Source organism: Haemaphysalis longicornis, unplaced genomic scaffold (assembly GCF_048455015.1).
Source record: "Haemaphysalis longicornis isolate Haplotype H1 unplaced genomic scaffold, Haemaphysalis longicornis Haplotype H1 scaffold_8, whole genome shotgun sequence".
NCBI lineage: Eukaryota > Metazoa > Arthropoda > Arachnida > Ixodida > Ixodidae > Haemaphysalis > Haemaphysalis longicornis.
Genome location: NW_027526445.1, coordinates 74,113,419 through 74,257,597, shown reverse-complemented (window position 1 = coordinate 74,257,597; position 144,179 = coordinate 74,113,419). Strand labels below are relative to the sequence as shown.

The window sequence follows — 144,179 nt, the reverse complement described above, 5'->3', positions numbered from 1 at the left end:
CATACGTCTTCCGCTATCGGATATGATGTATCCGTCTTGTTCCCCTAACGTTCCTGCGTTGGCGGATATGCTCTTCACTGGAAACATTGGTCTCTGCCGCTCGTGAGCATTCACAACTGGAATTTTGTCTCCGGTTTTGAACTCCGTGAAACCATCGCCCACGTTTTCTCGGATGGCCGTTGCCGAACTGCCTTGTGCTCCGAATTTGTGTCAAGGTCGCAAAGTTCCTGTTGGAAAAACGAAAAATCCTTTTTTGATTCGGACGCCACTTTCAAGAATTCGTTTTAACACAGCTTTCTGATTGGCGAAACGGTCTTCGTCACTTTTACCAGTCATCAGAGTGTCGTCTGGGTAGTAGCAAACGCCGCATAGGCCATCTAGCATGGTATCAATTATTCTTCGGAAAATTACGGGTGGTGAACAAATTCCACCGCCAGTCTATTGACAGCAAATAACTAATTGTGCGTGCTCAACGTGAGGGAGTTTTCAAGGATACGAATTTGCAGCAGGTAATAACACAAGAGACATATCGTGAATAAAATAAACCCAACACGCGTCTCAATGTTAACTCGAATTGTAGAGATTTCACACGAATCATACAGGACTTATAGAGAAGGCGTACAATGAAAAACACGTCATGATAACAGAAATGTTATGTTTGGTTTCACAAATGCTTAACAAAGATAATTTCAACAATTTGTAAGCGATAAAAGAGCACGGCATTGTATGAAATTGTTGACTGCGCTGAAGCATATTTTACTATGCTTAACCTGATGTGAAATATAATTCTATATTTGCGATCCTACTATTTTGCAGAGTCTGTTTACCATAACACCGTTTTACCATATGAAGTTTGTACAGTCAAACTCGTTTATAGCGAACTGCAATATCCACCGCGATTAGTTCGATATATCCAATAGTTCGATACAGCCGAAACCGCCTTTAACGAGCTCATTGTTACGAGTTCGCAATCCGCGAGAGCCCCCCGCCCCCTCCCCAACTCCGCCATCCACGTATGGAGAGACGAGCACACTACAGTAGCCATTACCAGACCAAAATAATCAATTTATTGCGAGTATCATAGCTACTTTCCGCCTTAACTGGCCACATTGCAAAAAAAAAAAAAGGGGGGGGGGCGATTTTTGTTTTCCCTTTCGTTTTGGCGGCTTCAACTAGCATAGCATTCTCTACACGAAAGATTGTTTGCACCAGTTCCGAGTCCGTGTCCTCAAAAATCTAAGAAGCATTGGCGGAGCACATCGACGGCCGAAAGAGCTTCATTATAAGCCTCGGACGGATTTCACTGGCGACATCATCGGGAACGTTGGCGAACTCTTCCCACAGTTCACCGATGCTGCATGCTGTCTTGGTCCGCACTCGCTGACTGGGCGGGTTCCGTCGCGAGTCCCGCGCCTCGGAAACAGTTCCGGAAAGTATTGGGCGTCACGTCGCTCCGTGCGAGGCGCAATGCCTCAGTCGCGGCTCTTGCTCCGTGGTCGCGGCCAATCCACATCTCAATCGCCGCTCCGAGATCATGCATTTCGGCGGCCATTCTAGGAGCCCAGAGTTTGATATATCGGATGTGAACTTCGTTATAAGGAATATGTTTCCCATGTATTTCCGTAACTGAAATATTTTTGTTCGATATATACTATAATTCGCTCTATCCGGGTTCGTTATAGCCGGGTTTGCCTTGTCTTGATGTCATGTATTTCTGACGGGTCTTGTAAAAATTGATGATGCAATGGAGTTCCGTTGGAGAGTATGTTCTTGTGGCACAGGCTATTTCTTAAGTGTGGGATAGTAAAATTGTATCATTCTTAAGTGCTCAATTAGGGCGTGGTGGCGAGTTAACCGTGCATAGAGAAACTATCATATTCTCGAGCGTCCTTTTTTGTTTTGCTCGTCAAACGAATCGTTTCATAAGGTCTTTGTAGTGCTGGGAGGCATCAGGTGTGGTGATGGAATATTTAATAGCCTTAACTTATTCTAATTTCTGCCCGTGCTGTTAATATGGCTATCGATTTATTACTCGCGTGGCAGAGAATGATAACACGACATAGTTGGTTTTGTTCGCATTACGCATTGTGTGTTATGGCACAACCATTTTTCGACTTGTCTATTCGAAATTTGTTGAAATTTATAACTGTTAGCCCCTGCCACAAAAACTAGTGTGATAACTATGTAATTAAACACTTCGACTTGGTCTATAAAATAGCGTAAAATGTACACGTATAATACAAATAAAATTGTCTCCAAAGCAGAGTCCTTCCGTATTTATTACGTTAGCTGTAGAAATTCACTATCTGAACTTTTTATTTTCACCGCATGCGTACGTCTGCATAAATCTTTAGAAGAACTTTAAGGACCTAGAAAACCATAAAAATTGAGATTTTGCAGAAGTGTACTGTAGTCAAACGTATCGAAGATTTTCTTTACGTCAAAAAAAAAGATCTAAGAAAAGGTTTGCAGTAACCCGAACACCATTTATTAAACGGATGTGACAGCCTAGTAGTAAATATCCGGCACGTAAGCATTGCTGGTACGATGTTAAGATGTGATCAATTATATTTAACGCTAAACATCTTCTGTTTATAAGTGTCATAAAACGGGTTAATATAAGTACTGAAACGGGTCCACAATTTATAGGACGTTTTGATAGTCACTGTTGCAATAAGGTGGAACTCCAATTTTTCTTAATAAATGAGGTATTAGGTTGCCATGTTAATGGCATTAGCGTATGTGGGTTAACCTTTGCAATGTATTATAGACATGAACGGTTTAATATGCCACGAAGGTTTTTTAATGGCCGCGGATGTAATGTTTTTACCCCCGATATGCATTCTTCCACGAGGTACAAAAACAATAGATAGAAATATTTGCACTACAAACACGGCAGCATCCAACGCGGTGTTATTGCCGCCTGTCGTGTGGCGTGCAGTCTTCGGTGCTTTATTGCAACGGTCATGCGCCTATGATGCGCGAGGAAGGTTTCCGCACGGTACATTTGATTCAAGTCTTGCACGCGCTACCAGTACTTCGACATTGGAAGTGTGCTTCAAGAATGAAATATGATTGTACTGTCAATGTTGCTGGGGTTCAAAGCTTCGGTAGTTAAGTTAAAAATTCACAAAAGGTACAATTGTGCATAACTGAGCCTACTATGACAAAACTGTAACATACACAGATGTCACTTGGGGATGGTTGCACGTAATCTTGTCTCCCTACATTCAAGAATTCTAAATAAAGATTGTTCAGGCACACAGCAGGGTGCATTCATGTGCGCGTGTTTGTGGCAGCACGGAGAGTGCGTAGGATGAACCCGATGCAGTGTTTTAGAGATATCACTCCGAAATCGCAGTGAGTCCGGTTTAATTACTTCCATTTACCCCTACAATGAAATTTTAATGTGATTACGACACCACTTGGAACCAATGGAACGGCAACACAATTAGGCGCTATTTACCCGGGGTGCAATCACCCAGTTTTTGAAGAGTTGTGTCGACCTTCATATCGCATTTGCACTCAAACTTGCTCTTGAACCAGCATGACGCCACCAAAGTGACCAATCGTGTTTTTAAAACATTGACGGCTGATTTCGATTCGCAGATGAAAGAGATAACTCCCCAGGACCCAACCATATACGAGATTCTCCAAGCGGCTAAGGTGTTCTGTCACATTGGTTCGCACAGAGCACTGTCTGCGCGTGCCTGCAGTTGTATTCTGTTGCCGCAGAATCGCCAGAGCGCCAAGTAGCAGGCTTAGCTACTGTTGCTCAACATGCACATTTCATTATCTGCTACCCATGAATCATTTTACTCGAAAGCCTAAGCATGCTCTTCTGGGCGAAGTGCCACGCTGATAAAACTAAAGGTAACGCGCCCGGGAAAAAATACATTATATGACTTGCTAGTTCTGGCTGCACTCTGAAATTGCAGTGCGGTATCTGTGTCATAATTATATTTCCTAATCTCTGACACCATTGTAGTTTAGGTTAACGTGTAGAGGTTCCACTTCGGGCACTGTAGAAGTTGCACGTTGTGAGAATCCATCAAGCATTGCATGGCTGTAGGGATGGAAACCGCGCCACCCGAGAACCCCCTAGCCACAAATTGCCTCGAATGTGCGCACAAAATTCTAGTTGGCTGAGAATGCGGGAGGGAATTGGCAGCGAAAGTGGAATATGTCAGTTTGACATCTTCATCGCTTGCGACTCGAATATGCTTTGCGCGTACGTTTCCACTGGTGATTTGGTGATGCGTGATACGGCTGAACGAGGCAGGGTAACGAGTTATCATGTATGTAAGATTTTATTGGCAAAGCCTCTTAGTCACGAGAAGGTATAGTAAAAAAAAGGCCTGACGCAAAAGTTGAAACCGAGAAAAAGGTTGAAATCTGGTTTGTTAGTTTTCGTGAATGTTGCGCGACATCATGCACTTAGCAAACACTAATCGGAGACGCACAAACGTAGGGACCGTAAAGTCAGAAACAACTCAATGACATACTTCAAAAGGAATTGATAAGGAAGAGGTGTAAATGGGATCGCGCTAGCTATGATAATAAAAAACAAACATTTTCATAGTTTGTTTCAATTTCTTTCTATTGTTTGCGCGAATACGCTTTTCCTCTCGCTACTTCAACATTTCTAGCGGCACCCGAGGGCGAAACCTGAAGACGCTCCTTTCTGCTGCTCCGCAAAGCTACGAAAACCATGCACGCTCTGCTGGCTCTAAAACTATTACCGTAAGGATGGCGAGTGTATGAAGAAGTGATGGATGCGGGGAAGACGTGTTTCAGAGTAAGTGTCCGCACTGCAATAAGTCCAGTGCTATGATGACCAAGTACATAGTAAGGTAACACGCCTTCGGCTGCAAAGAGACATGCAGACAGCAACGTATTCTTCTCGTAACACTGCGCAAGGGAAAATAAACACAATATGCTAATAGGGATCTAAAATAGTGCCCCTTTAGGAATTAGAATGGTGATTGTTCGTAGCGCAACATGAACAAGCTGCGTTTACTTGTTTCTATCTTTACGTTCGGTTACTAGACCATCGGAGATTAAGCTACGGCCGTTTTGGAATACCCCAAGGAGAGCATTTCTCCGTTTCTCGGTATTGAACAGAACGTAATTTCGAAAACTTACAATTCCGCAGAACGGTATTGGAATGGCAGAGCGGTTCGAATTTCGCCACAGTCAACTGATAGCCCCGCTTAAGACACGGGAGAAATAGTGTTCTGTTCAAGGCTCCGTCCTTTTATCTTGTGGGTTGGGTAACTGCAGCAAGCACTCAGGATTTCAATCACGCGACAAAGTCCCTAATTAGCACACTTTGAAATCTGAAGGGTTGCACTGCTGCAGATCAGGATAATTCGCAGTGTTTTACCTTCTGCCTAAGTACGTATCATTAAACAGAAATAGTTAAAAGAAATACCATGGGGCACTCCGGTGAGGGTAATGTCCCGGACACGAAGAAACATGTTGTGGGAACATTTTGAGGGGCGCAGCTAACATTATCTTGCCTGTACTTATTTAAGGTCGTTGGTTAGGGCTTAAGTAGAATAAAGGCGCCCACAATTTTGTTTTAAATCACACCCTAGTGCAGTGGCACAATCATAAAAAAATCTGACGCTGAAATTTTTTTTTCAAATTTCCCGAAATTTATTAACGCTTTGTTTAAGTTTACAGAAACGTAAGATTAATGTATATGCAATTTGATAAAAAAAATAACGCACTTTGTTTTGTTTGCTAAACCAACACAACAAGAAAATGCACCAAAAAAAGCCACAACAGCGTGGATAAGTTTCATACTTTGTAAATTTTAGGATCCTCTTTCTTTTAGAGAAATATGAGTAAAAAATAACCTGAATCATTACCGCAACCCATTGAATATTCCCTTGTTGGCTAATAACTTGGTGTGCGTTATTCAAAGTAGTTGGGAAAAGTACAGCCTGTGTAGCAAACAAGACTGTGTGCTCACTGGTGATCGTTTTGCCAATTGAACAATAACAAGGTGGTAGGGCAAAACATGATCGAATTAACAGCGTAGTTGCGGTGGCGTGCATCTTGATAATGATGATTGGATGGCAATGGCGCAAGGCCAACTGGCACAAAAAGCGCCTAAACAGTGGTTATATATAGGCCTCCTGCGCTGGAGTTTTGGCGACATGCAGCGCCCCTAGTGGCCGACGCCTCTGGGTAGTACAAAAACAGACGACCCTCGCCACCTTCCATGTGTTTTCAATTACAAGCCAGAGTGAAAGTTGGTTGTGGCGCTTTGTGGCGCGTTTAAATGACTGCATACTGTAGGAAATAGATCTTAAAGTAGTTGCAGAGGCTAAACAAAATAATATCCGCTAAAAGAAGCCGATTTGTCGGCTTTCTTTTGAGCGAGCTGTCATGGTGGTCGCGGCGTGGGACAGTATCGACAGGTCGGGTGGTTTAATTGTTTGACGACAGTTACAGTTTTTTCTTCTTGCGTGCGGTTGACAAAGGAAAGTTCACGAGTAGCATAAACACGGAACGCTGATCATCCTATATCCTGAGGTAACTGCAAAAGGTTGCCTCAGCGGGAGCATGCAAGGGAACGCAAGAATTGCGCAGCCGACTCAGCTGACACTGCTGGCCTGGCACCGCCTTTGAAACGAGTGGAAATTTTGTTTTGTATTTTCTCAAACTAAATGATTCTTGCGTAACGTTTTACGCCGCACGATTTACGAACGGCAGGGTAGATGTATACTAGCGAGTAGGTGGGGCAATAGCGCCAAATAAACAAATTATGAGCTATTAAAGGACGCAAAAAATACACGAAATCACACGCCCGCTGCTGCAGAGATGTGTACTTCTATAACATCACATAACACAGCCGCATACACGGCGCGGGGCCCCCCACATTTACATACGATCATCACTGACTGTGTTGGTTTTCTAGTGCAGGGGTCGTCGAATCTGAACGCCGACACGCCAGTTTTGACTTCAAATGGAGTTAGACAGCGAGACAAGAACAGAGAATTGGTGTCCTCCAGTTGAATTGCCCCCCCCCCCCGTCTTCACACTTCGCCAGATTATTGTCAAATATTATTAGAAATTCGCTGAAATTTTTCTCTTTGCATTGAAAGCCCCCCTCCTGCTCCTCCCACCCCATTTGCCGTCCAGCCCTCCGCCGTGTCGGCGGCATAGAACTCGGCCGTTGCTGACACTCATTCTAGGCTATTAAGTGCGAACTGGGAATGCATGCTGCAAGAGCGTAATTAAGTAAAGTAAGAGCAAACAAGGAAAGCGAGCGGCCTCTTAGTTCGCCCGAACACTTTGTTTTACGGCCACTGATTTCGGAATCGCAAAACAGATTTCACGCTTCTGACGGTCGCGGCATTTTATCACTGAGACACAAAACAAAACGGCAAGATAACGCTGCACCATGTATTCGTAACGGCGACGCAAACGAGCACTGTTTAATAAAAGTGCACGCACAGTGTGCCGGTATGCAAAAGAGCGGCGCACCGCAGCAGGCGAGCCTGCGGTCCGCCGGACTCGCTGGCTTTTTAAAGCGCGATCATCGCCGATTGCGTCACTCTTCTTTCTTGATCGGCTGTTTTTGAGAAGTCTTTGTCACCTAGAGTAGTAGTTTAAACTAGAAATTTCACTTAAAATTTCACTTCGTACGACCATCGATCGGTGAACCTGCGAGTAGCAGACTCCGTCCCGGTCCCGGCACTTTCGTCGGCGCTGTAAACGTGTTTACCGCTGCAAAGCTTTTTCCCCTAATGCCAAATTGGTCGCTGAAATAGATCGGACGCGTCGGGGATGAGCTGGTGACCACGTCGCAAAATAATCGGGAGCGTCGAGCTCATTTTGCTTCTGTCAATACGGGATCCTGTGGGACCCGCGTTAGTACTACCCGGAAGTACTGCCCGGAAGCCGCTTGCGCAGCGCCCCCTGGGCAGCGCAGGAGGCCTATCAGAGATGAGAATGAAAACAGTACAACCAGTCAGAAAGAGCAAAAGTGAAATCAATAAAAGACAGTGAAGATGGCTGCTGTATAAGCCCAGGTTGTGATCATGCGTCGTATGAAATTAGGACTAAGAAATCAACTTCTGCTAAATATTTAAAAACGCGCTTGACAGAAAATGTAGGGTGATCAGAGAGTAAAAACGCTGGATGCAATGGGATGTGTTGTCTGTAAAGTTGGCTAAAGTGTTTGTGTCGTGTTGTGTCGAGGGGTTTGCATTGGAGTAGTACATGGATTACGGATAGGGCCTCTCCACACCCGCTACACAGGGGTCTCGGAGAGATCTTGTGAGAAGGTGGGAGAGTGTTAGATGAGTGTGCCCTATCTGTAACCTAGCAAGGGCAACTTCAGTGTGTGTGTTGTGTGTCAGTGGTGTATGGTCCCAAGAGTGGCTTTTTTATGTGTAGTTTGTTGTCTGTCTGTTGATTCCAGAGTGCTTTCCTTCTTTCGCGAAGGTGTTGTCTGATGTATGGCTTGAGGTCACTGTAGGGTACTGTTGCTATGTCCGGTGTATTTGTAAGTGCCGCAGCAGCGGCCATCTCATCCACGGTATCATTTGCCGCAATACCAGAGTGACCCGGAACCAAACAACAGTTCACCTCAAGATTTAATGCATACGCTGACATAATGGTTTTATACACTACATTAAGCATGGTTTCTAGAAGGCTTGTTGGATGATAATACATGTACAACACTCAGTGAGTCTGTGAAAATGATAAACTTGGGTATTTCATGTTTGAAAATGGTATTTAAAACAAGCAAAACTCCATGGGCCGCCGCCCTAAAAATGCTGGTTTTTGAGTTCAGGGTCTCAGAAAGCCTAAAATTGGGTCCGTGCGCTGAACACGATAGAGTAAGGGCTTTTTTTGTGCGTCGCTATAAAACGCTGCACATTGATACTTATAGTGCAGGGACTGCAAAATAGCTGCAGGGAAGTGCTGCAAACTAGCAGTTTGTGGTACCCTGGTTTTATCAAGTCTCATTAAAGACAAGTCACAACACACAGGTTGAAGCTGCAAGGGGGGCAAAACGTCAGTAAAAGAAGATGTGTAAATGTCTATAAAGGAGATGTTGAAAACTGAAGCGTCCTGTCTCACCATAAGTGACAACGACACAGAAACGGACGGGCGATTTACAAACAGTGGAGATGCGGAGGTATCATTAAAAACAGGTTTAAAAAAATGGTTATTCAGCGATGAAATTTTAAAAGCGTAGAACAAGCACATGTACGTTCGTTGGTACTCAAGACACCATTTGTCACATTCAACATACAGACTATGGGCCGGGAGAGTAGAGTGCGGAACGTTCCCGACGCAATGTGAAGGGCCAAGTGGAGAACTGGATCAAGAATCTTTAGTGTTGTTTTTGATGCCGGCTTATACATGACACTGGCGTAGTCTAACCGAGACCCGACTAAGGCGGTAAAGACCCAGAGAAGCATTTCATTGTTGCACCATAGGATTGGTGGGAGAGGACCTTGGAATGTTTAGTGTTTTGAGGCATTTATGTTTAATTGCTTTGATGTGTGGGATGAACGTGAGCTTTTCATCAAATATGACACCTGAAAACGTGTGCTCCTTTTATCTCAATGACTTCAATGACTTCCTGAATGACTTCAATGTTATATGAACGAATGCCGGGTGTCTCACATCTGTTAATAAGTTTCGACCGCTGGGCTTGTTCAATCTGATTTGCCGTACTTTACTATTTCAGGTTGTCACGCTTCGCAATTATCTTCTACATTTTTTAGTTACTTTTCCAGTTTCTTGCCTACACGTTGTTTCACGCACACCTGCTGCTGGTGATTCACTGATTGCGATGGTAGGTTTTCATTTATCCTGTCTACATTGGCCTAGTTCTGCTCGTGCAGAAACGGCAACTTCTTTTGAAGAGTTATTTTAAACTCTTGCAATATGGCTATCACTCACTATATGCAGGGTTTCTTAGTTTTCACGAGTAGCTTTCTTTCCACATGGAGATTTAGCCTTACCGTGCTTATAACCATGATATGATAGCTGCTCAGAATCATACTTAGCACCTCTACATCTTGCAGAATACGTGGGTAGTGACATAAACTAAAGTCAATTTAGTTTTTTGTGGTGGTATCATGACATTTCTATGTCCAATCTCTATCCTTCCTCCTGTAAAAGAATATGTTTATCAACCTCAGGGTATTTCTCCCTGTACGTCCAAACAGTAGAACTCCTCTCGTGTTGCGATTGTCTATTCCGAAGCATCAAACTAACCTTTCTCGCTCTTGCATCGTACCTACAATTGCGTGAAAGTCTCCCATCACATTTCTGAACTGTGTTGTTGCCCTCTTAATTGCTGATAAGACATCTTCGTAGACGTTGTCTACGGTTTCACACTTATAAATGGTTGTTGGGGCGCAAGCCTATTCTGTTTTTACTCGGTATCGCTAGTTTGGATTGATCACAAGAGCCGCGACGCTGCCGCTTATGCTTAAAAAGTCCTCCACGTATACCGGTATTTCTCTCAACACTAAAATCCTACCCCGTGTCCTTTCTTCTTTGGTGGTCCTCTGAAGCACAGAATACGTCCGCTAGTGAGCTCCATGAAGCCTTCTTCTGTCCTTCTAACTTCCCTCAACCGTACAATCTCTCACTTAACATACGAGAGATTCTCTGGTAGTACAGCTAGACTTGCCTCGATAGGCTGAGCTCGCGTGTTGAACTTCACCAAGGTCAGGATCCAATGGCGGCCTCTCCGGACTCAGAGATTCTTAGCTCCTCTGCTGTTTCGCTGTTCTGACCACCGCCTTGGCCAGGTGCTCTACAGCTCCTGGGGAATGAGGGTCAAGATATGAGTTGGTTAGTCATGGCAGAAAGCGGACATCTACTATACCAGGGTGGCCAGTTACTTCTCTGGTGAGGGAGGAATGTTTGTGTTTTTAAGAGCCTTCCTAGCTTGGTTGACCCTGTCTTGTGTAGGCTGTTAGGTATCAGGGATGATGGTCACTTCCGGAGAGGCAGCACTCCATCCATGCATTGACATGGCACAGAGGCAGATAAAAAGGGAGAGAAAGCGAGAAAAGGTTCCAAAGGACGACGTTACCGCGTACGCCTGCGAAGATGTTCAGCCAGCGTTGCTTGCATTTGGTTTTTTACGCGCGGTTCTGAAGGAATAAGCTCAGGAGGTAGCTAACTCATGAGAAATCCTCTGATATCGGACCGTTGGAAAAGTAAGCCGGTGCTTTACTGAAAGGTGTAGCAAGGTCAATTGGCTAGTTCATTGCTCTGATGTCCAAAAGGGCCGCTGTACGTATACTAGCATTCTTCCTTGCCAGTTGAACACTATTCCAAGGCAAAAAACTGTTTTCTGATTAACGGTGGCCTTTTGTTAGGGCTGCGCGCAATTAGGAAACCCTGTGCTCCAAGAAGACTGGAAGTCCTGTGACCGTGAAAGGGGTTCAAAACCTTTATTCACATAATTTTCTGCATAATACTCGATTACAAATATCGGTAGCCCTTACTCGGGCGGTTTACGCAAGTGTTTGTACTTTTTTGTGTGCTTACTGGTTGTGCACGCAGACTTTGTCGATTTATTTAAATTCTAGCCCCGTCCGTGATTTTAGCTCACTAAGAGCATAGCAGTTGCGGAATAGAGCTGAATGTATTTAGAGTATTTCTGCTTCCTAACTCCGTGTTTATACGGCGAAGGGTATTATTTAGCTTGTCGACAACCTTCAAACCCGATGAAGCCCATAATTTCCTTTCTTACTTGAATATCATCCCGCCTCCTAGGCAGGTTATGCTTGTGGTTACTACACTCTACACTTTGCTTATCGCGTTGGAGCGCCGTTTATATTCGTCCTTTCCTTGCTTTAAAGTGTCTGTGCAATGTAGTAGAAACGTTGTTAACCTATTTCAGTTGTTTAAGCATCACACCAGATTATTTGCTTATTCTGTGACTTGCACCGGCGGGTATCCCGGCTATGGCTACGGAGACATTGGCTAGTTTACATTTCGACTTTTAGCGGTATCTTTAACAAACATGAGCCTTGTGAGCTCGTTTAACTCGCCAAACTATCGGAACAGCAACGCGGTTACGCGAGTATGGCTTTTAGAGAGAAACGTTGGCCCAGAGATTTGATAGTTTCATTTTGCTTGGTGTGACCCAACGATCGCGGCCTTCCCCACACCGAAAAAAATGTTTAGAACTCTAAAACTATTCATGCTACAAGATTCAAATTTGGTAAAGAGGTGGTCTAGAACAATACGAAAGTGTAATGCGGAAGGATAAGAACATACATAGTAAGGTTCCTAACGAAAAAGTGAATATTCTCCCAGCATTGTCCCACAGCGGCTGCCATTAGTATAAACTTCTAGAACGATCAGGATCCGGAGAGGAGCAGTTCCAGGTCAATGGGAGAGGCCTCCATCCTGCAGTGGACCCGAGTGGGCTGACGATGATGTTTTCGAAATTGATGATAATGACGTTGATAATAATGGTGATGGTGGTGATGATCATGGTCACGACTATGACGAAGAAGATGATGAAATAAATTGCCACCGCACCTGATATTAGACGAAACGGGAGTCGCTCAAAATGCTGCAAATAATGTAGATATATGCTTCATAGAGCAGTTTGGCTAATAGGGTGAATTAAAGTTTTGCTAATATATTTGGTAGAGGAGGAGAACAAAACAAGAAAACAACCCCTACCAGTTGGTCGATATAACTTGTATTGTCTATTAGCAATTTGTCGTAATTTTTCAATGTTGGACCCGTGCACAAGAACCACTGTAAGGTCTCGGTAAATTTCTTTTCTGACTTTGGAATTGGGTAAATCGTTTACATAAAGTGCTCAATAGGCGCATTGAGTGCTAATTAATTTGCAACCAGAACAGACACCTGGCTAGACCGTGTGTCACCTGGAGGAATTCACAGAGAGCGTTTGTATTTCTCCACATCTGCGGGTCTCTGAAGATAGCGCTAAAGAAATTTGAAGAAAAGCACAAAGTCTATACCAATTTACCTTTTGAAGAAGGATACAGTAGTCATCCGCATCGAAGGCTTTCGTTACTTCAAATATAACCCAAGGACAAGTTTGTCGTAACTCAAAGCTGCGTTTGTAGCATTGTAATGGCTCTGACAGCCGTGTTAGGGGAGTTTCGGGAATGGGAGACAAGCTGGTGGAATGCTTAGATGTCTTAATTGATTACGAATACTAAAATTCTCTGGCTATAAACTTTTACACAACGTGTTATACCACGTTGTGTAATTTTCAACGGCCGTTCTTGGTTGATTGATTGTGGCGTTTAACACGCCGGCGCAACGCAGGCGATGAGGTGCGCCGCAGTGGAGAGCTGCCGTTTCATTTTGAACACCTGAGGATTTTTAACGTTCGCCTAAACCTCGTACACACGGGCGTTTTTGCCTTCGCCTGCATCACAAAAGCGGCCGTCGCGGCCGGGAATCGATACAGCGTCCTACATCCGTTTTTTTGCGAGCTCACGTTTATAAAACGGTCACGCTTAAGCTTTCTTACAAGCCACGTTCGAAGTAGCCAGCTGCGGGCATTAGTATGTTTGCGTTTGCATTTGGAGCTGATACGGCACGGCTGGCTTCATGTGCGACGAGGATCATTTCGTAGCCCGTGTCTACATGTTTCGCCCGCGAAATGCATTGTTCCAAAAACTAAAATACCTCGCTGGAGCGGCCTTCAATACCAAATGGCTGCATTAAACGCCATGTTGTCGATAAACTACCGCGCCCTGCCCTTTGTGAGACACATTTCCAGAAGGGTCAGGGGCCGATGGTACGGCAGGCAGCTTCCCGCATACAGCATAGGTTTCATTTTGTGTACGTGCAAGTTGACTGTCCCTTCTGGGATTGTGCTACGAGAAAGAAACATGGCTTCAAGCTAATGTTGAGGGAATACTAAACTCCGGAGAGTTTATATGACATTTCACAAGACGTACAAGCGTAAGCAGTTGAGGCTACTTGAAATACGGTAGAATCCACAGAGGTCACGCTACGGTGGTTGCCTGTAATCTTGTGTCACCAACTGCAGGGATTCTAAACAAAGATAGTTCACCCGGACAATGCGCAACTGTCGATCTCGGCCGTTCGTGGGATCAAGGAAAGTACGGAGAATGACTCTGATACAATGTTGCGGAGTGATCTCTCCGGAACCAGAAAGAATGAGGATTCATTCCGCCTTTTTGTGACGCAGGAATGGAAATAAAATGAAACGGCCACAGCGCTTGGAGGAATAGAATGAACTGGAATAGGGCACTTCTACACGAAATGGAATGGGCTAGATTTTTATACGGGTTTTGCATGTCTTCAGCTCGAATATACTGCCAGACTTGCCTTTAAGCAGAATCATTAAACCAAAGCTGCAAAACACTCTTTTTGTCTTAGAGAATGATGAGAACTGACAGAGGCCACGCCCTGGAATTTTACCTGAAATTAGGATAAACACTGCTAATACGTCCTAGAACTTTGGTGCGCGAGAGCAGCTTGCGTACATGACCAGCGTTGGATTCTGCAGCCGAACAATTGCCACAGCCTACAGCAGCAGAATCAGCCACTTTTCCTGCCTATGCAGATTGCTACCTTGCTGTAGTGGATCTCATTATACCTCCTAGGAAAAGCAATGTTTAATAAGCCTGCCCTTATCCTGAGAATACATAAAGCGTAATGCGCTCAATTACAATATAATATTGGGTTTGGTAGCTGTATTGGCTTTCTCAAAAAGCTACGTGATTTCGCTATTTTGTGTCGTTGGCTATCCCGCCATAACTATATTTACCAGCCTTGAATTGAAGTTACTTTAACATTAAGAAGTCTTCGTGCTCAAAAGAATCGTCATCAGGAGTGTCCTGCGGGTATAAAACTCATTGGCAGGACACGAGATCATCGAGTGTGCTTTGCATGGCTCTTGTTACAGGATCAACCTCTGGCGGAAATTAACTTCAGTGTCCCGACACAACGCTCCTGTAGTGTTTCGTAAGTCACCAGGGGCACGTTGATACCAAGCGCGATGTTGTAAATGCATATTGTTGCTCTTTGCGGCCGTTTAATCTACCGAAGCGGCGGCCACCTCCCTAAGCCTGACGCGTAAGCGGTACAGCCTATCCCGCACATGGACAGTCACGACGCTCCAGATGGCGAGTGCGACCTCGTGAGCCGTCGCTGAAGAAGCCCACCAGTCGTTGAACGGCGGCTCGGAGGATAAGGCGATGAAAACCCGCGACAACCAAAACGCCTCTCCGCATTCGGAGGACGACGAAACAACTGCTGCGCCCTGAATTCTCGTCGCCCGCCGTGCCAAGCACCGCAGAGATCAGCGACTCGTTACCGCACAGCGGCAATTGGTTGAAACGCTGCCGACGCCCGCCATTCACAAAAGCCGGACCACAGTGCGCAAAACCCGACAGCCTCCACTACCTGCCGAAGATCTGAAACTGGCATTTCGGCCACGCAACGGTTTACGCCTTGCCAGGGTGAGCCCCGAAAAATCACTAATGGCTGTAGCAACTGAGGCAAACCTACCTGTTTGAACTGTCAACGTCAAGATGCGCATAGACGGGGACCAAGACGTCCTTGTCATGAGTACCCCTCCTGAAAAAACAGCTATCACGCTAAGCAGGATCAAGAAATTAACCATTGATGGGAAGACTTACGAGGTACCGTCATACGGACCATCTTCAGACAACTCCTGCCAAGAGGTCATTCATAACATCGACCTTGATACAACCACCGACGCGGTCCTCAAACGCATCGAGGATCCAAGGTTTGAAGTTTTGACTTGCAAGAGGCTTGGAAACACCAAAACAATGGTGATCACATTCTGTAGCAAGCGCGTTCCCTATTATGTCAACGACAGTGGCATCCCGGTACGGTGCCACCTCTACAAAAGAACGGTACCCTATTGCCGCAAATGGCCCCAGGGAAAATTTGTGCCCGCAACTCTACAACGCCGGGGCGCGGGAAATGTGCGCTCAGCTCAACAATCCCACAGCATGAGTGCCACCCTGAGTGCATCTTGTCCACCCGACGGCGGACAAGTCTTGCACTAAACGGTACCTGCCACCTGTGAATCGGCAAAAGCCTCAGCGCCAACAGCAACAGTTCTCCCGACAGACCCGCTCTCCTTCCCCTGAACACCGTGGTGGTGGTTCACACTTTCGCCATTCTCGCTCATTAACGAGGCGCAGTGCCAGCCAGGGAAGGAGCATTTCTAAGCGCCGTTCGGGGTCAAGGCTGAAGACTTCATCGAGGAAATGGACGCCTTCCTGAGACAGAACTCCAACTGAAGGCCGGTCGACGAGTGGCGGGCGGAAAAGCAAGCCAGCTTCGTATAACTTACCACAGGGGAGCTGGGCAAAGGTTACCACTCTCAAAGCTCTCCACGCAGCAGTCATTCCAGAACTGGCTAGGGAGGGCGCCTAAAGTGCTCGAGTAGCCTAAGAAAACGCCACCCTCAAGACGCAGCTGGCTAATATGCGAGCCGAACTTTTGGAACTTCAAAGCGAAATTCGCAAAACAGGCAAAACACTCAACGAGGCAGCCGCCGAATCCCCACCCTTGGTCAAACGTAAATAGGAAGAGAAAAACGAAGAACCCGCAAGATCCCCACACCCATCACATCAAAAGGCAACCCTAACACCCAGCGACCAGAAGGGTCTCCTTACTGCGCCTTAGGCCACCGACCAAGAGGTAATGGACATGAAAAACAGGACTGTGCAAGCCATGCAGGAGGCTACTCAACAGGCAGCCACAATACCCGGCGGCCCACAGGGTCTCAATCCAGTGACCAATGCTACCGAGATGCGACGCAAAGATGCAAAGCCGAGATGCGACGCCCCGACGCACCCGGAACTCGAGGAAGCCGGCGTCCGACGTCCACTTGTCCATCGACGGCTTTGACGTAGTCGCCCTCATCGATACTGGAGCCGACTACTCGGTAATGAGCCTGTCATTCGCGTCCAAGCTGAAGAAAGTTACGACAAGAAAGGACGATCCGCATAAACGCACAGCAGGAGGCCATCTCCTAACCTCAAGTGGAACGTGCACATCACGCGTCACCATTGACTTCACCTCGTGTCCTGCTGAGTTCGTCATTTTGCCTAACTGCTCCCGTGACGTAATTCTCAGAATTGACTTCTTGACGGACAACGACGCAATAATTGATTTGCAGACCGAGTCCATAACTTTTGCCTCCGATCACTCTACGACACCGCAACCGAACCCCAATGCATGGTTCGCGGCATTATTAGTCTTATTTTTTGAAGGGTTATAAATCTGTTACTTGGCATTAATACCTCGCTCGAAACGTTCGAACGCTTTGTAATGGAGACTACTAACATAAAATCACGGAAAAGTGTTTCTCCGTCGTGCTTCGCCCTTCCTCTTTATTACCCGCCGCTTAATTTAGCGTGGGTGATTTTTTATATTTAACATAAATATTCTTTCCCTTAAGTGTATGTGCAAGAGGAGCTTAGTACATCTCGTGCTTTGACAATCTATAACTGGCCACAGATATATGCGGGAAATGGCAAGGTTGGCGCCGTTGCAGGCGACTGATGACGCAGAAACGAGATTTAATGTTGCGTTTCTTCTTCCAGATACTTGTTATAGATAGGGGACACGAACTTATAGTCCTGAATTTTCGCACACGACGCACACTCTGCCACAGTTACTCCGCTTGAACATGAAAGTGTGCCCGCGAAGACTACAAGCCGCATTTGTTCCCAATTCCGCTTTCTTTTGCCAGAGAGTGCCAAGAGGTCTTCACAAATCTTCGGACAGTATCGTCGTTATTGCACAGCTACGTCAGAGACCTTTAGATTCATCACGTGTGCGTTATTTATTCTCATAGTCCTAGTGTATGGTTTAGTGCTACACCTGAACATGCACTTTCGTGCCAGATATTCCTCACTTGGTGTCGCTGTGTCCGAAAAATACTGAATAAAACGCCCTCAATAGACCTTTGTGACCTCCTACATATAAGGAATGCATTCGACGAACCAGTAGGCATCAGATGACCTCAGAATCATTCGGGCGCGCAATTGCGGGCGCAAACACACAGTGATGTACGAACGCACGCACACACCCATGCACTCACGGAGGAGGGTACAGCTGGAGAGTGGGTGGTGAATGATAGGAAAAGGGGTTTCATTTCGGTTACGGTTCGACCGATTATTTCATACCGGGTCAGTCCCCGTTAGGATAAGTCACGTACTGAACTGGTTCGGTGATAAAAAAATTATTTTCAACCGTGACTAACTTTTGATGTGACTTCGAATATTTAGTTTAAAAGAAAACCTTTTATTTTATAAATGTCTCCGTTTATAAATGTCTCCGTTTATAATATAAATTATCCGTTCGCGCTTAGTGGCAGTGCAGGCCTCGCACTATCAAACCGAAAATTTGAAGCCACTAGACACGCCACGTCATACTTGGCTTTCGCAGCTGCTATACTCGAATACTCGATTAAAGAAATAAATGTTCATTTCATTTCCCAGAGGCAACTTCAGCTGGGCGGCAAAGCAGAAACCGAAGACGAAAAGAGGTGACAGGAGAGGGAGAGGGGAGAAGACAGGCATGAAAAGGATGAAGCAGACAGCAAAACACATGTTTTTGGCAAGGTCGACATGGTGTACAGACGGCGAGGGAAGGGGGGGGGGGGGTGCGAAGCGCGTTACCAATTTCAGGTCCACAAATATAAGAAATCGCCCCACTTCATCATCATCCAGGTTTCCGATTCCTTCTGAAATGGAGGAGGGCCGGACTTCCAGTGCGTGGGTAGGTTGAATATTCCTGTGCATGGAGGCGGAATGTTCCCAGACACAAAATCCTTACGGACCTGGAGGCCGGCAGAGAAGCTTGTTAGGGGAGGTTCTAGTAAGCAAACTATCAAGTTTATCCAGAGTGGAATCGCGTGTATTCCAGAATCAGTGTCGCCTTGATAAGCACTAGGAACGCATGTGTTCGAAAATTCTATACTGCGGCGGTTATCCTGCAGAGCCCCAGAGTGCAATTACTAAAACCGCACGTTAAAATGAGTTTTCAATTTTTCTGGACGCACAAACAGCGTTCCGTTGATCTCTTATATCAAAATTCTATTTGTTGCCCTGTTTTGCAACATTTCAACCTGCCCCAACTAGTTTTTTTCCTATACTGAAGAACACACCTCGGTGGATATGAGGCCCATTTTATTGTAAACAATTACTACAAAATCATAAGTTTAAAAAAATCTAAATGTAAGGTACTGACTAGGAATTTAGAAAACTGTTTACTGCCAGCTTTTGGCATCTGCGATAACGAGGCGATGGTATTGTTTTGGGAATGTGAAGCATTCAACTTGGTTGTTTCTAGCTCTACATTCTAGAAACATGCATGTAGAATGAAATCGTGTATGCTATCTTCATAGTACCCGTCTAGTTTTTTACAACAAAGAAGCTCCAATCGATTTCATCCAATGGGTATAGTAGGTCTTCACAGCTCAACCAGGTAGCCGTAATTAGGAAGATGTCAAACTTGGTCCGTACCGTTTTTAGAACTTGGCGTTCACGCCTTTTTTGTTTCCCATTGATCGTCATTTTATTTGAACGAGCTATACGATCTTTATTCGACGAAATGTTTTGTTCAAGGACCAGGCACTTGGAAATGAACCTTCTCTTGAGTGTTTGTCATCTGACAAACAAAAAAAATTAGGTGCTTGGGATGAAAGGACAGAGTCCTCAGTGCTACATGTTACTCAGACTTTTCTTACTCATAAGGGTGAGCTAAAGATGGGTGTCGATTTTTTGCTGTTTACAAGTAAACGTTTTTTGACAAGGGTTGCAACAAACCCCTATATAGCCAGTTTTTTCTGTATGGATAAGCCACGCAGTCTGGTGTTCCGGTGTATCTGTCGTCCGTTCCAAAACGCTCGTTTCTCATGATGAAGTCATCGTGCAGGACTGCCTGCCTATTTCCTTGATGTCGCCACCCAGAAGTACGCCCCAGCCCCATCCTCCCTTACTCTTATGTTGAGAATCTGTGACAATCTTTTCATTACTGTCATATGATTGTGTAGGAGTAGCGAGAGCCCACTAACACAATTGTGAGCAGAAGAAAAGGAATTGGAGCCAGGGAGTAAGAAAGAAGCTTAGGAGCGGAAACTTTTTGAGACAATTCATTGTTGTTGCTATATGCTAATACATTGAGCACAACCTATTCGTGCATCAAAATAATTTTCACTGGCAAAGTGACAACTGACCAAGTTTAAACATTTGTACACTTCAAATTCTACGCTACGAGGCACTGTCCGATTGTGGTTTACAATCACATACCGCCAGTCAAAACGTTTACAGCCGAAGTTTGTCTTACAGACCAATTCATGGGCGCTAGAACTCTTCCGGAAGCTGGTACATCAAGGCAGCGGTAGCAAGAATAATTACACTGATCCGAAATTGTCATAGCTAAAACCCGATGCACGCTTGGCTCCGAAGTAATATAGCAGAAAATTTCCAACTGCGTCGAGTTCTCTGCGTGATCGTCCATTTGTACGACTGACTACAGGTAATACTGCAGTGGAGATGATCCGAAGAGACATTATGAAAGCATCGTTTGAGTTGCTTTGAGTATATTTGGGGAAATGTCATTCACGTGTAACTACTGTCTTGATACCTGTTCTGCCACAAAACTGGCTAAATCATATAACGGCTTTTTAGGCCGGGAAAGGTTTTTTATGATGGCCCACTTCTCTGTAGCTACTGTAATAGCACGCGTCGGCAATCGGAATCGGTGGAATTCATTAGATTTTTTTGAGAGTGGGGTTCAACGCGCTGAAGCAAGTTGTGGGCTATGAGTCACACCCTATTGAAGGGGTTTGGATTATTTTGTTCACGTTTGTATTAAAAGCGCTCGGCTACGTGCCCTCCAACAGGTACACTTGCAATTGAAAGGTACATGCAATTTGCCAGGAGTAGTACAACGAATGGCGATGTCGAACCGAGTAGCCGTTTGTATTCCTGTTTCTACAGGGACGGTGCGTTTTTGTACTTGTAATACTACAGTTAGCAACCATTATAAAAATGGGCGATTCTTAAATCCGCCCATCGAAACAAAAAAGACTGAACATGGCTCCGCATGCAAGCCGTAATATAACTTCTTTTTGTATTTTTCACATCCCGCTGGTGAGAACATCTAGGCGTAACTGTATTCTAGTGATGTGCTTTGCTGAGACTACATAATGTTCTCTTCTTCATCCTTTATGGGAACCCTACTAGTACTCCGGCGTAGTCGCCGGCGTCTCGTTAGATACACGGCACTGGTACAGCGCGGCAACATTGGCCTCTCACATCGCAATCAGCCATTTCAATGACAACTACTGGTCTACCTGTATGTGCACAAGTGTGCACGGCCACTATCTAAACCCCATCGTTGAGTTAACAAGCATATGGCCGCCACTTTCCACTCAGTCATGCCCAGCAGATACGATGATCCCTGCAAGTTGAATGCGTAGTGGATTTCAAAATCTGAGAGCCGCAGCACCAATGCTCGTCTTTATCGAGACAGCAGCACCCATACGGTGGTGAGAGAGAAATTTTTCTAAGGCACTTATGGTCATATTTGTTTAAACCAAGTCCACACAATGTCCCGGTGATTTAAACGCAGATATTGATCGGTTGTTTCCAGCAGAGCAGCGTCCACGCTGCTATGCCCGCATTGCGAAATGAAAAGTTATCCCGCCATCCCTGACTTAACGCAGTTATTGCTGATGTGAACACCGAACCTACCGTACTCGTTACAAGCCTATGCTTCATTAAAATTCTCAACACCCGCAGTTCTATTCTCGTTCACGTTACTCCATTTTTCCCGTGTGGGTGCCGCTGCTCGTGATATTTACGTAAATTTTTGTTACAATTAAACTTGGAAAAATCCCAGAAGGGGCGCCGACAGCGCTTATTGCTTTGTCGTGGTTTAGTTCGTATTTGCTATAGACTAAATCAAGCAAAAATGTACGCATAATTTAAAGAACAATACAAATATGACTGGTGTAGTAATGTCTCCCCTGCAGCGTTCTTAACGGTTTCTCTTTCCCTCGCAATCTTTTTCCAGGGTAAACCTTACGAAAGCTTTGCCTATATGAACATCTCGCCAATACATTTTGTCAAATTGCGGCGCGTATGATTTGCGCTTTGTCTACTGGACGCTAGTATATTCCCCTTCTACACTGCTTCGACCGCATAATCACATTAGCCCTTTAAACGAATTGTGTAAGAACATCTTCCCTGTCAATATTATGTTTCTAATGCTGAGGATAAACTACATCACACAAAGACAAACACATGTCATCAAACAAACCAAGAGCAAATAAGCCTAATTTTCATTTCATGGAAGCTAATGCGGTGTTAAAAAACCTAAAAGTATCGGTTATAGTGCTGTTTGCCGAGAACACGAGTTCAAACTGCTTAAATGAAGTAATTACACAACCATTCATAACAGGTATATGCGCTACGAGTCTCCCTCAAGAAGCAGCCACGTAACCACCATCCGCCACTGCTATCAATAAACAGGGCACTCAGCAATAAGACTCCCTTGGATAATTACAAAGTAGCAAATGATGTGAAAAAAAACTAAAATTCGAAAAACAGTGCGGCTATTTTTTTTGAAAAACTTGAAAAATACTTTCTAATTATGGTTTGAAAAAAACTAAAATTCCAAAAACAGTACGGCTATTGTTTTTGAAAAACTTGAAAAACACTTTCTAATTATGGTTTGACAAATTTTGCTGTATTATTAGTTTACTGATTGTAAAATATTTTGGAATGTAAGCCTTGTGTTATTTTAAAATTGTATTTATATAGTAAATTAGTGTAATACAATGTCAAAACAAACATATGAACGGACAAAACAAAAAAACAATAGTAATTTACTTCTAAGTGGTACAAAAAATGTAGGTATTTAACATATACCATGATGCAATAATGAGCGAAGCGGGGTTGTTTATATTATCGGGCCCCATTTCCGTAAAAAGTGATTGATTACACCGCTGTCTAAAACGAGTAAGTGTTGCAAGCACTGAAACACTTTGGTTGCATCTACCTGCTCAGGAGTTCGGTAGGCAGAACGCCCATGTTCCCTCACTTCAATTCCCGCAGATGCGCTGCCGGGCTTTCTGGAGCGCTCGAAACCACCGCACAGCTTTGAACGTACAATATCCCCATTATAATTCACGACCTAATGCAGTGGTTGTGTCTCCTGTATATCGGTGTAGAACTTTTTCAAGATGTAAAAACAACAGTACCTGCGCCCTCTTCAGCATGCCCACCGGGTTACGCTGACGCCCTCCAACCTTACCCCAGATTTGTGCGCACGAACAGCCAATTTCAGTCACGGCCCCCCTTCAGAAACGCGCCGCCACATCTTGTGGCGGGATGAGGGACGAGCTCAATAGCGACTTCGCTTTGACTTAGGACGCTGTGGTATTGCAGATTGTCCGCGACAGAACCGCCATTGATCGAAATGTTTGGCAAATTTTTGTTCGTGTACCCCTTATCCAAGTATTTGTATTGAATCTCAGAGTAATATTCAGTGTTGCCCCAAATGTTTTTGGCAGTAGCCAGCGGCTTCTTGGGCTAAATTGATTGCGCAGCAGCGCAAGTACACGTGCTGTCATTAGTAATTAGAGCAAGGATTTGTGAATATCAGAATGCATTTGTCTTACTGGCTTTAAGAAAGTCATTACCGCTTTACTTACAGTAAGCTTTTTCGGTTAGGGAGGACTCTTTTAAACGTACTTTAACGCAACCAGGTAATTTCCGGAAGAAGCAATTGCTTTATATGCGCAAGACCGCGTTCGAACTACTCGTGAAGGCACCTCTACAAAAATGATAGAGGCACCTTTACCGGATATTGCAGACCATCCTGTTTCCAAGCATTCCAAGAAAGCATCAGGAGAGGACCTCACACTGCACTCCCGCAAATTTTGCTGATCTCTGGAGGCACTCTGCGTTCAAATGCCTGTCCAAGGAGCTTCGTCTGCTTGAGCATGCTGTGGTGGCTGGCAAAGCGCATGTTGTCCTGGAATGAAGAATACACCCTCTGTAAAATCCGTTCGAATTTCGCCGAAAAAATGGTGGTAGTACTCCTCCTCCCGTGTTTTTAAATCTATAATTTATACCTTTGTATAAGAAACAGCTATGAATTTCTGTTTTCTACAATTTGACGAAACTCCTCTATAACAGAGATAACATCATTAGGATGCAAGTGAGGAAAGTGCACCACGACCCCTAACGGGGCACCTTGCGTAATCTTGGTAACGGTATTGGCGACACCGCGGACCCCCAGCCCCCGTACCCACGCTGTAACCAACCGTGGTGAAGGGTAGAAACCTCAAATGGTGGCCTTCGGAGCCCAGGTCAAGTTCCGGCGGCTGGGCTCCCTGTATGCCATGCATGAAGCTCCGGGACCTCTTCAGCTATTAGGATAAGGCTGACGAAGAAAGTACCCCAGTCTCCCGGCTTTTATACTATGCCGTTTGTTATTTTCAAACCCCCCAAACGTGATGAGGGGCCGCACCAAAGTATGATGATGATGTTTGAAGGTTAATGGCGCAAGGCCAACTAGGGAAAAGAGCGCCAAGAGAGTTTTTTGATGAATAGGTGACAATTAAAATTGGTTAGAGGGAGTGGAATAAAACCAAGTAAAGACTATGAGCACGGCTGGTGGAAAGGGCCAGGATGAGTACCAAGAGGGGTTAAAAGATAAATAAGGTGGCTGGTGTAAAGGACCAGGGGTACAACTATGGGTGGTATGAAATGAGCTGTAAGAAGTGTGCTTCTGAAAGAAATTAAACATGCGCAGAACAGAAAACATGGCATCGTATCCGAAAAAGTGTGACGGATGTAATGGAATATGTTGTCTGTAGAGTTCTCTGAAATGTTTGCGTCGTGTAATGTCGAGGGCGTTGCATTGAATGAGGATGTGTATCACAGACAAGCCCTCCCAACACGTGTTACACAGGGGTTTTGCAGATCCCGTGAGCAGGGGCGAGTACGTCACATGTGTATGGCCTATCCGTAACCTTGCTAAGGTAACTTCAAGTTGCCTGTTGTGTGAGTCAGTAGTGTATTGTCCCATGTGTGGTTTTATTACGTGTAGTTTGTTGCCTGTCTGTTCGCTGCAGTCTGCTTGCCAACTTTTACAGAGTTGCAGTCTAATGCGTGGCGTGAGGTCTGTGTAAGGTAGTGTTGTTATGTTTATTGTGTTATGGAGTGCAGCACTGGCGGCCATTTCACCCTCAAGTTCATTTCCGCCGATGCCAGAGTGGCCTAGCACCCAATACACAGTCAACCCAAGGTTTGAAGAATACGCCTGCATAAGCAATTGCACGACAAGATTAACGACATGGTTTTCGATGAATTTCCGGATGAGAATGTGCGGACAACGCTCAGCGAATCTGTATAGATGATGGATTTAGGAATATGATGTTCAACTATAGGTGTGCTGTGTGATAAGCACCGTTTGTCATACTCTGCATAAAGACTTCGTACAGGGGTCGTAGGGAATGCGCCCCAAGAGAGGCGAAGCCCCATGTGAAGAACTGGGTCGAGCATTTTAAGTGCTGCTTTCGTGGCTGACCCATAGACAACACTCTCATATTCCAAACGAGACTCCAGTAGGCTTGTGAAAATATAGAAGAGGAGTTGCTTGTCCTTTCTATAGGACTGGTGTGACAAGATTTTAAAAATGTTGAGAGCCTTTAGACATTCACGTTCCAATTGTTTCCTGTGAGGGTTTAAGGTACGCTTTTCATATACCACCACAACTAAGAACTGGAGTTCCTTCCTCACAGGAATCGAAACTCCAATAAGAGTAATGTCTGGGTCCGGATGGTTCCCCCGCTTCCTGAAGAAGACAACACAAAGGATTTTTTCCGGCTTAAGTTTAAAACCATTCTTTTCTGCCCAGATGGCAAATTTTTTTGACACCGAGCCTGACTTGACGCTCACAGATAGACGTATTGCATGATGTAAAAGATACCTGGATGTCCTCTACAATTCTACATACATTGAATCAGAAATTATAGGTGGCAATGCCTTCCCAAAAGAGTTCATTTTATCTATGAGCAATGTGCAGCTTAGAAAGCCACCTTGCTGAACGCCGTTTTCTTCAGCATGAACCCTTGAGAGTGCGCTACTTACTCGCACACCAAATGTTCTTTCGGACAAATAACTAGCAAGAGTGTTCATCATGTTGCCTGAGACAGCAAATGACTTCAGGTAACTGAGGGTCCCGTAGTGCCAGGCGGTGTCACAGGCCTACTCGAGGTCAAAAGACACCGTTGCGCAAAACTGTTTATCAATAAAAGCAGCCCTTATGTAATACTCGAGCGCGAGGAGTTGATCGTTAGTGGATCGCCCTAAACTAAAGCCAGCCTGGCATATTTCGAGGAGACCACTGTACTTAAAGGGACACTGAAGTGAATTTGTCAAGCTCCCGTTTTTGCTTGCACTGCGTAGACTGGCTCAAATTAGCACACTTTTCATCGTTTATCCGGTTGACAATTCGGTAATTATTTTACAAAGCGCGAAAGAAGAAAAACTACCATGCGCGGTATGCGGCGGCCGCACCAACTAAAGCTGTGATGTTAGGAGGAGCCGCACCGTGATTGGACGATGCCCAATGTGAGCAACCAAACAAGTTTCGGTTTCGGTTTCGGTTCTGTAAAACACAACCGGTGGTGTTGTTGGATGGGCATTCTCAATAACTCAGTAATCATCGTACCGCGCTTCTGCCATGTTGTCAGCTGTAAAAATGCATAAAGATAAGCCTCCCAGGACGGCTTGGAATCGTAGCATTCACTAGCCGAGGCCTACGCAGTGCATGGACGCCCTCCGCGTACCCGCAGACGCCCAAATGTCATGCGCTTTTCCCCCATATTTGGAGCTTGCCTCACTCATGCCTGTACCGTAAAAAGCGTGTTCGCACCAGGCCAAGGGTCTGTTCATTCTGGCCTGTGCCCACTGCCCGCAAGCAGTCGGTGCTTATGGCAACAGCACGCCAACGAGAACTCGCTAGCGCGCCAGTGCCAGCCTGCGCGCGTTCTGTGAACTAGTTCGTGGAGCCATGAACGTTGCGGCCCAAAAAAAAGGTGAACTCATTGTAGAAAACATCGGCAGAAAACGAAAAAGTTAACTTACACAAAAAAAGCACGTACCCGCGGGGACTCGAACTCGTGGCTTGCAAACGGGGACTCGAACTCGTGGCTTGCAAAACACTTCCGGCAACATACCTAGCGCCTCAGAGCACTAGGCCACGGAACGGGCTCTTCTGACCTTGGTAATATAAGGTATATATTGTACAACAAGTTTACACTTTTATTTAGTTTTGGCATTTCAAGCAGCTTTTGTATTGCGCTCGTGCAGTAAGCGTCCCCCGAGTTTCCACAATAGCTCACGTCTAGCAATTGCATTTCGTAGACGGAAAAGCGTTCGCAGATGCGTAGTCGTGCTGCTGACCGCTGTGCTTGTTCGCCCAGCGCAAAAAAGTGCTTCCCGCACCATATTTTTACACTGTACAGTAAAAATATCAGTTGATTTTATTTCCTTAGTACCTATATTGACTTCGCTGACTCTTCTCCCGCCTTCAAGAGGCCTTATATTTTCCTACTGGCGTACCAGTCAGCGAAGCGTCGCATGTGCGCTTGTGCAGCGCTTGTGTGAAGCGACCTTGTCTTGGAGCTAGATACAGTGTACAAACAAACCAAGTAAAGAAAGGCCCATTCTTCCATTCACAAACGTGTCCTGGCTTCGTTTCAACTGAGCGAACGAATTGCGACGACCCGTCGGCGGCCGGCGGACGAAACGCTGGGCCGACTGACTCTGTCTGAAAGGCTGGGGAGCCGTGCAGTAGCGCCTAGCGCAGCCAATTGCGAGCTCGGCTCCTCTCGACGTCACACGAAAACGCCGCAGAAAATGGGTGAGCGTAAAGAGAGGAGGACAGCATTTTCGAATTAATTTTTCTACTAAATAAAATCGCGTAAACGCGCCCAGAGTGGTCGTAACATGGCCTGGGGACTCCGGACTACAATTTGCGCAAGTAATCCCGCAATGTTTACATATCACTTCAGTGTCCCTTTAAAAAAGTACACAAGCCACTTGTTTATCATCTTCTCGAGGAGCTTGCACAGGCAGCTTGTCAAAGCAATTGGCCCATAACTGGCTGCAGAGGAAAGGTTCTTGCCTTCCTTGAAGAGAGCTACTGCTTTGGCCTCCCTCTAAGATTTTGGAATGTGCCTCGAAAGCCATATGGTGTTGTATAGGTTTAGGAGTGTTTCAAGAGTATCTGGGTGTAAGTGTTGTATCATGGCGTATGTAATCTTATCTGCGCCTGGAGCTGAAGGTTTACATGTGGTCAGGGCTGCCTTCAGCTCATGAATTGAAACAGGAAAATTGTATGAAGTGTTCGACTTGTTGCTATCCCGCCGGGACTTCTTTTCGACAGATGTTTTGTGTTTCATGAACGTGTTTGTGTAGTGCGCTGGACTTGACACGTGTTCGAACTGTTGTGCAAGTGTGTTAGCCTTATCGTCGAGTGTGTCCCCCGTTGTGCTTACCAGGGGCAGGCTGTGTGTCTGTTGTCCTTTGAGCTTGCTTATGTATCCAGACTGTGTGTGTCCGTCTATGAACTTATGAATGTCAAGAAGGTGTGCCAACTCTTTCGTTTTGTCTCACGGTGCACACGTTTTCCTAACGCCTCGGCCCGTTTGAACACTATGAGGTTGCCCGACTTGGGGCATCGACGGAGGATACCCCGCGTCTTGTTCTGGGCCTCTCGGGCTCGCCTACAGTCCTCATTCCACCACGGCCTCCTATGGTTGCGCGGGGCACCAGAGGCGTGGGGAATTGAGTTTTCGGCGGCGTCGAGGATGTGCGCCGTGATGAGTTGGGTAGCTTCTTAATGTGTAGGTGTCCTATCATTGTGGGGTGTAGTTTCGATGTCTCTGTAAATGTATTCCATTTAGCTCTAGCTTCATTGAACGTATTTACAACATGGTCTTTACCTATATATGTTAGTAAGGTGCAGAAGTGGTCACTGCCATATGGGTCAGTGCCCACACCCCACTCGAGGAAAGGAAAGAGAACTGCGGAGCCAATAGCCAAGTCAAAATATGAGTATGTGTTGTGTTCTTCGTTATGATATATGGGCTCAGAGTAACAGGGTGGCGTGCTAAGGATTTGCGGGCAATTTGGCTACAGTGCCAGAAGAGTGTACAGCCATCCTCGTCCTTTCTGAACACCATGTCACTATTCAAGAAATTGGTGTGATTGGAATTCAATTGCGTCTTTTGTACACACATTAAACTTGGCTGATTAGCATGCAGAATCTGCTGATTAGCATGCAGAATCAGAAGTCACTGCTGGTGGAGGGAGCGGTGCAGAGGCGGGTTGGGCTGCCTGGGGCAACCATGGGGAGGTGGGCGAGACCAAGTTTGACTCATTGTACTGGGCTACCGCCGAAACCAGATGCCGCTCCACCTCCTGGCGAGCTGAGTCGGGGTACCTCCCCAGGGGAAAGAGGCAAACCTGTTTCGCGCCTCTGGGAAGGTGATGTTTTCTGTGACCTTTATGTTTAATATTTCCTGTTCAAGTTTAAACTTCTCGAATTTTCTGGTGTACGCCACGTGTGGGCACTCATGATTACTGCAGAGGAGTTGTTGTGAGCTACAGTTATCTGTGGGATGTTCCTGTTGGGCGCACATGGCACAGGTCATTTGGCGCCGAGATAAGTTAGTACCATGCCCGAACCGCTGGCACTTGAAACCGTGTCGCGGGTGCGGAATGTACGCTCGGACGGAACACCGGATGAAACCGGCATAGATGTGGTCAGAAAGAACGGAACTGTCAAATGTCAGGATGATATGTCTGGTGGACTAGTGGGTATACCTTGTCGGCTCCTTTTAAGGTGATGCTTTTGACTGCCGTCACACCTTGACTTCTGAGGCCTTCAAGAAGATCGGCCTCTGTCTCGTTTGCAAGATCTGGCTCCGATATCACACCCTGCGAGCTGTTGAGGGTGAGGTGGGGTGTGACCTTGATTTCGAGATCGGCAATACGGTTCTGGTTAAAGAGTTTTGTGGCCTGCTGCGCACTGTGTACCTCGAGCAAGATTTTGCCGGTTCTTTGTTTCTTAGCTTTATAGGATTCACTTACAATACTTTCTAAAAACTTCGCAATCAACAACACGGACTGTGAAGAAATAGGCCTGCCTTGTTCAAGAAATTCAATTACCAAGAAGTAGGTGCAGTTGTCAGGTTTTGGGAGTTACATGGTCGGAAGATGTGGAAACGCTACTTTGGTGCCGCCCCTTTTAGGGGGCCGTTCATTGGGTTTGGGGAATTTAGAAAAAACCATACAGGATGTATAAAAGCAGAAGACAGGGGCTACTTTCTTCGTCAGCCTTACCGTGATAGCTGAAGAGGTCTTCGAGCTCCCTGCCTGGTAAACAGACAGGGAGCCCATCCGCTGGAGCTTGAACTGGGCTCCGACAGCCACTATTTGAAGTTTCTACCCTTCACCTTAGAAACACATCACCACGGTTGGTTCCAGAATATGTTGGGGGCTCGGGATTCACGGTGTCGCCAATACCAGCACCAGGATTACTCAAGGTGCCCGGTGTGGGGCGTACTGGAGTATCTTTTCCCCCATTGCCATTCTCAACCATTCCTCAACCGAAAAAAAATTTCGATTTCTTGTGATGAAATCCCTCAATTTAGCCAAACCTCTTGCATCCCAGTGAGTTTTCTTGATTGCAAAATATTTTGAAGGCATAATTCGAACATCTTAAAACGCATAAAAACAAAGGACTGGTGAGGTCCTTGTTGAGGTGAATGACAACCAGTAGGCCAGAAAGCTTCTAGCCCAAACTCGACTGACTGCTCTGGCCATAAGGGTCACGCCCCACCGGAGCCTCAACAGCTCCCAGCGTTTTATCTCTGAGCAAGATATTTTGAACTAATCCGATGCGGATCTCCTTGGGTCCTTGCAGGATGAGGGCGTCACAGCCGTGATGCGCATCACCATCCGCAGAGGTGACAAGGAGATTCGTACCAAGCACATAATCTCGACCTCTAACAACTCAACACTTCCGCAACATGTAAATGCTGGCTTTATCCGATGCTCCATCCGTCCCTACATCCCGAAAAAACGGCGCTGTTTTAAGTGCCAGTGGTTCGGGCAGGGTAAAAACTTTTGCCGTGGCTGAACAACCTCTCTTGTGTGAACTGCCGGGGGCCGCATGTGGCATACTCCCACAAATGCAAAAAATGTCAATTAGAAGAAAAGATAATAAACATCAACATCACTGAGAACATCACCTTCCTAGAGGCGCGGAAGAAGTTCGCCTCGTTCACCCCTCGGGAGGTATGCCGACGCATCTCGCACGGGGATGGAGCGGTGTCCGGTTTCCACAGGGATCCAGTTCAGTGAGTCTGACCTGGTCCGTGCCCCGCCCCCTCTAGGTTGCTTCAGGCAGCCAACCCGTCACCACGCCGCTTACTGAGGCAGCAGCGGTTGTGGTGCGAACCGCTTACGTCGGGACCACTGCCTCTCGCGTCCTGGCCTCTCCGTCCTCTAGTGCTTTGGAGGGGGCCGAAGAGATGGACACAGGGGGCCCCGCATCGGCTCACATGGCCACCGCACCACCCGTGCCACCTCTGGCGCCCCAGAGACCCTCGGCGGTGGCGGGTATAACGAAGGTCCTCCGCAAGGGGACCAAGTCTGGGGGGCCCGGGCCGCCGGGAACTTCTTTGACATCTGATGAGGAGGTGGATGTCGGGCCGTTCCTGCCTGCAACGCAGTGCAAGGAGCGGCCTCCTGCTTCCAAGCCTACACAAAGGCCCCTAAAACCCAATCCCAGAATAACAGTCCCCAAAGACACTACATGAACACACACACACACTCCACTCATTCCTAAATGTAAATAATACGAAACGAAAACACAATTGAATGGAACTGCAGAGGCCTCCTTAAAAATCTTGACGATGTGTATGAGATGTTGCATGCCAATCAGCGAAGTGCCATGTGTCGCCAAGAAACACAGCTGAATCCCAAACAAACAAATTTCTTAAATAGGTACATGGTATTCAGAAAAGACATGGTTGGCTGCACAAACTCTTCGGGTGGTGTGGCCATTGTGGGCCAGTAATCCTTAGCATGCCACCCTGTCACTTTGAACACGGTCTTTGTGGCTGTAGCCATCCGCACAATAATATTTATTAGGCTGATAACGGTGTGTTCTTTTTTTATTCCTCCGGATCTTGAATTTTCGAGCTCTGGGTTCGTGCCGCTGGTTGACCACCTGCCCGAACCATACATCTTTGCAGGCGCCCTCAATGCGCACAACTCTCTTTGGGGCTCCTCCAGAACGGATGCCCGAGGGCGCCTGATAGAGAAATTCCTAACATCCCCAGGAGCATGCCTTTTAAACAAAAACCTTAGGAAACAACACATACCCACATCTTGGCTGGGCTATTGGTTCCGGAGTTTTCTTTCCATGTCTTGAGGTGGGCGTGGGCATGAACCCATATGGTAGTGACAACTTCACCACTTCACTAATGTATATAGGTAGAGGCCCAACGAGTCCATCTTCCAACAACAGGTTTCATGAACCAAAAGGAAACTAGAGTACATTCACAGAAACAACTAAACTACACCACACATCCATGAAACACCTACACGTTGAGCAAGCAGCCTAACTTATCACGGCGCACATCCTCGACGCCACCGAAAAGTCGACTCCCTAATCCTTCAGTGCGTCCCGCAACCCAACGAGGCCCTGGTGGAACGAGGACTGTAGGTGGGCCCGAGAGGCCCAGAACACGGCGTTGGGTGTCTTCGCCGGTACCGCACGTCAGATAATCTGATTTCTTTTAAATGGACCAATGCTTTCGGGAAGCGAGTGCGTCGAGAGGCAAAAATTGACCTCTGGCGCACTTTCCTTACTTCGATCAATTCATACACAGACACTCCCAAGGTATGGAGAAGAATACGCGAAATTAACGGACAACAGACACGCAGCCTGCCCCTTGTCAGAAATGCACAGGACACACTTGAAGGCCATGATAACGCACTCGCTGCAACACTTCCAACATGTGCACCGTTCAGCACACTACACCAACACTTTCATAAAACACAAAACATCATGTGAGAAGAATTCCTTGCGAGATAGTAACTGCGAGATAGTCGGCACCAAGTTGTGGGATCCGTCGACCCCCAAGGACGAGACTCGACCGTCAAGGGGGAGAGAAGCGACCATGGAGGTCTGTCTTTAATGGAACATCAAAGGGAAGAGGAAGAAACAATGCGTGCGCTCGGGAAGCGCGAGACATGACCATGCCAGCCAAGGGAGATTGACCTCAGTTCATTAAAGATAATGGCTGGCCGCACCCGGCCTATGGCGGTCGATGGCGATGCAGCTGTGATCTCAAAAAGATTCTACATCTTCCCGGCCCCCAACGACGTGGAGCGAGCATGCTTATAAAGGGTAGAGACGTTGAAAGGGCAGCCATGATGCAAGTCCCTCGCAGTCTGCGCGTATAGTCTGGCGTACCCGACGGCACGATACAAAGAGGTGTCTTTTTCGCAGACTCTTGTCGGGGTCCAGTACGAGACGAATGGCCCTTGTATTGGCACCATAGAAAATGTCGATGTGGACGCGGCTCCCTGAAGAAGCAGTCTTGGGGAAACGTGGTCCTTTCAAGCCGTGGATTTCGTAGTCCTCTGTTATCCAAAATTGATCAGCGGTCGGAAGTGCAGTCGTGGGAAGCCCGCGGATTTGTCTCCGGTTCCGAAGGCTGCAGACAAATCGACACGATCGCGTAACTACGGAGGGGGTTTGTAGTAGACAGCCCAATGGGTTATTCTCCGCCGAATTCGAGGTACATATCTGAATTTTAGAGGTCTGTGGACTTGTTTCCTCGGTTATTTGCTGTGGCTGCATAGGAAAATTCTTCGGTTCGTGGGGTGAGTTGCTCCTAGAAGAGATCCCTGAGGGTCCTTCCCACGACACCGAATGCGTCAGTGGCTGGCTTTCCGTTTTCTTTGATAAGTTCTCGTCTGAGGTACCGCTTCCTAGGGAAAAGTTCTGGTCGTCGTTTTTGGCCAAGTGACCGGTTCTTCGCTCTGCTCCTTCGCAATTGTCACCTAGGTCACCTTTGGAATTGTCACCTCCCTGGTTGGAGGGACCAGCAAGTTCGTAACTTGCGCCGGCAAAATACATGTTTTTCTTTGGTTCTTCTACGTCTTCGTTGCACATTGAGGGAACGTGTCGTCGTTTACAATATGGGCAGACAATCTTCCTTTTACCCTGTCGAGCGATGTGTCCATGGGTCAGGCAGCGGAAACAACGTCCGTGTTTTGCTAGGAGAGACTTCCTTTGCTCCATAGTGGTTTTCTTATCCGAGCAAGATCCCGTATCGTGCAGGCCGGAACAGAAGAGGCACTGTCGCGTCTAGTTAGCTGCGGCATACAGGGCTGCCGCAGAATGTCGATGTTTGAACGTTGCTGTTTGACGCTGTTCCCTTGGTTCATCATTCGCCTTAAACTTCATTCTCGGAGGCCCGCTCAGTATAACTGCTTCCAGACATTCAAGCTCGACACCAAAGAAGTTAATTAAATCGTCGAGCTGTTTCTTATGGTCTGTTCCGGTTGACGTTGAAGCAGTAGGCAACGCTTTCGAATGCCGGTGGTATCTGAGGACCATGTCTCGCGGAAGTGCCCGAAGAAGTATCTCACGTAGCATGGCACAATAGGTCTCTGGGCTCGTACCAAGTGCAGTCAAGCTTCTACAGTGTATCTGCACGTCGTCGTATAGCTTTCGTAGTTCCGTGGCGCCAGTTGATGAGGAAACAGGTGGTATGTCAATGAGAGCCCGCAGGTGGTCTCGGGCAATAAGAGTCTGGTCACCGAACCGCTTCTGAAGTATTTCTATCGCGTCATTGTAGCATTTTTCGGTCATGGGCAGTCCAGAAACTGATGCAGCGGCCGAGCTGGTCAGAAGGCTGGTCAAGTAATAAAATTTCTCCGTTGCCCGCAGTTCTGTGTTGTTATGTACGACGGACTCGAATAAACTCCAAAATCTGATCCAGTTTCGACGGTCTCCATCAAACTTCGTTAGTTCTATTGTCGGAAGCTTCGTTCTAGTGGTTGCGGTTTCGCTAGGCGGCGGTCTCGTTAAAGAAGGCAAAACGAGCGACTCACCAGCCTGTTGGCCTCCAGATCTGTGTTGAAGCTCCGCTCTTATCTTCACCACCTTGTCGTTGTAGGCAGTCGTGTTGGAAGTCTCTTCGGCGACCATTTCGTCCTTGATGTTCCCCAAAATGTCCTCGTCCAGCTTCTGGATAGGTCCATACATGACCTCAATCCTCTCCAAGGATACCGCTGCGTCCATCGCCGTGGTGAGGGTGCCACTTCGGAGGCCGTCTTCTATCTTGGTCAAGACGGTGGAGAGCTTGTCCCGAAGGGCGGTTCGTCGCAGCAGCTTCCGCTCGATCGAAGTCATCCTTGGTCCTTGGAGGTAGGTCCGCCGGTCTCTCAAGCAGAAGCCGTCGAAGAAAGGCTGTCGGTCCTGCTTGTCGGTGTCGGCCTGGCAGACACGAGTCCCGGGTTTCTGCACCAAGTTGTGGGATCCGTCGACCCCCAAGGACGAGACTCGACCGTCAAGGGGGGAGAGAAGCGACCATGGAGGTCTGTCTTTAATGGAACATCAAAGAGAAGAGGAAGAAACAATGCGTGCGCTCGGGAAGCGCGAGACATGACCATGCCAGCCAAGGGAGATTGACCTCAGTTCATTACAGATAATGGCTGGCCGCACCCGGCCTATGGCGGTCGATGGCGATGCAGCTGTGATCTCAAAAAGATTCTACAGTAACAAGTCGACTTCACCTTATAACACCCCCTTCTCACTTCTTGAGCTGAAGATCTCAGTCAGTACTTTCAAACCATCAGCTCCAGGCGCAGACAACATTACATACACTATGATACAACACTTACACGCCGAGACACTTGAAACCCTCCTTCACATCTATAACAATATTCCTTTCGGGGCGCATTCCAGGGTCTCGGTGGGATACCATCGTAGTGGCCATTCTTAAAGAGCGGAAGGTCCCTTCCTCTCGCGCAAGTTATCATCCAATCGCCCTGACAAGCTGCCTGTGTAAGAGAAAGAGAGAGGGACAAACATTTATTTTAGTAATGAGCAGGAGGATGTTCTTAGGGCCTCCACCCAGTGAGAGGCATCCTTATTCCAAGATGCCTTGGACCTGACTGCTCATAGGTAGGGTTGGGATTTGGGGTTAGAGTGGGGGTCCGTTGGCACTCCCATACCACGTGGTATAGGGTGCCAGCAACAGGGCAAAAGTTACAGGTGGCCGGGTATTGGGTGGGGTACATAGCGTTCAGTAGGGTGTTATGGGGATACGAAGTGGTTTGGAGGCGCCGGAAAGTGGTTTCTTCGTCGCGTGTTAGTTGTACATGAGGTGGCGGGAAGCGACGGCGGTCGTTTTTTGTAGTGGGATAAGATTTCGGTGTATGTATGGATTGGTGCTGGCTTTGAGGCGCTTCGGTCGTTGTTTTCTCCATCTGAGGTAACGGCCCGGTGTGTATGAGCACGGGCAGCGGCGTGTGCCGCCTCGTTCCCTTCGATGGACTGGTGGCCGGGTGACCAGATGATGTTAATTTCTGGTAGTCTTTTTAGTTGGCGTAGAAGGTGCAGTGCTGGTTGATAGATGCGGCCAATGAGAAAGTTTCTGCAGGCGGTCTGTGAATCGGTTATAACTGTAAGAAATTCCTCGCCTGTTGTAGCGGCAAGGGCGATGGCACACTCCTCAGCAGTCTCAATGGAAGTGGTGAAAACGGTCGCTGCTGCCAGTTCTGTGCCTTGCGTGCTAACGACACAGGCTGCATGTGCTTTCTGATGAGGCTACGGCGATGCATCTGTGTACCGAGTGCATGGTAAATGGTGATTGTCCTTATTAATCAAGCGAGCTCGTGCAGTGCGCCGCTGTTAGTTGAAAACCGGGTTCATATTTCGGGGTATGGGGGCTACGCGGATGTGTTGCCGAATGTCTGCTGGGATTCGAATTTTCTCATCTTCTCGTGGTGGGACGTTGTAGTGTAGACGGAGAAGTGTTGCTGTTCCCGTGGGCGTTATCTGTAGTCGGCATATCTGAGATGCGTGGTGGGCCTCTTGTATTTCCTGCCAGGTGTTGCGGACCCTAGCTGCAAAAGTGTTTTGGTTGCCGTGCTGATTGGGAGCCCAATAGTGGTCTTGTAGGCCTGGCGTATGGTGGCGTCGAGTTTCCGTATTGTGGTCTCAGGGCCAGGTATGGCGTACCATACGCTATCCTGCTGATGAGAATGGCTTGGACCATGCGTAGGGTGTCGTGTTCACGAAGTCCGAAGCGACGATTGGAGACGCGGCGGATGATGTGCATGAGCTGGTTGAGTGTACGCTGTTATGGTGGTAGGGCTTGTAAGCCAGATCCATCTCTAGGTATAATGAGGCCCAATATCCTAAGGTAAGGGACATTAGGGACAGGGTGATTATTTATGTATAATTCTGGTTCTGGTATACTGTGTGCGGTCTTGCGGGTAGATCTCTTGCTGAGCGTTAGTAAACCAGACTTTTCGGGGGCGCACTCCAGTCCTCTGGATTGGAGATATCGTTGGGCGGTGTCAATTGCCATTTGAAGTGCCTCTTCCCGATCTCCGATTGATCCAGTGGGTGTCCATAGCGTGAGGTCGTCCGCATAGAAAGCGTGTCGGAGATGCGGAATATCTTGGAGCAGGGGTGGGAGGTCCTTCATGGCAAGGTTAAAGAGTAGGGGTGAAATAACCGAGCATTGAGGTGTTCCTCGGGGAATTGCTCAAAAAGTGTCGGATCGCAGATGGCCGATGCGTACAGTGGCGGTTCGGTTGCTAAGAAATGCCGCGACGTAGTTGTAGAGTCTGGGCCCGCAGTTGGTAGAAGCTAGCCCTTGTAGGATGGCTTGGTGCGTGACATTGTCGAATGCCCCTCTTATATCAAGTGCGACAATAGCATATTTGTGATTGTTTGAGAGTTTCAATAGTATGTCTTCTTTAAGCTGCAGCAGTATGTCTTGGGTAGAGGGATGGGGCAGAAATTCATACATGGTGGTTGGGAAGTAGTTATTGTCCTCTATGTAATGGGCGAGACGATTGTGTACCACATGCTCAAGCAGATTGCCCACGCACGATGTGAGAGAAATGGGACGGAGGTTTTTGAGTGTGAGGGGTTTTCCGGGCTTGGGAATTAGCGTGATATCAGCATGTCTCCACTGTGGCGGGAGAGTTCCTTTCATCCAGTGTTCATTCATATATGCGAGCAGATTTTCAAGGGCGATGGGGCCCAGATTGCGCAGAAGTTTGTTGGGAATCTTATCCTGTCCAGGAGTGGTGTTCCTTGTTAGGCCGTGTATCGCGGCTTCAATTTCCTGAATGGTGAAAGGCGTATCCAGTTCTTGGTTCGGTTGACCGGTGTACTGCAGTGGCGGCTGTACCTGTGTAGTGGGCTGAGCTTCGAATGATTTCTGCAGCTCTTGCAGCAGGTCTTCATCTGTTCCGGATTAATATTTTAAGATTGTGCGCAACTGCTCCAGAAGATGCTCAATAGGAGACTCATGTACTTCATAGAGCACAATGGTCTTCTTCACTGCTACCAGGCTGGCTTAAGGGCGGGCAGATCCACCAACGATGAACTGGTTGCGTTGGAATCGTATGTAAATATGCCTTCATTGATAATAAGTTTTACATAACAGTCTTTTTCGATATGTGAGAGGCGTATGACGCGGCCTGGCGGTACGGCATCTTGAGTGACCTCAGGTCATTTGGCGTTTCAGGCAACATGCTGAACACCCTCGCTAGCTACATGTCGGAAAGAACCTTTCGCTTGGCATTACGCTTTCCCATGTATATGTGCAGGAAAATGGCGTTCTTTAACGCGGTATCTTGAGCTGTACACTATTCATTGTTAAGATGAACTCGCTCCGGAATGCATTGCCACCATAAATGTCATGTTCTATACATGTAGGTGACGTTCAAATATCTTTTAAGTTTTTGAACTTCTCCTTTTATGAACGCGAAGTTCAGCTTGGGGTGAACCAACTTGCTGGCTGGGAGGACACAAACGGTTTTAAACTGAACCCTGAAAAAAGAGTTTTTGTTGTGTTCTCGCGAAAGCGCGGGATCCACGCAGACCCTGATATCTGTATTAATGGTGTAGTAATTCCTGTCAGAGGGCAACAGAAGATTTTAGGCGTATTATGCAATAGAAACTCATATTTACCCTTAACTTCAAACAGCTCAAACGCAAATGCCTAAAAACAATAAATATTCTTATAGTGCTGTCACACCAATCCTACAGTGCTGAAAAAGAACTCCTTGAACGTCTGCTTAATGCTCTGATAGGATCCCGGCTGGACTATGGCAGTGTTGCCTATGGTTCAGCGACTAAAACATCTCTGAAAATGCTGGACTGAGTGCTGCACCTCGGGCTCCGGCTTGCATGTGGGGCTTTCCTTACTAGCCCAGTTGAAAGCCCCTATGTAGAGTGTACCAAGTTGAGCCTTGAACGTCAACGAAAATACATGGAACTTCTTTATGCTTTTAAAATCAAATCATTGCCTGGCTATAATATAAAGTCCGGATTTTATGATACATTCATATCCTAGATTCTTATAAACTGCCCATTTATTTCTTCTTTGTTCTCATACAGATTTAGAGAGGAAGCATCAGAACTCTCAGTCTCCTTTTTAGACATTATTAAAACGGTGGTTTATTAATTCTTTATCCCCATGGCATCTTAGTCCTATATCATGTGACTTATCTTTTATACATATCGACAGAAACCGAGTTCCAAGAAGTGCGATTCTGCAACACTTCTTGTCGCTTCAACACAAATACAAGAGGGCAGAGTTTTATACTGACACCTGAAAAACTGCCACCACTGTGTCCTGTGCTGCGCACGGACCTAGCTTGAAAATTGGTAGAACCAAAATGTGCATACTAGTGTCTTCACCGCCGATGCCCACGATATACTTCTTGTTGTGAACCATATCCTGCAAACTAAAGTTCCAGAGTCGGTAATATACTGATTCTTTAAGTGTTGTGCGGAAGTTGTCAGCGCAAAAAAACTTCTAAAAATCATGTAGTCAATCATTCGATTAACACAATTATGTCTTTATATGCCTGAGGCCTCGAAGTGACCGTGTGCTGGGTGTAAGGTCTCTCTGGGATCACAGGGAACGAGACCGCACATCAAATGGCCGCTTCTGCTGCAGTTAGTACGACAGTTCACATAACAATAGTACCATACACTGACATGAAGCCACACATCGGAAAACATTTTCTAAAAAGGGCCCATCTCCCCGCGAGGGGGACTCGTGTAAATGTGTCGCATAGGGGGTGGGTGTATTGCGTTAACGTTTAGTGCTTGGGGAGTTGGTGGTAGTGAATGCGTTGTATCAACAGCATCGTGACCTAGTTTGAATGAGTCAAGGATATAAGGCGCGTTCGTAGCCTTCTATTCTGTGTCGGCTTTGTGGCGCAGTGGGTAGAGCACCATGTACCTTGCGTTCCGCCCGCAGGGTCGTGTGATCGAAACCAGGCGCCGGTAAGTAATATTTTTTTATATAGTGTAGGGGGAGGGGTGCGGACCTGATGTTGAGAGCGACGAGGGTAGCGTGATGCGGGAGAGGAGGAGTGGGGGAGAGGGCGCACCTGGAATGGCTGCTGCGGACGCCGAGGCACGCCGACAACGCCGTGTGACATCGTGAGTCAAAGGAATGCTCTGCATTTAAAACCTGGCAAACATACTGGAGTGGATAGACAGACAAAAAATTACACGTTATAAAACCACACTTGGGACCATACACCAGTGACACACAAAACGGAAACAGAGAAGTTGCCTTTGCTAGGCTACGGATAGGGCACACACATGCGACGCACTCGTATCTGCTCACGGGGTCTTCAGGACCTCTGTGTAGCACGTGCGGGGAGGCCCTATCGGTAGTTCACATTCTCGTTCAATGCAAAGAAGTTCACACAACACAACGGAAACACTACCCACAACTCTACAGACTACACATATCATTACACCTAGCCCATTTCCTCTCTGACGATCCCATGTTTTCTTTCCAGTAAGTCTTCAAATATGTAGTGGAAGCCAAACTTTTAGACAAAATTTCATACCACGCGTAAACACGACCTGGCCTTCTAGAGTAGTCATCATAATTGTATTTTAATAATTCTACATTCGTTCTTGTTGTTTGATTTTAGTGTTTACCTTCTCACTTCTCATATATTAGAACTGTTTTGGCGCTCTTTGAACCAGTTGGCGTTGTGCCATTAAATCAAGTCGTCATCATTATTCCCGTGCGACGGCCAATGTAAAGTTTTTAATTGCAAATAAATAAATCCAACACAGCCATGAGAAGAGCAAGGTGATGTTTGTGGCGTAGAAACGCTGCTCCAGTCGCTGCAGTATCCCAGAGGGGACGTCATGATGTGCTGGATATTGCGTGTACGTGGCCGTCGTGGGCAGGCGAGGAGATGAAACCACACGGTGGCAAGATAGGGCAACGTGACGGGGAGCAGCAAAGAAAACATATAGGCCCGTTGTCGGTATTGCGCCAGGGATTCGGGTACTGAACAGATGGAGCTCTGGTCGGTGCAAACTGGGGAGCTGGCTGTAAAGTGGGAGGTGCAACCGCTGGTATCACTGGCCAAAACGAGCGGAAAGATGGTTGCACTAGCTGTACGAGACAGTCGGCGTACGTAATTGTCGTGACAGCTGGAGCTGCGTCGACTGTAGCTGTGAGCGGCGCCGCGACCGGATCTGCGACCTGTGGTACAGCCAAGGGCGCGATATCTGTAGCAGTTAAGTTAGCAGTCTGAAGGGCCTCAGCAACCTGGTCCCCGATAGTCTCGTGCAGAGCAGAAGGAACGCTGGATGAAGCCTTCTCAGCAAACGGGACAAGTGATCGCTGACGCGATGCTTCTTCGCGGAATTTTTTTTAATTTCCGCCTCAAGTTGCAGTTGGTTCGAAGAGAACGTCAGAACGGAAAGAGGTTCGGCTGTTGCCCAGGGACTGTAATAAAGGCCCTTTACAAGGGCAGTTCATGAAAACTTTGACACAGGCCAATCACTTCGGCCAAGGGTCGAGGGTCCTTGGAAACGAGAATCTGGAACGCGTCGTCATCAAGTCCTTTTAGAATGTGCTTGTTGATCTTGTTGGTATCAAATATGGACGTGTTTAAACGCCGACAAGGATCAACGACGTATTCAATGTAACTACTGAGGGTGTAGCCCGGTTTTTGCCCCGTACACGCGAGCGTTCAGGGCACAGTTTCCGTACGGAAGGTAGATCAAAGTCTCGAGTGAAGTCGGCCTTGAAGTCAGACCAAGTCTTTATGGTAGCGACGTTGTTGTTTGGCACCTTTGTTGGAAAGTATTACGTTGTACCGCTTTGTTACGTCGTCCGATTTGTTTTAGGAGCTAATTCGCTTACGTTGTACCGCTTTGTTACGTCGTCCGATTTGTTTTAGGAGCTAATTCGCTCATCAGAAGTAAACTAATTTTCAGTGTCATTGTCAGCTGTACCAGTGAATAACGGTGGGTAGCGTTGACGGAGTGCACCTGCGCTGATGACCGATGGCATCTGCGGATGTGGTAGGTCGGCAGAGGCCTCCATGGGGGTGACGGGCGTTGGTAGCTTCTCACTGCGGAGTTCAAGCCTGTGCGACGTTTCACCTGAAACTATATCTCCCCCACCAATTGCACGGTGGTTTAATAGCAGGAAAACTGAGACCGGCGCAGAGGAATCGAGTCGCAACCAGTCCAAGGGGAATCAGGCGAAGCATTTGACTCGTGTAGCGCGATGACGCACGGGTGATGATACCCGTCGGTCCGCGCGACATAGCCATTGATTGATTGAACAGTTTGTGAAGGGGATTGGACGGCAACAGCACTTTAAGAAATCTTCATTGCAGTTTTAAATTATTATTTGGAAGGTTCAAACAAAATAAATCCTGCTCCTTTCTCTGTCTTGACCCGTCCAATAAGGACAGATCTAAGAGAAAAACTCCTCCGACGTCCCTACGTTTGTCCCTCCTTATGCCTGCGATGGCAGCGAGCGCTGTGGCAACTGAAATATTCGTAATTTCCACAGTACGGCTTCAGGGGACAAGCTTCTATACAGTAATTAAGAAATTTTCTCCGCGTGTTACCGTGTTCCGTACCGTTTGCGTTCCACCGCGACCCAATCGGACACGTGCACACTCATTAAAGAAGAGTAGATTAGTTCCGGTGGTGGGACGCGGCTTTGAGTGCCGGCCCCGGCGGCCTCATGCAGGCGAAAAGTGAAAACACGTGTGTTCGAGATTTTGGCGCACGGTGAAGATCCGAAGGTGGTCAAAATTAATCCAGCGCCCTCCGCAACGCCGGGCCTCATCGCCCGCGTGGCGTCGGCACCTTAAACCTCATAATCAAATCACATTAGGTCCGGTGGCAGAAGGCCCGACTTTTCTTGCCCACGCACTTTGACGGGTAAGGGGTAGCCCCCCTCCATGTACCTGCACACGAATGCGAAGTCGGGTATGTGTATGATTTACACTGCACGGTGAAACGGTACCTCGTTAACATAATATTTTTTTCACCATCTTACGGTGATGCCATCACATTTTACAAACACTTTCAGAAATCCACCGCAATAAACTAACAATTTCAAATTGTTTCTTTATAGCTAAAAGAATACTTAATTCAACAACTTGTTTTACGTCTCTGATAAAGAGCAATGGTGACTTGGTTTCGTGCGCCTGTATAAAATTTCGAGATAGGCTTTCTTATATTGCTTTAAAGAAAAGAATTCGGGTGACTTGCGCGCAATGCCCTGCATTTTATGGAGAAGGCTTTTCTTTATTTCTTAACATGGACACAAAGAACAAACATTTATGGATTAATAACAAATAAATGTTGACTACCCAACTGGGTTGGAAGATACACAGAGGACCAGATATCTTGGTGAGTTTTATTATTCTGTGTTCGTAATTTGTATTAGCAACAAGTGCCGCCTAAAACAAATATGGTACCTCATTTAAAATTACATGAAGTCCTTGAGAAAAAATGTGCTGGGATTGCATCCATAATATGGGTTCTACAGAACTAAAAGTTTCAATGTTCGCGCAATTCGTCCAACTCGTTGTGGTCCGAGCCGGTGATCGGACTAGTTTTTCCGAAGCGGCAGTTCGTTTTCCTACAAACGTAAAAAATAAACTGTGGATTGCAAATAATGCTATGTACATTTAAAAATACAAAATAGAGCCCACATACCTTTCCGATGTTTTCTGAACACACCGAAAACTAGTCCTTAGGACGACATATGGGGCACCCGATATATTAATCAGTGAATATTCACTAGCTCTACTCTTTCTTCTATCAATGGCCAATCGTCCGGAAGTGTCTTTGGAATTGCGCAATGCTGTTGGGAAATGATACTTTGAATGTTTGTAGTTTGTGCATTTAGTCGCCCTAAACAACCAATTTTCACTTCACTGGTAATTCAAATATACGATGGGGTTCTGGAATGTGCTCAACCATGACAAACAGCTACGCGAACGGGTTCAAGGCGTGACTAATGAACAAGAACGAAATGAAATAATCTAAAAAACAACCAATACTGAACCATTAGATTTTTGGTTTGACACCTTGATTTATATTTTGGATATTTTCTGACTAATTTTTCCGCATAAATGTAAACTGTATTGCCCTCGGAGGCTTACTTGTATAAAAACAATAAAACATTTTCATTCCCTTCAATCCAAGGCTCCCTAAATTACAGTTATTATCAAAATCGTTTTATTGCATACGAGACCTGGATGTGCATATCTTCCATTCACAGTTTACGCTTGTGAAAGTTCAGTTTTCCATGCTCGATTAACATAATTGATTATAAGACAAGCAACGAAATGTTCCCTGCATCGGAATTTAGGAGTCGGACCAGTCAAGCGACACAGATAAGGGACACTGTGCCTGCCAGAGGGAGTCGGTAATCGGTGTTTTGCTGTTGATCAGAGGTATGAAGTCTCCCTTCCACACAGTAGCGGCAGCGTATATTGCAGTGCGTGCAATGCTAGGCATGACAGATGGATACTCAAAATGTGCTGCAAATTACCGCTCAACGCGTGCTCTTTTGCCAAACTCGGCCATATCCCTGTAGCATTTTTAGAGTTAGAGTTAGCAATTATAGAGTTAGTTTCACTTCGAAGCTCGACTACCACGTTAACAAGGAAACAATATTTGCAATAAAACACCGTTAGTTCGCATTGTGTGCTTGTGCCATACTTGCGTGCCTCATTGCTTCTCACCTTTTGCACACATTCATTGAATCTAGGGTGTAACATGCCAACGCAACGCAAGGAATGAGGCGCGCCGTAGTTGAGGGCTCCGGATCAGTTTTGACTGCCTGGGGTCTTTAACGTGCGCCGAAACCTCGTACAAACTGCGTTTTTGCTTTTTGCCTCCATCAGAAATGCGGGTGCCGCGACCAGCAATCGAACCCGCGACCTCGTGCTCAGCAGCGCATTATTCCACACATCAAATTTCTATCTCCTCACACACTGGTGTTCGTAAACATTGCCGAAACAGCGCTGACACTGACTCTTGACCACACTGATAACACGGGACCAAAGCTGAATACGTCGCAACTGCGAGGCAAACTTACAATAAAGACAATGATAAGTGATTACACAATATTATTTCAATTATGCCTGATAGTAAAACAATGTTCCAACCATGTTTGTCCTTGCGTAGGCCCCCGCTTTGGACCCGCTTTAATTGCGATCTTCTGATTTGAATATATTCACCTCCACGCCCTTGCTGCAACATGACTCAAACTCAGCCTCCTTACCTTTGGTTTTTGAATATCCAAGTAGAAACATATACACCCGCAAGCATAAATTCAAATTGACGTTGTAGAGTTCAGCTTACACCAATATAACCCTTCATGCTTCTTGACTCAATCACGAAATCAAGAGGCAAACAATGAGGACGGTGTAAATAAATACCCAAAATGGTATTTTGAAGTTCTCTACCTAAGTATTTGCAATTACAGTGTTATGTAACTGCAGTCTTTCGGATGGACGTTTCCTCAGCGACATTTTGAATTTAGATATTACTACGTGTATTCTAATGGGGTGAGTGGCTACTTGATCATATATAAACGTCAAAGCTCACTCTGCCGTTCGACGGCTGTGACGGCCACTTGTAAACTATTTCGGAAATTCGTCGAGGCCTCTGATCTTTATGCTTCGTAAAAATTGTTACCTACATTGCATTAGATGCTTGTTGATAAAGGTAGACAAGAGCTACCAAGAATGTCTTTGAAGCGTCGTCTTAAGGGCGCAAACGCAGACACTAAACTTCATGCATACAAAACTTTCCTCAATCCTTGATTTCAGTTCGCGCCAGCAGTCTGGCACCCTAAACTAGCAATATTGATTCATATGCTGGGATATGTACAAAATACAGCAGCCAGCTTGATATTTCTGGTTACCCTCCTCATTTAAACGTCTCATTACTGCACCTAATTTGAACTTTCCTTCACTTGCCACGCGCAGAAAAATGTCTCGCGTTTTCTTTTCTCACTCTTTTTCACGAAGCTGCATTCACCCTGCTCCTCTCGGACCTAGTTATATCGACCATGAGCATAAGTCTTAACCAATATTTTCGCGAACTATAAAAATACTTTCCATATCAATCTTTGTGTATAAATGAATGGAATGCTCTACCCTCTAACATCGTCTCTCTTACTGATCCGTGACGTTTCAAATCTCCTTTAGTGCATCATTTAGATGACGGTGATGATCTGTAGCCAGTAGTTTTATGTCTAGCGTATGTGCACCGCCCCTTATGTAATGCTTTTGGGATTTTAAGGTAAACAAATAAAAATAACACTGTAGTCTTCCTACCAACGACCTACCAACTTTTGGTCACCATTGGCCACGGTGTTTCAATTGAAAGACGTTTGTAAAGTTGGTACAGAAAAAAAAATCATGTACACTAAACCGCTTTTGCTAACCTAAGCATTTTTGGCAGTACGCCAAAAATGTGATGCACTAAGAAAAGCCGGCCATTTGCCGACCGTGCTGTCACTACTTCAACACCAGGGCCCAAGAGGAGAGTCATTATCCTTTTTGTAAAGATTGTGTAGCAGCACAAAAAAAGCAACAAATGGGACCAGGTTAAGCCAACCGCGTTTTCGGAGGGACACATGAGCTATACTTGCGAAGGAATGCATTCAGATGCGCCACTTTTGGGAGTGTAACAACACCCCCCCCCCCTTAAGAAGCATACCACAGCCAAAGTAACATATGAAATAAACGCAAACATTGGAATACCATATTTACCTATACAGCACTTCACTTATATATACCCGCCGTCTGTAGAGCATATCTCGGCAAAGCTGGCCGCCACTCACCCAGGCTCACGCAAAAAAATGTATTTTTTCTCTCGCACTCACTCACACTCACGCTCACCAGTTGCCCCAACCACTCGCACTCAGTCGCACTCCACTTCACCATTCGCCACCACCGGTTTTACTCACTCGCGCTCGGTCATCACTCACTCTTTGTCACCAGTCGTGCTCACTTAAGTTACCTCGTCTTCACACACACACACACGCACACACACACACACGCACACACACACACACACACACACACAAAAGTAAAAAAGCCAAGGAAACTACAGGGCAGAAAATTCTAGGCCGTTTATTGTCGTAGAAACAGGTACAGATGTTTTTAGAAAGCCATAGAGAAAATGGAAAAGAACATGCCTGCCGGACGAGATCCGAAACCACGACCTCCAGAATGCCCGTCTGGTGCGATGACCACTACGCTACCAGCGGGGCCGTGCTCCCCCGCAATTTCGCAGGCTTTTATGCTAACGTTAAGGTTTTCTGCGCTTGGGGCTGCACCCAGCGGCACTCCGTCTACTCGGCCCCGCACGGGGCACCTTGAGTATTCATGGTGACGGTGAGCAGCGACACCGCGGACCCCGAGCTCCCAACATAAGCCGTGTCCAACCGTGGCGAGGTGTTTAAAGGTGAAGGGTAGAAGCCGTAAACGGTGGCCGTCGGAGCCTTGGTCAAGCTCCGGCCGAAGGGCTCCCTGCCTGTCTACCAGGCAGGGAGCTCCAGGACCTCTTTGACTACCAGGGTAAGGTCAAAGGAGAAAGTACCCCAGTCTCCCTGCTTTCCAATGTATCATATGGCATTTTCAAACCCCCCTCCAAACGTGACCGGTCCCTGAAAAGGGGCCGCACCGAAGTATCTTTTCCTCCTTTGTCTTCGATCTCCATTCCAAAGCCCGATAATTTCTCGCGCTTCCTGGTAATGGAATCCCTAGATAAATCAAAACCCGTCACTTCCCAGTCTGTCTTTCTCATTTCCAAATTTCTTGAAAGCCTTGTAGGCAAATCGTACAAGGCTAAAAAGCTCACAACCGGAGAAGTCCTAATTGAAGTCCAAAACAAACAACAGTCCTGTAACCTCTTGAAGCAAACGCGCATGGTCGATGTCGACATCAATAATCACGCCCCATCGCAGTCTGAATAGCTGCCAGGGCGTCATCTCTGATAGAGATCTAATAAATGAGACTGAAGCAGATCTGCTTGACGGCCTTCGCGATCAGGGCGTGACAGCAGTGCGGCGAATCACGATACGCCGAAACGACCAAATAATAGCTACTCAACACATAATCTTGATATTTGACCGCTCAACGCTTCCTGAGTTGGTCAACGCAGGCTTCATGAGATGTCCGGTCCAACCCTACGTGCCAAACCCACGCCGCTTCTTCAAGTGTCAGCGGTTTGTACATGACACTAATGCTTGTCGTGGTCGACTAACATGCGCCAAGTGTGCACAACATGATCATGCATCTGACAACTGCCCATCGCAAACCCTCATCTGTGCTAACTGCAAGGGACCCCACGGGGCCTACTCTAGAACATGCGAGAAATTCAAACAGGAGAAGGAGATCATCAAGGTTAAAGTGACTGAGAATCTTACCTTCCCAGAGGCGCGAAAGAGGTTCGCCTCTTTCCCCCTGTGGAGGTATGCCGACGCAGCTCGCCGGGGGGCGGAGCGGCGTCTAGTTTCGGCGGGGACCCAGTACCGCGAGTCAGACCTGGTCCCGCCCCCGCCCCCCCCCCCCCCCGGGTTGCCTCTGGCAGCCCAACCCGCCATCACGCCGCTTGCTGAGGCAGCAGCGGTTGTTGTGGCAACCTCTTCCGTCGGGACCGGTGCCGCTCCCGTCCGTGCCTCCCCATCGTCCAGTGCGTTGGAGTGTGCCATGGACACCACGAGCCCCGCACCGGCTCCCACTGCCACCGCACCGCCCGTGCCACTTCTGGTGCCTCCGACAGCACCGGCGGTGGCGGGTCAAACGAAGGGCCCCCGAAGGGGGGCCAAGTCCGGGGGGCCCGGTTCGACGGGCACACCCAGGACATCGGACGACGAGATGGACGTTGTGCCGTTCTTGCCTGCAACGCAGCGCAAGGAGCGGCCTCCGACGTCCAAGCCTACAGATAGGCCGCCCAAAAAGCCTAATACAAGAGTCACAGCCCCGAAAGACGACACATAAACATACACACTCCAGTAGCTCTCACACTAAATAATGGGAAGAGAGAATATTGTTCAATGGAACTGCAGAGGCCTTCTGAATAATCTTGACGACGTGTATGAGATTCTGCATACCAATCAGCCAAATGTAATGTGTGTTCAGGAAACACATTTGAATTCTAAACACACAAATTTCTTGAATAGTTACCTGGTATACAGGAAAGACAGGGATGGCTGCACACACTCTTCTGGCGGTGTGGCCAAAATCGTCCGGAAATCCTTAGCTTGCCACCCTGTCACCTTGACCACTATCCTTGAGGCTGTAGCAATACGGTTAATAATATTTAATAAGTTGATAATGGTATGCTCCCTATACATTCCTCCTGATGTTACACTTTTGAGCTCTGACTTCGAGGCGCTGGTTGACCAGCTGCCCGAACCATACATTCTAACAGGCGACCTTAATGCTCACAATTCTCTTTGGGGCTCTACTCGTACGGATGCCCGGGGTCGCCTGATAGAGAGGTTTCTTACATCCTCTGGAGCATGCCTTTTCAACAATAAACAGGCTACATACCATAACGTAGGTCACAACATATACTCACACCTTGACCTGGCTATTGGCTCTGCAATTCTCTTTCCATGTCTTGAGTGGGGTGTGGGCACAGACCCATATGGTAGTGACCATTTCCCCACTTCATTAACGTATATGGGTACAGGCCCGAGCAGTCCATCTTCCCATAAAAGGTTTAATGAAGCAAGAGCTAACTGGAATACATTTACAGAGACATCCAAACTACACCACACATCTATGGGACACCTACACGTTGAAGAAGCTACCCAACTGCTCACGGCGCACATCCTCGACGCCGCCGAAAAGTCCATTCCCCACGCCTCTGGTGCCCCGCGCAACCAGCGGAGGCCGTGGTGGAATGAGGACTGTAGGCGGGCGCGAGAGGCCCAGAACAAGGCGTGGGGTATCCTTCGTTGGTACCCCACGTCGGGAAACCTCCTCTTGTTTAAACGGGCCAAGGCATTAGGGAAATGTTTGCGCCGTATAGCAAAACGACAGAGCTGGCGTACATTCACAACATCAATAAAATCCTACACAGACACATGGAAAGTATGGATACATATACTCAAACTCAAAGGACAACAGACACACAGCCTGCACCTGGTCAGTACAACAGGGGACACACTGGAAGACCAGGCTGACACACTCGCACAACACTTCCAACACGTGTCCAGTTCAGCACACTACACGAACACTTTCTTGAAACATAAAGCCTCTTGTGAAAAGAAGTCCCTACACGACAAAATCAAATCACAGACTTCTGACAACTCCCTGTTTTCACTACATGATCTGAGGGCTGCTCTGAGCACGTGTAAACCCTCAGCTCCAGGCCCAGACAACATTACATACACAACGATACAACACTTACACGCAGACACACTTGAAGCACTTCTACATCTATATAATAAAATATGGCTTTCGGGGCACATTCCACACGCTTGGAGGGAGGCTATTGTAGTGGCTTTCATGAAGGAGGGAAAGGACCCGTCGTCCCCCTCAAGTTACTGTCCAATACCCCTGACGAGCTGCCTGTGCAAGCTCTTCGAGAAGATGATCAACCGCAGGCTCGTGTACTCCCTTGAGTACAATGGTCTTCTCGAGAGCTGCCAGGCAGGCTTTAGGGTGGGGCGATTGACAAACGATCAACTGGTTGCACTTGACTCATATATCAAGGATGCCTTCGTACATAAGCAGTACTGCTTAACTGTCTTTTTCGACCTCGAGAAGGCCTACGACACCGCTTGGCGTTAAGGGATCCTTAGTGACCTCAGGTCATTCGGTGTTTCGGGTAATATGTTGAACACCCTTTTTAGTTATTTGTCGGAGAGAACGTTCAGAGTAAGAGTTGGTTGTGCACTTTCAAAGGTTCACGTCCAAGAAAATGGCGTGCCGCAAAGTGGCGTGATGAGTTGCACTCTCTTTATCGTAAAGATGAACTCTCTTGGAAAGGCACTGCCACCAACAATCTCTTATTCTATGTATGTAGACGACGTGCAAATATCTTTTAAATCATGTAATATGTCAATATGCGAACGTCAAGTTCAGCTTGGTGTCAAGAAGCTTGCCGGCTGGGCAGACAAGAATGGGTTTAAATTGAATCCTGCAAAAAGCTCCTGCGTTGTGTTCTCCAGGAAGCGCGGGGACCATCCGTACCCAGACATTACTCTGAATGGCGTGTCGCTTCCTGTGAACAAGGAGCACAAGTTCTTAGGTGTTGTGTTTGACCAGAAACTCACAATCATTCCACACATCAAGAAACTTAAACATAAATGTCTGAAAATAATGAATATACTTAAGGTTCTCTCCCATGAATCGTATGGCTCCGACAAAGAACTCCTACTACGGCTCTATACTGCTTTGGTTGGGTCTCGTTTAGACTATGGCAGTGTGGTATATGGGACGGCCACTAAAACAGCGTTGCGAATGCTTGACCCAGTGCTACACTTGGGGCTACGGCTTGCGTCGGGTGCTTTTCGCAGTAGCCCTGTCGAGAGTCTGTATGCCGAGTGTAATAAGTGGTGCCTTGAGAACCAACGAACGTACATGGACTTACTTTATGCTTTTAAAATTTCATCGCTGAATAACCATCCTTTTTATCCTGCCCTTAACGACACATCCACGTTCTTGGCGCTCTTTGCCCCAGTTGGCCTTGCGCCATTAAAATGCAACCATCATCATCATCCGTCTACTCGGAGGGGAGAGGACCTTGTTTTAGAAACCGGGGCCGTGAATCGAGCTTCTCCGACATGTCGAGATCGGTCGACAAGCGCTCAACCCTTTTAAGCTACCCATATCACCACAACTGCCACAACCGATACCGTTACTATGCATGCAGCGAATCAGAAAGGGAAATGAGCATCTCGTTTAATTATTACGCAAATAATGGTTGGCAGTCAAGAAATCCAACAAAAGCGAAGAGGAGAATGTTCTAGGTCATTTATTATCGTAGAAACAAGTAGAGATTGTTTCGAAACAAAGAAGAAAATTGAGAAAATTGAGACTGCACGGTGGGATCCGAACCCACGACAACCAGAACACACGTCTGCTGCGATGACCACTACGTTACACACGGGGCTGTGCCCCGCCCATTTCTCGCGTACTGAGGTTTTAGGTAATTGTTTCCTCGAGTTGGAGGTAGTAGCCAGCTCCACTTCGACTAATCAGGGTGAAGGGGTCTTCTTATTAATCCCTGAGCTGGGACTCGAGCATCTACTATATGTCGAGTGCGGTCTACTAGCGGTAAATCCCCTCAATCTATCTATGGCGCAAAGACTGTAGAACAAAAACCCTAGCTATGCATGTACGAATAAAAAAGCGAAATGAGGGGCTCGACGAATTGACACAGAAATAAGGGTACACAGTTAATAAAGCCAAGTAAGGGAAAGGGGAGAATGTTGTAGGTCATTTATTATCGTAGGAACAGGCGATAATTTGTTTTGTAGAGAAAGAAAGAAAATGGAGAAAACCATGCCCGCCGGGTGGGATCCGAACCCACGATAATGTACCGAAAAATCATATTCCCAATAAGTTGGAAACACTAAAGGTATTTAGAAGTAACAAATGTGGAATAATTCATGTACGAATCCAGAACGAAGGAACCAGATATTTACATTCAATTTAGGTTGCAACAAAGCGTCTCAAAAACTTTCAGTGGTCATCCTACAGAAGGTAGTCAATAGACAAAAGACAACATAATTGACATAAGCTCTTTATAGACGACTGTCCAAAGGATCTAAGGGCACGCAGGATAGCATAAAGTTGGTAGAAAGTCGACATAACAAGTAGAGAATGTAGGCAAACATTTCGTTTAAGCAATACCTCGTACGCACCCTGCTGGAAAGACCCTTTTAAGTCGTGAGCCAGCTACAAGATGCCTTGCACTGCAAAAAGACAAGCTTTTTGAACACCTGTGAAGCCAGATAATTTTTTGACGAGGACAGTGAAACATGTTTTAAAACATGTATTAACGCAGCTGTAGAATAAAATAACTGGTTATATTTAATATATACGTACGAGACGCTCACGACGTTTGTCAGTAATGAGAGATTTTGATCAAAACTACTGAAATCATTTGTTTGGCTTGACATATTTTGGTGTGTAGGTGCCTGAATTAAACCACCCACAAAGCTAAGATATGAAAATCAAAACTAACAAAGGGCTTAGAACAGTGCGTGATGACAGGCTCAGTTCACGCAATGAATTCTTCGCTTCCGGCGAATCTAATCCTACGCGGCTCAAGAGCTCCCCGATCAAAGCAGAATATTCACAATCACACTCCTCGTGGGCGTTACGTAGCGAACCAATTTGAAGGTGACAACTACTTTTAGACTCCGTCGTGACAGGATAACACAAACATTCACGAAAGGGCTAGTGCTGTTTTCCTCCTATTCCCCTCCATCGCTTTTCTTAGACCTCTGACCCAATTATTCACAAACCATTACTTAAGTATCAAATTGGCATCACGACACTTTTCGTCGCCATGACGCGTTTCCAGAAGTGAAGTCACGGTGAAAGGGCGCCTCTTCACGAGCGTATCGGCCCGAAAGCAAGCGACGCTTGAGGTAGCCCCCGATCTACCTTCTGTGCGACTTTCCTGGCCACCATCGCGGATTGCCACGATAACTTTGCTGAGGTGTCAGATTTCACGCGTCGTTTGCGAGAAATTGATGAAGCTGTAAAAGATGAAGTGCTTTCTTCAAGCAATAATTGTTTGTGCACCGACCTGCCGCCGCACGCGGCCATGTTTGCACCCGCCCACTGGCCGGGCAGGAGCGCTATGCGGGTAGCGTCGGCACCATGGCGCTTTCTACGCGCAAACGACACCGCCTGGTGCAGCAACAGTTTGTGGCCCCTTGCCATAATGCAACCAATCGGGTAAACGAAGTTCTACATACAAGAAACGTGATGATACTGTGTTAAAATTGACGCGAGGGATAGTCATGAGCGGCCGCAGGGCAAGCGGCGATCCCAAATCGGATGCGATCTTAAGGCTGGAGTTCCCTAAGGGGATCGGTCACCGACGAAAGGTGACTGGTCCGAGCGCTTCGAAGCTGGGAGGCACGGGAGTGCCCTGCATTATTGGTGATGGAGTCAATGCCCACCCACACTTCCTACGTGGATTGGCGCGTCACGCGCTAGCCTCAATCGCATCAGCGTAGCGTGCTCCGAAGAGGTCGCCTTTAATAAGAGCGCCTCAAGAAAGGTTTGTGAAACGCGCCGGGGCTGTTGTTGTGATCATTTTCTAACACTCACGCAAGGCGTCCTTGGGGCATAGGATAAGCTTGCTTTCGAATACAGGGGTTATTGCCATGCTCGCCATATCTCCGTGGTCGCAATATCTCCGCAATTTTCTTATTTACCTCCATAAGTGGACAATTACTGTCCTTGTGTAACATGGTAGTAACGATGCCTGTGCCACTGATGGGAAAAAATTGAGGCATTACAAGGTACACTATTAAACACAATGTCAACGATACCATCATTTAAAATTCCGAAACGTAACCATGCTAACACGTTAGTATCCAAGTTACAATTGTTGAATTTAAGAAATAATAGTTCATGTGACATAGTGTCAAAAGCCTTTGCAAAATCAAGAAATATGCAATCCGAAATGTACCCGTGATGTACGTGAGTGAAACATTGCAACTGCGTTTCCCATGAGAATGTTTTTGAGCCCTCTCTGTCAGTCAATCAAAAATAAATTTTCGTGCAAAAATTTTGAAACACAACAATATTGGGCGTTTTCGATGAAATGGAAGTTAATGACGCTCGGCGAAAACCGTGCGGGGGACTGTCTGTCCCCGAGACTTGTGCAAGGGCACTACCTTCCCAATCTTCCAATCATATTGAATACAACCACTTTCAATTGATTCCATCAACAGTTTTATCAGAATTATAGAAAAATAGAAGTCTGTGTTCATGAGAAATTTAGAATTCATGTTGTCAACTCCACATGAGGAAGTAACGTTTGGATTTTCCAGTAAACGTAAAACTCCCAAGATGTCAAAAATATTTAATTTTACAGAAAGTACCCCAAGAGGTTGAAATACCGGTAAACTGTTATTGTAGATGGGACGAATACAGAATTGAACACATCAATAAATACCGCACCACGCTGGTCACCTGGAACCGTGGCTCTATTTGGGGTTTTCGGAGTAATTGAGGAGACATCCCAATTTTTTAGTGAAATTCCAGAACTGCTTGGGAATATTTACTAACATAGGGGTAGTGTTGTATTAAAAAATGAAATTCCGGAGGTCTTCCACTTTTCACTGCAACTTTGTACATGACACCGATTATCCTGTGCGCATGCCATTTTGATTCTGAGTTCGATAATTTGCGGACCGAAATAAGCGTTTCTTTTTGTGGCACAGTCTCTTAACTGATCGGTTATATCTTGACGCCTGGCAGCTATATGTGAAAGTTTTAATTGGCACGAAGTCACTTAATAAAGACCCTACCTTTCTTTTAAACAAATTCCAATTCTCATTAACCCATCTGTCATCAAAGCCCAGTAAAATGCTGTCGCGAAATGAAGCAACCTCACAATTTATTTGGTCAACATCTGCCCTTTTGTAGTGCCGGATTTTCTTTCGGTTTGTGCGGCGAAGAAGGGGAAAATGTACTGTAAAATACAAAATTGAGTGGTTGCTATAACCGGGTAGGTAAGTAATTGGATAAATTATTTCAGGCACAGAAGTAAGTACAAGGTCTAAAACAGCCGATATTCTCAACGTTACTCTTTTACGGTGAGTACTGATTTGGGAAAATGTACACAGGCTCAAAAAACGGACGCATTAATTCGGAAAAGAACTAGGTTGAGGACGTACCATGGGCGACACAATGCTTGGGTAATTAAAATCGCCCATTAGAAATATGCGAACATTAGGGAAACGTACAATGATCTTGATGACCGCATTATGATGAAGCCCATCGACGAAAGAGGGACAAGTCGAAGGCGGTCGGTAACGAAGCCCTGCAGTAAGTTTCGTGAAGGAAATGTCCTCCACCCAAAGAATTTCTAAGGCACAGGTGACCAAAATTGGCAATCAAAACGGCTATCTGCGACAACAATAATTACACCCGCCTTTGTACCCTTCCCCGCATTAACGACTATAAACGTTAAAGGTTTCTTTAGATTGAAAAAGATCACTGTCCGCAACTTTTGCTGATAACCACGCTTCAGTTAAGGCAATCACGTCTGCATCGATAGAATTAATGATGCTGCAATCATCACGTTTCGGCAATGAGCCTCGAATATTTGGGGAAGAAAAGGAAGGGAAACTTTATGCACCGGCGCAATACCCCTACGCCTGGCTTACCGTTTTTCTACTGCGTGTGTTACAAGGAGGCCGCGGTTGTATTTTATATGAAGCTTTAAAATGGGCAAACGTGCCTCGTAGCTCAAACACTTGTCATTAGCGTGGTTGTAGCTGTACAATTTTTTATTCATGTAAATTTTTTTTATATCTTACGCTTTATGGCGAATTTTGTGCATCACCAAAATTTATCAGCTTTTTTCTTGCTTGCCGCGGTGGCAGATAATGATCTTCGTTAATCCTGATGCCACTGTGCGCAGGCTTTGAAACAGATATCAGAAGCTATTGCTGCATTCAAACGGAAGAAAATTTCCTACTACCGGCCTACTTTGGTTAGGCCGGTAACTACCGATCCTGTGTGTGCGTTCAATTTTACATTCATGCCCCATAGACAGTTTCAGACTGACAAAGATGACGTTAATTCGCTTATTCTCAGTCTCTTCCCATTTCTCTCAACGTTAATCAGCAATCCCAAAAATAATAAATTGTCCAGGCGCATTTTGTCTTCTCGTTTGAGCTGACCAGCGAGTAAACTGCTGTTTTGCGTGATAGACAGTGCGACACCTGCTTTGGGTTTGACAGATCGGTTTGCAAAGCAGTGGTTGCCGATGTTTTCGCTTGCACAGCTGTCAGTCGCTTGCCATATCAGTAATTCTACTTTGCATCCATTCCTGCATTTTTCGAAATTCCTTCACCGAGAGGATTCAATCTGTGTGATCTTCCTGCGTTTTAGGCGTACGTGCATTGACGTCCTTTAGCATAGTGAACATATCATTCAACTCCTCCAGGGGAGTTGTTGCCAGATGTTTTGGAATGGTAATAATCAAATAGGCCTGCGCATGTTCACGAGAACCTGGGTTCAGCTCTACATTCCCAGAAATCAAGAGCAGGTTTTTACGGGCAGCAAAGCACTCGGGAAACATTGGCAACGGCAGTCCCGTGTGTGGGAACAGCAATAAACACACACTGTTGGAGCGTTTAGTGGGCATTGAGGAAACAGAAACAACCTTGATGTACAAGTGTGCATCTGTTAGCAGCGGCAACGTAAAATGGCTGCGACGCCCACTGAAGAAATCCCGCCACGGCCATTCGCCTTTACCGGTCAAGTCCACTGATGCGCGAGTATAGGCCGTGGTCTTCCATGATTCAGCGACACTCCATGATGGGTGTACGCTGCCGAGAAAATAGGCAGAGGCACCATTGCCCAGAAGCGCTGATAGATCGCAGTGACCCTGGGCCGATGAAAATGCGCGAACTGGATCCATAGGGAAACCAGGTTGTAAAAGCGCGCATATATTAGCAGCGAAATCGTAAACCTACTTCCACGCCCACTAGTGCCGTGTCGGAGGCCATGTGCTGCCGAGATATCATCCCCTTTGTTTTAGGTGTGGAGGTGTTGTAATGGGTGTGTGTCCCGTGGCACGAAAAAATAGTAAGGAAATGCCGACCGCTTCTGTGCGCGTTCTTCTCGGTGATCCCCGAGTACACTGCTCGTGCAGTGCCTTAAGCATAAATAAAAACACAAATAAATAAATAAATACACAAACAAAATATCCATCCATATTCATGCATATGATACCGATTACTAGCAATGCACCTATGCAAATAAACACTTATTATTGGAGTTAAATATGGGCCGGAAGTGCTCGATTACAATAGCAGCTTCCCCATTCAAGTCTTGCACGTGAGTGTTAGCTGCTCTGATGTTTTCACAATTTTGTTTCTTTTGATAGCAGCTTACGAAGTTTCTTCATTAAAAAAAACAAGATTTGACCTGACCTGCAGAAGTTCGAAAGGAAATTGGCGGCGTATCTGCTCGCTTTCCTAAAAATGTAGTTGAAGGGCGTTAATCTTGTGCCGCCGCTATGACATAAGGCATCCTGTTTCCAAGGTCCATCGAGGATGCTGTTCCCTTACCCTTTTCGTCGTATCATAATATTTGCAATGAAGGTGAACAAATTTCAATTTTTAGACGTCTGCTCGGCTGGTGTGCCGTGTGTTGGTAACTTCACGACATTGCAACGTCTGTCTCAAGAGCGGTACTATACCGTATTTAGTCTTCGAAGAATAATGTTTTGAGAAGCAATAACGTATTTATTGCGCGGAAGGGTCACACAATTTGCGCGGGTATTATTGAAGTGCAAATGTACAGTTGCAGTCAGAAGCAATTGGAGCGCTGGTACTGTGGCCGAACCGCACAGGAGCGGCGTGTAGCTGCACCGGCGGCAAACGAAAAGACGAAAGCACGCATGCGCGCCTGGAGAGGGCGATAGCGCACCTATACATCTCGAAACTCTTCTTTTAACCCGCTTATTTTAATTCTTCCTAGCATACGGGTTTCGGTGATGGCGCTGATAGCATACACAGTTGAAGAAAAAAAAAAACTTAGTACAGATCTCTGTGAGTGCGCCGATTCTCCGGTAGCTCGCCTGCGCTTGAAGACTGCCAAAGATGTTGAGATGTTGTCAGATGTGTATCTGCTGTCAGCGCCATCGCCGAGACCAGTATGTTGAGAAGAATGCGCGAAGCCACATTAAAGAAGTTGTTTGAGATGTCTAGGTGGGCTATCGCCGCCGCCAGGCTCGCATGTGGGTTCTCGTCCTTTCGTTTGCCGTCGGTGCAGCTACAGGTACCTCCTATGCGGTTCGGCAACAGCTCCCGTGCTCCAATTATTTCTCACGGCACTGTATACGCCTTGCCGACGCTAAAGTTTAAGGCACCGTGATATTGTAGAGTCGCCTGGCCTCACAGGCACCGTAAATGCCGGCATCACATGCCTTTTCATCGTACTCATTGGGAACAACGCAGATAATAGGTCTGTGTACGCAGAACTAGGAGTCATGCTTACGTTTTCGAAGTCATTCAGGCCGCGTTGACAGACATTGCCTACAGTCGTTCGAAAGCGGGTAGCAGATAGAAATTGAGGAGCGAACCATGAAATGGTATGCCGTCAAGACTGCTGACGCGACTTGGCTGTGGTGTAAGGAAACACGGAGCTGGCCGCCCAAGCCACTGCGAGATGGCGTAACCATATTTTCGTTGTCTAAGTTTCTACCCACTCCAATGTTAACGGCCGCCAAGTGTTTATCTATTTATCGGAGCGCCCAATGGTTAGAAATTCTACAGGGATTAGTATTTCATGTCAGTATTTATGAGGGAACACTGGAAATGTCACCCAAATACTGACATTTTGCCTCATATATGTGAAAACGTTTGTTTTTGCTCAGTAGCGTCCACAACTATGAATATTGCCACCAAATTTAGATCCTTAATTTAGCTGTGGTTATATAATGATTTTGTTAAACATGGGTTAACTTTGGGATTTTTCAAGGGACCGACAAGTCCCTCGAAAATGTTGCATTCCCGCAACATTAAACAGGAAGTCGTGTTTTCTTCTTCTAGCACACTGATAGAAGGCACGGTCAAGTTGTACGTACACAAAATGAAACCGATGCAGTATGCGGGACGCTGACTGGCGTACATTAGGCAGCTGACCCTTTTGGAAATGTACCTCACCAAGGGCGGAGCGTGACAGTTGGCGATAAGGTGGCATTGAATGCTGCCCTTTAGTACTTGAGGTCGCTCCAGCGATGTCTTTTTACTTTTTGGGAAAATGCATTTCGCGGGCTGAAAAGGTATACACGCGTTACTCAAATCATCCTCGTCTTATATGAAAGCAGCCTTGCAGTTTCAACTGCAAAAGTAAACGTAAATATGCTAATTCCCCCAAGCGGGCAACTTAAAACGTGACCTGTAAAAAAGCGTGAGCACGAGTTATCTATAAAAGTCGGCTCGTACAAGAATGGTCGTAGAAAATTATTGGCCCAATTCCGTACTCAGTGGTATAAGACGTTGTAAAAAAATTTGTTGCCAGAGCATCTATGATATCTACGAAATTAGGACATCTAGTATCTACGAAATTTTGACATCTAGGCATTCCGACAGCATGCCTTCCGTTCCCGAAATTCCAATACTGCGTTTGTCAGAGCCGTTAAAATCTAACAAACGACGCTTTGAATTACAGCAAACTTGTCGTTGCGTTATTTTTGAAGTAAAGAAAGCCTTCGATGCGGTTGACTACGGTATACTTCTTCAAAAGCTAAATTCTTGTAGTTTTCAAGTCCTTTGTATTTCTTTCAAAGGTATGTTCAGAGACGTACGCAGGTGGAGAACTACAAAATGCTGTCTACTCCTACAGGCGACGCACGGTATACCGCAGAGCTCTGTTAAGGTGGCAATTTAATTAGCACTACCTGACGATGACTTACCTGATTCCGTAAATGAAGTCAAAACTGAAATTTGCTGAGTCCTACTGTGGTTCATAAGCAGGGGTCCAACATTGACAAGTTGGAACAAATTGCGAATAGGCAATCAGAATTATATCAACCAACACGTGAATGTCGTTTTCCTTGTCTTCCTCTCCTCCTCTACCAAACGTGTTCGCAAATCTTTCCCCCTCCCGATTAGCCCAACTGCTTCATTAAAACATATCAACACCGTCTGCAGCACGAGGTCGCGGGTTCGATTCCCGGCCGCGGCGGTAGCTTTTCTGATGGAGGCGCACAGCAAAACTGCCCGTGTGTACGAGATTTCGGCGCACGTTAAAGATCCCCAGGTGGTCAAAATTAATCCGGAGCCCTCCACTACGGCGCGCCTCATCGCCTGCGTTGCGTACGCGCGTTAAATCTTACTATCAAATCAATCAACACCGTCTGCAAGATGTTGAGCGATTTCAGTTTCTTCATATGTCAGGTGCGGTACCATTTTCTTTTCACCATCATCATAATCATCTTCTTCTCCTCCTTCTTCTTCCTCTTGTTCTTCACAATCATCATCATAATCATCATACTATCCTACTCAGATCCACTGGTGGACGCAGGCCTCCAGCGCTGGGACACAGCTCCTGTTGACGTCCAGAGCGGAGGAAGCCATGGTCACGGCTTCCCAAGACGGCGCCCTGGATTAAGGGCGCTCAGGAAAATAAAGTTTACTTCCTTCCTTCCTTCTCCCATTCACCTCCAACCGCTCCTGTTCTCCTCCTGATCGTTCTAGAAGTTTTCGTTAATAGCGGTCTTGTTGGGAAGATGCTGCGATAATTTTAATTCTTTTCTTCAGGAAATATACCATGTAAGTCACAATATTTTGGCACTCATTTTTCATTATGTTTTTGAGCACCTCGGTACCAAATGGAACCCTCGCAGCACGAATATATTTACAGTTATAAACGTCGTCTTTTTTTGGTGGGGGGGGGGGGGGGGGGCGGGGCGGCCGCGACAGTTGTGTTTCTTTAAAAGGGTTCCTTAAGGTGTTCCTTTAAAAACCATATTTGCGTCATTGCATTGCTTGTCCCATAGGTCGGCAGACGGATGTTTAGTAAAGTTACAGCGAAAAGCCGAAATATAAACAGACCAGAGCTACCGTAGCCAAAATCGCAGAATAAGGACATAGTGCAACAGGTAGGACCTTCGAACAATTGAAATAGGTTAAAAAAACGCTTCCACTACATCGCACGGGCACTGCAAAACAAGGAAAGGCCAAATTTAAACAGCGCTCATAGAAGCGCGGTAAGCAAAGTGTACTAAACACAAGCCGTACCGGACCAGCCGGCGGGGTTATTTTGAAATAAAAAAGGAAATTGTTAGCTAGATCGGGCATAAAGATTGTTTAAAAAGCTAAAGAAGAACAGCCGCAGCATCGAACACTAAGCTAGGAAGATGAAAAGTCTAAAATCGTTCAGTGCTACGCCGAAAAGCCTTGCCCCTACTGAGATAGCGTAACGGAAGGGGCTCGGGGTTGCCCAAGTAAGGTCGCGAAAACTTATTTGAATAACTCGACAAACCCGGCTTGCAAAAAGAACTTACCGCAAAAACCAACACCTTCGCTATAAAACAAATGGGATGATAGCTCAGTTACCACACGGTCTCGGCCACGGCACGAGCGGGCTTGGGAGCAGCTTTACGACGCAGCTGCTAACACATGTGCGCTTGTACACCGAGGTTACCTTATGGATCCCCTTCTGCTCCGCTTCATCGGCCGCCGGTCACCGTTTTTGGACGATGGTGCCCCTACAGTTTTCCTCGGCGGCTCTCAGATCATGGAGCGTAGCTGAATTAATTCTACAAGATGACGGCATCGACCCGGATATTAGTGGACTGCCCCGATGAAGGCGGCTTGCGGTGCCGAGATTTCTTCAGTGGCGTGGGAGCAGCGTTATGATGCGCCTGCTATTAGATGCGCGCTTGTACTCTCACGTTGGTTCTGCATTGTTCGCTGCACTCAAAACTCTACAACAATGTGTGTTTATTGATGTTCCCACCCCCGGTAGTGCTGTTACCAAGGTTGTGCGGGTGCTTTCTTAAGTGTAAACAACTGCTGTAGATTTATGGGGATGTAGAGGTAAACCCTGGTACCCCTAAACTTGCGGAGGCGTCCTTCACTTATACCACTATACAACTTCTGGCTGATACACCCCTGAAAAAGACGAATGGTATGTTCCCTTCGCTAAAGGACGTCAATGCACGTAAGCGTAAAATGCAGACAGATCAAACACAGTTATTCCTCTCGGTATCAATGCAAAGGAACATTACGTATATGGAAAAACGACTGACCACTTTCGAAGCGAAAACATTGGCCACCAGGGCTATGAAAGCCGAGATGTCAAACATAAAGCAGGTGTCGGACTGCCTCTGAAGCAAAAGTGACAGTTTACCTTCTGATCAGGACGAACTGGAAGACAAAATGCGGCGGGACAATCTTTGATTTTACTGCTTGCCTGATGAACCTTCAGGAAAGTGGGAAGCGACTGAGAATGAGATAATTTCAGTAATATTTGGGAGTTCCAAACTTTTTGTGGGCCATGAAGAAATTGGACGGGCACGGACGACTGAAGCCATACATCAAACAAAAGTAGGCCGGTATTACCCAAATTTCTTTCCTGTAAAATGGAAGAAAAGATCCGCTTTGTGCTTCGAACCTTGCGGAAAGTGCCATCAGGATTAGCGAAGGTTATTCCCTGACAACGCGCATGCAACTAAGAAGCTAAAACAATTTGGTGAACCACAAACTTTAGCACACAAGTTGAGAGATAAAATCATTTACTTGAATAAAAATGATACGGCTACAATCACGCTATTGACCATGATTGAGCTACCCGGTTCATTGTCCCGTTTTAACCTGTGGTGTGGGTCATACTCCGACGATCCTCCGCACGCGGCTGCCGTGTAGATGGCGCCGGCGTGAGAGGCAGGCAAGAGACAAAGGCAATCGACGCCAACCTCCAAGGGGGGTTTATTCCAATAACCTCCCTTAGCTGGCCCCGTCTTCTCGGTCATCGACAGGTCCCGCTTTGCTCGAGCGGCCGGAGTCGTTCGACTCCGCCACTACCGGTGGACGATGGTCGGTCCAGGCTCGAAGGGGAAGTCGGCAGGTCGCTCCGCCGCCGCCGTCTCGTCGTCTCGTCCTCACTCGGAGCGGCCGCCCGCCGCCGCCGTGCTCGCCGAGCGCCGCAGTCGAAGTCCCCCTCTCGCAGCCGCTTCTCCGCCGAAGCCACTACGCGCGCGCCGGTGGCGCCATCTCGCGGCGCGCAAGCGAACCCCTCTATTCTTGCCGTGGCCGTGCCGAGGCCACGTTCTTGCCGTCTTGTTGCGCAATCCCGCGCAAGCCGCGCGGCCCTTCGAGCGCTGCCGCGTACCGAGTCGGGATCGCGGGCAGCCACAATCCCCACACTCCTCTTCCCTAAATAATCGACGCCACTCGCATTGAAACGGCGCCGCGAAGCACAACGTCAAGTTACAAAATACGCCAACAAACGTCATCCACATGCCAGTTCACCCCCAATGTTCGCCATATGATGCCGTAACCGCGAAGCTCGGCCTGATGAGCGTGCCACGCGTTGCACTGGTCCGAGTCTGTCACGGTTGGGAAGCAGATCCATAAGCCGGCAGCCGCAGCCGAAGAATGCGGAGGTCGCTTGCTGACGCGACCTCTGACCCAAGTGCAAGGCGTTCTCCCCAATGGCGGGTCCCTCGGCCTCCTGGGTTCCGTGGCTGCTTCGGCGGCTGGTCCTCCCGAACGGCTGAATGGTTGCCCCGCAGGGCACTCGCCCGGGGGGGCCGGAGTAGCAACTGGCGACAGCTCAACACGCTGCGCTCGGTGCTACCTTCACTGGCCGGTCCCGCGGGGTGGTTCAGCTGGTCCGTCCTCGCTGTCCAAGGCGGTGGCGACTGTCAACCCCCGTGACTCCCGCTGCCGTCCGTGTGCCGAAGGCTCCGCTCTCACCCCTCCATGCGAGCGATTCCGACTACTGAGGAAGGGAGCAGCGGATTTCCGCCAACTCCTGTCACTGGCGAGACAGCCTACTCGGATGCAGCTCGTCTGACATAACACGGGTGGTGGCTTCGAAATACCCGTTCAAGTTTTCTTTGCCCGGGTGCGTTACTCGGCAAAGCTGCGTTAGCGTCAAGCAGGCAGGGCTCCTACAACTCATTTGCAGCAATATCGGCTGCCGGCGCCAACCGCCATATTAGCAGCTTACAGGCGCGCACTCCCGCACGCATTCTCAAACACCCTAGGTCGCAACATTACCAGCTGCACTAGACCCAGCGCCCACCGCAATGTGAGCGGCTTACGGGCGCCCGCACCCCGCACACACACACACACACACTCACTCCCACAGTAACGCTCGCCCACACACACGAACTATTCCCGATCGCAGCATACAGGCTGCCGTACCGCCAGCGCCCACCGCGTTACAAGCGGCTTACGGGCGCGGCCCCCCAGTGATAGTCGCCTGAGGTCCGTCTCTTACAAACACTGACGATCACCTCCCGAAAATAACGAGCCCCCTGCCGAGCCACGCGAAGCTCTTACTGCCTGAATGCAATCTCGGGCGGTACCTTCTCCACCTTTCCGACAACGAGACGCAAGCACCCACTAGCTGGAGACGGTTTCGTCTCCCTTCGCACCACCCCTAGAAAAGGAAAAGACTGACCTTCAACGTCCTCCTCGCTCTTTGTCAACGTCGCATCGGCCCAAGTCGAAGCGCTGTAGTCACGGTGGTGTGGGTCATACTCCGACGATCCTCCGCACGCGGCTGCCGTGTAGACGGCGCCGGCGTGAGAGGCAGGCAAGAGACAAAGGCAATCGACGCCAACCTCCAAGGGGGGTTTATTCCAATAACCTCTCTTAGCTGGAACCGTCTTCTCGGTCATCGACGGGTCCCGCGTTGCTCGGGCGGCCGGAGTCGTTTGACTCCGCCACTACCGGTGGACGACGGTCGGTCCAGGCTCGAAGGGGAAGTCGCTAGGTCGCTCTGCCGCCGCCGTCTCGTCGTCTCGTCTTCACTCGGAGCGGCCGCCCGCCGCGGCCGTGCTCGCCGAGCGCCGCAGTCGAAGCGTCGAAGTCCCCCTCTCGAAAGCCACTCCGCGCGCGCCGGTGGCGCCATCTCGCGGCGCGCAAGCGAACCCCTCTATTGTTGCCGTGGCCGTGCCGAGGCCACGTTCTTGCCGTCTTGTTGCGCAATCCCGCGCAAGCCGCGCGGCCCTTCGAGCGCTGCCGCGTACCGAGTCGGGATCGCGGGTAGCCACAATCCGCACAAACGCTCCATATGTAAAAACAGCCGCGACCTCTTCGTCAACACACGCAGTAGAATAAAGGTCAGCGAGAGGTGGGCGTCTCCTGCCGGTACCGAAAGTTTCTGTTTCCTTTCTTTACACAAATATTGGAGGCTTAATGCCGAAACACGATGAAGTTTGCAGTGCCATTGACTGTAGGGATACAGACGTGATTGCCTTAACTTAAGCGGGGTTATCAGCAAAAGTGGCGAACAGAGATCTTTTCAAATGAAGAAAAAAACTTTAAGGTATATCGTCACGATGGGGGAGAAAGAAGCGGAGGTGGTGTATTAATTGCTGTCGCAGATAGCATTTTGTCATCTGGAATTTCTTGTACCGGTGACGTAGACATCGTTTTGGTGGAGATTCGCATTTCCTTTAGAAAACTTATTGTAGGGGCTTGTTCTAGATTCTACCACGTTGTTCCACCACCTTCTACTTGTCTCTCTTACGTTGATAGGCTTCATGAAGCCGCCAACGAGGTTATTGTACGTGTTAGTAATGTTTGCATAATTCTGATGGGCGATTTCAATTACCCGAGCATTAACCCAGCAAACCACGTTACGTCGTGCAGATATCCCGGAGACGTCAGCAATAGACATTGCAGATGTCCAGGAGACGTACTGTTGGGGTCAGAGTTACATATAATCAACATCCCCACAACTGCAAAAAACCCATCCAAATAACACGAAGGATCACGTACTGTAGACGTCTCATGGTACTTTTATACGCTGTTTGCGGGACGTTACCTTAGTGGTACGTCTTATGGATATTGTAGTGGTACGCATGCAAGACGTTTATAGACGTCTGTTCTACATTATTTTTCTGTCTTCGGCACAAGCATTAGTTTGTTATATTCATGACTAGTGTACGTTAGTATGGTATTGTAGAGATGAACCTGTATAATGAAAATTTACATTCTTTATACATTATCTGGATGTTTGGCCAGCCCCCTTTTCAAGGCTGCCTACGTGTTGTAGGCAATAATATTTCAAATACATGTATTACTAGCTATTCAGCACTGTTTGCTGTTACGTGTCACCTGATTTCTAGAATAATGTTTCCACTTTTGAAGTGCTGCATACTGCATGATGTCTTATATGTGAAGTAACAAGCTGACCACACACTCTTGCAGAAGCACATGAAGCACTGCTCTAAACAAGAAATGTCGCATCGAAAACAAGTGGCAGTAAGTAACAGCAAACCAGTCCTGATCAGCACAAGTAACCTTGACACTAAGGCAACAACAGTAGCGTCATCGAATTGTACCACCAGCATGGCTGTACAGGCCTTCTGCAAATAAACTATCAGGGAAACAATTAAAAAATTAAACTATAAAATGACAGTCTTGCCAACCTAGATGTTAGTAAGTGCAGCTGGGTAGTAAGAAAGCTTTCAATGCACACATAAAACCCAAGAGTTCAGTAACACCGTTTATGTTGAGTTCACAAAATTATGTAATATGCTTTCGCAACACAACCACTTTATTTTGATTCCTATTTGCCCTGGCCCACAGGGTACACATTGTATATTTGCAAGAATAGTAAAAATATTCATGACAAATTAAATAAGTCAAACACAGCAAAAATGTTGACAAAAATAGAAAAAAAGCAAACATGTAATCCCAGCGTACAAGCAGAAGATAGTTATGCAACTTGAAGTATCTCACATTAAGTGAAATGGGTGAAAAACAGCAGTGTGGAAAAAAACAGTGTGGAAACAAAAAAAATGATTGAATGGTGGTTACAAAAACAAAGCAAATTTACGGAACTAAATAGTTCTATTCTAGTGAACAATTTGTGGAACAATACACCAAAAGCACATTGGAAACACAAACGTGGTGTTGAGTGGTGGGTGTGAGTGCCATACAAATTTGAGATACTTTAAACAAACCAATATCTAGGGAAATGGTTATAGACACTAGAAAAGGTGAGTATACAGAAATGAGTGTACGGCGGTTACAAGAGCAGTAGTAATTTACGTGATGAAATAATTCACACTTAGCGAAATGGCAGGACGACAATAAAACAACAAAAAACTTTAGCAACAACTTATTCAAGTCTGGATAAGAAAACAATACAATGTTACACTATTTCAATATTTCACACAAAGTGATATGATTTGGCAACAAACGAAAAAACGGGGAACACGGAAATGATTGAATAATATTTACAACAAGACAGATATACACAACTACATGATTCACACCACGTGATACGCTCAAGGAACAATAACACAAAATAAAAATGCATCGAAGCAAGGAAAGAATTCACTGGTGGTTCTATGGTGCATGCCTCCATCATCAGTTATGGTAGGGATTCTTGAACAGTTTTCATTCTTCGTTGTGGTGCCAAAAACTGTCAAAATAGTTGCGGACCGGATTGGTTGGAAAGTGAGTAGAAATTTCATGATCCAAAGGCTGAAGGAAATTAAATGCCTCTTCTAGCAATAAAAACTAAGAAGCCGCAGGTTGTCGACAATGTTGATATTTGCGCAGGATGTGACTGACAATAAAAATCTGGGCCTATACATTGTCGAATGAAAGAATTTGATGTCTGTAACAACACCAAGATATCTAGTTACACAAAATTCAGGATGTCGTTCGCAGGTGGAAAAAAGGGTGCTTCTCTTTGTCCCAAACCAGGAGAACTCCTGCGCCAAGTTGACCGTCAAAAGTAGCTTGAGCAGGCGCCTTGTGCACTGTTGCAGTAGCACCTCCCTTGCAAGCCAGTTCTTCAATCTAGGCATGGGTACAGGAAAATCTATGTTGGTAATACAGCTTTTAAGGCTGGTATAATACAGAGTGGCCGCCTACCATTGTCCTTGAAAACTACAGTGTATGACAGCTGCAGCTTACCAGTACTCACCTACGGGGCAGATACTTCCAGGCTCAATAAAAGGGTGTAACTGAAATTAGGGACTACTTAGCAGGCCGTAGAACGTTAGATGATGGGTGTAACATTAAGGGAAAAGAAGAGAGCGGAGTCGATGTAATTTAATGCCAGCATTGGCACTACTAAGGCAACCTTAAAATTATGACTGCTAATGTGAGGTACCACTATTTATACGCGTGCACTATATTTCGTGAATCGGGACTCTGAGGACATTTTAGCCAAGCTACGGGTCCCACCTGAACTTGCAAAATATTTTTATGTGTCAATTTTAACCACTTTTTTGAGTGAAGTCACAATATGTACACGGATGAAGCCATGTCCACAAAATGTGGCAAAAGGAAACATGCACAAACCCGGACAGCATCACTGCCATGGACGTATACATCCTGCAGCAGAATGGCGAGGTGGGCTAGTTGGTATATATGCATAACTAAACCTTCAAAAACCACATCACTGAAAACCTCGTCCTGTTGTCCTGTTCGCTTGTCTTGTTAGGCCTAAATTTTATTTGAATTATACGTTGTACAGCAGGAAACATCAAGGTAGTGCAAGAAATATTTACACACACTCACATTTAAACATAGTCTTCCCTTAATTTAAACTCTATGTAAAATTTCCAGTGGCCACTGTATTCGAATTTCTGAGGTTAGAATTCTATTGTAGTGAGTTGTTTTGGCAGGCTTTCATTAAATGAAGTGCATTTTGCTTATGTTCTTTCAGTGGCGTTAGCGTTTAAACAACGGACATGTGACAGTGGTGGCTGCGGCATTGCTTAAAAACAGGTAGGAATGAAACCAAAATAATAGATTCCCCCACTCACTTTGGTTATTACTGCACCTACTATGCCCTGAACACAAGCCAGCCGAATATTTTTACAATTCAACTTTGCATCAATATACAGTTAATGAGGCCATACCGCACGATCCTACAATGCAGTGAAGGGTGGGGCATGGATGGCATTGGCTCGCACCAGGAGATAAACAAGTTAAAAAAATATTCGTCTCAGCAATGAAGCACATGCAAAATATAAAGACTTAGGTCGCATTTAGGAGACCAACAAACATGACTGGTAGACGGGATAATCAGGACGCAAACAAGACGCACGTGAAGTAAAACATGATACACGCAATCTGCAATTGATACTGGCTCAATTTTACGGCATACAGCAGGCGTTGTTCGTTGCATAGGTGGGATGAATTGACTGTATAGCAATGCTATTGGGGTAGGCCTTCCCCAAGTGAAAGTTGGCAGTCAGTCTCGTTACGAGTTTGGTGTTGCATTTGCAGTTCAGCGCTAGACATAAAAGAGACACCAACTTGCGCGAAAACAAGGTTGTTATATTCAGCAGAACGGCGTGTTAAAAATACAAAAGTTACAATTTCATTCTTTGAGGCTGAGCTGAGTTTTTTTGCGTTCTTTTAGGAATGAGTCATCATCTTCACCCACCAATCTACGCTCACTGCAGGGCAAAGGTCTTTCCCATAGATCGTTTCTGCATTTGGCGAACGGAAGCGAAATAGCGTGCCTACGTGAGGCCGCTTGCGTTTCCAACAGGCGGCAAGTAGCGCGACAAGCATCCACGGTTCCGCCTTTCTGTCGACAGTAATTTGCCTCCGATGGAGAACGTTCCTTGCTTTACGAGTGCTTAGCACATCTCCCTCGCACAGCTCTGTATCGTCGTGACATCGCTGACTGTCCAAACAAAGCTTTGTAGCCAGGCCAGCCAACGAAGTGGTGTGGGTGTGTGTGTGTTGTGGCCGCGTTCGCGATGGGATGCGACGTTGTGCTTCTGCGGTGAACAAAGCGCAAGTGTTTATCTGCTTATCGCTCCGCCGCGTCTGTAACGCCACCGCTTTATTTCGAAGGCACGTTTCCCACAACGCAGCAACAACGTACAACCCATATGCCTTTTCAGAGATATGCTGGCAAAACTAATAAATCGTGATATTTCATTAGTAATGACGTTGAAATGCACAATACTCACGAGGGGAAGGCGATGAACAAGGTCGCAACTGCAACGGTTTAAATAGCGTGGCATCGGTGACAACTGCCGTCGCGCTTTCGGCTCGCTGAGCTCTTCCAGACGAATTGAGTTCACAACACAATTCACACGGCTGCACACAGTCTTCTTTCATTCACAGTAGTAACAGTAGACATTTGAGTAACATTCAAGGCTTTCATCCTGTAACACGTTTAAACTGAACGGCGCAGCACGCGTCTGGCCGTTGCACTCGTTGAACGCCGAAGGTCATGACTAGTGGATTGGATTGGCTCATATGATCTGGCTTTATAGCACCGTCGTTATTTTGCGGTCTCAAAACAGCATATACAACAATAAACTTTTCAATAGTTCGAACTGTAGCGTTAGTACACATTTAGTGTATTTTATGTAGTTTTTATCTTAGCGGGAGGAATTTATACTCAACTTTGGGCACTGCGGGAAATGACGGTAAGATGAGATAAAACGCGCTAACAAGACGAGGACGAAGAGAGAATACACAAGCACAAGCGCGAATACACAAGCGCGCTTGTGCTTGTGTATTCTCTCTTCGTCCTCGTCTTGTTAGCGCGTTTTATCTCATTATGTGTCACCAACAGGCCCAAACCTCGTCCCTCTTGGACGGTAAGATATTTGAGTGGCGCCCCCTGGACGTGACGTCTGAGGGACCCGCTCCTCTGTCGTCTGCTACATTCGCGCCGCGATCGTCCGGTTGTGACTGGCAGCAGTGCCTTTGCTAGAAATCGCCCGCTTTGATGCTCTGGGGCCTTAAAAAGCGTGTTTTTATTTAGATTCCGACAGCTCTGAATAATTTCAAGCTTTATCCCGCACAAGTTTACAACACACGAGGAGAGCGATAACGTCTTTCAGAGAGCACCGCTCAGACGATCGTGCGTAACGCGTCCTACCTAGCGTATCTGAGAGTTTCAGTGCTCAGAGCTCCTTGGTAAGTATTGAAAATGCGTAAGCTTCCCCGAAATATTTCTGAGATGCTCTTATGAAGACTCAACAGTGTAATGCTACGTATGAAGCAGCGGGGCGCACGGCAGGAAAGAAAACGGGTGTTTTCTATTTCTTTCGTTTTTGTTGACTTGTGTTAGATGAAAGTTTTTTTTTTCTGTGCCCAACGCATTCATTTTTCTCCACCGTCCCAAACGTCCCAGGAGGTTTGGAGATGTTTTCAAGGCTCACAAAGTTCGTGTGGATATGCAATGCAATGAGATTTGTGCTACGCCGCAGATAATGTTGTCCACAGTACTCGAAAAAAGCGTTTGCGCACCTAATTTCTATCGAACCATCGTTATCGTAATGAACTCAATCTCAACCCGTACAGTTATGCCATGATTACGGTGTTGAAAACTTGATATACTCGCTAACGAACGCAATAAATAGTGTACATGCCAATTTTCAGTATAACACAATTCGAAACCAATGAATAAGTCCAGGCAGCTTTTTATTGTTTTCCGACCACTTCAGGCGCAAAGAACAACTCCTGGGCAACTCGGGGTGACGTTCGGTGAATTGAAGAATGAATCTTTCTCTCTCGTCTGGGACTGAGGAGCCTGCCCACTAACCAGCTCGATTTTAGTGTTAAAGTTTTCTCCGCCGGCTTGTCCTCCTCCTCTTGAGTGCAGTTCTACTATAACGCCTACCTGAACATTGGGATAATATGGCTGTGGCAAATGTACCAAAATATCCCTCCAAATTTGAACAAAAATGCCTTACTGTATGTTTGCAATACCGGTTACTCGTGTTGCTCAATAAGCCTGCATACTGCATACTCAATAAGCCTGCATACTCCCTGGTATAAAACCAGCACGCGCCTATACACACAGAAGGTTGTTTGGAAACCAACCTACATTATTTGTTCCCCATAGTGCATGTCGGCACACTCTCATGCCGTGACAACGTAAAGTAACTTTATACAATAGTTTCGAGCGTTAGGCAAGGTTGCCAAATCTGTTTTACCTTACATATACGATTAACTGGAATCGTAATGTCTTCTGCCAAAGCCGACAGCCCTGAAGGATTGGAATTTGTTTTGGTCCTCCATTTTCGCTGTTGTCGGTTGTCAGCCCCCGGCTTTTACGTTTGTTTGAAAGACTGCCGCATACAGAGGCTGACGCCTAGCTCAGACTCTTCGCGCTCCTCACGGGGCCAGCTTCACAGCAATGCATGGGCGACGCCGGCAATGTTTTTTTCCGGAGCGGTATCACAAACTATACTTAAAATCCCGCCTTGAGCTAGTTTACGCTATTTTAAGTCTTTTGTTACGAAAAAAGTTGCGCATACGCGAGATCGGCTGCTGACAAGCACAAAATCTCAACCGCGCGCAAAGAAACATCGGAGAGAGCGAGCACAAGGACCAAGTAAAATGGTGGTTTCAGTGAATGAAAACTCCTTTAGGCATCAAATTTTGTTCAGGCATATGTTAATGATAATTTATTTATTATGTCCTCCGCATTTATATTTCTGTAAAAGCAATATTGGGGGATAACAAAACTTGCACAAAACCCCTCGGTACAAAACCCATAGAAAACACACACAAAACCCTCGGTAACATGAAAAGGTTACGGCTGCGGAGAGTTTGAAAATAAGGTATAGCAGATATAGCTAAAAATATGTAACTGTGATAGACATGTACGAAGTAACAAGCAGACATACCAGCAACATCTGAACAACGTCAGAAAAATATGTCTAAATACCGTCCACAAATAAAGCAGCAGCAACATCTAGAGTACGTCTTCAGCATAGTTGAAATAACGTCCCACATTAAGGTACCAGAAACGTTATCTCAACATCCAAAAATTTTCAGAAAAATATTGCACGTTGTACGGATGTATAATGGAGATACTGCTGGGACATAGACGTTCGGATCTTTTTGGGACGTCGCAGAGATGTTAGTGGTTTGCTGGGATTTTATGGTCTATGGCACCTCCTCAACCTGGTCTTTTGCGAATTACTCTGTCAATGGACCTGTCCCTGTATGTAAACAACGTGACGTCACTAAGCGCACGTGCGCAACGGGTGGCGCCTGCTGGCAGCCGCTAAGTGAGGTGGCGGTTGGCAGAAAGCGCCTGCGCCGACGGCACGGCCTGGCAGCGCGGCGCCCGAAAGGAACGATGTGCCGTTGGTTCGGGCCGTCACTGGCTTCCCATATTGCAGGTGGCGGTCTAGCTATCCTAGCTGTGGCCGTCGCACCTCCATGTAGCTTTGCGCATCTACAACCTCCGCAACACTTTCGTTTACCGTACGGTCAAGTTCAACTGAAGGGCGACGGTTTAGGATAATCAGTGCGCGGCAGAGCAGCCTAAACGAGTCATTGTGAAGGTTGGTGCTGTTGCGACGCATCCCAAAATGTTTTTTAAGATTCTTTGTGTTTGGACTCATAGCAAGGAAAGCTAATTTATTGTTGCTTTCGAGGTCCGCTTAAGCTAAGCGCGGTGCCTCATGCAGCTAAACGCTCCCTGTTCTTGGTCTCTTTGCGTCACCCGGAGATAGTGGCGTACACACGACTTCATGTCGAGGGGAAAAAGGTAAGGTAAAGCATGAAAGGATTAAATAGTAAAATAAGCAGCAACGCAACAAAAATATGAAGAGCAAAAGGCAAAAATTATTCCAATAAAAATATCGCGATGATGTTCTCTACGAGATTGACCGATTGTTTTCTTACCTTTACCCCAGTGAAATGGTGAAATCTCGAAATGGTTCATCGTCATTGTGAGAGTAACATAGCAGCCACATATGGTTAGTGTGTATATCTTGTGACAGGGCACTGAAATATTTTCGGTAGTCATTATTTCATGATATAGTTAAAGTTAGTCTCCATGTGCGCCCGCTGCATACGCCAGCGTCGGGAGGCCGCAACAAATGAATACATTCACTGAGTCTGTTCGCTAAGGGCAAACACATTTTTCGAGTCGCGTGATCGAGCGGCCCATCTCGCCCCGAAGGCACGATGCTACATGTGAGCACGGCAAGCATCTCAGTTTTCCGGCATCCTCAAGGCAGAATATAATTGATCAAGGTAAAAATTTATTGTACTTACAAGCAATGAATTTCGTTCGTCTTGAACAGATCCCCCCATAACAAAAGACCAAACTTGTAGTTGTCGATCGGGCGGCTATCGCGGATCCCTCGTCGAAACATTTATTTCGCGTCGCCTAAGCAGGTTAGGCGTTCATTGTGTTTTTATTACAGTGCTCTACCTCCTCAAAACATGACAATATTTCGCAGCAAGAAAATTTCCGTCTGCCCCCTCCTGCCCCTCCCCTTCCCCTATTTCAGTTGAGCAAATTTCTGCTGGTGCTGCATGATAGCAGATGGTTGATAAACAGCATCATTTCATTGCACAAATCAGCGCTTACTGCCAATGTAGACAGTATGACTGGAGAACAGCTGAAGTTCGAGAATGCGAAATGTTGCTACGAGTAAGAGCAGACTATGTCGCTGCTTTGGCTGCCAGCCTCTTCGGCACATAGCGCATCCACAATACACGCCGAATTTACCTCTGTTGGGACTCCGAAAAGTCTGATGCCGCTTATTTTGCTCGCAAAATTTGGGTAGCCGAGAGCACAGCAGCCCACCGGCATCAGAAAAGCCAACACGTAAACAAAAATTCCACTTTTGCGCGCGTCTAATGCAGCCTCACTGCATACGCGCCGCGCGCCGGTCCGAATGTTTTGCCAACCACCCTCCCGGCCACGCCCAGCACGTGCGATTTGCGTGACGTCACGGCCGCCGCCTGACGTAAACCGGGAGAGGTCCATTGTCTGAGCTTGTGTGCGGATTTTAATGTTTTCCCAACTCGTTACTCAGCCAGGAATAGTTAAGGTGACAACGCCGAATGTTTTAGGCCTTCTAATTCTGTACCCGAAATTACTTCTGCTATTACTTGCATAGCTGGTTGTATCGACGAATTAACGCTACACTTTACAGTAAATTGTACTGTGTTTAGTCGCACAAACCGAAAGCATACCCGGCACAGGAAAAGAGCAGATTTAGACGGAATAAATTGTGAGCTTGCTTAATTTCTAGGTACCTTTTTATTGGCTTTGATGACGCATCGGTTAATGAGAATCGGAATTTTTTGAAAAGAAAGGTAGCGCCTTTATTAGGTGACTTCGTGGCGACTAAAATTTCACATAAGCAGCGGGGCGTCATAGTATAACCGACCAGTCGTCCATCCGCAAATTTATCGAACTCAGAATCCGAATGCTATACACACACGGTAACCGACGCCTAATACAAAGTTGCAGTGAAAGAGCCTCGGAATCCATTTTTCAATACCGCGCTATCATGTATGTAAGTAAATAATACCAAGCAATTCTACAATATCCTTTACCCAAGTAAGGATAACTTAATGATAACTCTGAAAGCCAGAGATGGAGCTGTGGTTTCTTTTTATGATTGTGCTGCGGTATTTAAGGATGTGCTCTCTTTTGCGTTCTCCACATTTGCTGTCACCATTTTTATGGCATTACAACCTCTTGAGATACTTTATAGACAACAAATAGTATTCGACATCTCGGGCATTTCACAGTTTATGGAGAAACATGAAGTTACGTCGTCATGTGGAGTTGACAAAATCAACTTCAAACTTTTTATCAACACAAAATTGTATTCCATATTTCTACAAAGCTGTTCACGCAATAACTTGAAACTGGCTGTATTCCGAAAGATTGGACATTGGGAGGGTTGTTTCCTTGCAGAAGTCTGAGGACAGACATTCGCCGCCAAATTTTCACACAGTGTTATTACCATTGTTGTACGGAACGGCGTACCTGGAACTAGTTCCTTTTTGGAGGAACGGACGAACGCCACCGTTCCATGAAGGGTCGGTGGAACTGTAACGGTAACTCGTTACGTTTTTGAAGGAACGGCAGGAACGGCGTTCCTGCCGTTACATCGCTAGGATTTGGCTGTTTTTGATGCCAAGGCTCGAGTACAAAAATCCACAAAGTGCTACTGCGTTTCTTTTCCTAGAAGATGGTCAGTTTGCCCGCCCTTCAGCCGTACCTGCTTCCTGGAAGGTCAAAGGCAGAAGAATTGGCCCCGAGGACATACCGTGGCGCCACCTACGAGTGACGTCACTTGTAGGACGCCGGGTTATGCTGTCGTCTGCTAGAACACATTTCCTGTGCTTATGCGACCGCACGTTTTTGTTGTGGCCGCAGTGTGCCCCCTCCTCGCGGTTTTTTAGCAAATTACAGAAGAAAGTTGTTTACGGACCAAATAATCCGGGCAAGCAATCAACGGCTCGCTTCTTCCCGACGACACCGCCGCGGCTGGGTAGTTGCTACCATCGCCACCGACAGCTCGTACACCGCCAGCTAACGCCAAGGCCGATACAATTGGTGCCGAGAAAAGTACACTGTTAATTCGTTATGAAATACTTGCGACGTGACATTTACGCGACTGTGTGTGCAAGAAAATAGACCTTGCAACAGCGGCAGAAACGGGACGCTCAGTTGCGATCTCACCACGCGTGCTGCACGCATTGCGTGGTAAAAAATGAATGACTACGTGGCACCGGTGAGCGGATTGCTTCGCCGCACAGGCTTAAAAGTGCTTGTACGATCTGCACTTTGGCTTAAGCAGTGCCTATTTCCCCTCCAATGCTTTTTTTACATTAATTCCCTCATTTGATTAACCATCACTAGTAGTCTGTATTGCTGATAGGTTTACGTTTCGCGACAACTTGTCCGCTATGTACGAATGGTATTAAAGCGAGTTTTTAACGCCTTCGAGTGGGTTCAGACTTGGCTATGTTAATTAAGACCTCTGAAACACGGGATTTTGTCGGTTTACAATGAGCCTGCGCTTTTCTAGTCTAGCATCAAGTATGAAAACCCACGATTGCTCACAGAAGGCGTGGTTGCGTACGAGGCGAAACACGTCGTGGGGTAATGGGGAGTTTAAGAATAGGAGAACCAAGCTTTGGAGGCTCCCAAGAAGTTTGTAGAACGCAAAGCAACACGCTTGCGCGCGGCGAGTTCTAGAAGAGGGTCTTCTCCAACAGCTAACTCGCCGCCGGTTTCGGATGCGCGGAGTCCGATGTTGGGAACTTTAGGCGACAGATATTTCATAGCCGCTGTCGTTACAGTCGCGAATGACAGTCTCTAACACAACTTTACACCACACTGTCACCCCTTTTCTCGTATGTGGAAGTTTGTAGCCGTGGTTACTGCCATTTAAGCCTTCGATGATCAAGATACCTGCCACGGCCTCGGCCGATTTTTGCGCGCAGGTATCGCCACCCTCCAGCCGCCCGCCGCACCGTGCACGAACGGGCCGGCGGCGTGGGGCCTGACATCCGCGGCCGGTCGCCGTAGCCACCGTTCGGCCGCTCGTCGCACCGTGCGCGAACGAGCCGGCGGCGCGGGGCCCGACATCCGCGGCCGGTCACCGTAGACACCCTTCGGTCGCTCGCCGCACCATGCGCGAACGGGCCGGCGGCGCGGGGCCCGACATCCGCGTCCGGTCGCCGTAGATCACGGCGGATATTTGAGCGTCGCCATGAAAATCGCAGCTGATGGCACTACGCAGCACAATTTTTCAGCACACGAACATCCACTTTCGCGAATGCGGACCTCCTTTTTCGCGTTCAGTGGGATTTTAAAAAAGCGGCAACAAGGTGTTGCTATCGCGACCTACGTCGTTTCGAGCCACCGGCGGGCTGCAGGTACGGCGGACGTGTGTGCGGAGCGTTTCTGCGACCAGTAAACGCTTCATGATTTCCTCCTTAACCTATTTCTTGAGAACGACAACCGAAATCTACAAATTTAGCTCGGTGATCGTCGTAGCCGAGCAAAATGTTGATCGGGGAAGCGAGCCGCAGCTTACGCTTACACCGGGTTCGGTCGCATATGCCCGCATACACCATCACGCTGAAGTTGTTTGCGGGCAGCCTGCTATTGTTATAAAGTCCCCATGAGGTCAAACTACGCTTCACGCACTGATAAAGAGCTTCAAACGCCGAAAAGTAGCATGAAAATGCACTTAGAAAGCGCATCCTGAACGAAATGTCACGCGCGGCAAGCCAACAACGCAGCAAGGTAGGAACGGGGATCCTACAAGTGACGTCAAAACAATCGTAGCGCCGGCCTCTCCAGTGGTGGCCCTCACGGCCAATAACCACGCAACAGGCCGCAGCCTGTGCTTGCTTCCATGCTGGTTGCTTACGCGGCGTTCGACGGGTGAATAGCATAGCCGCGAGAATGCTTTTCACCCTTCATCGTTTGTCTGGGGAGGACAGAATGCGCGTCTGCCCGATAGAATTGTTCCCTGGCGGGGAAAGAATGGAGAGTTTTAGCAGTCCGTCCGTTCTGTCGTATGCGTTGTTACTGGGTTGACCGGGATCCGGCTGGGCACTTGGGCATTCGTCGCGGTAGGGGGATTAGTTCCGCGGGCCTGCCTTCACCATGTCCGTGCCTCCGCACCCTTCCTACTCGCCCTTCCGCGCGCTCAGGAGGAGACCGGTCCCGGTCAACCCGACAACGTAGCCAACGAAACAGACGGACTGCTAAACGGGATCCGGACATTTCGGTGTCGGACATTTCGGTCCAGGACGTTTCGGTGTGGTCATTTCTGTGCACGGACATTTTGGTGCACGACGTCTTGGCCCAGACATTTTGTTTGGGGGGGATGTCCCAGGCATTCTTTGAACATTTTAGCTTTAATATTGTAATTTTGTGACTTGATATGATTTTACGTTCGGAACTTGTGCTTGCGCCGCCGATCGTGGAAACGAACGCTAAACCCTGGCGGAGCATTGCCACGTGAAACCCAATTTCTGCAGCAGATGGTAAAAATTAAAGTTGTTAATTTGGATTCCTTCAACCAGTTTTTGTTATTTTAACATTCATGTGAACAACCCTAATACTTTAAGTGTTGCAAAAGCGCTTTCCTTTCACTTCACCCAACGGTGCAAGACGCTGCTGCTGCTGATGATGAGTGATGATTTCTATTGGTTTCCCCTTTGTATCGGGGTGATGACATGTCATCTTACCAAAAAGGACTAATATACCTATGTTTTACACTTTTGGTTAATTACTAGCGCTTCTTAGGGCAGGCACAAAATACTTTTTTTTTCTGTTACAGGTGGTAACTGTCCTAGGCAATATTCCCCTCTCTGCTTTTTGTCCACCAGCATTCTAATCTTCTATTCGTCCCCTCGACCGCCTTGAAGTTAACTTCCTCTGTGATACCCTTAAATCCTAGGGCTTCTGAAAGCCCAATATTCCCTTCATTTAGATTTGGATGGATACCCTCACATTCTATTACGATGTGCCGCATAGTTTCTGTTTCTTTTCCGCAGACCACGCATACCCCATCATTTTGTGAATACTTCCCCACAAAACTCTTAGTTCGCAGGCAACCTGCTCTAGCCTCAAAAAGAAAATCACTTCCCTGGGAATTATCGTAGAAATTTTCCTTTCTGATGTTCATCTTCTCAGCCCTGTACATCTCTAACGACGTTTTAGCTTCCATTTTTTCCCTCCATTTATTCGTTTCAATCTGCCTTGCCTCTTTTTTGGTTACCTTGGCTGTTTTGGATTCCCCACTGTGCTTTCCGTATTTCATCGTTAGCCTTCTAGTCTTTCTTAACCACTGCGTGTCCACGCTTTTTAAGTATAGGCACCTAAAAACCTTAGCTGCCCACCTTCGTTGATCGATTGCCCTCAACCTCATCTCAAAGCATATTTTACTCTCAGCTTCTCTCACTTCAAACGATGCCCAGCCCATATCTCCCTGAACTGCTTCGTTAGTTGTTCTTCCATGCGCGCCTAAGGCCAAACGTCCTACCGTTCTCTGGTTTACTTCAAGGCCTGATAGAACGTCTGATTTTAAGCAGAGTACAGCATTCGCAAACGTGAGACCCGTAACCATTACTCCTTTCCACATTCCTCTGACTACTTCATATTTGTTATACCCCCACATAGCTATATGATTCATTATAGCCTCGTTTCGCTTTCCCTTAACCTTAAGTTGCTCCTCGTGAGTACTTAAGTAGTTATCCCCTTCGTTTATCCACACTCCCAATATTTATATTCCTTCACTCTAGGTAATTCGCCTTGCTGGATAGACACTACGTCGGTGGTAGCGTCATTGAAAACCATTATTCCTGATTTTTCTGCACTGAAATTTAATCCGAGGTCAGTGGCTGAAAGAACAATGTCGTCTGCGTATAACATTCTAGGAATATGCTGTTGTACCACTTCGCCTTGCAGCATATGGGTTAGGCTAAACCCTACTTGAATTTCTTCCAGTTTCTTTTCTAACCCTGCCATGTAAAGCATGAACAGTATTGGGCTCAAAGGGCATCACTGTTTCAGTCCCCGATGAATGTTGACCTGCTGGGCGCATTTCTGTCCTTCCCAAGTAAGGTGCACTCTATTGTCTTTATAGATTGCTATTAGGAACTGTACTAACTCGTCATCTAATCCCTGGAGTTTCAGAATTCTCCACAGCCGTTATCTGTTTACGTTGTCATATGCCCCTTTTATGTCCAAGAACGTAATCCATAGTGGTCTATTCTGTGCTTTCGCAATTTCAATGCATTGTGTTATCACGAACAGATTGTCATCCAGTCGCCTGTCTTGTCTAAATCCATTCTGCAGTTTCCCAAGTATTTCATTTTCTTCCATCCATGCTTGAATTTCTGATTTTATCGCCTGCATTACGAATCTATACACCACTGACGTTACTGTGAGTGGTCTGTATGAATCAATACTGGCTTTGTCTCCTCTGCCTTCACGCTACTTTCATCCTACTTTCTAACCAGTCCTGTGGTATTTGTTTGGTTTCTATCACCTTATCTATTGCCCTCATAAACGATTCCTACTTTTAGGTCCAAGTAGGTTTATCAGTTGCTTTGGTATTCCGTCCGGGCCCACTGCTGTGTGGGGGGAAACCTTTTGCTCTGCTTTTTTCCAATCAAGGTTGCTCAAACTTATTTCCCTTTTCGCAGTCTTTTGGGGCGCTGATGTTATCGGTGCAGGTTTCCCTACCACTATTGTCCTAAACGTCTCACTAATCACTCGATGAATATGCGCAAACGCGTGCTCTCCTTCTAAATGTTACCCCTCCTCATCAATCAGGAATTTTGATAGTTATCGTTTTTTGAGCTTAGTGATTTTCATGGTTCCAAAACTTCTTGGATGCGCTTTTGTCCTTCTTCTGTATTTCTGCCATCCATTGTTCGCTTTTCTGCTTGATCTTTGCTTGCACCATTTTCTGCACTTCTAGTTTTTTCCTACGGTAGACATCCCACTTCTCCTTCACTACCTCCGGTTCCATACCAGTTCTTTTTGCTTCTCTATGTTCTCTCGACGCCTTTCTTCGCTGGTCAATAGCCTCTTTTATTTCCTTATTCCACCAGCTTCTCGGCTTTCTCTTCCCTTTCCATCGGTTTCGTTCCTTTGCTTCCTTCATCTCACACTTTATGAACGCAATCATTTCGTCGTAATCCCAATTTTTGCCTGGGTATTTATTGATTTCATCTTCCAATCTTTCAGCGATGACCTTTAACTGCTCATTATTCAAATTATTTCCTCCTATTGTACCTATTTCTGCATTTGTCCGGGTTGCGCCGCCGAAGTGCAAGCTAAACCGCTTGTGGTCGCTTCCTAAGCTGTCTGTTCCATTTTCATCTATCCTCATTTCCCGCAGCCTTCCGTATACTGTCTCGGATACTAAACTGTAGTCTATGCTGGACTGTCTGTTACCGCTTTCCCACGTTATTTGTCCGTCACACTTGCTTTCCGTGTTTACTATTACAAGCCGGTTTTCCTGGCATAGATCTATCACTAGAGAACTGTTGTGGTCTGTGCATCCATCCAAACCTTCTATATGGGCATTCATATCTCCAACTATGATTATTTCGCCCGAATCTTTGAACTCGTTTATATCTCTTCTCAAACAGTTTACCATTTCCTCATTTTCCTCCCTAGCACTACTTCCGGTCCACAGATACACCACTCCTAACCATGTATTTTTCCCCTCTATGGTGCCTCTAACCCATAGATGCTCTTTACAACTTTCATGCACTCTCTGCCAGTCGGTCCTTTGTTTAATGAGCATGCCAACACCTCCCCCTTTCTTCATTCCTCTGGTCCTGTTGCAACCTTCCCAGACATAATTGTCTATGATAGGTGGGGCTTCTAGGTCCCGCAGGTGAGTCTCGGCTAAAGCGTACACGTCTATTCCTTCCCGTTCAAGTTTTTGAATTTCCACCCACTTATCGGGCTTTCTGCCTCCCTGCATATTTATGTAGCTGATTAAATATTTATTGCATTTGTTTTTCCCTTTCCGCTTACGGGGTCTGTTTTTGTCTTTCACAGAATGGTTTGCTCCATTGTTTCCACTTAAATGGCTTCTGTCAACGCTCTCAGTTACGTCCGTAGGTTCTCCGTTTAGCTCTAGGCCTGCTTTTAGTCTATTCCTCCACCCCCTCCCCCAACAAAACTTCCGCGAAAAAACAACAACCGAAAAACGAGGTCGATTAGGCGCGTCTGCATTTCGTTTTAATTCTCTCAATCAATCTCTCCTTCGTTGCATTCGGTGTCAGTTCTACTTAAAACTAACAAACCAACGATCGCACTTACGGTTGCGTTACTTAGGGGAGGGGAAAGCTGAGCCCCGCCGGCAATCATCTCCCTAAGTAGAGAGAGAGAGGGGTGTCACTTGTGCTTCATTGCGTCGACTGGACTTCGAAAACTTGAAGACGACTGTTGCCGCTTTTGTCACACTAGCCCATTCATTTTTTTGCTCCTTATAATGGCAGGAAGCGACGTATACCTGGGGTGTCCATGATATGCGCGACTTGAGTTAATTCCCAAGGGGGCGACTGAAGGCGCAGAAAGAGCGATTCCTGGAGTGGGGGCGCCGTCGATATGACTAAGACGCGCGGAAGGGCGTAGCCAGCAAACGATAGTGGCCATTGTGTTCTGAGCGGCTTTTTCGGTGGCTTTTGTTGCACATCACAGAGGTTTCGTGGGCTCCTGGTGAATGTAAAGCTTTTTCCTGTATCACTGTGGTGAGGTTTCGGGGACCGCGAACTCTTGTACGATTTTCAGTCGAAACCGAAAATAATATGACTGAAAAAGAACTCTGGTCAGGATTCGAGCGCTAGGACAAAGAATTAAAATGTGGTGAATGTAGGCATGTAAACATAAAACCTAGGTTGGTTTTCCCGAACAGAATGGGGGCAATTTGTATGCACAACCCGTACGCGCTTAATCAACATGTAGGACATTAGAAGCTGCGGCTGTTTTCAAAAAGACCCGTTCTTCCTCCCCGACAATATCCTAGACCAGTGTTCCCGAATTCATTTTAGCAAGGCAGCCCAGCCTACGTAATACTCTTCATAAGGTTTTCTTGATTCTGGGGGGCTAGCTAATGTTTGTTACTTTTAAGATATTGAGAGTGTGCATGTAATTTGTGTAATTTGAGGGTGTGTAAAAAAAAAATACAAAAGAGGTGGTAGACCATCGGAAACACGGGTAATTGTCTTAGCTAAAAAAGAGCGAATATAAATTAACAACCTGTCATAAATGAAACAAAAAACGTGTGCTAAAGAATTCAATCGGCTGCATAACAGGTGTCCCCAGGAAGAGGTATTAAACAAAATATATAAACGTAGAATTTCTAAAAATACCTGGCAAAGATCGAACATGGCATCAATCAAAAAAATAAATTCACTGCTCCAGATTGTTGTCCGTAACACACGTTACGCGGAAATAAAAATACTACGGCTGTCGCAAAGAGGCAAGCACCGGATAATTTGGTCGCCGAAATGTCCGTATAGCGAAATGTCCGTACACTGAAATGTGCGTGCACCGAAACGCCCGTACACCGATATGTCCGTACACTGATATGTCCGTACACCGATATTTCCGTACGTCGAAATTTCCGCACCGAAATATCCTGCCCCGAAATGCCCTCGAGCCATCTGGAGTTTGTGCGGTGCTCCCTGAAAAAAGTCGCCTAGGAGCGTTTATTTGGATTTTCTTTATCTCCAGATAATCTGCTGCCGGTGGTGTTAATATTTGTATAATATACGTAGTTCGATGTGAGTTTTACATGTCTCACTTAATTTCGACCCAGGATTATCAGACACCATATTTTAATTGAAAAACCTAATATGAACGTTAATGTAACGACACGTTCCAATTTTCGAAGTAGAACTGGAACGCGTTCCTTTCGCAATAAAGGAACTTGTAACGGGAACTCGTTTCAAAATTGGCAACGAACGAGGAACGAGCTTTCGTTCCTATTTTGGAGGAACGTGTACAACACTGGTTATTACCTTCCATTTAATGCAAACTCATCGAATACTTCATATATTATTGCGTTGCTCAATTTTCGGAAGGCAATTCGTTTTAATGACTGATAGCATGGGCTCAGAAAATCATCCTGGTGAGAAACACAGCATTATGTTTCACTCATGATCTCCACTCGGTTCTAGATTGCGGGTCTATTACGGACAGCATATTTCTTGATTTTGCTAAGGCCTTCGATACTGCATCACACGCACTAATAATTCTTAAATATAGAAATCTTAACTTGGATGCTAACGTTATTTTATTAATACTTGCTCCCTAACAAACCGCGCACAATTTGTAACTATAAATAACTACGTTTCTTTTTAATCTGGCGTTCACTCTAGTGTCCCCTAAGGATCTGTGTTGGGGCCATTTCTTTTTTTTACCAACATAATTAACTTGCCAATTAACAACTGTTCATCAGTCCACCTTTTTGATAATGGTTGTGTACTTTATCGGGAAATAAGCAGTAAATCTTATATAAACACGTTAGAGTCCGATATCAGCCAATTATTGGAATGGTCTAATTTGGGGAAATGAACCTTAATATTTATAAATGCAAATGTATGCGCGTTTCTCGAACTAACTCATCAGCACCTAACTACTTTTTTAACGATGTCCCTCTCGAAGCTGTGCAATCTTTTGAAAAACTTGGCGCCCCCATAATATTTAACCTGTCATGGAAACTTCACACTGATCATGTAGTTAAATGCTAACCGTATTTAATCCACCTCCGTCGAAATTTTTATATGCCTCCTAGTTCCCTCAAGTTGACTCTTTAAAAATATGTAGTTCTTCCAAAATTACGGTATGCGTCTTCTGTATGGGATCCCGGTCAAGGATTACCCATTGCAGAGATAGAGAAAGTCCAATATCGTGCGTCGCAGTTCAGCCTTTCTAAGTATCACCGGACATCATGTGTCAAAACCCTGAAATTAAGCCTTCCTTTACCACTGCTCAACCATCGGCGAAAATTAATTCAGTTGTTTCTTTTGTCGATTGTATTTCACAACAATTCCATTAAAAAAAAACAGTTACTGTCTTTTCCATCTTACATTTCAGCACGCGTTGATCATCTGTACAAATTCAACGTCCTATCCTGCCATGCAAAGCATTTCCACGATTAGTTTATCCCCAGCACTTGCGTTAGTTACAACCACTTTCCTGCGTCTGTTGCTGCGATAACAGATGAGACTGCTTTTAGATGTACTGTTAGGAACCTCTTGAGGTGATTGCTTATATTTACGTTGTTGTTTGCAGCTTGTGTTTGTGCTGCTGCTTTTATTTTTCTGTTAAAGAGGATGTAACACACTCCCCTCTGTAACGCACTTGGGACCTGCGGGTAAGTAACTAGCGACTCTGAATAAATACAAATAAATAAATAAATAAATAAATAAATAAATAAATAAATAAAAAAAGTTGGGGAATTTTTCAGTGGCGCAGCTGCTCTGCTTTAGCCAACTATTTTTGGTCCTTGGATGGGTGGATGGACATCAGTGCTGCCATCGTTAATTCATGTTACGTCTAGCGGTAGCTCACAATAAAAAAACTTGCTACGAAAATATTACCATATAATTTAGGTCTAAAATCTAGCTTTTGTTATAATGTTTTAAAAAAAAAGCAGCTGTAAATGTGAAGTTCATAATAAAAATAGAACACACGTGCGAATGCTTAAACATTGCTAAACCAAAGTAGTGCAATGCAACTTAGGGTATAATTAATGCGTACGCCTAAACTGTTTTCACTTTTGCACTGTTTCATACTGAGCAAATTTAAAATACTAACCAATTTGTTAACATTTACCCATAACCCTCAACATCTTGTTGCTGCTTAAGCCAGCGCATAGTATGAGCTTAGTCTTGGTAGGTGATGGGTGTACTATTGCTGCAAATGATATGATAGTATTGCTACGATATTGCGTTTTACAGTGTACCTTGCAATGCCTCTATTTTTCCCATTCGGCGGCACAGGCGTCATTACTCCCAGTAATTACTCCCAGTCATTACTCCCAGCTGTTTAGTAATGATTACTCCCAGGTTTCAAGTGGGAAGAAATCGCCCACCTGTGGAAGCAAATAACGGAATTGCGGAGATGATGCGTCTACGGAAGCGGGCACACACAACAGGGCAGTAACCCCCGTATTCTGAAGGCAAGTTTATCTTATGCCCTAACGATGCTTTTCGTAAGTGTCCGAAAAAGGTTGTTAATCAGAAAAGGCCACCGCGCGTTTCAGAAACCTTCCTTTAGGGGCCCGAATTAAAGGCGTCCTTTTCGGAGCACGTTAGGCTACTGCCAACGAGGCTAGCGCGTGATGCTAATATCCGCGTACAAATTAGGGGCGGGACTTCACTCACCAATTCGTAGGGACGCTCCCGTGGCGCCAGCTTCAAAGCGCTCGGATCAGCCAGCTCCGTCGGTGGCCGATCCCGGTAGAGGTATTTAGGCTTAACATCACATCTGCTAATTGGTCGCCGCTTTCAATACGGGTGCGCATGACTATCCTTTGCGTATTTTTGTACCACAGTATCACCCCACTTCCTTGTATGTGAACCTTGTTTTACCCCATTGGTTACAGTCTGGCAAGACACCACACACTGCAGCCGCCCCCCTGCCGGCGTCGTACTTGGCACGGAGGTAGAACCAGTGTGCCGACGCTGGCAGCGCGGCGTGGCTGCTAGCTATATTTGGGGGGCAAACAGCCGTGTGCGGCCGGCAAGTGTGTGCACGAATTATTTTTGCTTGCAGACAGCACTTTATTCTTTACAGTATTATGAATTTCTCGCGAACGACGCGCGGAATCAAAGCTATCGTCCTAGACCGCGATCATTGTAGCTTTGAAGACCGCGGAATCAAAGCTACCTTGAGTAGCACTTAGTTTTCGGGCCCATCAGTTCGCGAAAGGGCGCACTTGCAGCATGAGTTCAGTTCTTGAAACGCGTCAAGGCTCCGAAAAGTGTCTTGAGGCCAAGTTTTACTCAAATTACATTTGTGAATAGTAGGGTGTGATGACTCGGAAAAGCAAACGAGCAGAAAATGAGGAAAACACCGCTGGCGTATTCGGCCATGTTTGTGTTATCCTACCACGATGGAGCCTACAATTCATTGCCACCTCCGTATAGCGTTGGCAGAGCACGCCTAGAGCCAGTGGGTTTGGAAAGATTCGGCTTTTACCAGGGGGCTCTCTATCCTTGTAGAATTAGATGACAAAGGAAGAGAAGAATTTGTCGTGTGAACTGAACCTTTGGGCCCGCATTTTTCTAAACCGTTTGTAAGTTTTGATTTTCGTATCTTAGGTTACTGGCTGATTTATTTCCAGGCATCTACACACCAAAACATATCAAACCAGATACAATATTTCAGTACTTTTGATTAAAAGCTCGCATTACTGAGAAGAGAAATCTGCGTCCAGTATTTATGCGTCAAAAATAACTAGCCATATTTTAAAGTGGAGCTGTGTTGGCAGATAGGTTTTGATACATTTCTTGCCGTCCTCCTGAAACATGTCCGACGCTTTACAAGTTTTCAAAAAGCGATTCATTCCTCAGTGCGAGGCATTTCTTAGCTGGCTCTCAAGATTTTAAATGGTTCCAAGAGCAATATGTGTACGAGCCATTGCTTCCAAAAAATGCTTCTCTACATTCTGTGGATGTTCTGTTGACTGTCTACGAACTTAATTGCTATCCTCCGTACTCTTACTTCCTATTCACAGTCGTCTTTAAAAAGTGGTTTTAAGTTAGGATGTCTTTTTTGTATTGATGAACTTCCGTAGGATGACCACTGAACTTGGTTTCAGTTGCTTAGTTCAACCTGAACTTAACGTAAACTTATTGCCTAATGTCTGGATTCGCTTATTAATTTTTCATTTTTAATTGTGAAGGCATTCTGAAGGTTGGCGTCAGTGCGGTAGCCCAGGCCCCTCCTTTGATGCAGGGAGAGCGGTTTTTTATTTCTTCAAAGGTTGAAGCCCAATTTGAGGACCTTTTTATCGTGACCAGCAGCAGCAGCCTACTAGGTCCCCTGCAGGACGACGGCCTCTCCCACTGACCTTTCGCCGCACCTGTCGGGCGCTAACCGAGCGCATTCTTTGCCACCACATATTCTTATTACCTACGTCGAGACAAATGTGTATTTGTTTGTTACCCTGGTAGCTCACCTGTTGTCAGTTCGTCGCACGGTAGAAATTACGATGGTGAGGTCTGCCTGATGTGGTGTCCGGTGGTGGTGATTAGATTATTAAATTCTGCGCTCGTAAGGTGTTACGGTAAGTGCTCCGATATTTGGCTCATTATCAGTTGCTGCATGAGTTGTCGTTTCTTCTTTCCTTTTACCTGGTCTTGTTATGGTTAGGCGTTTGATAATTTATGGAATTTGTAATTTCTCTTTTTTGGCGATTGCGTGATCGGCTCTGCTGCTTTAGTCAGGAACCATGCCGAGCGGTTTTACGTGATATAACCCCGACGGCATTGCGTCATCCGTCGTTTGCCAAACAGAGCTTGCGCCGAAAACCGAACCGCGAGAATGTCGATTATTAGTGTGAAAATTCGTGTATTTGCAGGCTATATAACGGGCTCAAATATTGTTTGTTACATGTCATATTTATGTTCTCCTGATTCTTCATATACTAGTGTTAATTGTTTGCACCCTGTGTTTATTGGTCATGCAATCTTGGTGCCGGTAGCAGTTCCCATTCAAAACATCGCGCAGTGGCTGCTCAGGGGGTAAGGTAATGCTTTGCTGACCCCCACGACGTGGGTTCCCTACTCGACAGCAGCGGCCATTTCCCTGATGGAAGCAGAACACAAAATCAGCTGGCTGTCGAGATTTCGACGCACGTTATAAGGACCAATTAAATCCCGAGCCGTCTACATCGGCGAGCCTCACATGCCAGGTGTTGAATGGGCCCATGAGGTATCAAAAATAAAACTTTTTAACTTCCTCTGGAGCGGTGGCGTAGGGTGCAGCGCTGGCGTAGAGGTAGAGCATCCGCCTCTCGTGCAGAAGGACCATGGCTCGAATCCCGGGGCCGGACAATTCCCACCAGATATATAAAGGGAAAAAAAATCCGCGTATTGATGGTATTGCAGAATGGGGCTTGGGGTGCGGCCTGACCCCGGCAACCATTGCCGGTAACGCTCTCCCTCACCAGAGCAGGATTGGGCACGCTTTTGTGGTAACGGCCACAACCTCCCATGAATACGCCAATTAACCCACAACCCTCAGTCTCCAGTGGCTGCGCGCCTGTGTAGTAACGGCCACAACCTCCCATGAATACGCCAATTAACCCACAACCCTCAGTCTCCAGTGGCTGGGCCGTGGCGCATTAGAGGGTGCTAAGAATCCCTGCACTCGGGCAGGCCACCATTAGAATATGAACCTGCCAATGTGTAACACGAGAACCTTATCTAGTCAAGCGAGTATAGATGTGTTGTTCGAGGAATAAAGGGCATTAAATGGGATTTCATAGGGCTTAGTGAGGTTAGGAGGACAGGTGAAGCCCTTACGGAGCTGAAAAAAGGACACGTCCTATGTTACTGTGGTCTACTGGACAGAAGAGAATTGGGAGTGGGATTTATACTCAATAAATGCATAGCTGGCAACCAAGAAGAACAGTATAGCAGTAATGAAAGGGCAGCAGGTCTTGTAATTAGGTTCAATAGGAGGTAGAAGCTGAAGGTGGTACAAAGCTCTTCGTCCACATACAGCCACGACGACAAGGCAGTGGAACGCCTCTATGAAGATGTGGAAACGGCAATAGCTAAAGTAAAAACACAGTATACCGTAGTTATGGGGGCTTTGAATTCTAAAGTTGGCGAGAATCAGCTGACAACATGATAGTTGAGAACTATGGTCTGGGCTGTAGAAATAGCAGGGGGACCTGCTACAGGGGGGGGGGGGGGGAATAGCTGAGCTTGCAGAACGGAATAACCTGCGCTTAATGAATACCTTCGTCTGTAAACGGGAGAGCCGGAAGTGGACGCGGAGGATCCCGAATGGGGAGCATAAAATGAAATACACCACATATGCGATACCCTGGCGTCGTGAAGGATGTGGAAGTGCTCGTAAGGGTAAGGTGTAGTGACCCCCATATGGTAAGATCTTGAATTAAACTAGATTTGAGGAGGGACCGCAACAAGCTAGTACGAAAGAAACCGAATAATGAGCTAACAGCACGACGTAAAGTAGAATTCAGGATCGCGCTGCAGAACCGATATTAAGCTATTACCGAGGAAGCCGAGCTTACGACACAGGAAGCCAGCGACAACCTTACACGCATTATCACGGAGTGTGCTGTAGAAGTCTGGGGCACGATGGCTAGACAGGATACTGGTAAACTTTCCCAGGAGAGGAAAGATCTAATAAGGAAACGGCGAACCATGACTATCTCCACCCCAGCTGACAGAATAGAACTATCGGAGCTTTCGAAGTTAACCAATAAGCGTAAGACAGCTGACATACGGAAGTATAATATGGAGAGGATCGAATACGCTGTAAAGAACGGAGGTAGCCTGAAAGCAGTGAAGAGACGTCTTGGCGTGGGGAAAAATCAGATGCATGCACTTAAAGACAAGCAAGGCAATGTCATCACAAATAGGAATAAAATATTCGCAGCAGCCCAGAAGTTCTGTAGGGATCTGCACAGTAGCCGGGACATCCAGGATAATGCTGAACGAGAAAGTAGTTCAGAGAAGATAGACATCCCACCAGTAACGACCGAAGTAGTAAGAAAGGCTTTGAAAGAAATCGAAGGGGGCAAAGCACCCGGTGAGGATCAGATAACAGCAGACCTCTTGAAGGATGGCGGAGAAATGGTACTTGAAAAGCTGGCAAACCTGTATACGCAATGCCTAATGACCCCAAGTGTACCGGAATCTTGGAAGAACGCGAATATTATCCTAATCCATAAAAAAGGTGACACGAAGGACTTAAAAATTACAGGCCGATCAGCTTACTGTCAGTCGTCTACAAGGTACTAACCAAGGTAAAAGCTAACAGAATTTCTGCAACCTTAGATTTCAGTCAACCTAAAGAACAAGCAGGACTCCGTAAAGGTAATTCAACAATGGACCATATTCACATGATCAATCAGGTATAGAGAAATGCGCTGAGTATACTGAACCCCTATATATTGCCTTCATAAATTATGAGAAAGCATTTGACTCGGTCGAAACCCTAGCAGTCATTCAGGCATTACAGAATCAACGGGTAGATGAGCATTATGCAAGAATACTAGAGGATATCTACAATGGGTCCAGAGCTACCATCATCCTCCATAAGGAGAGCAGTAAATACCTATAAGGAAGGGCGTTAGACAAGGAAACACAATCTCTCCAATGTTATTCGCAGCATGTTTACAAGACATATTCAGAATGTTGGATTGGGAACAGGTGGGAGTAAGGGTTAATGGAGAATATCTCAGTAACCTCTGGTTTGCCGATAACGTTACCTTGCTAAGTAACTCGGTGGACGAATGGCAAAGCATGCTTCCCGCACCTGGACGGACAGAGTAGAACCGTGGGCCTGAAAACTAATATGCAGAAAACCAAAGTAATGATCATTAACCTCGGGACAGCACAGCAGTTTGGGATAGGGGGCGAGGTAGGGAAGTGTTTAGCAAATATATCTACTTCGGCCAAGTTGTGACTCCCGGTCCCAACCATGAGGCAGAGATAATTAGTTGGGTCAGAATGGGGTGGAGTGCATACGGCAGACATTCTCAGATAATGAATAGCAGCCTACCATTGTGCCTGAAGAAGAAAGTGTGTGACAGCTGCATATTACCGGTACTCACCTACGGGGCAGAAACTTGGAGGCTCACTAAGAGGGTTCAACTTAAATTGAGAACGACTCAGTGGGCAATGAAGCGGAAAATGATAGGTGTAACATTAAGGAACAAGAAGAGGGTGGAGTGGGTGAGGGAACAAATTCGTGTTAAGGACATATTAGTAGAATTTAAGAAGAAATGGACGTTGGCAGGGCATGTAATGCGAAGGCATGATAACCCTTGGTCATTAAAGGCCAACTGCACTCAAATTTAACCCTGACTAAATTTCTTTGTGTAGTATGTGTAGTAGGTACCATGAGAACTACTGCGACTCAGTAGTGCGAGAGAACTACCATGAGAACTACTGCAACTACTGCGACTCAGAATAACGCCCTTGCAGACAACAAAGCACCTGCCAGCGTGTCGCGCAAACAGCCAGTTAGCGGAAGTGACATGCCAGCCGTCCAGGACGATCGGCCTGCCTCGCAGCGGGAGAATGCAGGAAACTCGTACTTCGCGCCGCCGGTGCGCCTGGCTTACATGGCTCCGAAGAGGCTTCGTTAACCGTACGCTTCTCTCCTTTTCGAGTGTCATCGCGACAGCATGCCTACGCGGTGTGCTGCTGTCGGAGGGCACGATTAGTGCCGTGCTTGAGGGACAAGCGCTCGCTTTTCCGCGCGCCTCGCACACCCCCGCACGCGCTCGCTCGCACACTCCTCCTGGGTTACCGAGCAGGCCGCGCCGGCCGGTCAGCACAGCTCGCGCCGTCAGGCCACAGGATTGAGAGGCCAGGCCATGGAGGAAAGAAACTCAGGAGAGGCCCCTAGCATCCCAATGCATTGCGAAAAGTGTGGAGGAAGTGGCGTCATTTTTCTTGAGCCCATGGACAATGTTGCTTACTTGTTTACAACTGCGGTGGCCAAATTTGGGCAAATAGAACAGACAATTTTTAAGGCGCTTGGTATGTGGCTGCCTCGCAACGCTTGCAAACTAGCGCAGTCGCTACGAAAAACGTTTTTAGATTAGGCCAGTTTGAAAACTACGCCGTCGGAGGCGGCCTTAACTCGTACGCGTTCGCCATCCCGCGAGGCTGTTGCTATGACGACGACAAACGCTACTTTGCCAGGCTTAAGAGCTGAAAAATCGTCCTTCTATCTCAAAAACGAAGGCCGTTTTTCGATTGAAACTTTGGGTGAGGGTTAGAATGGGCAAAGTGAAGGCGAAATCAACAGCTTAGAACATGACATCGCACCGAGGAATTAGCGACGAAGCTGTTTTCGCTGCGAAGCGGGAGGGCAGGGCGACGCCATGTTAGTCAAATCAAACCGGAGATAGCAAAGGATGATGGGATAGAGTGCTGGGCTCCGTGGGCTGAAGTCATGGCGGGACTCGGCTTCACAAATGTGACGTCAGGGCCTCTCCTAACCTTTTCTTTCCTCCATGGGCCAGGCCGTCTGGCCGCTCGCACAAATGGCTGATACGTCACTTCCGCCTTCCCGTAATGGCCGCGTTTTGCCCAGTTTCGTTTTCAAAATCGTCGACTTTTGCTGGTCGCTTGCGGCGTAATTACGCACATTTTAGGTGTCATACTTCGTACATTGCGGTCTTTTTAGTCATACTAGGCAGGAACAGTGATTTCGCGCGGTTGAAATTTTGAGTGCAGTTAGCCCTTAAGGGTAACAAAGTGGATCCCTAGAGAATGCAAGTGTTGCAGGGGGCGGCAGAAAGTTAGATGGGCAGATGAGATGAAAAGTTTGCGGTGATAACTTCGTCCCAGTTGGCACAGGACCGGGGTATTTGTAGAATAATGGGAGAGGCCTTTGCCCTGCAGTGGTCGTAGATAGGCAGGTGGTGGTGATAATGATGAATGGATGATGTCTCCGAGAGGCACCGTGATGTGCTGGCATCAGGTGTGTGCTGCGGCTGGCGACGTGTCTGCGAGCATGCTGCATTCGCAAACTCGTAAAGCGTGCTCCACTGCCTACCACGACACCTGCTGCTGAAAATCCGTATCGGTTCCTTCTTCTCCGCCGTAGTATCATTGGCCTTCATTTCACGCTTCAGGAGCCACTGCGCCCTATTCCAGATTTAGGCGAGCCCCCACACTTGTCTGCCGCAGTTGCAGCTTCGGGGTGACAGGGATGACCTATTTTTGTGGATGCTTGAAGAGCACGGTTTCTAACGGACGGCTACGTGACATCGGAAAATATAAAAATGAAGGTAATAATGCCATCGCTTTAATACATAGGTCCTAGCGCTTTTCAACGATCTGGTGACAGGTCTAGCGCCTCACTCGCCGAAATAACACAGCTGGAACACAGAGAGTGCGTGCGTGCGTGCATGATTGCGCGTGCGCGTGCCATCGCTCGTGTGTGTGTGCGTGTGTGTTTGCGTGAGTGCGTGCGTTCGTGCGTGTGTGTGTTCGTCTATGTCTGTGCGTGTGTGTGTGTGCGCGCGCGCGCATTGTGTGTTTGTGTGCGTGTGTGCGTGCGTGTGCGCGTGCGTGCGCGTGTGTGCTTGTACGTGTGTGTATGTGTGCGTGCGTGCTTGCGGGCGTGCGTGCGTGCGCGTGCATCGCAGAATTGTTTGTACGGGCTGTATGCCACTGTCACATATAGCCTGTATTTTTGCAAAAATATCGTGTACGTAATCCCGTTTGTCCTGTATAAGGATTTGTACGTGCCGATTTGGGTAAAAGTCAGGGCTTATGATATCTTCTGGGTTGCTGAAAAAAAGGCGGTTGTTCAGCGAAGGTCGGTCTTCCGGCTGCCTTTCTCATGCTTTTTTTCCCTACAAAACATGGAAGTAACATTTGGTCTTGGAGGGTGCTTCACCCTAACTGAATATTCCAGAATAAATCTAAGTGATACTGATAATTTACGTTTTTGTCGTCCTCGAAAGTCACGTGCGTTGCATACGGAAGCAAGCGTTTCCATTCAAGTTGGTGAAAGTTAGGTAGGCGGAATATTGAAGTAAGATGAAAGTATGTGCGTAGGGGAAAATAAGGTACGGCTGGCCCTCCTCTCTTCTATGAATTAGCATGCAACATGAGCCATTTATCCCGCTTTGTGGTTCTTTAGCTATTTCGCGTTTAGTTTATCAACAATGAGGCAAGACCTTTTATGTTTCTTATGTCCAGCTCATAGTGACGCAAGTGGCTCAAAAACCATGTTTATTCCGGGGAACGTTTGCAGGAGGGTTGCAAGCTGGGCTAGTTGTAAATGGCTTCCCTGGTCAAACCAGCGCAAACTTAAACAAAGGCGAAAGAAATGCAACGCAACGACGAAAAACTGAAATTGAATGTCAAGGAAGCTGGATATAAATATTCAACAAAAACAAAAAAAACTAATAAAAAGACACTGCGGATGAGCGAAATAGGTTGACCAACGTCACCGTGATAAGGCAAATAGATATAATCCTGCTACAATCATCTCCCACGCAGATATGAAAATCTCTTTGCGATGTAGACATACGCCTGCTTGGCTGACATATCTGTTTCCTCGTTCTGCTATGTAGAAGGCCTCCATATTTTCGCGGGGTGTTTGTTCACAGTGCCTAAATAAAACGTTAGTTGACGGAAAGTAGGTTTTACACTTGCTGCCCTCAGAACAATGCGAAGATAAATGAGATGACAGAGGTCTCTTTAATGACACTTCATGCTTTTTAAAACGCACGTTGGCACAGCGACCACTTTTTTCAACAAACGTACGGCCACAGGGTAAATGAATGCTGTACACAACACCCCTCCCGCTGGCGACATAGCGGTTCTAGTGGCTAACAGCACAACCAACCCGTTTCTTATCACTTCCCCGCTTCATCTTTCTGTCAAGCCTGCCACGTACAGTACGCAAATTAGTGCGAGCCATCATAGCCAGTTGCTCTCTATAGCGATGGTCCAATTTTTGTATTAGGCGATACGTGATTCTATGAATGTATGAAATTACGGCAGCTTTCTTGGGCTTTTGTGTGTCCTCTGCAACATCCCGGCAGTCGAATTAGTTAAAAATACCGTTTGTTAAAACCCCAAATTTGATACAAACGCCAGTGCAATATCGTGTTTTCGCTCAGAAGTTTCCAAATCGTGCCAACACTTGATGACAAAATCTTTCAATGCACAAGTTAAAAAGTTCAGGGAGGAGGATTTCCACATCACCTCTTGTCATGGTAATATGAAACACTTCTGAAAATCCTGAAAACCAAATCTGGCAGATGGGGTGTTGCAGAGGACACAGAAACGACCAAAAAAGTGGCTGTCGTGCCCTACACTCATACCATCGCGCACAGCTTAAAAAAAGTGGGCAATCGCCATGGAATGCAAGTGGCTATAACGGCTTGCAACATGTGACGTCTGTATGTGGCAGGCTTGACAGAAAGGTAAAGCGGGGAAGTGATAGGAAAGGGGTTGGTTGTGGTGTTAACCACAAGAACCGCTATGTCGCCAGCACAAGCGGGGGGGGGGGGGGTTGTGTACAGCATTCATTTACCCTGAGGCCGAGCTTTTGTTGGAAAACTAGTTGTATAAACCTGCGTTGGAGAGAGCCTGAATTGTCATTAAAGGGCCCGCATCATCGAACCTTTCTACGCATTGTGGTAAGTGTAGCGAATGCAAACCTAATTTTTCTGTAACTATCATTTTATTTAGGCACCGTGAAAAAACAACCCGCGAAAATAAGGAGGCCTTCCACATAGCAGAGCGAGTAGACAAGTGTTTCAGCCAAGGAAGCGTGAGTCTCCATCCGAAAGAGATTGCATATCTACGGTGGCCTTGATTGTAGCGGGCGTATATCTTGTCGCATTATCTTCGTGACCATGGTAGACTTATTTCGCCCATGCGCAGTGTCTGTATATTGCCTTTTCTTGTTCGTATTCAGTGTTTATATTCACCTATTTTGGCATTAAGCTTTAGTTGTTAGTCCTTGTGTTACCCTTCCTTCGACTTTTTTTCAGTTCGCACTGCTTTTATCCAAGAATTGTGAATGTTTGACTGATTTTAACGAGCCTACCTATTTCACCTGATTCCTGCTACTTTAAGTCTCACGGTCACATTACAGGCTTCTTCTTGAGTACATATCGGTAACACTAGGCCAAAACCAATAACCGGTCACTGTGTCCTCACATACAGAACTTAAGAGATCGTTGAGTGTTCGTGTAAGGATGCGTTCGAGAGTGGCACTTGGGATTTTCTTGCTCAAATCCCGACCAGGGAAAAATTACCCAACTTTCTTTTCACATCGGCTAATCCTTGTGCATTCATCTTGATTCGGACGTTTTGTTCCTCGCTTTGGAGATTTTAGCGCCGTCCTTATGAATAGGATTCCCATTAAACCACTAGAGATTTTAATTTCGTTTTCGTGTAAACTTGAAGCGGAAGCTGCTGTTTGTTGGATACAAAGCGTAGAGGTGTGAACTAAAAGTCAACAGAAAAATTGGCTCTCCGAGACTGCCCGAGTAAAAACATCACAGAGACCCATAGTGCCAGTCTAGTGACAATAATCAGAGCGAAAACATCAGCCGCATCCGCCACCGACGGGATACGCTTGGAGCTCTAACGATCACGCTGGATTTGTATGTCTCCAGAATCACACGGTGAGCCGGAGGCATTTGTCTATAACACTCAATTCGCCACCCCGGCTCTTCCGCCGTACGCCTATAAGGAGCCCACTCGTACAAGCGTTCAGACTTAAACATACAATTATCTGCGGCGCAAAAACCCACGCTGAGGATACGCGAGGTCTCGAAACTCAAAACTCCAGATTGCCATCCGTGGTGACAACTCTGCGGAACAGCTGGCTACGTTTTCCACAACAGATAAATGCGTGGTAAGGAAACGCCACGACAACGTTTTTTAGAGTGCTTGACACGTTGTTGTGTGCATCATCAAGGCTTGTGTACTCTTTCGGTTTACTGTGAATCACAACTGTGACCCCACAAATAGAAACTTTAACAAGATTTCTTTGCCTCTGCGTGTTTATCTTATAAACAAGAAGTTTTTCTTTATTACCTAATTTAGCAGTATACTATCAGAAAAAAGCTAATGGAATGCCTAAAAAAAGGAGGCTAAAACATTAGATGCGTCTTTTAAATTGAAGCCCAAGTACAATTACCGCCACTTGCCCAACAGCTAAAAGCAATTGTTTTTTTTAAGTTACAATGGCACCACACTCAATCATTCCGCCATAGGTTTCTTCATTATTTAGTATCGTAGTTCTACGGACCTATAGTGTGTTACGAAGATTTTGTTGTTCTGTTTAATAATGCCCTCGTGCCACTGTTGTAACTAAAAGAGTATATTCAAATAAAATAACCTTTAAATTTCAGCCCAGACACTTCTTTCAATACTCCTTTTAATGTGTTTTGTGTGATGTGTTGACAAAGTTTAGTATAGTTGCCCACGTGCGGTTCTGGGTTATTTCGACAAGTTGCAATCACCTCTAAAAGAAAGAGAAAAACTTCTGTTTCTAAAATTAACCAAAAAAATTACCCATTACAAATAGCATGAAAAAAATGCCAAAGTAATCACTGAAAATGCGATATGGTTAACACATAAGAAATGTGATTCCGCAAGTTTACTTCCCTGCGTCAGGTGGAGCCATGACATCACCTCTGCGCAACATAGAAGTACCGCTACCATGACACCACCTACAAATGCCATTTACAATAGCTCTTGCCTTAAAAGAAAAAGTATATAAGCACTGCGACCGAACAATCTATTACCTGAATTATCAGCCTATTCCGGTGAAACAATTCACGATATTCAAACGCGTTAGTGGAATTCAGTACGTGTCTGTTTTCAGAACAAATATGAATTCACTACGGCAGCAGTGCGTAACTTTTGACGGGTACTAAGTGCAATCCCGGTATTGTATTTCGTTCGTAGGCTGCTTTCGGTACCCGCGTTTAATATGTTGTCGCGTATACAATGAGAAGAAACAGTAACATAACGGTACAATGCCGCAGAAAGCGAGGAGAAGACAGTAGAATCCAAAATGTGCGAACACCAACCTCCATCGTCTAAATCTGCACTTTACAACTCAGTTCAGATTATGTGGCACATACCGTACTGAGATTGATACTTCATTGCCGAAATATTAACAGCGGCATTAACCCATCTCGAAGAAAATATACTCGCTCTGCTTTGTGAAACAGCGCTGAAATAAACTCCGCACTTCGGTTTCATTACCCGAAATTGGCATCCGGCGAAGTTCAACGGAAGTAGTAAGGTTCAATCCTTGTTACATGTGCAACTTCGGACCGTGTTGTTGAGGGGGGGGGGAGCTGACGGCTCGCTCAGGGAGTACTTTATAGTTTACATTACTTCTCCGAAAGGCAACCTTCTAAGGGCCGAAGTAGTGGCAAATTAAGTTTGACGGAGTGGCGTCATCAGATAAGAGGCCTCCACACCCATAATTTCTGTTCCAGCTCCTATGTAACGTCTCGGTGTCCGAGGTTGTATCACTGTATGTCATTTGCTTGTTGGTGTCGGATTCACTGGCATGCAATCCGTCTTGCAGGTGCGGGATGTCCTCAGCTTGCGTGGTGGTGACGGGAGCCTGTTCGGGCAAAAGCATGCAATCTAACATTCTCAGCACTTCGCGGTAATAAAGTAAGTGGAATGGTGAGAAGCGTGTACTTTCTTCCGCCGCGGCATTATAAGCGAACGTCACATATGTTAGTATGCAGCCCAAGTTTCGATGGTCCGCGTGAACAAACAAACAAAGCATATTGGCTGTGGTCCCAGTTACCCGTTCGGTCAGTCGGTTTGCTTGCGGGTGATAGGCCGTCGTCCTCCTGTGACTTATGTAGGTGAGCTGCAAGACCCCTTTGGTTATATATGCCATGAATGCTGTTTCTCGGTCTTTATTCACTATGGTTGGGTCGCCATGTAGGAGCACTATGTTGTCCATATTAAACCTCGCCACTTCGTCGGCAGTGCCGCGAGGAAGAGCCTTGGGTTCGCATATCGAGTTAGAAAGATCGTGGCTAGAACAATCTATTTGTTACCCACGAATGATAGAATGATGTGTCCCAACAGTGATGGCTACTACGAACTTACCGCTTGACCCTTTCAAAAAGTTTGGTCCAGTAATAAGGTAGGCGTATGCGCGGCAGCATGCGGGTTAAGCCAAGCTGTCCCAACGGCGGTTCATCATGGCAGGCCTGTTGGATTTCTTGTCGTAAGACATTCGATGCAACAAGCAGGTACGGATTTCTGTGGGTGCAAATTTTTTTTATTGAGGGCGTCCTCCTGAAGACAAAATGATGTATTGCCATGTGAGGAAAGCTTCGGTGGTCGGGGAACACTTCTTTCCATGTAACTGATAAGAGGAGCAAGCTATGGGTCGTGTTGATGCTCTCGGCCAAGGGCAGAAAAGGTCACTGCACCCAAGAAGCCGTCGTAATTGTCTTCGCGAATGGCTCCGAAGAATTAATGAATACGCACTAACTGTTTATTCGAACGTTTCCGACAATACCACTACGCCGTCTACGTACACCAGACACGATTGCCATTTCAGGCCACATAGAACAGTGTGCATCATCATTAAGAAAGTCTCCGGAGCGGAGCACAATCCAAATGGTAGTACCTCAAACTCAAAAGCGCAAGTCCGGAGTAGTAAGGGCGGTTTTCCTTCATGATCCCTTTCGTCCACCTCCATTTGACAATATCCGCTGCGCAGATCAAGAGAAGAGAAATACCCAGAATTGCGCAGGCGATCCAAGGAGTCGTCGATGCCTGGAAAAGCGTAGTTTCCCTTTTTTGTAACCTTGCTCAGTTTTTTGTAGTTGACGCCCAAGTAAAGCGTTCCGGCTTTCTTTTCGACCCGTACCAGTGGCGACGCCCATGGGCTATCCTAAGGTTGTATGACATCGTCCTCGAGCATTTCGATCCCTTGGCGAGGAAGAGTCTCCTATTGTGTAGCGGAAACTCTGTATGGGCGTTGGTGTATTGTTCGCTCATTATCGTCGGTGATTATCGGATGTGCAGCAGGGAGTGGTCTGTTGCATCTCAGACGACAGTGGCAAAAAGAGTCTAACCTATAAAAGCTGCTCCCGCTGGGACGTAGTCAGGTGGGAATGTACGAAGTCTCTTAGAAAAATCATCATCATCATCACCAGCCTGTCTACGCCCACTGCAGGGCAAAGGCCTCTCCCATTATTCTCCAATTACCTCGGTCCTGTGCCAACTGTGACCAATTTATCCCCGCAAACTTCTTGATCTCATCTGCCCATCTAACTTTCTGTCGCTCCCTGCAGCGCTTGCCTTCTCTAGAAAAATATGCTTAGAAAAATGCTTGCTTAGAAAAATATCTGACCATAATTTTTTGCGAACACCTCATGGATATGATACAAGCGCGCTTGCAGGAGCCGACCTTGAAGGCGCGGGCGCAGGCGTGAATTTTCTCACCTGCGGATTGGGTCAGTCACTGGGACGCAGCGTTTGAGTAAGGTAGTGCACAGTGCTCTCGTCGGTTTTTTTATTGCAAGGAAAATGACGGAGCGACGGGAGCAGCGCTAATGCATCGAATTTAGCCGGAAATAGTGCAACAGCCAAGTGGAAAGCATTCGGAAGAAGAAACGGGTTTCGGTGAAGATTCTAAAAGCAGCACCAACTAAGGAGTGGTAGAACCGGTGTAAAGGTGGTCGCAAATTGGTGGAGAGCAAGCCACGCTCTGGTCGGCCTGCAACATGCTGAAATAAGCAGGTCATTGCCGAAGTGAACGCTGTGATGATGCGACACCGTCGTGGGACGATCGGAGAAATTGCGAAAGAGTTGGGCATCAGCACTTTTTCTGCGCATTTCATTATTACTGAAGATTTGGCCATGAAGAGGTTGCGGCATGCCGAAGCTGCTCACGGCCGAGCAAGGGCAACTTCGTGTTGAAGTCTCAGAGGACATGCTGGAATCGACAAACAATGACCAGACTTCATAAACAACATAATCACTTGTGAGGAGTCTTGGGTGTCCGGATACCACCCGGAAATCAAATCCAGTGACTACAGTGGAAGCACCCCACGTCACCAAGACCAAAGAAGGCCGGCCAAGGGCGCAGCCACGTGAAAGTGACACTGCTTTATTTGACTCCCGCGATGTGTGGTACACCATGAGTACGTACGAGAGGGTCAAATAGTCACCAAACTGTACTGTAGGGCTTTGAAGAAGAATTTAGTCTTTGAAGAATTTAGAATTTACTTTGAAGAATTTAGTCTTCAAACATTATGGTTTTGTGAAGCAAGAATATATTTATTGCGCAGAAGGGTCACTAGATTTGGGCGGGTATTATTGAAGCGCAAATGTACAGTTGCAGTCAGAAGCAATTGAAGCGCTGGTACTGTGGCCGAACCACATCGGAGCGGCGTGTAGCTGCACCGGCGGCAAACGAAAAGACGAGAGCACGCATGCGCGCCTGGAGAGGGCGATAGCGCACCTATACATCCCAAAACACTTCTTTTAACCTGTATTCGAGAGTTCTTCCTAGCATACGGATTTCGGTTATGGCGCTGATAGCATACACAGCTAAAAATAGTTGAAGAAAAAAAAAACTTAGTACAGATCTCCTTGAGTGCGCCGATTCTCCGGCATCTCGCCTGCGCTTTAAGACTACCAAAGATGTTAAGATGTTGTCAGATGTGTCTGCGCTGTCAGCGCCCTCGCCGAGACCAGTATGTTGAAAAGAATGCGCGAAGCCAGATTAAAGAAGTTGTTTGAGATGTATAGGTGGGTTATCGCCGCCACCAGGGTCGCATGTGTGTTCTCGTCCTTTCGTTTGCCGTCGGTGCAGCTACAGGTGACTCCTATGCGGTTCGGCCACAGCTCCCGTGCTCCAATTATTTCTCACGGCACTGTATACGCCTTGACGACGCTAAAGCTTAAGGCACCGTGATATTGTAGAGTCGCTTGGCCCCACAGGCACCGTGAATGCCGCTATCACATGCCTTTTAATCCGACTGATTGGGAACAATGCAGATAATAGGTCTATGTACGCAGAACTAGGAGTCGTGCTTAAGTTTTCGAAGTCATTCCAGCCGCGTTGACAGACATTGCCTACAGTCGCACGAAAGCGGGTAGCAGATAGAAATTGCGAAGCGAACCATGAAAGGGTATGCCGTCAAGACTGTTGACGCGACTTGGCTGTGGTGTTAGGAAACATGGAGTTGGCCGCCCAAGCCACTGCGAGATGGCGTAACCATATTTTCATTTTCTGAGTTTCTACCTACTCCAATGTTAACGGCCGCCAAGTGTGTATCTATTTATCGGAGCGCCCCATGGTTAGAAATTCTACAGGGATTAGTATTTCATTTGCCTCGCAGCATCCATGTCAGTATTTATGAGGGAACACTGCAAATGTCACCTAAATACTGACATTTTACCTCATATATGTGATAACGTTTGTTTTTGCTCAGTAACGTCCACAACGATGAATATTGGCACCATATTTAGGTCCTTAATTTAGTGGTGGTTATATAATGGTTTTGTTAAAAATGGGTTAAATTTGGGCTTTTTCAAGGGACCGACAAATCCCTCGAAAATGTTGCATTCCCGCAACATTAAGCTGGAAGTCGTGTTTTCTTCTTGTAGCACACTGGCAGAAGGCACGGTCAAGTTGTACCTACACAAGATGAAACCTATGCAGTAAGCGGGAAGCTGACTGGCGTACCATAGGCAGCTGACCCTTTTGGAAATGTACCCCCCTAAGGGCGAGGCGTGACAGTTGGCGACAAGGTGGCATTGAATGCAGCCCTTTAGTACTGCAGGTCGCTCCAGCGATGTCTTTTTACTTTTTGGGAAAATGCATTTCGCGGGCTGAAAAGGTATACACGCGTTACTCAAATCATCCTCGTCTCGTGTGAAAGCAGCCTTGCAGTTTCAACTGCAAAAGTAAACGTCAATATGCTAATTACCCCAAGCTGGCAACTTGAAACGTGACCGGTAAAAAAGCGTGAGCACGAGCTATATGTAAAAGTCGGCACGTACAAGAATGGTCGTAGAAAATTATTGGCCCAATCTTGTACTCAGTGCTATAAGACGTTTTATAAAAATTTGTTGCCAGAGCATCTATGATATCTACGAAATTAGGACATCTAGTATCTACGAAATTAGGACATCTAGGCATTCCGACAGCATGCCTTCCGTTCCCGAAATTCCGCTACTACAGTTGTAAGAGCCGTTGAAATCCAACAAACGCCGCTTTGAATTACAGCAAACGTGTCCTTGGGTTATTTTTCAAGTAAAGAAAGCCTTCGATGCGGTTGACTATGGTATACTTCTTCAAAACCTAAAGTGTTATAGTTTTCGAGTCCTTTGTGTTTCTTTCAAGGCTATGTTCAGAGACGTACGCAGGTGGAAAACTACAAAATGCTGTCTATTCCTACAGGCGACGCACGGTATACCGCAGAGCTCTGTTAAGGTGTCAATTTAATTAGCACTACCTGACGGTGATTTACCCGATTCCGTAGATTAAGCAAAACTGAAATTTACTGAGTCCTACTGTGGTTCATAAGCAGGGGTCCAACATTGACAAATTGCAACTAATTGCGAATAGACAATCAGAATTATATCAACCAACACGTGCATGTCGTTTTCCTTGTCTTGCTCTCCTCCTCTACCAAACGTGTTTGCAAATCTTTCCCTTTCCCGATTAGCCCAACTGCTTCATTAAAACATATCAACACCGTCTGCAAGATGTTGAGCGATTTCAGTTTCGTCATTTGTCAGGTGCGGTACCATTTTCTTTTCACCATCATCATCATCATGATCTTATTCTCCTCCTGCTTCTTCTTCTAGTTGTTCTTCACCATCATAATCATTATCATCATCATCATCATCCTACTAAGGTCCACTGGTTGACGCAGGCCTCCAGCGCAGCGACACAGCTCCTGTTGACGTCCAGAGCGGAGGAAGCCAGGGCCACGGCTTCCCAAGACGGCGCCCTGGATTAAAGGTGCTCAGGAAAATAAAGTTTACTTCCTTCCTTCCTTCTCCCAATCACCTCCAACCGCTCTTGTTCTGCTCCTGATCGTTATAGAAGTTTTCATTATAGCGGTCTTGTTGGGAAGATGCTGCGAGAATTTTAATTCTTTTTGTCAGGAAATATACCATGTAAGTCACAATGATTTGTCACTCTCTTTCACTATGTTTTAGAGCACCTCGGTACCAAATGGGAACCTCGCAGCACGAATATATTTACAGTTATAAATGTTTTCTTTTTTTCGGTGCGGGGAGGGGGGGGGGGCGGGGGGGGGGGCAGCCGCGACAGTTCGTGTTTCTTTATAAGGGTTCTTTAAGGTTTTCCTTTACAAACCATATTCGCGTCATTGCATTGCTTGTCCCATAGTTTGACGAGTTAAACCAGTTCGGCAGACGCATGTTTAGTAAAGTTACAGCCAAAAGCCGAAATATAAACAGACCAGAGCCGCCGTAGCCATAATCGCAGAATAAGGAAATAGTCCAACACGTAGGACCTTCGAACAATTGACATAGGTTAAAAAACGCTTCCACTACATCGCACGGTTATTGCAAAAGAAGGAAAGGCCAAATTTAAACAGCGCTCATAGAAGCGGGGTAAGCAAAGTGTACTAAACACAAGCCATACCGGACCAGCCGGAGGGGTTATTTTGAAATAAAAAAGGAAATTTGTAGCTAGATCGGGTTTAAAGATTGTTTAAAAAGCTAAAGAAGAACATCCGCTGCATCGAACACTACGCTAGGAAGATGAAAAGTCTAAAAACGTTCAGTGCTACGCCGAAAAGCCGTGCCCCTGCTGAGCTAGCGTAACGGAAGGCGTTCGGTGTAGCACAAGTAAGGTCGCTAAAACTTACTTGAATAACTCGACAAACCCGGCATGATAAAAAGAACTACCGCAAAAACCAACACCTTCGCTGTAAAACAAAGGGGATGAAAGCTCGGTTAACACACGGTCTCGGCCACGGCACGAGCAGGCTTGGGAGCTGCTTTACGATGCAGCTGCTAACACATGTGTGCTTGTACACCGAGGTTGCCCTATGGATCCCCTTCTGCGCTGCTTCATCGGCCGCCGGTCGCTGCGATGTATCACCGTTTTTGGACGATGGTGCCCCTACAGCTTTCCTCGGCGCTCACAGATCATGGAGCGTAGCTGAATTAATTCTACAAGATGACGGCATCGACACGGACATTAGTGGACTGCACCGATGAAGGCGGCTTGCGGTGCCGGGATTTCTTCAGTGGCTTGGGAGCAGCGTTATGATGCGCCTGTTAGAAGCACGCTTGTACTCTCACGTTGGTTCTGTATCGCTAGCTGCACGCAAAACTCTCCAACAATGTGTGTTTATTAATGTTTCCTCCCCCGGTAGTGCTGTTACCAAAGTTGTGCGGGTGCTTTCTTAAGTGTAAACAACTGCTCTTGATTTCTGGGGATGTAGAGGTAAACCCTGGTACCCCTAAACGTGCGGAGGCGTCCTTCACTTATACCACTATACAACGTCTGGTTGATACACCCCAGAACCAGTCGAATGGTATGTTCCCTTCGCTAAAGGGCGTCAATGCACGTACGCCTAAAATGAAGACAGATCACACACAGTTATTCCTCTCGGTATCAATGCAAAGGAGCATTACGTATATGGAAAAGCGACTGACCACTTTCGAAGCGAAAACATTGGCCACCAGGGCTATGAAAGCCGAGATGTCAAACATAAAGCAGGTGTCGGACTGCCTCTGAAGCAAAAGTGACAGTTTACCTTCTGATCAGGACGAACTGGAAGACAAAATGCGGCGGGACAATCTTTGATTTTACTGCTTGCCTGATGAACCTTCAGGAAAGTGGGAAGCGACAGAGAATGAGATAATTAAAGTAATATTTGGGAATTCTAAAATTCTGTGGGCAATGAAGACATTGGACGGGCACAGACGACTGAAGCCTTACATCAAACAAAAGTACGCCGGTAGTACCCAAATTTCTTTCCTGTAAAATGAAAGAAAAGATCCGCTTTGTGCTTCGAACCTTGCGGGCAGTGGCGTCAGCATTAGCGAAGAATATTCCCTGACAACGCGCATGCAACTAAGAAGCTAAAAAAATTTGGTAAACCACAAAATTTGGCACACAAGTTGAGATATAAAATCTTTTACTTCAATAAAAATGCTACGGCTACAATCACGCTAATGACCGTGATTGAGCTACAGGGATCATTATCCCGTTTTAACGCTCCATATATAGAAACAGCCGCGACCTCTTCGTCAACACACGCAGTAGAATAAAGGTCAGTGAGAGGTGGGCGTATTCTGCCGGTACCGAAAGATTCTGTTTCTTTTCTTGCCACAAATATTGGAAGCTTACTGCCGAAACGTGATGATGTTTGCAGTGTAATTGACTGTAGCGATACAGACGTGATTTCCTTAACTTAAGCGTGGTTATCAGCAAAAGTGGCCAACAGTTATCTTTTCCAATGGAGGAAAAAACTTTAACGTTTAACGTGGCTATGGGGGAGAAAGCAGCGGAGGTGGTGTATTAATTGCTCTCGCAGATAGCATTTTGTCATCTGGAATTTCTTGTACCGGTGACGTAGACATTGTTTTGGTAGAGATTGGCATTTTCTTTACAAAACGTATTGTAGGGGCTTGTTCTACCTTCTACCACCTTGTTCCACCACCTTCTACTTGTCACTCTTCCGTCGATAGGCTTCATGAAGCCGCCAACGAGGTCATTGTACGTGTTAGTAATGTTTGCATAATTCTAATGGGCGATTTCAATTACCCGAGCATTGTATGGTCCATGGCACCTCCCCAACCTAGTCCTTTGCGAATTACTCTGTCAATTCTCTGAGCTTGTGTGTGGATTTTAATGTTTTCCCAACTCGTTACTCAGTCTGGAATGGTTAAGGTGACAACGCCGAATGTTTTAGGCCTACTACTTCTGTACCCGAAATTACTTCTGCTATTACTTGCACACCTGTTGGTATCGACGAATTAACGCTAGACTTTACAGTAAATTGTACTGTGTTTAATCGCACAAACAGAAAGAAAACCCGTCACTACAAAAGAGCAGATTTGGACGGAATAAATTGTGAGCTTGTTTCATTTCTAGGCATCTTTTTATTGGCTTTGATGACGCATCGGTTAATGAGAATTCGACTTTTTTGAAAAGAAAGGTAGCGTCTTGGTTAAGTGACTTCGTGGCGAATAAAACTTTTACCTAAGCAGGGGGGCGTCATGGTATAACCGACCAGTGAAGCGACTGGGAAACAAAAGAAACGCTTATTTTGATCCGCAAAATTATCTAAATCAGAATTCGAACGGTAAGCACACAGGGTAGCCGACGCCTAGTACAAAGTTGCAGTGAAAGAGCCTCAGAATTAATTTATCAATACCGCGCTACCATGTATGTCAGTAAATAATCCCAAGAAATTCTAGAATATCCGTAACCCAAGTAAGGATAACTTAATGATTACTCTGAAAACCAGAGAGATGGAGCTATGGTTCCTTTTTATGATTGTGCTGCGGTATTTAAGGATGTGCTCTCTTTTGCGTTCTCCACATTTGCTGTCACCATTTTTATGGCATTACAACCTCTTGAGATACTTTATAGACGACAAATAGTATTCGACATCTCGGGCATTTCACAGTTTATGGAGAAACATGAAGTTACGTCGTCATGTGGAGTTGACAAAATCTACATCAAATTTTTTATTAACACAAAATTGTATTCTATATTTCTCACAAAGCTGTTCACACAATCACTTGAAACTGGCTGCATTCCGGATGATTCGACATTGGGAGGGTTGTTTCCTTGCAGAAGTCTGGGGACAGACATTCGCCACCGAATTTTCACAGTGTTATTACCTTCCATTAAATGCAAACTCGCTGAATGCGTCATCCATTATTGCGTTGCTTAATTTTCGCAAGGCAATTTGTTTTTAATGACTGATAGCATGGGCTCAGAAAATCATCCTGGAGTGAAACACAGCATTATGTTTCACTCATGATCTCCACCCTTTTCTAGATTGCGGGTCCATTACGGACAGCATATTTCTTCATTTTGCGAAGGCCTTCGACTCTGTGTCACACGCACAAATAATTCTTAAATATAAAAATCTTAACTTGGATGCTAATGTTCTTTTATTGTTACGTTGCTCCCTAACAAACCGTGAACAATTTGTAACTATAAATAACTACGTTTCTTTTTTATCTGGCGTTCACTCTAGTGTCCCACAAGGATCTGTGTTGGGGCCGTTTAAGTTTTTTACCAACATAATTAACTTGCCAATTAACAACTGTTCATCAGTCCGCCTTTTTGGTAATGGTTGTGTATTTTATCGGGAAATAAGCAGTAAATTTTATATAAACACGTTAAAGTCCGATATCAGCCAATTTATGGAATGGTTTAATTTGGGGAAATGAACCTTAATAGTTAAAAATGTAAATGTATCCGCGTTTCTCGAACTAACTCATCAGCACCTAAATACTCTTTTTACGATGTCCTCTCGAAGCTGTCCAATCTTATAAAAAACTTGGCGCCCCCATAATATTTAACCTGTCATGGAAACTCCACACTGGTCATGTAGTTAAATGCTAACCGTAATTAAAGCCACCTCCGTCGAAATTTTTATATGGCTCCTGGTTCCCTCAAGTTGATTCTTTAAAAATATCTAGTTCTTCCAAAACTACGGTATGCGTCTTCTGTATGGGATCCCGGTAAAGGATTACCCATTGCAGAAATAGAGAAAGTCCAATATCGTGCGTCGCGGTTCAGTCTTTCTAATTATCACCGGACATCGTTTGTCAAAACCCTAAAATTAAGACTTCCTTTAGCACTGCTCAACAATCGGCGGAAATTATTTTAGTTGTTTCTTTTGCCCATAATATTTCACAAGAATCGCATTCTAAAAAAACAGTTACTGTCTTTGCCATCTTACAGTCGGTAAAACGCTTGTCTATAACAGCGATTTCAACTTCAACCAGCTACTACCGAAAACTGCCGAAACATACTCGTTCCAAACATGTCGGAGGCAAAAGCGAAGGGCTAAGACTTCAGAATTCCGCAGTCGTTTTATTGAAATCCCGCTCCGTCGGGGCAGGATAGGGCTGAGAGTACGAAAGCTGTGTTATAGACAAGCCTTTTACCGGCTGTACATTTCAGCACGCGTTGATCATCTGTACAAAGTCAACGTCCTATCCTGCCATGCAAAGCATTTCCACGATTCGTTTATCCCCAGCACTTGCGTTAGTTATAACCGCCGTCCTGCGTCTGTTGCTGCGATAACAGATGAGACTGCTTTTTGATGTACTGTTAGGAACCTCTTGTTGTGATTGCTTATTTTTACGTTGTTGTTTGCAGCTTGTGTTTGTGCTGCTGCTTTTATTTTTCTGTTAAAGACGATGTAACCCACTCCCCTCTGTAACGCACTTGGGCCCTGCGGGTAACTAGCGACACTAAGTAAGTAAATGTAAATAAATAAATAAATAAATAAATAAATAAATAAATAAAAAACGTTGTGGCAAGATTTTTTAGGGGCGCAGCTACTGTGCTTTGAGCCAACTACTTTAGGTCCTTGGATGGGTGGATGGACATCAGTGCTGGCCATTGTTAATTCATGTTACTACTAGCGCTAGCTAAACAATAAAAAAACTTGCTACGGAAATATTACCAAATAAATATAAGATTATACTGTAAATTTTGTTATAATGTTTTAAGAAAAAGAAGCAGTTGTAAATGTCAAGTTTACAATAAAAAAAAGAACACACGTGCGATTGTTAAGAAATTTCTAAACCGTAGTAGTGCAATAAATATTGTGTTATAATTAATGCATACGCCTCAATCGTTTTAATTTTTGCACTGTTTTGTACTGAGCAAATTTAAAATACCAACCAATTTGGAAAAACTGCGATCTAACCGTCCGTCTCGTCCTCTTGAGCCAAGTATGAATATAGTCTTTGTATATGATGTGTGTACTATTGCTGCAAATGATATGACGGTATTGCTATGATATTGCGTTTTACAGTGTACCTTGCAATGCCTCTATATTTCCCATTCGGCGGCACAGGCGTCATTAATCCCAGGTTTCAAGAGGGAAGAAATCGCCCACCTGTGGAAGGAAATAACGGTATTACGGAGATGTTGCGTCTACGGAAGCGGGCACACACAACAGGGCAGTAACCCCCGTATTCTGAAGGCAAGTTTATTTAATGCCCTAACGATGCTTTTCGTAAGTGTTCGAAAAGGTTGATTATCAGAAAAGGCCACCGCGCGTTTCACAAACCTTCCTAGAGGCGCCCTTATTAAAAGGCGTCCTTTTCGGAGCACGTTAGGCTACTGCCAACGGGGCTAGCGCGTGATGCTAATATCCGCGTACAAATTAGGGGCGGGACGTGACTCACCAATACGGAAGGACGCTCCGGATCAGCAGCTCCGTCGGTGGCCGATGCCCGTAGAGACCTTTAGCCCTAACATCGCATCTGGTATTTGGTCGCCGCTTTCAATACGAGTGCGCATGACTATCCTTTCGGTATTTTTGTACCACAGTTTCAGCCACTTTCTTGTCAGTGAACCTTGTTTTACCCCATTGGTTACAGTCTGCCAAGGCACCATAAACTGCAGTGCACCTGCCGGCGTCGTACTTCGCACGGAGGCAGCACCAGTGTGCCGACGCTGGCAGCGCGGCGTGGCTGCTAGCCATTGTTCGGGGGCAGACACAGCCGTGTGCGGCCGGCACGTGCGTGCACGAATCATTTTTGCTTGCAGAAAGCACTTCATTGTTTAGAGCAGTATGAATTTCTCGCTAAGGACGCGCGGAATCAAAGCTATCGTCCTAGACCACGATGATTGTCGTGAAAAGACGCACTTTATGTAGCCTGGGAGCTACCTTGAGTAGCAGTTTTCGGGCCCATCAGTTCGCGAAAGGGCGCACTTGCAGCATGAGTTCAGTTCTTGAAACGCGTCAAGGCTCCGAAAAGTGTCTTGAGGCCAACTTTTACTCAAATTACGTTTTTGAATAGTAGGGTGTGATGACTCAGAAAGGAAAGGAACAGAAAATGAGGAAAACATCGCTCACGTATTCGGCAATGTTTGTGTTATCCTGCCACGACGGAGCCTGCAATTCGTCGCCAGCTCCGTATAGTTTTGGCAGAAAACGCCTAAAGCCAGTGGGTTTGGAAAGATTCGGCTTTGACCAGGGGGCTCTCTAGCCTTGTAGAATTAGATGCCTAAGAAGAGAAGAATTTGTCGCTTGAACTGAGCCTTTCAGCAGGCATTTTTCTAAACGCTTCGTAAGTTTTGATTTTCGTATCTTAGGTTACTGGCTGATTTATTTCTTGGCATCTACACACCCAAACATATCAAACCAAATACAATATTTCAGTATATTTGATTAAAATCTCGCATTTGTGAGAAGCGACATCTGCGTCCAGTATTTATACATCAAAAATAACTAGCTCTATTTTAAAGCAGAGCTGTGTTTGCAAAGAGGTTTTGATTCATTTGTCGCTATCCTGTTGAAACATTTTCGATGCTTTACAAGTTTTCAAAATGCGAGTCTTTACTCAGTGCGAGGCAATTCTTAGCTGGCTTTCATGATTTTAAATGGTTCCAAGAGCAATATGTGTACGAGCCACTGCCTCCAAAAAATGCTTCTCTACATTCTGTAGATGTTCTGTTGACTGTCTACGAACTTAATTGCTATCTTCCGTACTCTTACTTCCTATTCACAGTCGTCTGTAAAAAGTGTTTTTAAGTTAGGATGTCATTTTTGTATTGACCAACTTCTGTAGGATGACCCCTGAAGTTGCTTTGAGTCGCTTAGTTCTAACCTGAATTTAACGTAAACCTATTGCATAATGTCTGTATTCGCGTATTAATTATTACATTTTTAATTGTGAAGGCATTCTGAAGGTTGGCGTCAGTGCGGTATCCCAGACGGCTCCTTTTATGCAGGGAGAGCGATTTGTCTGATTTCTTCAAAGGTTGCACGAAGTTACAATTTGAGGACCTTTTCATCGTGATCAGCAGCAGCAGCCTACTAGGTCCCCTGCAGGATGAAGGCCTCTCCCACTGACCTTCCGCCGCACCTGTCGGGCGCTAACCGAGCGCATTCTTTGCCACCACATATTCTTATTACCTACGTCGAGACAAATGTGTATTTGTTTGTTACCCTGGTAGCTCACCTGTTGCCAGTTCGTCGCACGGTAGAAATTGTGACAGTGAGGTCTGCTCGATATGGTGTCCTCGTGTTGGGGTTAATAATATTGAATTCTGCGCTCGTAAGCTGATACGGGAAGTTCTGCAATATTTGGCTCATGATCAGTTGCTGCAAGTGACGCCGGTTCTTCTTTTATTTTTCCTGCTGTTCTTATGGAGAGGCGTTTGATAATTTATGGAATTTGTTATTTCTCTTTTTTGGCGATTGAGTGATCGGCTCTGCTGCTTTATTTAGGACCCATGCCGAGCGTTTTTACGTGATACATCCCCGCCGCCGTTGCGTCATCCGTCGTTTGCCAAACAGAGCTTGCGCCGAAAACCGAACCGCGAGAATGCCGATTATTAGTGTGAAAATTCGTGTAATTACAGGCTATATAACGGGCTCAAATATAGTTTGATTCAGTTCATAATTTGTTCTCCTGATTTTTGATATACTTGTGTTAAGTTTCCCCCTCCCTGCGTTTACTGGTCACGCAATCTTGGTGCCGGTAGCAGTTCCGATTCAAAACATGGTGCAGTGGCTGCTCAGGTGGTGAGGGATTGCTCTGGTGAGCCCCATGGCGTCCGTTCGCTACTCGATAGCAGCGGCCATTTCCCTGATGGAAGCAGAACACAAAATCACCCGGGTGTCGAGATTTCGACGCACGCTATAAGGATCAATTAAATCCCGAGCCGTCTACATCGGCAAGCTTCACATGTCAGGTGTTGATTGGGCTCATGAGGTATCAAAAATAAAACTTTTTAACTTCCTCTGGAGCGGTGGCGTAGGGTGCAGCTGTGGCGTAGAGGTAGAGCATCCGCCTCGCGTGCAGGAGGACCGTGGCTCGAATTCCGATGCCGGACAATTCCGGCTCGAATTCCTGTGCCTTTGCCCTGCAGTGGTCGTTGATAGGCTGGTGATTGTGATGATGATGGAGGGATGATGGAGAGGCAGTTTGGTGGGCTGGCTTAAGGTGTGTACGCGGCTGGCGACCATGTCGGCCGAGCATGCTGCATTCGCATTCGCAATCGCGTAAAGCGTGCTGCACTGCCCAACCGCGACACCTGCTGCAGAAAATCCGTATCGTTCCTTTCGTCTCCGCCGTAGTACTGTTAGCCTTCCTTTCACGCTTCAGTAGCCACTGCTCCATATTCCAGATTTAGGCGAGCCCCCGCACCTGTGTGCCGCAGTCGCAGCTTACGCGTGGCAGCGATGACCTATTTTTGTGGACGCTTGAAGAGCAGGGCTTCTAACGGACGGCTAGCTGCCATCGCAAAATATAAAAATGAGGGTATTAACGCTATCGCTTTATTACATAGGTCCGAGCGCTCTTCAATGATCTGGTGACAGGTCCAGCGTGTCACTCGCCGAAATAACACAGCTGGAACACAGAGAAAATTGCGTGCGTGCGTGTGTGTGGGTGTGTCAGTGTGAGTGCGTGCGTATGTGTGTGGTTGTCAATGTGTGTGCGTGCGTGTATGTGTGTGTTTGTGTGAGCGCGCTGTGTATTTGTGTGCGTGTGTGCGTGGTGCGCGCGTGTGTGCGTGCTTGCATGCTTGTGTGTGTGCTTGTGCGCGTGTGTGCACGTGTATGTTTGTACGTGTATTTATGTGTGTGTGCGTGGTTGCGGGTGTGCGCGCGTGCGCGAACGTCGCAGAATTGTTTGTACCTGCTGTATGCCACTGTCACATATAGCCTGTATTTTGGGCAAACATATCGTGTACGTAATCAGGTTTCTCCTGCAAAAGGATTTGTACGTGCCGGTTTGGGTAAAAGTGAGGGCTTATGATATCTTCTAGGTAGCGCAAAAAAGGCGGTTTTTCAGCGAAGCGAAAGATTTTCAGGAGACCAAGAAGGTCGGGCTTCCGGCTGCATTTCTCATGCCTTTTTTCCCTACAAAACATGGAAGTAACATTTTCGCGTGAAAGGTGCTTTACCCTAGCTGAATATTCAAGAATAAATATCTGCTAATCATAATTTACATTTTTGTAGTCCACGAATGTCGCGTGCGTTGCATACGGAAGCAAGTGTTTCCGTTCAAGGGGGGGAAAGTGAGGTAGACGGAATATACAAGTAAGATGAAAGTGGGTGCGTGGAGGAAAACAAGGTACCGCTGCCCCTCCTTTCTTCTAAGAATTAAGATGCAACATGAGCCATTTATCCCGCTTTGCAGTTCTTTAGCTATTTCGCGTTTATTTCATCAACAAGGAGGCGAGACCTTTTGTGTTTCTTATGTCTAGCTCATAGTGAGGCGAGTATCTAAAAAACCATGTTTCTTCCTGGGAAAGTTTGCAGGAGGGTTGCAAGCTGGGCTAGTTGAAAACGGCTTTCTTGGATGCAACCAGCGCAAACATAAACTATCGTGAAAAAATGCAACACAAGGACGAAAAACTAAAATATAATGTCAAGAAAGCTGGATAGAAATATTCAACACAAAAAAAAAAGACTTCGGATGAGCGAAATAAGTTTACAATGGTCATGGTGATAAGGCAACTAGATATACTCCTGCTACAATCAAGTCCCACGCAGATATGCAATCTCTTTGGGTTGTAGGCAGACGCTTGCTTGGCTAACACACCTTTTTCCTCGTTGTGCTATGTAGAATGCCTCCATATTTTCGCGGGGTGTGTTTTCACAGTGCCCAAATAAAACGTTAGGTAAAGGAGATTAGGTTTGACGTTTGCTGCGGCCAGAACAATGCGAAGAAAAATGACATGACAGAGACCCTTTAATGACAGTTCATGCTCTCTAAAACGCACGTTGGTACAACGACCACTTCTTTCAACAAACGTCCGGGCACAGGGTAACTGAATGCTGTAAACAACACCCCTCGCGCTGGCGACATACCGGTTCTTGGGGCTAACAGCACAACCAACCCGTTTCTTATCACTTCCCCGCTTTATCTCTCTGTCAAGCCTGCCAAATACAGTAAGCAAATTGGTTCGAGCCATGACAGCAAGTTGCATTTCATAGCGATGGTTCAATTTTTTTATTAGGCCCTACGTGATGGTATAAAGGTATGACATGAGCTTTTTTGAGCTTTTGTGTGTCCTCTGCAACATCCCGGCACTCGCATTTTGTTAAAGACACCGTTTGTTAAAAACGACAAACTTGATAAAAACGCCTCTGCCGTATTGCGTTTTGATTGATTGTAGGGTTTAACGCGCCACACAACGCAGGCGATGAGGTGCGCCGTAGTGGAGAGCTCCGGATTAATTTCGGCCACCTGGGGGTCTTTAACGTGCGCCGAAATCTGGTACACACGGGTGTTTTTGCTTTTCGCCTTCATCAGAAAAGCGGCCGCGGCGGCCGCGAATCGAACCCGCGACCTTGTGCTCAGCAGCGCAACGCCTTAGCCACTGACCCACCGCGGCGGGTCCCGTATTGCGTTTTCGCTCAGAAGTTTCCAAATCGTGGCAACACTTGATGACAAACACTTTCAATGAAAGAATTAAAAAGTTCAGGTAGGAGGATTTCTAAATCACCTGTTGTCATGGTAACATGAAACACTTTCGAAAATCCTAAAAACTAAATCCGGCTCGTGGGGTGGTGCAGAGGACACAGAAAAGCCCAAAAAGTCGCCGTCGTTTCATACATTCGGCTGTGCGCGATGGTATCATCGCGCACAGCCTAAAAAAAGTGGTGAATCGCAATGGAGTGCAAGTGGCTATCACGGCTTGCAATATCTGACGGCTGTATGTGTGCAGGCTTGACAGAAAGTTAAAGCGGGGAAGTGATAGGAAAGGGGTTGGTTGTGGTGTTAACCACAAGAACCGCTATGTCGCCAGCACAAAGGGGGGGGGGGGGGTTGTGTACAGCATTCATTTACCCTGAGGCCGAGTTTTTGTTGGAAAACTGGTCGTTGTACAAACGTGCATTGGAGAGAGTATGAATTGTCATTAAAGGGCCGCCCATCATCAAACCTTTCTACGCATTGTGGTAAGTGTAGCGAATGCAAAGCTAATTTTTCTGCAACTATCATTTTATTTAGGCACCGTGACAAAATACCCCGCGAAATTATGGAGGCCTTCTACATAGCAGAGCGAGGTGACACGTGTGTCAGACAAGTGAGCGTGAGTCTCCTTCAAAAGAGATTGCATACCTACGGTGGCCTTGATTGTAATGGGTGTATATCTTGTCGCGTTACCTTCGTTACCATGGTAAACTTATTTTGCCAATGCGCAGTGTCTGTCATTGCCTTTTGTTGTTCTTTGTTGAGTGGTTATATTCACCTTTTTTTGGCATTAGGCTTTAGTTGTTAGTACTTGTGTTACCCTTCCTTCGTCTTTTCAGTTCCAACTGGTTGCATCCAGGAATTGTGAATGTTTGAATAATTTAAACGAGCCTACCTATTTTGCGTGATTTCTGCTACTTATGTCTTATGGTCAAATTACAGCGTTCTTTTTGAGTACATATCGGTAACACTAGGCCAAAACCAATAACCGTTCACTGTGTCCCCACATACAAAACGTAAAAGATCGTTGAGTGTTTGCATAAGGATGCGGTCGAGAGTGGCATTTGGGATTTTTTTGATCAAATGCCGACCAGGGAAAAATTACCCAACTTTCTTTTCACATAGAATATTCTTTTTGCATTCATTGTGATTCCGGCATTTTCTGATTCGCTTTGGAGATTTTGGTGCCGCCCTGATGAATGGGATTCCCATTATACCACTTCAGATTTTTTTCTTTTGCGTGTAAACGGGAAGCGGAAGCTGCTGTTTGTTGGATACAAAGTGTAGAGATGTGAACTAAAAGTGAAGAGAAAAAATGGCGCTCCCAGACGGCCCTAGTAAAAACAAAACAGAGACCCATAGTGCCAGTCTTGTGACAATGATCACAGCGAAGACTTTAGCCGTATCCGTCCCCGATGGGTTACGCTTTGAGCTCTAACAATCACGCTGGATTTGTACGTCTCCGGAATCACACGATGAGCCGGAGGCATTTGTCTATAACACTCAATTCGCCACCCTGGTTCTTCTGCCGTTCGCCTATAAGGAGCCCACTCGTACAAGCGTTCAGACTTAAACATACAATTATCTGCGGCGCAAAAACCCACGCTGAGGATACGCGAGGTCTCGAAACTCAAAACTCCAGATTGCCATCCGTGGTGACAACTCTGCGGAACAGCTGGCTACGTTTTCCACAACAGATAAATGCGTGGTAAGCAAACGTCACGACAACGTTTTTAGAGTTCTTGACACGTTGTTGTGTGCATCATCAAGGCTTGTGTAGTCTTTCGGTTTACTGTGAATCACAACTGTTACCCCACCAATAAAAACTTTAATAAGATTGCTTTGCCTCTGCGTGTTTGTGTTATAAACAAGAAGTTTTTCTTTATTACTTAATATACCAGTATACTGTCAGAAAAAGCTGATGGAATGCCTACCAAAAGGAGGCTAAAACATTAAATGCGTCTTTTTAAATTGAAGCTCAAGTACAATTACCGCCACTTGCCCAGCAGCTAAAAGGGATTGGTTTTTTTAAGTTACAATGGCACCACACTCACACAATCCGCCATCGGTTTCTTCATCATTTAGTAACGGAGTTCCACGGCCCTATAGTGTGTTACGAAGATATTGTTGTTCTGTTTAATAATACCCTCGTGCCACTGTTGTATTAAAGCTGTACATTCAAGTAAAATAACCTTTAACTTCAGCACAGACACCTATTTCAATACTCCATTTATTATGTTTTGTGTGATGTGTTGACAAAGTTTAGTATAGTTACCCACGTGCGATCCTGGTTTATTTCGACAAGGTGCAATCATCTCAAAGAGAAAGAGAAAAACTTCTGTTTCTAAAATTAACCAAAAATTACCCATAACGAAGAGCATGAAAAAATGCCAATGTAATCACTGAAAATGCGATAGGCTTAACACCTAACACATGTTATTGTGGAGTTTCACTACCTTGCGTCGGGTGCAGCCTTGAAATCACCTGTGCGCCAAATAGAAGTACCGCTACCATGACACCACCTACAATTGCCATTTACCATAGCTCTTGCCTTAAAAGAAAAGGTATAAAAGACCTGCGACCAAACAATCCATTACCTGAATTATCAGCGTATTCCTGTGAAACAATTCACAATATTCAAACACTTTAGTAGAATTCACTACGTGTCTGTTTTCAGAACAATTATGAATTCACTGCGTCAGCAGTGGGTAGCTTTTTACGGGTACTAAGGGCAATCCCGGTATTATACTTCGTTGGTTGGCCGTTTCTGGTGCCCTCGTTTAATATGTTGTCGCGTATAGAATGAGAAGAAACAGTGACATAAGAGTATAATGCCGCAGAAAGCCAGTACAACACAGTAGAATCCAAAATGGGCAAACACCAACCTTGATCGTCTAAATCTACACATTATAACTCAGTCCGGAATATGTGCCACATACCCTGCTGAGATTGATAACTTCATTGCCGAAATATTACCAGCGGCATTAACCCATCTCGAAGAAAACATAGTCGCTCTGCTTCGTGAAACACCGCTGAAATAAACACGTCACTTCAGTTTCATGACCCGTAATTGGCATACGGCGAAGTTCAACGCAAGTAGTAAGGTTTCATCTTTGTTACATGTGGAACTTCGGACCGTGTTGTTAGGGGAGGCGGGAGCTGACGGCTTTCTCATGGAAGTACTTTATAGTTAACATTACTTGTCCGAACGGCAACCTTCTAAGGGCCAAAGCAGCAAATTAACTTTGACGGAGTGGCCTCATCAGAGAAAAGGACTCCACACCCATAGTTTCTCTCCCAGCTCATATGTAACGTTTCGGTGTCCGACACTCTAAACTTTTTTTCCTCCCATATACTCCATAGAGGTTCTTTTTCGCCTGTCCTCTAGTGGTCCTCCTTGTAGGAGTTTTTTTACTACATGGAACAGGGAGGTTTTGTTTACCTCCTCAAAACAGGGAGTTTTTAGGTTATAGAAAGGAGGTATTTAGGGAGTGTTTAGAAATGTTCGGGAGAATTTAAGGAGTTCAAAATGGAGTATTCTTTACTTCCTGAAGGGCGTTTTTAAGTGATGTTTATGGAATTTTTAGGCGGTTGAATAGGAGCCTATTATGGCTCCCTTTGGAAGTACTTATGTTAGTTTAGGGGCGTTTTTAGGAGGTTCAAGGGAAGCATTTACTTCTTTTGAATGGAGTTTGACGAAAGCTTGGGGAGTTTTGTAAGCCTTCCGAAAGGAGGTTTTCAAGGCAACAAGGGAGAATTTCTAGTTCCCTGCGGGAGTACTGATTTCACACGGTTTTTCTCGATTTCAGGTTTATTTCAAACGAACTATAGCAGACAAGTTTACATGGTACATGGTGTACACAACGAGGTTCCGAAATAAATACTTGTGGCGACCACATATTAGAAATCACAAATAGTACATTGCTAAATAACACGCCAGTTAGGAATTGAAGACAGCAATACGATGCTAGTTGAACAAAACGTAGAAATAATATTACTACAAGAACTGGAAATACGCGAAAAAAAAAGATAGGCACAAACACAACCGCATGGTAAGTGAAATCATTATAGAATACTAGAGGATCGAGAACGCGTCAGTACTCATCAGAACTTATCAGTACGCATCAGCGCTCAGTAGACAGTGAAAAAAATGGCTGCAGTGGTTTAGAACAACAAAAAAAATTCAGTAGGTGGTGAAATGAGCGAGAGCTGTCTGCTAGTTGAACAAATTGTAGAAACAATAATAATACAAGAACAGGAAATACTTGAAAAACAGATAGGCACAAACACAACCGCATGGTAAATGAAATCATTATATAATACTAGAGGATCGAGAACCCGTCAGTATTTATCAGAACTTATCAGTACACATCAGTACTAAGTGCCCAAAGTGAAGAAAAAATGGTTGCAGTGGTTTACAACAACAAAACAATTTTTCAATTTGTCGTGAAATAAGCGAGAGCTGTGCAACGATTTTATATTGAAAGGTAACAAGCATTTTGTAGGTGGTAAAGGCACAAGAGATAAATTATGCAGGAGACAGACTGCAGTGAGATGGCTATGGATAAATGAGTAATATAAAGAACGAAAAATATGCTGCGGAAAATACCAGTGCGTTTTGATAAAGAAACAAATGCGCCAAGAAAAGTGACCGAGTCTGACGGGTTAATTGCAATGATATAGAACAGAATGGGTGGTATCGCGACAGCTTCTTTAGAGTGAGAACAAAAAGCCATGAAATTCGTGTTTTTCGGATAATTTTTAGTTGATTCATTTCGCACCAGTTGCCAATATTATTTAGATAATTGTTTCAAGTTAAATTATTTTGTTAACATTATTGCTTCACTGAAAGATAGCTGTAATATGAGCATACAGAACGGCCCATCAAATATCCCCTTTTCTGTAAAAAAAAGAAAAAAGAAAAAGTCAGAAATATAATACGGAATTCTTTTTGACTACTATCCAATGATTAAAGGATTGAAAAAAAATATTAGTGAGCGATATTAATGCGAAAAAAGTTAATTAGTTCTAAATCCTTCACACGTGGTTTGGCGCAGGCAAGGTCCAAAAAGCCATGTTCCACAAACGTTAGATCTCTGTGTGCCTTCTTGGGATATTGAATGTTGAAAATCCAGAACGATGCAAACAGACTACACAGTCCTGCCAGTAAAGATGATGCAGTCAAGACACGCTGGCCATCGATGTGGAGGCTAACTTCCCCGTTCACGGAATGCAGGCAGGGAGTCAGAGGAACATCTGCCTGAAAAAGCAAAAAAGAAAAAAAAAATGCCCCACACGTAAAATTCAAAACCGACACTATGGTTAAATGAACTTAATAATTCGGTACAGTAATAAAATTGTAAGGCCAGGTTCCCTGCGAATTCCAGTACCTAAATTAGGAATGCAAAGGCTTCATAAAACCAAGTGCCAGTACATTAACCGTCGTGGATTTTGCAGCAATAAAAAAGATATTACTTCCGCACAATATACTCGAGCACAACTTTAAATCACAGTGAAGATAAAATGCAAGTCTCTGTAGGTTGATAGATTAGTTTTTGTTTTTGACTGAAAAACACTTTGGTATTGCATGGTTTTGTTAACTGCTGTTTCTTGCTTTAAGATGCCAGCTTGCATCTATTCAAGTGAGTGGGCACACAGTAATGATGCAAACCCTTACACTGCCTCTTCCCTACCATGGTGGCTCACTTTCATAGAAAAAGTGGAGCTTTTGCGAGCTGGACGGCTGTTGCAAGCCGTGGCAATACTCACTTCTGCTGGAGGGGCCAACTTGGTTTCCGAATGCAGCCTTGCCTTGTACAGCACAGCCTATCCTGCCTTAAGATCTGTGAAGTCATTCAACTCGTTCATGTATCAGGATCTGCAGAAGAAAATCGTGTCAGCAAATAATGAATTCATGCCGGACAGGCACCCACTGTTTCAGTTATACTTGCAGATACCTCCACCTATTTCCCTCCTGGTGTTACATCCAAAGCTAATTTGTTACGGCTTGTCTCATCAAGTATGGTCATTTGTCATAACACAGCTAGTCATACAGGAAAGTCCTTCACTGGGTCAGAAAACACTTTCTTTTTTTACAGTAGTAATAAACTATGCGACTCAGTCATCCGTATTCTGACACCTTAATATTCTGTGTCACCGAGCTGACAAGCGTGATTGGTGCATAAGGTCATTTGTAGCCGCAACCTTTACTACAGCCTTGTTAGCTAACGTAAACCTCGTTCATGGCACCAAATTACTTGTGATTGCATGGCAACAAAAAAACAAAACAGCTGAAATGGAAACGCTATTCTCGCAAACTTACCAACGCTGCAAGCCACACACACCTGCCTTAGTTAATTTACCGTGATTGTAGAAGTTTCCGTCACGCCAAACCACAGTGCACTTTTTGGAGCTGCAAGCCCCGTGTCAAAATCGGGTGTCAGATGAATCGAGTAATTTTTGTGTATGGTCTTACTATTGATTATGACAAATTTATTACCAACAAAAGAAGAGTGTGTGCATTGTTCTTGTAAAAAATTATATCCTTTTTTATGCCCGGCAGACTTGTGTCATGCTACGGCAAACTCTCTTATCTTCCATAAGGGCATGAATTTGTGTTTTTAATTACGTGGCCTTAGCTGGCGACTGACGGGCCCCGATTGTATACAGACCCCTCATTATCATCCGAAAGGGAATAAAAACATTTCGGTTTTGAACCACGTCGCCGTCGTGGTCCACACTATATGCATTTAATCGTTCGATAGGCTCATAGAATCTTTTACGCATGTCACCGTTTCAATAATAGGGCACGCTGTAAGATGTGAAGAGTCGACTCAAGCGAGCAAACAACCCCACCGAATCTACAGGGCACAGTTTTCGAAGGGGGTGGCCGTCTGATCTGCGGCTATCGCCGACCAGAGCGCTAAGAATGAGTCAGAGCCTTGAACGAAAACAACACAAAGACTTATATTTGGACAGGCAAGCCATCAGGAACGTTAACAAATAGATATTACAAAGTAGAGCAGTTAACTAAAAAGAACACGAGCAGTTCGATGCATATGAGAGACAGAGTCCCACAATATTCACCGACCAGGCATGACGATGCACCGCTGTCGGAGGCGATTCCGCTACCTGAGTAACCGTCACGTTGCTTTGAAACGACGCCGCGCGCGACAAACGATTTCATCTCGAATGCCCTGTTACAAACCGGCCTACAAAAGAATGCGAATGCATACCCCAAAAGCCACAAACAAGTACAATAAAAGGAGTGTGCGCTTTTTTCTTTGCCCGTGCATGTACGTGCTGTGTGCGGCACGGGTACTTCGCAGTTAACCCTATCCAAACGTTTGACAAACGCATCGACTGATGACAGACCACTTACCAGCGAGCTGTCCACAGCTGTCGCCGTATCCAAATGTTGTTAGCGGCCGTTCGTCGTGTGACAGGGGCACATAAAAATCTTTCCACCAAATGGCACAACTAGTCCTTCTCAAATAAGAAAAAATGATGGCCCAAGGCGAGGCGCTTGAAGCTCCGGCCGCACCAAGTCACCGGCCGCGGTGCATTGATATCACGGATGGCACGGAGGTCCGGAGGTTGTTTACATCCGGGCAGCAAGTCGTGCCGCCAGGGCAAGTTGAGTCGTGCAGTCGGGTGCGTTGGCGTGCTGGCACGAGAATTTCAATCGTCTATATATGCGCAAGCAAGCGAAGCAGATGAGCATTGCAATTGTTTGCAACTGCGAGAACTGTCTCTTTGTCATCAGCAGAGTATTACTACACCTACCGCCAAAATAAACAGATTGAAACAACACGGCCGCGCTGTCTGCTTGTGATCGCGCTGGCTGAAGCATCTATACGGGTATACGTACGGTATCGGTTTTGTAGCTGCATGCAACTGTCACGTCCTGCTTTCTCGTTCTAATTAGCATTAGTCCACGGTTGAAGTGCTGACACACGGAAACAACACAAGACTAACATGGCGACCGCCCGCTTGAGATGATTACCCCAGATGGGGAGTTTATTGTGGACGTGGTTGTTTACAAGGGACCGAACGCCATCTCACAAATGGTGTTATGTCGTTCTAAATCCTCCCTTTTGCTACACGGATGGGCAACGGTACTACCATGGAGGTTCGTCCACTTGTTTAGACCATGCCCAGGGAGTACATTTTTTGCTATAAGTACTTTTCAGGGCACATTACTTGATTAAAACTCCATTTCCGGCTAGTTTGCGTTTACAGTGGAGGGTGTATCGCTGGACTTAGTTTGCTTGCTGGTGTCGGATTCACTGGCGTGCAATCTGTCGTGCAGGCGCGGGATCTCCTCAGCTTCCGCGGTGGTGACGGCAGCCTCTTCGGGCAGAAGCATGCAATCTAACATTCTCAGCACTTCGCGGTAATAAAGTAAGTGGAATGATGAGAAGCGTGTACTTTCTTCTACCGCGGCGTTATAAGCGAACGTCACATACGGTAGTATGCAGCCCCAGTTCTGAAGGTCCACGTGAACATACAATGAAAGCATATTGGCTATTGGCTATTGGGTGTTGCACAGTTTCCGGCAAAATTCGATGCAGTTAGCGCTGCTCCAGTGGCTCCGTCATTTTCCTTGCAATAAAAAAAAAAACCGCCGAGAGCACTGTGCACTACCTTACTACAACGCTTCGTCCCAGTGATTGACGCAATCGGCAGGCGCGAAAATTCACGCCTGCGCCCGCGCCTTCAAGGTCGGCTCCTGCAAGCGCGCTTGTCTCATATCCATCAGGTGTTCGCCAAAAAATAAGGTCGGATATTTTTCTAAGAGCATTCGTACATTCCCCCCTGACTGCGTCTCAGCGGGAGCAGCCTTTATAGGTGAGTCTCTTTTTGGCAGTGCCGTCTGAGGTGCAACAGACCACTTCCTGCTACACATCCGATAATCACCGACGATAATGCGGGAACAATAAACCAACGCCCGTACAAAGTTTCCGCTAAAGAAGAGGAGGCTCTTCCTCGCCAAGAGATCAAAATGCTCGAGGACGATGTCATACAACCTTTGAATATCCCATGGGCGTCGACAATGGTTCGGGTCTTAAAGAAAGGCGGCACGCTTTACTTCGCCGTCAACTACACAAAACTGAGCAAGGTTAAAAAAACGGCAACTACGCTTTTCCAGGCATCGACGACTCTTTGGATCGCCTGCGCAATTTTGGGTATTTCTGTTCTGTTGATCTTCGCAGCGGATATTGTCAAATTGAGGTGGACGAAAGGAATCATGAAGGAAAACCGCCCTTACTACTCCGGGCTTGTCTTATGAGTTTGAGGTACTGAAGACGGCGTCTTGTGTGCAGAACTGAAAGCGGGACGAGTAAATCACATGATGCACTGCAATGGGTGTGGCTCAGCTGCAGTCAAATCACGGTCAACGTGCGGCCGATGGAGAAACCGGTGGACGAGATTGTAAAGCTTTCCTTCAAAAATAATAATCGCGAAAGCTTATGAAGAGAGCTCTTAAAAGAGGTTGTTTCAGCATGGTACTGTTGACAGCCAAACTTCAGTGCTTACACCTGCAAGACGCAAAAGGGAAGCGACCTGCCACGCAGTGTATAAGAGCTGTTGTTCGGGTTTAAAAATAAATCAGCACACGGCAAGCTTTGATTTACACTTACTTCACATGCTGAAATACTTCGTACTGTTTATTTGAAGAAACAATTTATATATAATTCGGCTTACCAAACCCAAGTACTCAACCCCAAGTTTTTTCGAAGTCCCAAGCCATAGAACCCAAAATACGTGCGGGGCGTCCTCACCTGTTTTTACGTTTCTGGCGTGTTCTACCTTACTGAACTGCTACTCGCGAGACATGTGTATTTAAATTCTCGGAACCGCTTTCAACCGATACAGGCCAACGTGTTTCCAACCTTTAGTGTCGCTTTTACCTGTAAAACGAAGTCTTACCGATCCTATTCCAAGTGTTCGCTTTCCATATCTATGGTTAGCTGAGCCAAGCCTTAGCCATTTTCTCTGACTTCGGTATATACAACGTTAAGGTAAATAATGTTCGTATGCACTCAAAGTTGCTAACCAAAAATTATTAGTCTCAAAATCTCTTTGATATACTGTGAATCGTTGTAAAGTATTCCCGGTTTAAATTAAAAAAGTGTCCTTTTATTTTCAGTAGCAGAGCTTTTTTCAGCGTTTGAAATTTATTTTAAAAACGCTTGTTTAAATGCTTTATTTTATTGTGATTTAGAACTCACAAAAACGCACCTTAGTTGCAAGGTACTATATCATTGGAAATTGTTACTATGGTTCCCACATTCTTTAATACGGTAATTAGTCGTTAGGCTCTGTAATTAAGGTTGGCACTGAAAATAAAGTGTCCAGAAGCGAAGCAAAGGGAAAATGATGCACAATGGCCTTTCTGAGTCTGATTGTAGTTCTTTGTTTTGTTTATTTATTTTTATTTTTATTTATTTATGTATTTATTTTGATTTACGTGCTGTTTTATTTATATATATAATTATTAATTTATTAATTTCAGATTACTGAAGGCCTAGGGGCTGGCTCAAGCAGAAGATGGTACATCACAACATATTTGTAAAAGACAAGAGGCAAGTGTACAATAGAACCACAAAAAGTTAATAAAGAAGGTGATGCTACAAAATATCCTTGAATATAAAAAGCTAATAAGTACCACTCACAACAGGCTTATAAATCAGAAGCCTGTGGGTATGATGTTGTCAAAACAAAAAGAAGTTATTTTAAATATTTTGATTAACGTCTGCTTACTCTTGCGGAGTTCACAGATTTCAAGAAACGCTTTGACATGTTCAATCACCGATTAGTGCATGAACATTACATCCAATGGTATTGGAAATTCACCGAGAATCTCATGTGTTCGTATGCCACAGACGTCAGCTCACTGACATAAATAGCAGTTCAAAACTGAAACGCATAAGTATAAGTGCTCACCAGCGCAGTATTGTAGTTCGTGTTCCGTTCATTATGTGTAGCACGATTTTTCATAATTGATGATGATACGAAGTATGTATATTCTACAAACGTATGACACCACATTACCGGTCAAAGCCGGCAATACCAGTACCTTATTCACGATGCCAAGCTCTGTGCTGAAAAAAATGTTAGTATGGTCCACAAAGAAATGGGCTAAAAATACCGCAGGGTAAAATGCAGACATACAAATACGAATTCTAATCCCAAAATACACACGTCCGACATTGTTTTGGTAACTTCCGATGAATCCCTCGGTGTCTCCTTTGACTAGGACACGTCATGGATTTCGCACATATAACTGTTAACTGGTACGCTTTCCCAAGTTCGGGGCAATATATTTACGTAGTTATTAACCTGGTAAACAGAAACCTGTTTGGGTATAGCCACTGAGACATATAATAGCCGTCTGTCGCGCCTCCAAAGACGAGAACTTCTCTTTATTCGCTTCACAAATATGGTCTACACCCGTGTTCAGAGATTTTTGGTGCCTTTCAAGTCCAGAAGGACTTTACTAGCAGCCTTGCACTCATTTACCGCAAAAATAAAAATTAACAATGCTTCATTGCTTTCCTAAAAAATATCACAATGAATATTTACTGGCGTGTTATCAAAAAACCAGGACAGTGGCTCGGGCCGCACCAGCGCAAAAATTATGCCATTGAAATGCTTTCTTACAGCATTCCGGAAATACTTAACCAACTCTAGCTGAATGGGATTGATTTAACATTGTTTTTAGCTGATTTCGTTGTAAACCAGTTAGCCGTGCACAGTTACCTCTTCTTCTGCCTAACACGTAATTTTCGTATGTGTTGAGCGGCGATATGCATTTAAGTTGGTTGTTTTGTCTTTTTTGTTCCTATTAAGAGCTCTTCGTTCCGTTGAATACTATTAAAGCTTTTGTCCGGATTGCACCCAACCGAATACATACGAATAAATATTACATACTTGCTGTGCTCCATCCACGCAGTCTGGGCCCCCTCCTGATTTTTGTGTTGCACACGTCGTTTACAGGTTTGGCTACAATATCCTTTTTTCTACATTATTTTTGTGCCTGCTTTTATATAAAAGGGTATAGTGCTTTTAGTCCTTTTCGTGGTTTCTTCTATTTTGTTTGTTCTTTACGCTGCTTCCTACAAAAATAATCGCATGGCCTATGCTGATGTATGCTTGCTACTGTTTTCTATTTCCGCTAATAACCTAGCTTCTTGAAATTTACTATATTCGATAAAAATCATGCAGGATACCAGTGGCACTATAATAGAAAGTTGTAGCAGTATTAGCAAAACCAGAATGTTCTGCTGAAAGGCAAGTACCACTCCTTCACCACGTTAGCGTCTATCCAGTTTGTGGATTGTGCGGCCAGGGGCCGAATTCTCTAAAACGACGAGGCGTCGTTTTGAAACGACGGGGCAGCGCCATGCAAATGCATGTGTTCTGGGGTTGGGGCCGTCGCTTTGGGGCGACCCGCAGGGGGAGTCACCGCAGAAAAGCGCTGTGGCAAGGGCGCGAAGCGACACCCACTGCCCCCCCGTCGTTTCACTTGTCGCTTCGCGCCCTTGCCACAGCGCTTTTCTGCGGTGACTCCCCCTGCGGGTCGCCCCAAAGCGACGGCCCCAACCCCAGAACACATGCATTTGCATGGCGCTGCCGCGTCGTTTCAAAACGACGCCCGTTTTTTAGAGAATTCGGCCCCTATACGCAAGAATGAAACGACTGAAAAACGGGTGGGGACAATCTATAAAGGGCATCTTTATCATATTACTCTAGTTGTGAAAAAGCCACCGGAAGGGACGAGAATGGTACAAGTTCCTTTCAGTGGGCAGGCTAGGTCTGGAAGTTTCATTAGGCATTGTTCAACGCCAGAAGATAGTCTTGCGAGGTAATGTTAACTGATCTATGAGATTACCTCTTCTTCGTTGCGCGCAAAATCAAGGCATTGGGCGCTGTTTGAGTAGATTATGTGAAGAGTCACGTAGAGGCAAGACTGTGAAATATAGAATAATGATAACAGACCGAATGCCAAGTGGCATTTTTATAGTAAAAATGATAGCGATTGGCGAAGAAGTTTGGGCAAGGAAGACATCATCAAGCCGACTAAAGTCAACTTGATGTAGAAAATCGACACCCTTCACTGCGGCTAAGTGGATAAAGCATTGTGCTGCTGAGCCCAAGGACCAGGATTTGATTTCTGACCGCGGAAACCGCTTTTCTAATGGAGGCGAAAAGCAGAAAAGATAAACATCCCCAGGAGGTAAAAATATTCCGAAGCCGCCCGTTGTGCCGTGCCTCATGGCCCGTGTAGCACCAGTATGCTAAAGTTCAAATCTATCAATCAAAAGTATATAAAGCAGTAGTTCCACAAGTAGTGGCTACTTACTATTATAAATCAGGGAAACTTGTACAATGACCTCAAATAGAGAAGAATTGTAACATATTGTACGCGATTTTGGTTGATGACGACATTATAAGTGGTACAGGAGCATATGTGGACGGGCATTGAAAATTTGTTTTTATGCAGTCAGAAAAGCCGGGGAGTTAAATCGTTATATTTTAGGAATTTAACCTCACGACAATGGACAGTACAATAGAATAACAGTTTGCTTATGACAAGAAAAAAAGATAAGAACGGGTTAACACTGCAGCTAAATTAACTACAATTCACCCTAAGAGGAAATTGATATAGTGTACAAAATTCTGATGCACCGAGAGTGATCAAATTCAGTAGAATCAGGTTACCAATAAAGCTATAATTTTAAATACGCAAAATCAAACCATTATTCTAACAGCAACGGAAGAAACCTCACATGAAGCTAGTAAAAAGGAGGAGACAGGTTAAAAACGAATCTTGAAAACAAATCTGACTTGTTTAATTTAAAACGAGGACGTATGGGTATCGTAAGTTGCAGGCTACCGATAACAATGGAATAATCCGCAGTTGTAGTAGGGCCAGCATTTTGGAAACTCGGAAAGTTTGTTCTTTTGAAATAGGAAAAGGAGGGAGAAACATTAGAATACAAAAACCACAGACGAAAACATTGATTAAAAGAGGGAAGGTCGAAAAAGATAAACTAAAAAAGAACTGTGATATTCGTTCGTACAACATGTCAAAGTTCCAGCAAAGGCTAAAGCAGATTTAGCAATGTCAAACTAAATAAAATTTGCTTGTTTCAAAGTTGGAACGCATGCCATGAAAGGTGAGAAAGCAAGCCATATTGGCACTTTATATTTTGCCACTACAGGTGCTGCAGTTGTTTCCTTCCACGCAGCTAACACTAACACTGTGAAATTCCCACGAAAAACTTTTCTTCCCTGCGAGTGTGCTACTCTTTTCCTTATTGACAATTTAATCCACAGTCAATGCTTTCTTTTGTGATTAAAGAGTTCGTAGTGGGGAATTCTATAACGGTGTCAGTGACGTATAGTAAAGGTTTATTCAACAATTCGAATACCACTATAAAAATCTGTCAGTGAAACGCACCTATTGGAAATCATTTTCATTCTTTATGATAGTGTAAAAAAGTTTGAAATACTCTTTTAGAAAATATTGCTAGTTTCGAAGAACTCTGCACTTTAACAGAGAGAATAAGGAATTTTTAAGTTTTGAGAATAATTTTTACTCATATTTATTGCTGCGTATTGAACATGCGAGGAAAGCAATTCTTACTAAATATCTTAACACTGAATCTGGACATTCCCCACGTGTTTAACTTGACTGCAAGAATAGCCACGAGCACTTGGCAGACGTCATCTACACAACAATGGAAAGGCTTCGGTCATGCATAAAAAAACAGTGCACAGTGCACGATTAATATTACTATCATACTACAAGCCATCATTAACAGAGCCACAGACATTGTGCTGCTTTAAAATTGACGGCAGTTAAGTGATGCCAAATATACAATGGTTAACTCAGCACCACACTTACTGAATGGCAAATTGACCTTGAGTACTTTGGTCTTTGGTTAAAGCAGTGCATACGGAGAGCATTTTGGGACACCTTCAACTAACATCCAGTGCGAATGGACATAAACATTTTTAGTCGAAGGCTACCATGTCGTCTAAATCGTTAAATTCCGCGTGTCTTTTCGAAGAAATACGATGAGTGACTTCCCTGACTGAGAGTAAAGCTGCTCGTGCAAGGTCTCTCAAAATCACACAGTGAGTCTGATGTCTTGAACGGACGGAGTTTACAATTAGATACTTCAAAATATCGGCCTTGTTAATTTTCGAGACCCCAAACAATGATTCGGTCAGTTATTGGTGCCTTAAATATTTGGTATGAAGGAATTTAGGCTTCCTGAGTTGTTTTAATCAAGTGATTGAGGTTTTGGGTAATGGCAACATTGGTTATGAAATCTTCTAAAATGATTCGCACTTTCAGGGGTGCGCCCTGTCTGTGCTCGGGCAGTCTGTGTCTCACCTGGTCACAGTACTGAAGGGAACACACAGGAACACTCGTTCTACAAAGCTTCACGCTGAAACGCTTCGCGGTTCAAAGACACGAGACTTTTACAGGAAGCTGAATACCTGTACCCCAGACGCTTTCATCTCTGTGCGCAAAAAAGATAGAAGCCAAGGACCAAGGTGCCCAGCACTCACCATCAAAACCGCCTTAAAAACCTTACAGATAACTTCCGAGCGGCATCATCGAAACCACATCCTACTTACTTATACACTTCACGCTTAGCCCCTTCAGTTTTTTAGTGGAGATGCCCCAGTTTATTTATCGAAACCCAACCTCTCAAGCGAAATCATAGCTTTGCCCGTCTAGGCTGAACAGAAATATTGCGTTTCCCGACAGACTTTATACAGTCTGGAGTTCCGGTGAGTTGCTTGCATGCATCGATCAGTGATCAGGAGAACACGTACCGGCCACGTGTACGACGTCGGTAGGGCACTCATATCCCGTTGTGATATACATTCCCACTAGATAAAACAAACTCCAAAGTACGAGTGCTATAAAATGTGGGGCAAGCTTGATGTGTAAGTTGTAACGCAGTCCAAAAACTCCTATTATTTTTGCTGAAGCCCGCTTTCAAGAATTGGACGCTTTCAGGTTGTACACGTGGGCGTTGGAAGCAGATGAAATCATGCCTCACTCTTAGGTCTATCAGTTCCGAAAATGCGGAGTTCGTTGCTTACGTAAGAGCGATAATTACGTAATTTCCAAGCTCGCTTGGCCTCATCAACCAGCTGTTGTTTTGTCCCGGATCACAGCACCGACGATGGACGCTGTGTTTTTTCTCACAACATAGTGATACTTCTGCTGTGCTTTCCAATGCCAGGGGTTATGTCCCGCCTAACATTTCCAAACTTACAACGCCAAGATACCAAACCAGGCACTACATTTTGGTGCATTGTATTTCAAAGAAAAACGCCTAATGTCGTCTGTGGATACGTATAGGAAAGGGGTCAGCAAATAATACAACAACACCGGCTTCGGATCGTTTATTCGACACAAGGTAGAGTGGTACGATATCGGATAAGTATGTTTTGCTTCAAATATTGATTCGTGCGTTACCGCTGGTTCCCTTAACCTAAATCACGGTGTAGGGCCTGGGATGTTACAATTTTACAATTTAATAATAGTAGTTTATTATTAATTAATAATTATTAGGAATCCAATAATAATTAGGGAATCTTTTCGGGCCGCTGCAGTGTTTATTTATGGGAATGCCTCTTTAAGCGGAAGCTTTGTGCACGCAGTTCCGGAATCCTATTCACCTAATGAACAGTTTTTACATAGCTGGGAGGCTTGCAGCTTTTACTGTAGTTCTGAGCCGAGAAGAAAAGAAAACTTAATACTTTATTCACGTTCACCGCAGCAACATGGATGAACACCATCAAGAAAAATGCCGTGAACTACTAGAGTGAAGAAATCGTGCTGTTTCACAACAATGTATATTTCGAAGAAGGCTTCTCAAAGAGCCTAATACATTTTGTTGTCTCTTAGAGTGCCAGGTAATGACTTCCTTTGCACGCACATGGGTCCGTTGCATTGTTCGTGTCAGGGAAACGTTTCTTTTGGACTGGAAAACTACCAGAAGTGCCGCATCACCACTTGAATATGTCGCAGGCACACGACATACTATGTTGCCATGCAAATACAAGACATGTTATTATGCCAGCCGTGGACACGTGATAGATTCTTTTTCTCTGCAAGCCCTTCCCATATAAGATATATTATAAATTTGCACCAGAAAGACGGGCCAGCGTTGTAAGGAATGATAGTCTAGGTGTGAAATATGAACCTTAAAAGTTCGGTGTGGAAACGATGTGCAATAAATGTCGCTGAAGTGGGGTGACGGGAAATTATTGCTTAGAAAGGTTATTTTTTATACAGTCGAAGCCCCTTAGCGTCTCGGGCTGTGGGCTTCTCCTGTAGTAGTCGTCGTCGTATCATGTATCATGTCGTCTCGGTAATTAACTACCAGGACGCTCGTTTTCCAACGTTTGGCGCTAAAACCTAACACGTACTAAAGGAACACACCGCTGCAGTCGTTATCCCACTCCTCCCGCTAAAACGTTTCCCCTCAGCTTCGAAAACGCTTACTAAAAAACAAACCATGATGCTCGTTTTGAAACACCTTGAGCTAGAACGCGTCGTACTTTAATCACACGAGACATTTACAGCAAAGCTGTGTACCTCTACCCACGAACTCTTTAATCTGTGCTCAAGAACGCCAAGTACCCTTATACATGGTTTGGTTTGTCCCTCGCCAGATTTTACGTTAATGGAAATGTCCCGGCATTGTTTTCTGCTTGACGTTGAGGTATCCATCTATATTTGTTCAAATATAAGCCCGTAGGCCCCTGTGTTGTGTCTTATCCAATTTATGATCAATGCTGCCATCACGTACGTTCGTAAAATTTGGGCGCATTGTCTCCGTACGCCCACATTTTCACCTATCTTGCTCTTTCCATTGTAATTTTATATATCTGCATTTACAGCCCGAAATTATGGAGTGCAATAGACGATTTGTATGGTAAAAATGACAAACATTTAATATATACAATAGGTAAAACAGTGGAAACAGTAAACAGTTTCGAATAAAAAAACGATTACAATTTACCATCGGCGTCGTATAAATCATTTAAGAAGGGCAGTGGGCATAAACTTTTATAGCCGCCCTAAGTGTGTTTGAGATTTTGTTACACTAATATTTATAATGGCATATGCTTAGCCTTTTACGTTTTTAGTTTGTTCTGTATAACAATAATCGCCACGAGGTGCCTTTGGAGGCTGAATTTGTAATGAGCGATTTTTATATTGCTTTCCAATGGAGAACCAGAAACCATAAATGCAGAATAAATGAAGCCTTAAGGCATTTCCGCAACGAATCTGCGAAATTTATCTGAAGAACAAAAAAGCTGCGTATTGACGTGTGTTGCTTTGGGTACTACTTTGTTGGTTGCCACGGAGCGTGTAGTCGTAAAAACGAAACAAACGCGAAGACAGAGAGAAAAGTTTAGCCCGTAATAGTAGGCAAACATTGTAAATTTAAAATGTTAGCCCCTAAAAGAACCCGGTATTAGAGGAAAAGCTTTGGGCGCATCCACAGAGCAATGTAGAAGTGCTTACAGTCAAACCGAATGGTCACAGTATTAGTGACGAAATTTTGTTTACCCTTGCACGCCAACGCTTTGTAGCCGACGTCCAAGTGCTGCACTACAGGGTCAATAACCAATTAGGGGATAAATCAGGCACGCGTAATATACTCCGCTGATTTTGTTCAAATGTTTTGATAATGCTTTCCCCATGGGTTCATATTTTAAACTTCCCCATCAAAAACGAAAATCTTCTCAGCCACAGCTCTTTCTCTGTTCGAAACTTACCAACGCACTAAAGAATATAGAAAATATTTTTGTGTAAACTGTACATCCGCAAAACAAGGTGGGCGAGTAAGGAGTTGACAAACGTGATGTGTTAGGTATAAACATTCTGTGCGCTCTTTTTTAAGCAGTGGAGAGTACCTAGGCCGGATGGTTCGCGTGGCAGGACTTTTATGGCAGAATTTGTGAGGGTGGTTTTTGTCGTTTTTGAACCGAAAAAGAGCACCTCCGAGGGAATCGGTTTTGGGCATGTGGTCGGTGTGGTCTTTTGTAGGTGGCTTTCTCGTTGAAAGGTTTGAGCGCGCTCGGTGTAATTCAATTCGCACAAGTAACGCCTGGGGTAACTTTCTCGAGCGTCGCGAAAATGTCCTTGCATTCGGGCTATCGTCAGGGCTGTTTTCGCTTGGTGATTAGTACCGATGGGTGATGGCGACGGCTTAATTAGGGCCAGCCGCAGTTTCATAGCTACAGTTACTCGTCGATCCCCTCCAGCAACCGCGCGACATAGTGGCGCTGACTCCTTTTTGGGGAAACCAGCAGGACCATTACCTTGAACGGCAGCAACAGAGAATGTGGCTGTCTTACCTGAAGTGTCTGGTGGTTAGCAGTCCCATCTACTTCCTTCTAGGTTCCCGTCCGTTTTTCGCTGGTAAGATGGTTCTAAATTTAACGCATCTGCTGAGGTTTTCGTGAGGCTGGTTATTAACATAAGGTCCATTTCTACCGTGAGTGAGCTCCGATAGGATGGTGCTTCCTGGTGACAAGGGGAATAGTAGTGTGTGCCAAAGTGCAGGTGATGGCCTGCTCGCTGCGAGTGTCCTTCGACAACGTAGAACTCCCCAGAAGTTTTTGGGGGCGAACACGCTTGAGGCTCGGGCTGTCGGCGTATCCGGTCGTCGTCGTCTCGTGTAGTCACCAAACTAAAACTCAGAGACACTCGTTAACCAACGCCTTGCACTCGAACGCAAAGCTTAATAAAAGAAATGAGTATGGCAGATAATACCGCTGCAAAATAAACCAGCTTTAAAGTTATCTGGAACGCTCCCTGCCCGTTTCAGGAACCGTCAAGCACACGTAGAAGCTGTTTGTAGACGGGTTATACTTTGTAGTACACTCAAGTGCCCAGCGGTCTCGACGCTAGGCCAAAAGCTTTGGGTGGTCGATGGAAAGAGGAAAAGGCATACTTACTTGCGTGCGGCCGGAGCCTCGTTGATCCCCCAGGACAAGCCCCCAGTGTGAGGAGCGGGCAATGCACTGAACTCGTTGTCCCCTGCCACTGCTCCAAACAGAGCAGATTTGGCATGAAAACTGCTTAAATCCGGTGCAACGCAAGAGAGGGCACCACCGCCTCAGCAAGCGGGAGATTGCTCGTTAACTGGCGCTTCTCTGACGCCTAATCAGCGCACGCCGTGTGGCAACAGAGAGACTTGCAATCTTGGAGAGAGTGGGAGTAGACATAAAAATATTTGAATGAATCACTCGACTCCTAAAAAGAGGGCTTGATGTACATCACTGGATAGGGAAAGCATCGTGTCATGACGTATTTTTTAAAAGGCTTTTGGGGCTTCGCTCCCCAGGTCTCACGTTAGTCGAGATGGCCCTGTTTTTGGAGGGGAGGGAAGAGGGGGGTTAACCTCGGATGCTGTCGAATAAAAGTGCGACTTTGCGGCTTCATTGGTTGCAAGCGTTTTGCCAATCCTTCCTGTACTACAGCTTGTATTTTTACATCGCAGGTTCCGGTTGGTTGTCGTAGAAGTAGTTTCTGTACACATGCCACGAGATGTATGATTTGAAGCTTAGGCCGGTAAGCTCATAGCTGCTGGGCAGTACACATACAATGCAGACGCAGTAATGGAAATGTTTTACAAATCAATGACATCATATATTCCATCGATACATTGAGAGAAAAGTGTTTTGGTGCCATCATAAAATAAACTACTAGCAAAAACAATTCCTTGTCATTTCCTTGTGCTGATGCACATTTTCACACACAAACGGGGTTTCAATTCAGTTGATTCGGTGGTTTTTCAAATTTAGGGAATATTTTTTTCTCGAAAGAGTTAAAATAATTATAAAAAACAAAATTTATTTGAATAAAAACTCTACTTTCTAAAATCAGGGCATTCTGAATTCCTGCCGCGTTCGAATGAATCGAAACAATCAAAACATGCATTTCATAAATGCTTCTTCTGCCCCAAAGGGTTGTGGGACACTGCAGTTAATCGTCAGCAGGGAATTCGTTCAACTAAAAGTGAAGATCCGATATAAACAATCAATTTATAGTATTTTTAAAAATTAGTTTCATAATTTCTTTTGCACTCTTAAATGGCCCCTTAAAAGCCCCACAACAAAAGAAAGATAAATTTTACTGCAAGAATATCAGAATACGGTAAACTAAAACGCAAGGGCTGAAAAGTAAGTTTTTTTCACGAAACATTACGAAAAAGGATGTCAACATGGACAGTCGGGACCCCTTATGGTGACAAATGAATGTTGCCATAGTGTGAAAGGATTGGAAAAGTATATATTTTCAAGGTAACACCAACTGAAAGAAGTGGAAGAACCCATACTGTCTGCCTGAGTCACTGTATGTATCATCATTGCCGGTGGTTGGACAGAGTGTATTCAAGCCCCTGATGAGGTTCATTAGGGGCGTTTTTTTATATTCCTCTGTCTAAATTTGCCGTGTCATCATCATCATCATCATCACCACCCTCTCTACGCTCACTGCAGGGGAAAGGCATCTGCCACTTATCTCCAATTACCCGGGTCCTGTGCTAACTGCGACCAATTTTTCACCGCAAACTTCTTCATCTCATCTGCACATCTAACTTTCTGCTGCCCCCTGCAACGCTTGCCTTCTCTAGGGATCCAATCTGTTACCCTTAATAACCAACGGTTATCTTGCCTTCGCATTACATGCCCTGCCCACGTCCATTTCTTCTGCTTAATTTCTACTAATATGTCTTTTACACCAGTTTGCTCCCTCACCCACTCCGCTCTCTTCTTGTCCCTTAATGTTACACCTATCATTTTCCGCTCCATTGCCCGCTGAGTCGTTCTCAATTTAAGTTGAACCCTCTTAGTGAGCCTCCAAGTTTCTGCCCCGTAGGTGAGCACCGGTAAGATGCAGCTGTCATACACTTTCTTCTTCAGCGACAATGGTAGGCTGGTATTCATTATCTGAGAATGTCTGCCATATGCACCCCACTCAATTCTGATCCTTCTAATTATCTCTGCCTCATGGTTGGGATCTGGGGTCACAACTTGGCCTAAGTAGATATATTCGCTTACCACTTCCACTGCCCCGCCACCTATCTCAAACTGCTTTGCTGTCCCGAGGTTATTGATCATTACTTTAGTTTTCTGGATATTAATTTTCAGGCCCACGGTTCTACCTTGTTCGCCCAGTGCGGAAAGCATGCTTTGCAATTAATTCGTCCCCCGAGTTACTTAGCAAGGCAACGTCATCAGCAAATTTGAGGTTACTGAGGTATTCTCTATAACCTTTACTCCAACCTGTTCCCAATCCAACGTTCTGATACTTCTTGCAAGCATGCTGTGAATAACATTGGAGGGATTGTGTCTCCTTGTCTGACACCCTTCCTTATAGGTATTTTACTGCTCTCCCTATGGAGGATGATGGTAGCTGTAGACCCATTGTAGATATCCTGTAGTATTCTTACATAATGCTCATCTACCCCCTGGTTCCGTAATGCCTGAATGACTGCTAGGGTTTCGACCGAGTCAAATGCTTTCTCATAATCTATGAAGGCTATACATAGGGGTTCAGTATACTCAGCGCACTTCTCTATCGCCTGATTGATCGTGTGAATATGGTCCATTGTTGAATAACCTTTACGGAACCCTGCTTGTTCTTTAGGTTGACTGAAATCTGAGGTTGCAGAAATTCGATTAGTGATTACCTTGGGAAATACCTTGTAGACGACTGACAGTAAGCTGATCGGCCTATAATTTTTCAAGTCCTTGATGTCGCCTTTCTTATGGATTAGGATTATGTTCGCGTTCTTCCAAGATTCTGGTACCATTGCGGTCATTAGGCATTGCGTATACAGGTTTGCCAGTTTTTCAAGTACAATTTCTCCACCATCCTTCAAGAGGTCTGCAGTTATCTGATCCTCACCAAGTGCTTTGCCCCCTTTCATTTCTTTCAAAGCCTTCCTTACTTCTTCGGTCGTTACTTGGGGGGATGTCTATCTCCTCTGAACTACTGCCTCGTTAGGCATTATCCTGTATGTCCCGGCTACTGTACAGATCCCTATAGAACTCCTCGGCCCTGTGACTATATTATCCGTATTTGTGATGACATTGCCTTGCTTATACTTAAGTGCATACATATGATTTTTCCCCACGCCAAGACGTCTCTTCACTGCTTTCAGGCTACCTCCGTTCTTTATAGCGTATTCGATCCTCTCCATATTATACTTCCGTATATCAGCTGTCTTACGCTTATTGATTAACTCCAGAGCTCGGCTAGTTCTATTCTGTCGCTGCGTTGGAGATTCTCATGGTTTGCCGTTTCCTGATTATATCTTTCGTCTCCTGTGAAAGTTTACCAGTATCCTGTCTAGCCATAGTGCTCCCGACTTCTACTGCACACTCCGTGTTAATGCGTGTAAGGTTGTCGCTGGCTTCCTGTGTCGTACGCTCGGCTTCCTCGTCAAGGGCGAAAGCCTTTGCCGTGTATTTGCCTTGTACTATCTAACAACTAGTACAAAATGTAGGAGTCTGTGGTACTACATCGTTAACTATCCCATCGTTGACTAGTCCCCTGAGTTTTCAATGGGAAAACCGCGACGAATATATTACTCTGTCTAAACGCGCCGTGTACAATCTAACAACTAGTACACAATGTAGTACTTCATGGTAGTCGTTAACTAGTCCCCTGAGTGGGGGTAAAAATTCAAGTATTTCAATAAGGAAACAGTGAGGAAGCTCATCTGTCCACGTAAGAGCTTTCATATGGTATCTTTTGAGAAACAAGGGAAGGCTCTTAATAAACCGCAGTAATGCCACCACACCTTGATATCTTACTTCTAACGCTCCTAAAAATGGGTTCCAAGAAGGTTTTCGTGGGTTAACTACAGATTCTGTCTATGAAAGGGCTTACTAAACATCACTGAATACGCACAGTATGACGTCATGCCGTATTTATTAAAAGGCTTTTGGTTCTCCATACATTGATAGTAGACATCTCATGTTTTCGGTGAAAGCAAGTTTCGGTAAAAGCTCTATGTATGTCGGTTAGTACAGATACGAAACATTTTTTGTGGTGTTTTATAAAGGATCCGGGAGATTTCTTTGTAAAGGATGGCTTTCGTTCGATAGGTGGTCTGGCCTTCGTTTGCTCATAGGAGGTAGAGGGAATTTGCGGTGATGAATAGTGCGAACATTGGATAAAAAGTAAATAATGAAGAAACACAGTGAAGAGGAATGACACAAAAAGAAGATTCACAGAACTCTCATTAGTTGCAGCCCAGCACTAAATTGAGATTTCGTGTTCATGTGCGGAAGAAAATGGCTTGCTTTGAGAGAGAGAGAGACAGAACAACTTTATTAAATTGCCTGCAGCTCGGTTAGATGCCCCTCGCGTGGGGGTCTTTCCGCAACGCCGCCATGGCGTCTTCTCACCTTCTTATCCATCTACTTCGGCTCCGGCCTCACCACTCTCTTTGGCCGGCTTCGCCTGCCCCATTGTTGGGGCAGTAACCTTTCCTCGGTTTCGCTTGCTCGTTGTCTTTCGAGGGCTGCCGAGATCTGCTGGATGGCCTTGGTCTGCTAGTCTTGGTCGTAGCTTCCCGCTGCGGCCTCGAGATGCGGCGGGATCATTGTCTCTGTCAATGCTTCGCGCGGGTTTTTGACACAGTCCCAGAGGATGTGAGCCGCGGTGGATCTTACCTTCTGGCAAACTCGGCACAAGTCACTGCCGTACACGCTCGGACACACGTGCCTCATCAGCACCGGGGTGAGGAGTAACCCCGTCTGCAGTTGCCGGCATATCCCCGCTTCCTCTCGGGTCAGGCCAGGGTCGGCTGCCGGTACCTTTCGTCTGCTCAGTCTGTACCATTTCACGATCTCGGTGTAGGTGGTCATGCTGTCCTTGGTCTCCCTCCACAGCAGTGGGGCTGGATAGTCCTGGCGCCGCCGCGTTTGCGGTCTCGTTATGGTTGGTGTTGCCCCGGCCCGACATATTGGTTCCCGTGTGGGCCTGGAACCACTTCATGGCCACGCACTTCCTCTCACCGTCGAGGTCGACTGTGCGTACTACTCGCGCGACCTCTCTGCACACTCTCCCTCTGGCGTAGTTCGCGCCGCCGTTCTTAAATCGCCCAGTACCGTTGTGAACGCGGGGTCAGCGATGGCCAGGGCTATTGCCACCTCCTCTGCCCGGTGCGCCTGCTGGGTTTTCACGCTCCCCGCCGTTATAGTTTCGCCAGTCGATGCCCTGATGACCGCCGCGGCATAGGCCCTCTCGCTCTCCTGGTACTCCGCCGCGTCCACGTACATGGCTCCTTCGTCTCTGGTGTGGAGGTCCACGAGCGCCCTGGCCCCCGCCGTCCTTAACTCCTTGTTGAATTCGGCGTTTATGTTTTTCGGTACCGGGCAAACAAGTAACTGTCTGCCTGTGGCGTCCGGCACAGGTACCTGTTTTTTTCGATTCCCTCCTCTCTCGCTGTTTGATGCAGGTAATACAGTATCTGTCTGCCCGTTCTCTTTTCCGATAGCCTTGAGTACTGGCTGTCCTCTGCGCCTCCGCGATCTCCTCCATCGTGTTCTTCAGCCCCAGGGCCACGAACGCCTCGGTCCTCGTGCAGTCGAGGAGTCCGAGTGCCGCCTTGTACACCTTGCGTATGAGCGCGTTGATCTTGTTTCGCTGGCACTGCCTCCAGTTGTGGAACGCTATGACGTACGTGATGTGGCTTATGGCTAAAGACTGCACCGGTCGGGTGAGGCTCTCCTCCTTCATGCCTGCCTTTCTTTTTGGCACCCTTATGATGAGCCGTGTGGCCGCGGAGACTAGCCGCGAGGCAGTTCACCGTCTCGTTTTTCACGCGCTTCCACTCTATCAACAAGCCTAGCACTG

General features: G+C 45.8%; 1 long non-coding RNA gene across 2 annotated transcripts; it reads right to left on the bottom strand.

Annotated features, from left to right (window-relative positions):
• Positions 1 to 23,724: 23,724 nt before the first annotated feature.
• Positions 23,725 to 101,206, bottom strand: LOC144149325 (uncharacterized). 2 transcript variants are annotated; one of them, XR_013318268.1, is made up of 2 exons: positions 101,056 to 101,206; positions 23,725 to 24,054 (listed from the first exon to the last, which is right to left on the bottom strand). It is a non-coding gene; the product is annotated as an uncharacterized LOC144149325 (long non-coding RNA). The 2 variants fall into 2 exon arrangements; XR_013318267.1 differs by lacking the exon at positions 23,725 to 24,054 and adding an exon at positions 31,270 to 31,823.
• Positions 101,207 to 144,179: the final 42,973 nt, after the last annotated feature.